Source organism: Dreissena polymorpha, chromosome 10 (assembly GCF_020536995.1).
Source record: "Dreissena polymorpha isolate Duluth1 chromosome 10, UMN_Dpol_1.0, whole genome shotgun sequence".
Taxonomy (NCBI): Eukaryota; Metazoa; Mollusca; class Bivalvia; order Myida; family Dreissenidae; genus Dreissena; species Dreissena polymorpha.
In genome coordinates this window covers 35444873-35589051 of record NC_068364.1, presented here as the reverse complement: position 1 = coordinate 35589051, position 144179 = coordinate 35444873, and the positions used below count along the sequence as shown (strand labels likewise).

General features: G+C 35.8%; 2 protein-coding genes and 1 long non-coding RNA gene across 6 annotated transcripts; all 3 read left to right on the top strand.

Moving 5' to 3' along the window:
- The first annotated feature begins 5124 nt into the window (after positions 1-5124).
- On the top strand, positions 5125-43261 carry LOC127848198 (tumor necrosis factor receptor superfamily member 16-like). Its single transcript, XM_052380520.1, has 6 exons — positions 5125-5507; positions 8838-9698; positions 21666-22188; positions 37511-37801; positions 39954-40064; positions 40995-43261. Exons 2-6 carry the CDS (start codon positions 9630-9632, stop codon positions 41231-41233), a joined length of 1233 nt encoding a protein of 410 aa, XP_052236480.1. The 5' UTR covers positions 5125-5507; positions 8838-9629; the 3' UTR covers positions 41234-43261.
- An 18101-nt stretch (positions 43262-61362) lies between these two features.
- Positions 61363-108336, top strand: LOC127848191 (nephrocystin-3-like). Its single transcript, XM_052380495.1, has 27 exons — positions 61363-61931; positions 62509-62791; positions 63885-64020; positions 64696-64857; positions 67074-67207; positions 67635-67736; positions 71861-72024; positions 73763-73901; positions 75430-75591; positions 77334-77437; positions 78410-78524; positions 80121-80264; positions 83197-83294; positions 84720-84905; positions 87208-87349; positions 87920-88084; positions 88595-88695; positions 90106-90228; positions 92623-92723; positions 94801-94898; positions 96890-97131; positions 100987-101062; positions 102806-102942; positions 103506-103746; positions 103852-103977; positions 104711-104836; positions 105520-108336. Exons 1-27 carry the CDS (start codon positions 61750-61752, stop codon positions 105664-105666), a joined length of 3936 nt encoding a protein of 1311 aa, XP_052236455.1. The 5' UTR covers positions 61363-61749; the 3' UTR covers positions 105667-108336.
- A 7959-nt stretch (positions 108337-116295) lies between these two features.
- Positions 116296-143200, top strand: LOC127848204 (uncharacterized). 4 transcript variants are annotated; one of them, XR_008034412.1, is made up of 6 exons: positions 116296-117691; positions 138233-138578; positions 139167-139236; positions 139952-140094; positions 141053-141115; positions 142299-143200. It is a non-coding gene; the product is annotated as an uncharacterized LOC127848204 (long non-coding RNA). The 4 variants fall into 4 exon arrangements; XR_008034411.1 differs by having other exon boundaries at positions 141794-143200; XR_008034410.1 differs by having other exon boundaries at positions 141053-143200.
- The last annotated feature ends 979 nt before the right edge of the window (positions 143201-144179 follow it).

The following is a 144179-nucleotide window of genomic DNA, read 5'->3' as shown; positions in this document are numbered from 1 at the left end:
ATGTCAGACAAATAATTTGTCTTGCATTTCTCACTGGCAATTCCTATCAGCTGGTCAAGCCAAAGATAAGACACATTACCAATGCCAACATCATTTTTTCAGCCAATTACTTGGTATTGCACTTCTCACTGGCAATAAGTATAAGATGGTTATGGCAAATTAAGACACAACCACCACCAATTTTATTTTTTTAGACAAATGATTGTTCTTGCACTTCTCAATTGCAATAAGTATTAGCTTTTTAAGCCAAATATAAGACACAACCACCACCAATATCAGTATTTCAGACAATTACTTGGTTTTGCACTTCTCGAGGGCAATTATTATCAGCTGGTAATGCCAGTCTGTAAGTTGGTTTTGCAAATCTAAAAGGCAAATATTTGTGCAAACCATGACAAATATAATACACCGCTAACAAGTTACCAACATCATTATTTCAGTCAATATTAAAGTGATTCTTACATGATTCAAATGTAGATATATATTACAATAAATGTATTACTAGCTTTAGAAATACTTACAGGACATCACCACAATTATAATTTGAAACAATATTTTGAGGATATAAAAAATGGGAAAAAGCTAGAAATAGCCATTAGAAATATAAAATATTTCCAACACCAGCACAATTATTTTGGTTAATAACTTGACGAATGATGAAATAACTGTAAATGTATTACACAATAAAACAATATTCACTTTTTGGTTCCCATATCGTAAGTAATTTTGGCAGGATTTTTTTTAATTAATTTACCAAGATAACAAATCATTATAATTCAATCTAAACACTTACAGATACTTAATACCTTAAGAATTAACCATATTTCCACTTATAAGCGTTCACAGAATGTGTGATATCTAAACGTTTTAAGTATACTTGTGGTAACACTTTAGTATAAACATATTCATACAAATTTGAGTCCGGTTGTAAGCACATTGATTTTAAACAGTGACCGTTTTAACCTGTGAGGCGGTTTACGTCGTGACCGTTTTCATTTTTACCAGTAACAATTTTCACCATTAATGTCCGGTAATAACAACTATCCGTACAGTAGTTTTTTGCATTCTTGATGTAAAGTCATTTTGTACTTTAAATATAAACAAAACTACTAAAAATTCTAGTTAAATAAGTGCCACTTGTATCGGACATCGGTCTTAATGTTTTCACGGTCAGCGGGTTTGTAATTCTCACGGGAGTAACGTGAGAAATGCAAGACTTCCGGTTTATCTTAAGAAATTCACGGTCTTGCAATTCTCACGCTACACCGGCCGAAACTAGATCAGCCATACAGGCAGTCGACAGCAGCGCAGCGTGCACTAGATCGCTTTCGGGGGATTGCCCCTTTTTTGCCACAAGGGGCCCTTAAAAGGGTATACCCGCTCACTGGAGAATGACGCATACGAGAAAAAGGCTTAATAGTCTGCATGCACGGCCGACCCTTATCAAAAGTCCCGGTCGAAACTAGTTCATCCAGACAGGCAGTTGACGGCTGGTCGGCGTACACTTGGTCTCTTCTCGGAGATTACTCTTTATCGTCCAAAATGGGACCTTAAAGGGACATACCCAGTTACAGGCAAAATGACGCGTACTACGCTAAATAGGCTGCACTTGACTCCGACCCTTATTAAAAGTCCGGGCAAAAACTAGGTCAGCCCAACAGGCAGTCGACGGCAAATCAGCGTGCTTTAGGTCGCATCCGGTGGACAACTCTTATTTGGCCGAAAGAGGCCCTTATAGTGGTATACACGCTCTAACTGGAAAATGACGCATACGAGAAATAGGCTAAATAGGCTGCATGAACGGCCGACCTTAATGAAAAGTCCCGACCGAAACTACTTTAGCCCGATAGGCAGTCGACGGCTGGTCAGCTTGCACTAGGCCGCTTTAAATGGATAACTCTTGTTCGTCCGAAAGGGGCCCTTAAAGGGGCATACCCACTCACAGGAAAAATACGCTTAATACGCTAAATAGGCTGCATCTGACTCCGACACTAATAAAATGTCCAAACAGGCAGTCGACGGCAGATCAGCGTGCACTTTGTCGCTTCCGGGGGATAACTCTTATTTGGCCGAAATGGACCCTTAAAGGGGTAAACCCACTCACTGCAACATGACGCATACGAGAAATAGGCTAATTAGGCTTCATGCACGACCGACCAGTATGAAAAGTCCCGGCCGAATGTAGTTCTGCCCGATAGGCAGTCGACAGCTGGTCAGCGTGCACTAAGTCGCTTTAAAGGGATAACTCTCATTCGTCCGAAAGGGTCCCTTAAATAGGAATAGCAGGTCACTTGAAAATGACGCATACGGCTTGTACATAGTTTTTTAAATAGGCTGTATATTTGATCGTATTTAACATACTTGCTTATAAGTCTAAATTGGCTTAATAAATAAATATTTATAAACGACTCAATGATATGATGTACTTTTTATATCTTTTTTAATAAACTGACTAAATAGGCTAAATATCCTGGTAAATATGCTTAACGGGTAAATAGGGCGCATGTTTCAAGCTATTAAATTAACTTGTAAAGTAGGCTTATTAGGTTGAATAGGCTACTTAATAGGATAATTGTTATGATAGTTTCATTTTTCATTTTACACTCTTGCTAATTATGCATAATAGGCTTATCTGGCTGCTTAATAGGCCACATAGGCTAAATTGGACGTATATTTTATCTTATTTCAAATATTAATAATAAAGGCATAATATGTTCAAATGGATGCTTAATGGGCAAATATGAGCTTAATAGGATATGTTTTAACCTGCGTACTAAACTTGCTAAATAGGCTAAAAAAAACTGTTAAATAGGCTAAATAGGCTAAAAAGGTTAAATAGGATGTATGTTTAACCTTTGTACTACACTTGCTAAATAGGCTTAATAGGCTGATAATGCTGTTAAACAGGCTAAATAGGTTTAATAGAATGTATGTTTTAACCTTTGTACTAAACTTGCTTAATAGGCTTAATATGCTAAAAAGGCTGCACAATAGGCTAAATAGGCATAGTATGATGTATGTTTTAACCTTTTTACTAAACTTGCTTAATAATCTAAATATGCTGAAAAAAAAATGCTGTTAAGTGGCTAAATCGGCTAAATAGGATGTATTTTTAACCTATAAATATAAACTTGCTAAATAGGCTAAATAGTCTGAATAGGATGTTAAATAGGCTAAATGACTAAATGGGATGTATGTTTTAACATATATACTAAACTTGCTAAATAGGCTAACTTCACACACGTTCTGTTCAGCCCGTGTGTAAAGCCCTGAAAACCCCGTTGATTATGCACCCTGACTTCATATCCTGCGAAGTAACAAAGGTAATTCATGCTTCTAAAAATAATTGACTTCGTGAGAAAGGCTCTATTATAACGGCATTAGGGGCGACAACTGTTTCATGAGAAAACTATAACGTACAAGGAAAACAACTCGATACGACTACATATTTTATTTAAAAGGCAATGGCCTAGTTCATGAAATCCGTATGGAGACTGCATGACAAGCTTAACCCATTTATGCTTAGTGGACTCCCCCATCCTTCTAAATTGGATCCATTTATTTCCAAAATTAGGAATCTCTAGTATATTTATTTCTATATTAAGAATATGTCTTAGAGAAAATCCTTTAAGCAAACAGCGCAGACCCTGATGAGACGCCGCATTATGCGGCGTCTCATCTGGGTCTACGCTGTTTGCCGAGGCCTTTTTTCTAGACGCTATGCATGACAAGCTTAATGAATCGGCATAATCTTCTGTGACGTTAAACAGCTTCAAAAATGCACATGAATTCAGCACAGCAAACTTTTCAAAAGACGGCGAAATATTGCCCTATATAAAATTCTTTGTCAAGGTTTTTTTATTATTCAACAATTACGTTTCTTAATGTAGTCCTACGCTGACGAAACAAAAAAACTACAAATTACCTAAAATTGATAATAACGACAGGAGGGACCCTTTGATGTATATAAAAACTCATACGAGAGTAATTTACTTAAAAGGTCGCTGTATTTTGCCATGCAGGAAAACTTCAAATAAAGGCCGTTGATAATTTAAGATAATTTTCTTTTCGAACGAGCACCATTTCTAAAGAACTATATAATTGTTCAATAGTTCACTCGCTGTAATGCTTTAATCATATTTGCCGCTTGAATCGTTTTGTGGTTTATATATCAATGGATAATTTTTTTGCCTTCACTTTGAAGTTACTAATTAAACACGCGGGGCGATGCTACCCGGTGTGAAGAAGCAAGCCTCGATAGCTATTTCACATACGAGTCGCCCTCTGGGAAAACGGGGCTTAATGCATGTGCATTACTTGTCCTCCCTGATTAGCCTGTGAAGTCCGCACAGGCTGATAAGGGACCTAATTTTCGCCTAAGCTGGATTAACGTTCAAAAAGAACTTCGTTTAACGAAAAATTCCAGAAAAGCAAATGCATTAGGCGTTGTTTTCCCATTGCGTGGCACATATAAATAGTTGCAACCACTGAGACTTGTGTCTAACCTGCAAGGCATTTTCTCGAGAGTAGTAGCAGTAGCAGCAGCAGCAGCAGCAGCAGCAGAAGCAGTAGCAGTAGCAGCAGCAGTAGTAGTAGTAGTAGTAATAGTAGTAGTAGTAGTAGTAGTAGTAGTAGTGGTAGTAGTAGTAGTAGTAGTAGTAGTAGCAGCAGCAGTAGTAATAGTAGTAGTAGTAGTAGTAGTAGTAGTAGTAGTAGTAGTAGTAGTAGAAGTAGTAGTAGTAGTAGTAGTAGTAGTAGTAGTAGTAGTAGTAGTAGCACTTCAATGCCTATTTATTTGAAATATGTTACATATAAGCATCAGGAAACGTGTAACAAAGCATATTTTGTAAAGACATAAACTCAGATCAATTCGCTCTAGGTTCTTTGAGCGTAAAACCAATATGAACTGCGGTTGCTTTCAGCGAAGAATACCCGTTTTACATCGCATAACTTTTATTGAAAGAGATGGACTACAGTTAATACTTCAAAGGGTAGAACGTACAGCGAGGCGCAATGAATTGTGAAGCAATAAAACCCGAGGAACACCAAACGCTTCGATGTAATAAATACCGCCTCATTTGATTCGCCGAGTTTTTCCGCTTTCAAAGCGAGCGAACTCTCGCGCTATTTAGATTGTCAGTTCAAGCAGAATATAATGTATTTAATGTTTTACTTCAAACATGTAAATACTTCGAAAACGGTGCGAACGTGAGTGAAAATTGATACAGATTGTCGGTTAGATGATGTGGGTAAAGATTCTGGCGTTAATGTTGAAAATAAACACTTGATTTGTATACGTGTGTCGGTGTTGCTTTTGTTTTGATGTGTACATTACAAATTTTATTTTACATAGGACTTTGATTCTATATAAACGATTGCAGGTCGCTCTTTGTGTATAAAGTATATTATATAGTAGTTGATCTAAAAATAATACGGGAGTTTTAGGACAACGCAGAGATGGGTAAATAATGGATTTACGATGACCACATGGATACATGTAAAATCAGGTAAATATGTGAACTTCGAATACAATTACTTACTTTTGATATACTATTCGTGTTTGCTTAAATTATACGCGTATACAATATAATATCAGTAATAATTGTATATACACTAGAAATATCGACAAAATGACCTGCTTTTTAACGCAACTTAAGAATGCCTTAATTAATAATGTACTCACATCTTTATATAGTATGATATGTAACCCGATTAAAATATTTCTTAAAAGGAATGATATTTTCTAACATAACACATAACATATTGTTCTCTTTTTTTATTTCTTAAGTGTTTCTACAAATTATGAACCTTTTAAAATCCCGCAAACAATTTAGATTAATCAGTTACATTTATTGGATGAAACACTAAAATAAACACATTTGTTAAATGTTGCTCTATTAAACGATGCGTGCTGCTTAAGTTACGCTACATTCCCTTCCATTTTGATTAAATTCTGAATAAATGATCAAATAATGTTTCGTTACTTATTCCAATTAATTAATACGGATATCAATATTTTAAACGCCACAGCCCGAATGTTCAATCTAACGGAATGAACTTCTGTATTTATGTCACTTATTGAAGACCGATACGCATTAAGAAAGGTCCCTGTCGTTCAGCGAGCAGTCATAGAGAATTCATTAGAGAGCTTCATGGTAATAATAACATCGCGCCGCCAATATCATCTAGTAACATATTTATGAACATACATGTTTTTTTTCAAGTATGAACAATTTGACAAGTTATCGGATGAGAGCTAGAAATGCTCGACGGCCTTTTTTTCCGAAAATATGCCAATATGATCGTTTGGCTCCTTTTGGATCTTTTGGCTCCAATATGATCTTTTGGTTCCAGAGGATCGTTTGGCTCCAATAGTATCTTTTGGTTTTAGGTTACAGTATACTAAATAACCGTTTCAAGAAGGGCTGTACTCTCTAAAAAAAATATACCATAGTTGACAGGAAGGCATGTTTTACACTTTTATCTATTATTCGGGTGTTATCTTTCGGAGATAATGGCAGGGCATGAATAGGTGTTCACTACTGAATCCCTGAAATATGATAAACTTGAAGACTATAGTAAACCATCGCACTGAAAAAGGTTACATTCCACTAAGAAACGGCCGGAAAAAAAAGTTGCAAAAACAGACGATTTTTATTTGTGTCAAGTTCTTTCTTGCATTGAACATGACATATATTTTTTTATTGCATAAATCGATTCCGCTTAGAATGGCCTTTAAGAAAAGGCATGGTTATGGGGGTCTCTATGTGCAAAATGATGCATTTATTTTGGCCTAAAGTTGTCGCCTTCACATTGAATTATATAGGGAAATTATTAAGTGTATTCTGACCTTTAAAGAGCTAAAAAGTGCAAAAAGGGCTAATGCGAATACGCACACGCTGAACAGGGAAGACACTTTCCGCTTTTTTGGTAATTTTAGTGTCAAAGAAGTCCCTCCTTACCGAAAATCAAGTTAAGGCGGAAAGTGTCGTCCCTGATTAGCCTGTGCGGACTACACAGGCTTATCTGGGACGACATTTTACGCACATGCATTTTGCCCAGTTTTCTCAGTACAAGGCTCATATGAAGCTCGTGGCTCACAACACGAACCATCTTACGACAGACTTATAGTAAAAATCTTCTTTGCAAGAAACCTAAATGCTTAGCACTTAAATGTATACGATTATATAGTGACAGTTATTTAGGTCAGTCACTTGCTATATTTTTCCACGACCATTTTATGTGTCTTGTTCTGTGAAAATTGGCAAAATGCATGTGCGTAAAGTGTCGTCCCAGGTTAGCCTGTGCGGTCCGCACAGGCTAATCAGGGACGACACTTTCCGCTTTAATGGTATTTTTTGTTTAAAGGAAGTCTCTTCTTAGCAAAAATCCAATTTAGGCGAAAAGTGTCGTCCCTGATTAACCTGTGCAGACTGCACAGACTAATCTGGGATGAAACTTTACGCACATGCATTAAGCCCGGTTTTCTGTTTTCCCCTGATTAGCCTGTGTGGACTGCATAGGCTAATCTGGGACGACACTTTATTAAGTTTATTAGGTATCAATTGTTTAAATCCGCTCACTTTCTAGTCATATCAGCGAGAAAGTGATAAGCGTTTATTTCGTTTTAATATTCGCTCTGTATCATGACTTCACTCGCTGCGCGATTACCCTCTCTGGCTCTATCATATCCCTCCCGCCATGGCACGTCACATGCTATGGCTGTCCATTCAAATGTTATTGTTATTTATTACTCTTTCCCAAGTTATATACCCAGTCCCGGATTACCCATTAGGCAGCGTAGATAACTGCCTATGGGCACCGCGACTTTTAGGGGCCCAATAAGACCGTGACGAAATATTGTTTTAATTACTTAGTCTTATCTTATGATTTGACAATATATTCTATTCGTTTATATCAATGTTCTGTTTTTAAACGAATGAGATCGACTGGGCACTGGCGTTCTAATAGGCACTAGGCCGACTAGGGGCGTGGGCCCGAAAGGTTTCCCTGCCAATGGGCCTCCGCGGTTATAATCCGGCACTGTGTATGCCAGTTGATTCAAATTGTATTGTTATTTATTATGATTTAAAATCTTTACTTTGTACCACATTATATGACTGTTGATTCAAATTTTATTGATATTGATAATGATTTAAAGTCTTCAAATTTTATTTTTACTGTAAACTATGTATGGGAAGTTCAAGTTGTTGAAAATAACACAGATACTGGCAAATCGATGTGAAGTTTTTAATACCAATTTGATGTGTCATATTTTCAAAAAAATCAACAACAACAACTTTTCAAAACAACAACAACAACAACAACAACAACACAGAAACAAAATTGTATGGGAGAAAAGCACTACGAGTTTTACACATGTTTTACATGCTTTCCATGTTTCTAAATTTTCAAATGAAATGATAAAAACTCGACAGTTCTTAGCCCGCAGTATCAAAAATTTAGAATAGACGTATGATGATTTAATAATCGCAGCACACCAATTCTAGTATCTTTATGTCAAGCCTTAACTAAACCCGTCAGTCTTTAACTGAGAAGCGCTCCGGGAAATGGTGCTTGCTGCATGCTTGTAGAGTGTCGTCCCAGATAAGCATGTGCAGTCCGCGCAGGCTAATCACGGACGACAATTTCCGCCTCAATGTGATATTCTTTAAGAAGATACATTATTTAATCACAAAATTCCATGAAAGCGGAAAGCGTCGTCCCTGATTAGCCTGTGTGGTTTTCACAGTCTTATCTTGGAGGACATTTTACGCCCATGCATTAAGCCACGTTTTCGCAGAACGCGACCCATAACTTAATGAATCTGCTTTCAGGATACAGGACACATGCCATCTTCATCGGCTTTTTAATGGAAGTACTGCCGGGCGATTTGTTTCGCAACAAAGATCCGTCACAAGCGAGAAACTTCGATGACCAAAGAGTGCGCATGCGTCAAAATCATAAGACGCTTGGATTTGTTTCATCAGCGGACGATTACAGAAGTCAGTCTTCCGGATGTAGATCAAAAGACGCTTAAAAAGACAAAATCGAGATTGATTGGACGATAACATCCCAAGAGTGTTTAACCAATAATTGATACCCTGAACAAACGATTACTATTGAAAGGTGTTGGAAGTTGTCAACTTGAAATTGAATGGTTAAGCGAACAAAAATTTGAAGCGTAAAAAAACAACGAAACAAATTGTTCTTTTTTGATAAAAAAAAAACACGATTGCCGGACGTAGGAAACTGCTTTAATGGGTAATTAGACAGCTCGTTTGCACAATCGGTTGATCTTCGTGTGGAAGCCTTTGGGCTTATCGGTTCTTTGAAAGGCTTTATGTGGGTAATACTTGATTACTTCAGACACCAGATAAGTCGGGATTTCTTCGTTAATCGCGTTTGTACGCGAACATTACGGATGCTTTACAATCGAACCAACTGCTGCCGTTCTCGTTGGTATAGGAAGTGTTAAAGAAACGGTATGGGCGTATGCAAACTGAACTCCATTGATTACCGCCGATAATTCTTAAATGGAAACGTGTGGGTTAAACTGCTCATTGGATATGCTATAGCAAAAGCCGGACTGGAAAACGAAATTAGTCAGTGAAAAGAGAACTGTTACCATGGCATCGACACATACACATGTCAAGGTCGCGGACGTGTTAGCGGTGATCTGTTTAGTCTTCTGCCAGGTAAGACTATTTTCTTTAATCTGTTTCTTATTAAGGTTTAACTTTGATCAGATTATTGTTGCAGTGAAAATCTAAACTTGCTTTGACAGGCTTTGTAATATATAAAATTATTGAATATCAAATACAAATGATAACTGCCAGTACTTACATTGATTCTGATAAATTCTTAAAATATTCCTGTTTCGCTTGGTTAATAAAAAAAATAATTTGTTCATTTTCTGAACGTGTTCCAAATCGGGAACAGATGCAAAAAAGAAGACAGAAACAAGTTAAGGAATGTTATTTTAAAGATCGAATTTAAATTACGAAATGGTCGTCTTTCTTCAGATCGAAATATGATTTTTTTTTAATAATTGGGATCAGTAAGCAGAACATCGGGATTAATATTCCAATCATTTCACATTAACACTGCAATCACTAGTGGGATTAATTCACATAGCATCGCAACCCATAGTTGGATTACTTCACATAGCACTGCAATACATAGTGTGATAACTTTACATAACACTGCAACCAATAGTGGGAATAGTTGACATAACAAAGCAATCAAGGGTGGGAACAGTTCAAAATAGCGATCAAACGTGGAAATAGTTCACATAGCGCTGAAATAAATAATGGACTTCACAAAATACTGCAATCAAATTGGGAATAGTTAACATAGTTCTGCAATCAATAGTGGGAAGAGTTAACATAGCACTGTAATCGATAGTGGGTATAGTTCACATAGCACTGCAACAATAGTGGGAATATTTTATATAGCACTAGCGATCAAACGTGGAAATAGTTCACATTTCGCTGAAATATAAAGTGGGTATAGTTCACATAGCACTGAAATAGTTGGAATAGTCCAAATAGCACTGAAATAAATAGTGGGTATAGTTCACATAGCACTGAAATAAATAGTGGGAATAGTTCACATAGCACTAAAATAAATAGCGGGAATAGTTCACATAGCGCTGAAATATAAAGTGGGTATAGTTCACATAGAACTGAAATAAATAGTGTGAATAGTTCACATAGCGCTGGAATAATTAGTGGGAATAGTTCACATAGCACTTCAATCAATAGTGGGAAGAGTTCACATAGCACTGGAATAAATAGTGGGAATAGTTCACATAGCACTGAAATAAATAGTGGGAATAGTTCACATAGCACTGAAATGTATAGTGGGAATAGTTCACATAGCACTGGAATAAAAATTGGGAATAGTTCACATAGAACTGAAATAAATAGTGGGAATAGTTCACATAGCACTTGAATAATCCGAGGGAATAGTTAACAAAGCACTGAAATAAATAGTGGGAATAGTTCATATAGCACTGAAATAAATAGTGTGGATAGTTCACATAGTACTGAAATAAATAGTGTGGATAGTTCACATGGCACTGAAATAAATAGTGGGAATAGTTCACATAGCACTGGAATAAATAGTGGGAATAGTTCTCATAGCATTGGAATAAATAGTGGGAATAGTTCACATAGCACTGAATTATAAAGTGGGAATAGTTCACATAGCACTGGTATAAATAGTGGGAATAGTTCACATAGAACTGAAATAAATAGTGGGAATAGTTCACAAAGCACTGACATAAGTAGTGGGAATAGTTCACATAGCACTGGAATAAATAGTGGGAAATGTTCACATAGCACTGAAATAAATAGTGGGAATAGTTCACATAGAACTGAAATAAATAGTGGGAATAGTTCACATAGCACTGAAATAAATAGTGGGTATAGTTCACAAGGCACTGAAACTGTAGCACTACAACTTCATATTAAGATAATTATCACATAATTGAGCTTTCAGAGCGCTGCCGTCAATATTTGGATCAGTTCACAGAACATCCCCTCAATTTGAGAAATAAATTATATTACGTAACGTTGTAACGATTACATGAATCGGTACACAGAATAGTTGGATCTGAATTGGAACAGTGCTATCAATATCGGAATAAGTTCACAGAATAATGCGATGGTCACCGAAATAGAAATTAACCTTATGTTTGAACTTTTTTGCGAACAAATGGTTTTCAGAAAAAAGAACAACGCACCTGTCCTAAATTAACTTGCAATTTGTCATGGCTGAGAACTACAGCTATTTCATTCATATTGAATATCCAGTTTTTTCCCCAAAGCGTATTCATCCCTAATTGTCATTGAAATATTGAAATCATGTATCATCGATAGCATATCAATTACTTAAAAAGCTTTGAAGAAATAATTGACGGGACAATATTTACAATTTCACCTATCCCGAACGTCTTTGGTGTTAAACACGTAAAAAAACAGTCACGACACAAATAGCGAATTTAGATGTTTCCACAGATAATGCAGCCGAAAGCTATCTACGATAAATTTGACATAATATTTAGTGGATAAGTCAATTACGTGGATCAGCTGTCAGAAGTAGTTTGTTAACACTAAATAGCCGTTTACAAGACGGAACGCTATAAATGATGAACGCGTTTTGAGATTGAAAATGGTTCCTTTTATCCATCTCTCAGAAATGGAATGTACATCGCGCATGATGGTGTTTTTTGTTCCGATTCTGTTATACAGAAAAAAAAAAAAAAATTACAATTTTATGTGATCATCTTTTTTTAAAAAGGGGGTTTAATGCATATTCGTCACGTATCGTCCCAGATTAGTCTGTGCAGTCCGCACAGGCTAATCAGGGCCGACATTTGCCCCTGCTGTGATATTTTTCGTTTAAAGAAAGTCTCTTCTTAGCAAAAATCTAGTTTAGGCGGAAAGTGTCGTCACTGATTAGCCTGTGCGGACTGTACAGGCTTATCTGGGACGACATTTTACGCACATGCATTTAACCCCCTTTTGTGAGGCGCATATAGGGAACGTTTGTGATTTTTCGAATAGTTTTTCAGGCGGGTAGCCTGATATTTTATTTGGCTAAAAATGCCCGATCAAAAGATGTATTATTGAGCTTTTCATGTGTTGTGTTACATGTTCTGTTTAAACAGACACATATAAAGTAAATATTTTGTAAAATAGTTATATTTAGTTGATGGTCGTATGACCATGAACATGTAGTGTTATACGGAGACATCTACAAGGTAGAAACAGCATTGCAGACGTTATTTTAATGACGAAACACGCTCATATGCACTCAAAGGGACTAATTCAGAGAATTTCTAATTTTTTATATGTCATTTAACATATGTACTTTCAATGCATTATATTTTGAATATACTGTAATTATTATAATAGCAAGAACAAAGTTTGCCTTATCCGGCCCACGAACCCGGGACTCAAGAACAAAAGCTAATAGGCTACCACTTCGCCACGCAGGTTTTTGCGTAATAAACCAGAACATTAACGCTATCTATGAACTCAACGTATTTTTGAGATTATCGGAGGCAAATCCCCCCCCCAAAAAAAAAAAAAATCAACGTTGTATTTTACCGATTTGATATGATTATCATGCAGTAATAAATAAATGTTTTCTGTGTCAGGATTGTTATATGGCGTGTTCAAACATCATGTTTGCTTTCTTCAATGAATCTATTACAATTATTTTGTAAATAATCATTTTGCAAAACTGTGAACAAGTCTCGCAAAATGGTAAACGAGCAATACAATTGAATATTCAGATAGAAACCTACCGAAACACTGTTCTATACAAGAAAACAGCGAGATGCTGTTTCTTCGTATACATGTCATGAATAAAAAAGGCACAACTAATTCGTTTAAAGATGAACACATTTTTTTCGAAACAATATACACGTGCATTAATAGGCGACCGGCTAATTTTCAAAGTAGTCAGTGAAAGAAATCATGAAAAAAGAAAAAGAAACACCGTCGATGTCGCGTTAAATCACTCTGTAACAAATAAAAGGTTGCCCTCTATTATATATGAAGATAGTTTCACACCAAATATTTGCCTCGTTAAAGTAAAATTGGTCTTCGAAACACTGTTCCACCCAATAAATTTCGTTAATTTGACGACAGTCACCAAAACGACACCACATCGCCCAATTTGATAACCCGCGTCTTATGTAGCTAATATATACTATTACCACGTCGAGCCTTTGAGAGGAATTTATGTGTTATTTTGTGTTATTAAATAGGAAAACAATACTTTAAAATCCCTTTGATATTGGTAAAAACAATTTCGAACGATGTGTTTAAATGATAGTAAAGGTAAATGAACACCGGTCTAACAATATTTGAATTTTAAATGATTAACTATAGAATCTCTTTGTAAGCATCGTATGAACAAGTTTTTATTAGAACAACTCGGTATTATAATGTTCGACTGAATGGTTTAACTGCTCTACTATAGTCGTTATTTGAGAGAGCGCCTTTGAACGCCGATATTTCGCGCTTGCTTCGCTAAATTGGCTACAGAAAGTGGTAATAACGTGTAATTTAACCACAGCTGATTCATGCATGTTTAAATACAAGGGAAAATATATTGCGTGCGTGAATGTTATTAGTTGTTTTATTTTACGTAATAATGCTGTTTGTTTTTGTAACATTTTGCCATTGTAAAGTAGCATTATCAACATGTCCATCATCATCATCATCATCATCATCATCATCATCATCATCATCATCATCATCATCATCATCATCACCATCACCACCATCATCATCATCATCATCATCATCATCATCATTATCATCATCATCATCGTCGTCGTCAATATCATAAATATCATAGATATCATCATCATCATCATCATCATCATCATCATCATCATCATCATCATCATCATCATCATCGCCATCATAATCATCATCATCACCATCATCATCATCATCATTATCATCATCAACATCATCATCATCATCATCATCATCATCATCATCATCATCATCACCATCATCATCATCGTCGTCGTCGTAGTCGTCGTCGTCGTCGTCATCATCACCATCATCATAACAGTCGTCGTCCTGATGCATGACGCACTTGTTTGAATCTTTCTAAATCTCGTTAAAATATGTTATTCTAAATTACATTAATCTAAACAAAAACCACTGAATGGAAACAAAAAACAACTTCACATGAATAACATATCAAAGACTAAAAACTCATACACGCACTATTGTTAGACTAAGGTTTCAAATAAAACATACATCTGTGGACGGCCTTTTCTTGAACAATTACTCGCTTTATTCCCCAGAGTATTTGTTGTCTGTGTAGTTGTAAAGGTTCTAAGCGAATGAAACACTCTTAATGATGATCATTATATAAAGTGCGATCATAAAAGGAGCTTTTACAGTGGCAAGAACAAAGCCCGGGGAGACCGCGGGTTTTGATTATTTTGCACTTATTTGTTGTCGGCGTTATTTTTATTTCCCTGTGATTGGTTTGTTGCGAACATCAATATAGACTACCTGTGCGCACATCTATATTTAAAGGACGTATTCACGGGTTGGTTAAATAGCTAGTTCCTAATTGAGTCACAGGTTCCGATAATAACCAAAAAAAAAAAACAAACAAGATACATACAACTTTTATATTAAAGATTAATCTTTTATGAAATAGCTTCAAACGTTTGCAGGGAGCAATAGACGAGGAAATTCAAAATTAACAAGTCTTTCTATACATAAGGGTAGTGTTAAAGCCCCATCGGGCAGCTCAAGGGAACTACGTCGTGCTACCGACACTGCCCGAAACCAATGTCGCGTTCGCTCGTAAATGTTCGGATATCGTCGCGGAAAAGTTACATGGACTATATTGTCAGACAAAAATAAAAACGAGCATGTTGTATCTCGTTACATCTATGTTACCATACCATTTCTAGCGTACTGTCTGCGTTGAATTTTTGCAAATTGCTATAATGAACACGGATTTGTATGGGTTAAGTGTATTTTACAAAATATTCGTTGATTTTGCGTGAGTGTTTATGGGGATTTAATGTCTTGGAATAATCTCTGATCGATATAGGTAGGATAGATAGCTTAGTAACATATATTTAAGACAGTAGTGAAATCCCGAATATCTTCGATTAAGTTATTTCGAATACATATATAGAGACTGGGAAAATATTGTTATGATTTACGTACTCTTTATCCGAGAAATTTAATTCAGTGTTTATTATTATCAAATGTTAGTTCATAAATGCAAGTATTATGTTTTAATCTTAAATATATCACCACTTAGAGCGAGGACCGTTTACGAACACAGTTTAACTTAGGATCAACTTAAGAGGCATCTTATCATAAATAAGACCCGGTATAAAGTTACATTAGAACAATGTACCTAGAAAAGATAATTATCGAGTGCTATTCAATATTTCCCGTTCAGTTCGCTACAAAGTCCTGTGCAAATTGACACTTGTCAATACGCGCGGAGCCGATATCAAAGAGAATACATAAACAGCCAGCGCACTTGTTACTTTTGAAATCCTTTGAAACCGTGCAGGTAAAAAAATGCTAAAAAAACATGCAAGGGAATACAAGTATTTTATTAGAGAAAAACGGTGGCGGATAAAAGAACTACAAAGGTTCAGTTGTAAGAACGATATTCTGTTCCTGACTTTTTTATATTGACTAAAGGGCTACAAACATGTTGATGACCTCTAAAAATACAGGCATTAAAATCACAGTCGATTGATTTTTTTCACAAATTAAAACTTTGCATAAACAATTAACTTCTCTTTCTACGCACGAAACAGTTATTATTAACTTTATAGACTAATCTCTAATTGATATAGATACTAAAGTATGAGATAGGTAAATTAATATAAGATATTCTAGACATTTATTGAAATCCCGAAAATTATCGATTTCGGTCTGTAGAGACGGGGATAATCTTTTACTGCATTTCACGCTTTTTCCCAATACATGCAAGGCATTTGTGTGTATCATTTAATGATATTTCAAAAATGCAAGTATACTGTTTTGCTCATTAAAAATATATCACGCCATAGAACGCGGACCTTTGATGACAACACTTTACCTAAGATAAACTTAAGATGCATCTTATTAATGAAACCGGGTATTATGTTTCATGAGAATGATGTACCTAGACACGAAAACATCGAGTGCAATCCGATATTGTTCATAAAGTTCGCTTCCGATTCCTGTGCAAAGTAACAATCAATACCCACAAGGACGATATCAAAGAGTGTGCCAGAACAACCAACGCGCGCTTGATACTTTTGAAATCCTTTGCAAGAATTTGAACACAAAGTCGTTCAATATAATAAACGCATTTTACTGGTGACAAAATGCATAATATTAACCCATTTATGCCTAGCGTCTAGAAAAAGGCCCATGCAAACAGCGTAGACCCAGAAGACGCGGCATGATGCGGCGTCTCATCAGTGTATGCGTCGTTTGCTTAAAGGAATTTCCGTAGGAAATATTCTAAATATAGAAATTAATATACTAGACATCCCTAATTTTGAAAATAAATTGATCCAATGTAGAAGTATGGGACAGTCCTCTAGGCATAAATAGGTTAAACAATCAGATGTTTTATTATACGGACGAAATTCTATTATTGACTTTTTATCTTGATTACGAAGGCTACATGTTGATGACGTCTTAACGGGATTTCAGTCCAAAAATAAAGGCATTCAAACAGTCGCCAATGCATATGGTCATTAAAATAACATACAAATAAACAAAATAATTGACTACTCTTTCTATGCACGAAACAGTTATTATTAACTTTATAGACTAATCTTTGATTAATATAGGTTCTAAAGTATGAGATAGGTAAATTAGTATAAGATATTTAAGGCATTTATTAAAATCCCGAATATTATCGAGTTCGGTCTGTAGAGACGTAGATAATCTTTTAATGGATTGCACTTTTTTCCCCAATACACGTAAGGCATTGGTGTGTATCATATAATGATAGTTCTTAAATGCAAGGACGCTTGTACACTGTTTTGCTCTTTAAGCCTCTATAACGCTCAAAATCAACGAAAATTGCGTAAAGTATTTCGTAAAATAAAGATAACACCTAAACAATCAGTGTTCCTTATAGCAATAGCCACAATTTCAAAGCTAGATGTGGTATGATAACATAGATTTTTGTAGATACAAAATGCTCGTTTTTATTTATTTGTGACACAATTAATTCCATTTTAATTTCCCGCGAATATATCTATTCATACGACACACGAACACTATTTATTGTTTAGCTTTATTTTACGAAATATTGTACGAAATTTTCGTTGATTTTGAGTAGTAATAAACATTTAAATAAATATATCACTACATAGAATGCGGGCATTTTTTTATACCACACTTTAACTTAAGATCAACTTAAGATGCATCTTATGAATGAAACCGGGTATTATTTTACACGAGAATGATGTCCCTAGACACGAAACATCGGATGCAATCAAATATTTCTCATAAAGTTTGCTTCAAAGTTCTGTGCAAATTAACAGTCAATACCCACGAGGACGATATCAAAGAGTGTGCCAGAACAACCAACGTGCGCTTGATACTTTTGAAATCCTGAATGCAGGCGTGCAAGAAAAAAAAGGCACACACAGTCATCAAAGATAATACAAGTATTTTATTGGAGACAAAATGCATAAGATTTAAAAATCAGAGTTTTTATTATACGGAAGACATTCTATTCTTGACTTTTTTATCTTGGTAACAGGGGCTACACATATGTTGATGACGTCTATAAGGGATCTCAGTTAAAAAATAAAGTCATTCACACAGTCTTCAATATATATGATCATACAAATAACATACATATAAAAAAATAACAGACTACTCTTTCTATGCACGAAACATCTATTTTTAACTTTATAGACCAATCTCTGATTAATATAGGTAATAAAGTATGAGATAGGTTAATTAGTATAAGATATTTAAGACATTTATTAAAATCCCGAAAATAAGCGAGTTCGGTCTGTAGAGACGTTGATTATCTTTTACTGGATTTTCCCCCCAATACATGTAAGGCATTGGTGTGCATTATGTAATGATAGTTCTTAAATGCATGTACGCTTGTATACTGTTTGCTCTTAAAGCCTCTATAACGCTCAAAATCAACGAAAATTGCGTAAAGTATTTCGTGAAATAAAGTTAACACCTAAACAATCAGTGTTCCTTATAGCAATAGCCACAATTTCAACGCTAGATGTGGTATGATTGCATACCTTTTTCTAGATACACACTGCTCGTTTTTTATTTATTTGTGACACAATTAATTCCATTTTAATTTCCCGCGAATATATCTATTTATACGACACACGAACACTAAAATGGTACCGTTTAAGTGTTCATGTGTCGTATGAATAGATATCGTTGCGGGAAATTAAAATGGAATTAAATATGCAAAACAATCATAAAAACGATCATTTTGTATCAACAAACATCTATTTTACCTGACTACATCTTACGTTGAAATTTCGACAATTGTCATAAGGAACAATGATTTTTAATTGTTAAGCTTTATTTTTTTAAATATTGTACGAAATTTTCGTTGATTATGAGTACGGTAGTAATGTTACTTTAAATAAATATATCACTACATAGAACTCGGACAATATGACAACACTTTAACTTAAGATCAACTTAAGATGCATCTTACTAATGAAACCGGGTATTATTTTACACGAGAATGATGTCCCTAGACACGAAACATCGGGTGCAATCCAATATTTCTCATAAAGTTTGCTTCAAAGTCCTGTGCAAATTAACAGTCAATACCCACGAGGACGATATCAAAGAGAATGTCAGAACAACCAACGTGCGATTGTTACTTTTAAATCCTTTGCAAGCGTGCAAGAAAAATGAACACAAAGTCGATCAATATAATAAAAGTATTTTATTGGAGACAAAATGCGTAAGATTTAACAAATCAGAGGTTCGATTGTGCGGACGACATTCTATTCCTGACTTTTTTTATCTTGATTACGAAGGCTTAACGTATGTTGATGACGTCTATAAGGGATTTCAGTCCAACAATAAAGGCATTTCAGTCCAACAATAAAGGCATTCAAACAGTCGTCAATACATATGGTCATAAAACAAACATAACAACCAACGCGCACTTGTAACGTCTGAAGCCATTTGCAAGCTGTCAAGAACAAACCAACAAAACATGCAATGGAATAAAATTGTTTAGTTTGAGACAAACGAAGTATGATAAAAGAACTTCAGATTTTCGAATAAGCGGACGCAATTTTATTCCTGACTTTTTTGTCCTGACGGAGAAAGGAGAAAGGCAAATTAGTAGAAGATATTTTAGACAATATCAAAAACCCGAAAAATTTAGAGCATGTTATTTTTAAAAGGTTTATAGAGACAAGTACAATCTTGTTATGACTTAATATCCTTTATTCCAGACACGTAATGCAGTCTTTGCTTTTTATTAAGGTCAGTACATACATGCAAGAATTATGTTTTCGCTTTAATATATCACTAAATAGAACGCGGACAATATGACAACACTTTAACTTAAGATCAACTTAAGATGCATCTTATTAATGAAACTGGATATTATGTTACACGAGAAATACGCGCGAGGACGATATCAAAGAGAATTCGAGAACAACCAACGCGCACTTATTACGTTTGAAGTCGTTTGCATGCGTGCAAGAAAAAAGATGCACACAAACATGAAAGATTATAAAAGTCTTTTATTTGAGACAACCGAAGTAAGATTAAACAACTTCAGATTTGCGAATAAGCGGACGCAATTCTATTTCTAATTCTTTTTTTTTCCTGACTAAAAAGGCTTCACAAATGTCGATGACGTCTTGAAGGGATTCCAGTCCGAAAATGAAGGCATCGAAACATTAGCCAATAAACGTGTTCATAAGAATTAAACACTGTTACGAAATAACTTCTGTATGCCATATCACTGACCAAACTGAAAAATACTTACTGACAAATACTATTCCGGCAGATATAATGTCTTATTTTTTTTATTTCAATATATAATAACTGCGTTGTATCATGCTAATTCGAGTTAAATAAACAAATTCATGAAATGCAACGCATCATAAAGGAAAATCAAAAGGGTTTTATATTTACATGTGAACAATAAAAACGTTTTTTTCTAAAGACTAGCCTTCCAAATACATGTTGTTTATGTGATTTTCGTCCCAGCTATTTTGCCATGTTTTCGAATCGGGTGAATACTGGAATTAAAATATACAAAAACCCACACACATATAGTAACATATTACACATCGTTACTATAAACAGTAAGCCTTCATTGACGTCGCGAGTGGGCTGTTATTTATGTCTTGTGACCCAATATAATAATAATAATAATAATAATAATAATAATAACAACTTTATTTCATGAAGAATTAACATTAAGAAATAATTTCTTTTTTACAATGTGGTCTTCAGTAACATAACACAAGTAAATATTTTGAAACATGCGTACGGACATACAAGGGAAAAAAGAAAAATGAACTAAACAGTTAAATGTTATAATAACTTCCTTATCAATTCCGACGACGTGGACGAAGACGACGACGACGATGATGATGATGATGATTATGATAATACAAAATATGCAATATGATACAAAAATCAAAAATCAATCTTTCAAAAAACAATCTTTTAAAATAAATCACATCAGACAAATCACAACAAAGTATTCACATAGAAAAAATGAGCATACCTGTATATCAATGATTTGTTTGTAGGTATTCTTTAAATTTTATTTTGAATGTAGTATTGAAGACACTTGTCGGATGCTCATTGGAATTACATTCCAAATGGTTCGTGCACGAAACGAAAACGCTCGTTTTCCATAGTTTGTTTTAAACGGAATAGATGATAATCATATCGGCTCGCCTGATTCGGTAATAAATTTGAGTGAAGGAACAAATATGATGATATGCAAGATAAACGATAACACACCGCAGAACAGGGGCCCTACGTCTATAATCGGCCTTAACCGAAATATGGCCCTCGGGCAGTTATGACCACAGCGGGCCGATTATTAACGTCCGGCCCAGCTCTGTCGTGTGTTATTGTCTTAATATCATACATTTATAACAGGTTATCATCACCGTGGCGACGGGATGTCTCGAAAACGAAGTCGCAGTCCAGTACAACGTAACATTCAACATCTGCTGCACCACATGCGCAGCCGGAAGCGGTGTTGAGGTGGAATGCACCCCGAGAGAAGACACCTATTGTGTTCCATGCGTATCCGGACGGACGTATTCGGATAAGACTTCGCACGAGGAAGTGTGCAAACCGTGCTCAACGTGCGGAAACAACACTTTATTTGTGCTACACCCTTGCAATATCACACAGGACACGATATGCCTGTGTCCGGAGGGTTCATATTATGACAAAGAGGCCGATAAGTGCAGATTCTGCGACCTTTGCCCAGCAGGGTGGGGTGCGTCTAGAAGATGTAGTGCTCAATTTAACACGATCTGTTCGCCATGCGAACCCAATGTGACGTTTTCGAACAAGCTGGACTATTACTCGCAGTGCGAGGCGTGCTCCAAGTGTGGTCCCCAGAAGGTTATGCTTCAGGAGTGTATGACAACTGAGGACACCATATGCTTTAGTAAGTATCTGTAGTAGCTTGGGATGACATTTTGCAAAATCATTCATTTATTTACCGTATGTTTTAAAATAATACTGTTAAATCATAATGATTCGTGGACAGTTATTTTCGGTGATTTCGTAGGATGACCAATCCACGAATTTAACACAAACAAATCGGAAAAAGACTGACGCTAATTCATCATCATTTTTTCTGCAATAAGAAATCTTTGAATTTTCGTGTCCATGAAAAGGTCCTTTAAAAACACGCAATTGTATGCCGACCAAAATAAATGATTTTAAAGTACACATGTATTCGCATCTTGTCCGTACGTAACTTTCAAATAATATTTCAAATTGGTGAGTTTCCCCATAAAGTTGATCTTGCTTATTATGTTTTATTTGTCCAATAATGGGTTTGTCATTGCAACTTATATGTGCTTCTGGATCGGTCACTATAATACTAGGGGGCACAAGCTAATCGCATACACTACCTTTCCTACATTATTGGTAAGTTGCGAGTAACATACGTGTACTAAGTACTATGTTGTTGGCCTTTCCCCAGAGCCTATAAGCACGGTGACACACCAGTTCTTGAGTTTGATAACCGGGGGTACCCTTGTTACTGATTTTCCGAAGGAGTGACCCTGTGTCCGAATTTTCCACTCAGCAGTTCCAGTGTACCTACATAACACCAATTGTTTATTTACGCCCCTGTGCCTGAACACAATTCTGCGGAAAGGCCTGGTTAAACTACTTATTTTTACATAGATTTGTCGATTCATTGTAGAATTTCATATAAATCTCCAAACAATTACCAAATACAATGTAAATGTGCAAAAACGGATCAAAATCAAGCCTGTTTTCTTTGACAATTAACTATGAGGTATGTGTTCTTACATGTGAACTTTATGGTGTTCTTTCCACACCTCGATAAATTTCGATACGGGCTGTTACACAAACATTTGATGGCATTATTTCAGCTATACAATTAAAGAGCCGCCATAAAAGTGTTTGGCATTTTTATTCTGACTGAAATAATAGTAGTTAACCATCTGTTTGTCCTCTAAGTGTCGCGGCTTTTGTGTTATATCATGGTATATTCGGTTCAGGGTATTGTTAACCGCGTATAAAATCTGATGGCTAAATACGAATTAAGTAATTGATTTTGGTGATTCAAAATTAATAGGCCATTTTACGTCCATGCGTCGAATTAATGTCGAATAAACTTTCTATAGATGTTGTTGAATATGTAGTGTATTTAAGTAAGTTAATTGCCGACTTGTATTTAAGTCGAGTCAAGTTTTATCGAGTGCCATCTGTTTATGATGATTATTATGTTAGTCGTTTTGTTGGTGGTAATTTCTTCATATTCTCATTTATCTGTCCATTCCTCTTAAAGCGACTTGTTCACAGATTGTCAAAATGACAATTTTCAAAAACTTCGTCATAGTTTAAAAAAATATACATGCATTGTATTAAAATAGCAAAATAAAACTCCCGACACTAAAATCTGAAAAATATGGGTTCGTTCATTGATAATCATTAATCTAAATCGTAGAAATTAGAATGCGTTGTATCGATTTTTTGTCGATAATTTAGAAAAAAAACGTGTATTACTTTCAAGTGATTTCAAATGCGCCCTAGATTTAAAAGCCGGGGTGTTACGACTTAGTTTTCTGGATTCGATCACGCGGGCAACTTTTTCTTTGTTATTTTAATAATTAAAACCTATTCCAAACACTACAACTGTGTTATTTAGCAAAACAACCTTATCGTGTTTTGTAAAAACACGAAAATTAGTGAACAAGTCGCTTTAATCGTGTTTTCATCGGCAGCTTTAGCACATAATCTTTATGAGCCTAGCTCTTATGAAAATGGTGTTTAATGCAGGTCCGTAAAGTGTCGTCCCAGATTAGCCTGTTGCAGAGCGTACAGGCTTATTAGGGACGACACTTTCTTTCTCAACTGGTTTTTGCTTAGAAGAGACTTACTTCAAACGACAATTACCATAAAAGTTGAAAGGGTCTTCCATGATTAGCCTGTGCAGACTGCACATGCCAATCTGGGACACAACTTTATGCACATGCAATATACCATGTGTTCCCAGAACGAGGCTCAAATAGTTTATAAATTATATGAATAAATAGTTCGTGCTCTGTGAAAAAGGGGGTTATTGCATGTGCGTAAATTGTCGTCCCAGATTAGCCTGTGCAGTCCGCACAGGCTAATCAGGGACGACTCTTTCCGCTTTTATGATATATTTTGTTTCAAGAAAGTCTCTTCTTAGCAAAAATCCAGTTTAGGCAAAAATTGTCGTCCCTTATTAGCCTGTTCGGGCTGCACAGGCCAATCTGGGACGACACTTTACGCACATGCATTAAACCACCTTTTCACATAGCACGGCCAAATAGGTTTTGCTGTCGTCGCTGTCAAACATGGTAATTACGATATCATAGACAGTTTAAAAAATCCGTTTAGTGTATTTATTCGAACAATCCATTGAATTGTTCTATTACATTATAAAATGCATGCCTTTTTCATAAATCATACTGTAGCTCTTAATTCCATTGTATGTAATGAGAACGTATTTCTATTATTTAAATGAGTGAGATGCAGTAAAATAATGTTTTATTGCGCCTTTTGATGTTTTTAAACTATATTTTATCGTACAAACGGCATAATTATGTTTATCGATTTGCATTCCTTCTTTATGATATAGGATCGTCATACATGCCTGTGGTTTGATTGCAGTCGATAGAAGTAGTGAACACTTCTTTTAACATAAAATGTTATTGCCGCTTTTAAGTATTTAGTTGAAGCTTATTTTCATGTAATACCATTTAAATACTTCTAAACATTTTTCTTGCATGTTTTTATTAATGTGTTTCAATTATTATTGTTTATAATAATTATAATAATTAAAATTCATGTTAGCATAAAAGAATTGTGTTCATATGTTTTCGTTATGGTATTACATTATTTTGTTTATGTACTTTAATTTTAATGATGTTTTCCTTTCAGACGAAATTCAAGTTAAAACACCTCGCCCATTGCTTTAGTTTTATCCTATGTATTTTAGCTCGATTGCATCGAAAGCCTAAGGCCTATTTAAAACGCTATCGAGTCCATTTTCTGTGACTAGAACCAGTACTTCGTGTCTATGGGAAAGATCTAAAGAACACTCCCCCAAATTAGGCTCGAACCCGTAAACTTCCGGTCGCTAGGCGGACACCATTTCCACTAAGCCACTGCGACCTCGCCCATTCATAGCACCGTATTATAAGCGTGATATTTACCGGGTTTTTTTCTCATCTTTTCGGTGGTTTATAGAGAAATATCAGCGAATTAAAACTGATACTACATTGTTTCAAACAGTGAAAAATAACAGTGAAAATGTTCGATAATTTTAACTGTTTTACTGTGAAATGACATTTTTTTATGTAATCACGTCATTCTTTTAGCGTAATTCTCCAGTTTAAATACAAAATATTATTGGTTAGAATAGAATTTAAAGATAATGTGTTCGCTTCGTTGGACTATCGATTTTTATTCGCTCGTTATCAAAGACAAAAATGCTGTGATCACTCTTGCATCAAAATCGATATTCCACCAAATACAACAAATATCCTCTATATAATTTAAATGCTCCCATATGGCATTCATTCACTTCTAACTCGTTGAGCATCGTTTTGGGAAAAACTAGGATTAATGCATGTGCGTAAAGTGACGTCCATGATTAGCCTGTGAAGTTCGCACACTTTCCGCCTTATAGGGATTTTCGTCAAAAAGAGACTTCCTATTAGCAACAAACTCCATACCAAGGAAAGTCTCGTCCCTGATTAATGTGGGACGACGCTTTACGCACATTGATTATTGTGGGACGACGCTTTGTGCACATTGAATAATGATGGACGACGCTTTACGCACATTGACTAATGCGGAACATCGCTTTACGCACATTGATTAATGTTGGACGACGCTTTGCGCACATTGAATAATGTTGGACGACGCTTTGCGCACTTTAATAAATGTTGGACGACGCTTTACACACATTGATTAATGTTGGACGACGCTTTACACACATTGATTAATGTTGGACGACGCTTTGCGCACATTGATTAATGTTGGACGACGCTTTACGCACATTGATTAATATGGGACGACGCATTACGCATTTGATTAATGTTGGACGACGCTTTCCACACATTGATTAATGTTGGACGACGCTTTGCGCACATTGATTAATGTCGGACGACGCTTTACACTAATTAATAAATATGGGACGATGCATTACGCACATTGATTAAGGCCAGTTTTCCAAGAATTAGGATTAATTGAATATTTGAACATCGTTGTCTTTGATTTTGAAAGTTTTGCTCAGATTATGTGGCAGTTTTTGCAGTACATATTTAAATACATTATCAGTGCACGATATGCACCATATATCACTGCTTTTAAATATAACCATGACTTAACTTTAGTAATTTTTCTAATCCGTTCTTTGTTTCTAGTTATTTTATTTACGGCTATGTCGGAATTTACGTTACGAAAATTTTGGTTAATGATTCCAAAAATGCCGTCAACGAATTCACAGACTCCAAAGAACAAGGATACTATTGGAAATGATTGACTTTGAAAATTTTTGTTTTAAAATACAACACATATCTTAAATAACTTGAGAAGTGTCTAAAGTGTTAATTTAACGACGAATGGTTCACGTTTATTTTTGTTAAGACTCCTGTCGTATAATAATATGTTGCTTCTTTTGAAAGATTATGGAACACAACGCAACTCGGTGTTTTAGCCCTTTTCGGAATTGGACCGGGGCCTTTCTGGTAGGGGAACAATCGCGTCGTTTTGACTTCAATTGCGAAATCGATGTTGTTGTTTTTTGTAAACGGATACTTCAAAGTTAAAAGTAAAAGTGTTTTAAATATTATAGTAATAAAGGTCGAATGTTGAATGTTTTAGTGTGCATGTGTATTGGGCAGGAGAAGGGCTTTATTCGGGACTTTTTTACAATTATTTTAGAAAAATACATACTTTTTTTTAGATTTGCAAACGGGTCTGAACTACGGCTTCCAGTTTGAACAAAATAAAGGCACTGTACATTATTATATATACCGGTAATATGTACCAAAGTTTCCAGACGTCGTTCTTTTGTCTGCGAAGGAAAAGCCATTTATAAACATTCATGACTCATGTAAAACATGTTTCTAAATCTTTCAAAGACATTTTGAAACATCAATGGTTAATTTACACAGCCGCATCCGTGTTTAATAAATGAGGATTTCGATAACCGAAAGAACAAATTCGTTTCTTTAAACAATAAAGAAGCCTTTGTTTATCAAGCGAAAGCAAACAACTTTCGAAGTATCGTCTAATCTCTCGGCACAATAAAGAATAAACGGATTTCCCCTTTAAGCACTTCCTTTATGCCGAATTTCTTAGAAGAGCTTCGTGATATTTCTGAGCTAAAACAAAATCTGCCGCTGAGTGTTTGTTTCCCGATTTCCTTATTTCTATGAAGTCGAATCTTTATTTACTTTTTTTCACATGATAGACAAACGTCTTTTGCAGATTGTTTGTTTCTTTGCCGTTACGAAACGTATTTGATCGTCTTGTGCACGTGTTATTGGGTTACACGTGCGTCCTTTGTTGAAACTTCCCTTAATTAACCCATTTATGCCTAGTGGACTCTCCCATCCTTCTAAATGGATCAATTTATTTCCAAAATTAGGGATGTCTAGTATATTTATTTCTATATTTTGAATATTTCTTACAGAAATTCCTTTAAGCAAACAGCGCAGACCCTGATGAGACGCCGCTGTTTGCCAAGGCTTTTTTTCTAGACGCTAGACATAAATGGGTTAAAAGCTTGGCTCTTTTGCTTTTTTGCAACTATTAAAACACCCAGCTCACAAGCTTCATTGTTGCTTTGATTTCAGCTGCTTTCTGGGAAAACGTGGTTTTCTGCATGTGTGTTAGTGCAATACCAGATTAGCTAGTGCAAAGCGCACAGGCTAATCAGGCACTCCGCTTTCTGCATTCACTGGAGTTTGCATTTAGATTAGACTTCCTTTAAAGCGGGTATATACGATTTTGTCAAATATTTATGCATTTATATAAAATGTGTAAACAACTTATTATATATATATATATATATATATATATATATATATATATATATATATATATATATATATATATATATATATATATATATATATATATATATATATTTCAATATAAATTAAAATAAAAGTTAAGATAAACATGTGTCGAAAAATGTGAAATAAGCCAAATATTCAATTCTGAAATTGAAAACGGCTGTACAGCCAAATTTGTCAGCATGTATACCATACATGTACGATGTGAATCTAAACTTAGTTTAACGGTTTATTTGAATTCCTGCAACGATATCTATTCATATGACACACGAACACTAACTCCGATCCTAATACAAAGACGAATGCTTCGGTTATTGTAGGAAAATATGTACGTCACAATCGGCTCGGGGCGCTAATTTGTCTTTGCTGCATTTTATGAAAATCGGCTTTAATGTATAATTTTTCTTGCCTATTTTGTGTTATTGTAACATATTTTATCAATATATTACAATTAAACACATATAAAAAATCGTATATACCCGCTTTAAACGATTAAAGCGGAATGTGTAGTTCCTGATTAGCCTGTGCGGACTGAACCTTTCGATGCTTATGTTTTAATATGTTCCCTGTATGAAAACAGCAAAATTTGGTCATCAAAAACAGAACGGCGTAACAGTGCAACATGGTGTAACATGATCCGTCCTGACAAATAGCGTCACAGCCTTGTTGCGATGTTTGTGCTTGTAGTGGTGACATGGTTACGCCCGGTTGTGATGTTTGGTGCATGTAGTGGTGACATGGTTACGCCCGGTTTTGATGTTTGGTGCATGTAGTGGTGACATGGTTACGCCCGGTTTTGATGTTTGGTGCATGTAGTGGTGACATGGTTACGCCCGGTTTTGATGTTTGGTGCATGTAGTGGTGACATGGTTACGCCCGGTTTTGATGTTTGGAGCATGCAAAGGTTACTTGGTTACGCCCGGCTTTGATGTTTGGTTCATGTAATTGTGGCATGGTTACAGCTACTTCGTTCTTGTCTCTGTCTTTTCAATTCAACCTTAATAGAAGCGCCACTCGGGGCAGTTCACTGCTTTAGATGCATGCAAAAGTGGGACGGAGAGTAAAAGCGACCCGCTGCACAAAGCTCTCGTGTGAAACGCGGTCGAATAAGGGAAGATTTTTTTCAACAGGCGGTATAGTGAAACGCGCGCAAGATCAAAGGATATTTTTTATCTAATTAAATAGCCAGTGTTTTCCGATTTCTTTGATGGTGTCTGATCGATATCGAACAAATCTGAAAGTGAAAGACGACACCAAACGATTTTTTTGTACTAAGCATTGGCTGGACCGCGAAGCGTAGACATTACGGCGTCTGCAATTATTTTACTGGAACTTGCGATGTCCCATGTGAGTCATCCACTCTGGATCAGCGGACGATTTATTGCTTAAAATTGTTCCGGAGATAGCCGATGTATCACGATTGAAGAACTATCGCGATTGCGCGCATTTGTACTATTAGACATGCTTATTGTTGAAATTATACTGATTTCGAAAAGACTATAAATTTAAAATAATAAATGTTTCGCAAAAAACTTTCCATAAGTTCTTGAGGGGTTTTCGAAAAAGTCACGATACTACGAGGAGGGCCTATACCACCAGAATAAGAGATAGGCGTATTCCTTAACCCATTTATGCCTAGCGTCTAGAAAAAGGCCTTGGCAAACAGCTTAGACCCAGATGAGACGCCGCATGATGCGGCGTCTCATCAGGGTCTGCGCTGTTTTCCTAAAGGAATTTCTGTAAGTCATATTCTAAATATAGAAACAAATATACTAGACATCCCTAATTTTGGAAATAAATTGATCCAATTTAGAAGTATTGGAAAGTCCACTAGGCATAAATGGGTTAAGAGGGCCGATACTATGGATACAGATGCTAGACATAAAATGGGATTCCCAAGTTAAGGACGTTAATACTGAACTATAACACGCCTTAAACGAAAATTCACAAAATATTAGGAAGTATTTGCACGGTATGGCGCTAACCTTCTCAATCAAGTTTCGGACGGTTCCCACTTTTTACCCGTTACCGCTGTATCGCCCGTCCCGACCTTGAGTAACTTCCGGTTGATGCCCGACCTTCTTTAGTTGTCTAGCCCACTCATGAACGGTTCTTTGGGTGTATATCATCAATGAACAGTGTACATCATTAAATAAATTGTCTTCATTCGAATTTCTGATGGAAAACCGAAGATTCGCGCTGATACAATGACGTGCATTGTGTCGACTCTGTAAGCAAATATCGTATAACACAATGGTGCCGAGAGCTGCCAAAGGGCGCACGAGGAAAACGTGCAGCGCGGGAAAGTCAAGCGTTATTTTGAGTTATTTATATACAATGTGTATGTATCGACCAGGGTGTGCTTTGTTTATTATTATTGGCGTCGCACTGAAGTGCGGCGACTAGTATGTAATACGTTTTTTTCGCTTTTGGGAGGCGAAGTTATTTTACGCATCAATGTATATATTTTTGTTGTCAGAATATCTTGCATAGTGGTGATTGTTTGTGTAAATTAGTGTAAACAAGTACTGCATCTGTGCCTATTACATTTAAAACAACATTTATTGCCAATAATGCAAAGCTAATTGTTTAATAAATAACTGATCACAGGGACTGGGCAATAATAAAATATCACAGGGACTGGGCAAAAACGCGAACCGGTGAAACGTTCTGGCTTTGTATAAAAACAAAACTTCTTTGTTCCACTATCCTAGCAACCACCTAGTTACTAATAAAGGCGCTATAGAGCGCGAAGCGCGATACGTATTATTAATTGTAATAATGAGTCTTGATAAAGGAAGCAGTCGATTATCAATGAGGAGCACCATCACATCACCCCAGTCTCATCACTACCAAGTCCTCCTACATGTTTTTGTTTTAAAAACCACATAAAGAAGGCCGCAGGCCTGGCCCGTATCTTGCCAGTGGTATGGACCCTTTGGTATGGACCTTTAACCCCGCTCACTATCCAGCGTTTAAACATCCGGGTTTACATTTAAACCGACTATTAATAGCTTATAAATATCTTAGTTAGAAGGTGATTTTTCAAGCGGTTCCGTAGTGTAGTGGTTACCCGTTCGCTTCACATGTAAGAGGCCCAAGGTTCGAGCCCCAGTAGAATCAAATTATTTATTTGTGTTCTATGTTAACCCCTATCGTAAATGAGCAACGTATGAATAAGTTCAGAATCACCTCCCCTTGAAGTTGAGAAAAATATGAAATTACGCTTACAAGATTGAGCAGATTTTTTAAAACCTACACAGTTCTGTTCCATTAATGAAAACTGCACACGGATGCCAGTAAGAAAAAAAGGAAACCAATGTAAATAAAATGAACTATGAAATATTTGGGGGTTACAACACAAAATCATAGATAATGGTTATTTGGGCGTTATAACTAGGGATGGCATCGAATACCAATATCGGTATTCGAATGTTCGCAAATTCATTCAATCGAATATTCGCATAAAACGGCTGGATTGATTTTACCTTGATATGTATTAATTTCCATTGGTTTGTAAGTTATATCCGTTTGCTAAATACGAGGCTGTTTATTTACGTTGCTATCGAATAATTGTATCGCTGTTGACCAATACTGTGATCGGGCACAAATAGAATGAAAAACATCGTGTCATAGAATTTTATTTTTTTAATGATTCCACAGATTTAAAGCAGACCGCGCATATGTAAAACTAAGTTTACACACATTACACTTTGCGGTCTTCTTATCCACAGACCATGTAAAGTATTCCATACTGCAGAAGGGGCTGGTGGCATTTTCAGATTTGAATTATGATTCCTTGATAATTGTTTAAATTATATCATCTGTTACTTTTGAGTAATTCACATATTTAAATGTCTGTTCTTAAACTGTGATCACAAAAACTTAATTATTATTCGCAAGTAAATTGATGCCCTTAATTGGTACCTAATTGACAAACAACAGTTCGGGCACTTTCTTATAGTTAGTATATTGCATTGCGCGAATTGAGTAATTCACACATTTTAATGGCTGTACATACTGTGATCACAAAACTAAATTATTATTCGCCAGTCAATTGAAACCGTTAATTAACACCCCATTGGCAAGCAACAGTCGGGGCCTTTCTTAGAGCTTGTATATTGCATTGCGCAATCAACACTGATACGGGCCGCGTTATCAGTTTTACACGAAGAACGTCACGTCAAACATGTTACTCCTAAGTGATTTCGGTTGCTTTTTAGTAAGCGGTTCGAAGTTCATTAAATATTGGTAAAACTACGTTTGGAAAAAAATGCGAATATGCGAATATCATTTTTATAATTAGAATGCTGACCATTCAATCGAATAATCGAATATTCGAATAATTTTGCCATCCCTAGTTATAACACAACATCATAGATAATGGTTATTTGAGGGTTATAACACAAAATCATAGATAATGGTTATACCAGTATCTTTTTCTATTTTGTTAAAAATAATCGGCCAATATATTAATATTAACAGTAGAAAAAAATCGTTCCATGTAACTTCATTGAGTGCCTTTTACACTGAAATTCCCGACGCCCTTTGATGCTTTGCATCAATAGTTATCTTGTATTGTAAACAAACAAGTTTCGTATATTTGATTTGACATATCGTTCAACAGCATATGATTGCACGCCAGTAATTAAAATGTAAAAAAAAGAAGAAAAATGACCTTGCTTGTTATAACTGATTGTTGGAACCGCAAACGAAATTGTAATTTTACATTGTTTATATATATATATATATATATATATATATATATATATATATATATATATATATATATATATATATATATATATATATATATATATATTATATATATATATATATACAGATGTATTCATAAAGATACAATCGTTTGTTCAACGCTTAAAAGGACGAAAAGGAACACGCATGCATGTGCACATTTGCTGAACCATTTCTTGCATTGAATATTAAACCGTTTTATAAAAATTTAAATAAGCGCCCGATCGTATTCCGGATCATCAGACGATTTATTGCATAAATCTTCCCAGCGGAAGATTCCGGAAATAGTCGATGTATCACGATTGTGCCAGATCGTTTTATCTGAGAATGGCGCTAAGCATTTCTCCACCTGACAATATTCTTTTGATCGGCACTTTGCATTCTTCTATGTTTATGTTCGTTCGCGAGTTTGGTAAACCCCTTACGCTGTTATGATGGCATAATGAATTTAACACAAGTCAACGTTGATATATAAATTAATTACCCCTAGCTTTTTTGCTTCAGTTTGCACTGTTAATCTGTTTCGCATCTTCGTTGGTTTTATTTCGGGATTTGATAACGTTTCGCACACACGTTCTTATGAAAACAATAGTACCCTGTATTCCACGCGGCAACGTGCGTATATTTCGGCAAACTTTCAAGTCTGAACAACTTGCATAAGGTTGGATAACACTAATTCCAATTCCGTAAGGCACTCTATAAAACGTTTTTTTTTTCAATGCATTTTTCTTGCCTTTCCTATAGACCAAATTTTCCAAGCCTGGTATCATTTAAAAGACAAGTCTGACCTCTTTCAATAATTAAAACAAAAGATACAGTATCGCAATTTTTAAGAAAGTAACATTCGCCCAAATACAAGCACCCTCGGAAAACAGCGCTTTGGCATTGAGCTTTCGATACATACACCGTTCTTCAATGAACGCAAGTTTTACGGTAATCTTTTAACGTAGTCCCCAATGAAATGCACCAAAATGTTGCAGAGACAGAAAGGACTGAGGACATAACCACAAAAAGAATGAGTGCGATCGCTAAATTGCTTTAAAATCAGAAGAGAAATGGAACTCATTAGAAATAGCACTACTTTCGATTCAGTGGAATGAAACCATAAAGGAACATTCGTTCATACATACCTATAGTTTTAGTATAATAAAAATGCATTAACTTCAAACGTTGATAAAATAATATGTTAATATTTTTTGTACTCGACAGTTAACATTTTATTAAACATAGGTTTTTGTTAAACTTCCATGAAACAATCCAATGCCAGAAACTAAAAACTGTGTTACCGAGACAGAATTAATACTTCTTTAAATTGTAATAGTTAAAAGAAAATACTTTTTAAGATTAAAGAACCATCTATCATGTATTTACTATTGTACCATGCAGGGGTAAATGTATATGTGAAAGGCTACCATGGGTGTTTTTTCAGGTTAAACGTTTATGTCGCAAATCGCTTTAATAATAGGTAATGTTTATGTTTAAAAGGTAGCAAATATCAGATATCGATGATTTGTTACAGGTGTCAATTATATTGTTCGTGTGTATCTTGTAGACTATGTTGCAAGTGTCAATGATGTTTGAGTTGCAAATCAGTGATTATGCTGCTGTCAATTACTATAAACTTGCAATTAAGTATTTTAACTACATTTGCCAACCATTATTGAGTTGCGAGTCAATTGTTATCCTACAAGAGCCAATGGTTATTAATTTGCAAGTCACATGTGCCAGTCAGTATTAAGTTGCAAGACAGTATAATGCTACATTATGTCATGCGTTTAAATATGCAAGTCACTTACTATTCTACATGCACCGATCATAATTACGTTGCAAGTCCATTACTATGCAACCATAGTCAATTGTTATTGAAGGGACCTTTGAACAGACTTTGGCATGTGTTGAATTTTTTTATGAAATGCTTTATATTAATAAATGTAATCATTGGATCTGAAAGCTCCAGTTAAAAAACAAAACAAAAATACAATTAAAGATAAAAAGTAACCCTCAACTGGGCTCCAACCACTGGCCCCTGGAGTAAAAGTCTAACACTTAGACCACTCGGCCAACCGTTCTCATACAATAAGTGATGTATTTTAAACTTTATATAAGCAATCCTCGTAGTATCCCAAAATATAAAGACAACAACAATACTCTCCAAATTATTAAATCGTTTTGCGTTGCGTTTTATAATTTTCAGGTTTTTAAATCGTCAAAAGATGCATAATAGGGACATTTACGAGCATGGTAAATGTTCAATATCACTTTTTTTCACAGATATCATAACTACAAAGAAAATTTGAGAATCTGAAACAATCTTTATTTTATTTTGTCAATTTAACAAACGTGAAAATGTCTCTTTAAGTTGCAAGTCACTCGTTAAGCTACAATATTCAACGCTTATTTATTTGCTAATCAATCGCTATGCTTCACGTTTTAATGACTATTAAGTTTCACGTCAATAATAATACTTCACGTGCTAATGATTATGGAATTTTTAAGTCAATAATAATGTTACACGTGCTAATAATTATGGAAGTTTTAATTCAATAATAATGCTACACGTGCTAATGATTATGGAAGTTTTAATTCAATAATAATGCTACACGTGCTAATAATTATGGAAGTTTTAATTCAATAATAATGCTACACGTGCTAATAATTATGGAAGTTTTAATTCAATAATAATGCTACACGTGCTAATAATTATGGAAGTTTTAATTCAATAATAATGCTACACGTGCTAATAATTATGGAAGTTTTAATTCAATAATAATGCTACACGTGCTAATAATTATGGAAGTTTTAATTCAATAATAATGCTACACGTGCTAATAATTATGGAAGTTTTAATTCAATAATAATGCTACACGTGCTAATAATTATGGAAGTTTTAATTCAATAATAGTGCTACACGTGCTAATAATTATGGAAGTTTTAATTCAATAATAATGCTTATTGTGTCGATGATTGTTTAGTGGCAAGTCATTCATTATGCTACAAGTATCAATGATTGTTGAGTTGCAAGTCAATTAAACTACATGTGTAAATGATTCTGTTGAGGTTATCAATGCTTACTTTACAAGTTACATGTTTGATTTAGTAAAAGCTTTCTTACATGTGTCAATGCGTATTTTTCAGCTGTAAATGCTCATGTAACAGCTTATTTTGCAGGTATCAATGCTTACGTTACAGGTGTTATGTTTATGTTGCAGGTGTCAATGATCATGTTGCATGTGTACATGTTACCTTGCAAGTGTCAATGCTTATGTTGCATGTGTCAATACTTATGTTGCAGGTATCAATTCTGATGCTGCATGTATCATGTTGCAGGTGCCAATTCTTATGTTACATGTGTCAATGTTTATCTTACAGTTATCCCTGCTTATGTTGCAGGGTTCAATGCTTATTTTTCAGATGTCAATGATCATGTTGCAGGTGTCAATGCTTATGTTGCATGTGTCAATGCTGATGTTGCAGGTATCAATTTTGATGTTGCAGGTATCATGTTGCAGGTGTCAATTGTTATATTGCAGGTGTCAATGCTTATGTTGCAGGAGTCAATGGTCATGTTGCAGGTGTCAATGCTTATGTTGCATGTGTCAATGCTTATGTTGGTAGCAAATGTCAACGCTTATGTTGCAAGTGTCAATGCTTATGTTGCATGTGTCAATGCTTTTTGTTGCAGGTATCAATTCTGATGTTGCAGGTATCATGCTGCAGGTGTCAATGCTTATGTTGCAGGTGTCAATGCTTATGTTGCAGGTGTCAGTGCTTATGTTGCAGGTGTCAATGCTTATGTTGCAGGTGTCAATGATTATGTTGCAGGTGTCAATGAATATGTTGCAGGTATGAATGATCATGTTGTAGGTGTCAATGCTTATGTTGCATATGTCAATGATCATGTTGCAGGTGTCAATGCTTATGTTACAGGTGTCAATGGTTATGCTGCAGGTGTCAATGCTTATCTTGAATGTGTCAATGATCATGGTGCAGATGTCAATGCTTATGTTGCAGGTATCAAGTCTGATGTTGCATGAATCATGCTGCAGGTGTCAATGCTTATGTTGAAGGTGTCAATGCTTATGTTGCAGGTGTCAATGATCATGTTGCATGTGTCAATGCTTATGTTGCATATGTCAATGCTTATGTTGCATGTGTCAATGCTTATGTTGCATGTGTCAATGCTTATGGTGCAGGTATCAATTCTGATGTTGCAGGTATCATGCTGCAGGTGTGAATGCTTATGTTGCAGGTATAAATGGTTATGTGGCAGGTGTCAATGTAATGTTGCAGGTGTCAATGATCATGTTGTAGGTTTCAATGCTTATTTATTCATATGTTAATGACCATGTTGCATGGTTCAATGATCATGTTACAGGGGCCGATCATCATTTTCAGGTGTCAATCCTTATGTTTCAGGTGTCAATGCTGGGCGCCCACCCGCTGGACTCCCGCGCATTAACCATACCACGCCGAGGTTGGTCGACAGAGAGAAAGATCGCGATGGCGACATTTTCCCGCTTTATTGCTCCGCCCTCGTTTTGGTTGTCGTGGGGCTTGTGGGATATGTCATTTTTAAACGATACCAGCGCATGCGCAGTAAGCGGCAACAGAAAGGCCCATGCGCGCACGAAGATATTGAGTACTCGCGGGCCTCTGGAGGTGATAGCGGTGTGTACGTGGAAAACGACTCGCCTAAAATGTATTCATGTAAGTCGAGACAGTTGAATACAACCTATATATTTTAATACTAATATAGAATTATTGTGCACATGTTCCAAGCACTAAGTTGCAAATAGGTTTCTTGAGCCAACGGTATCAAGTGAATAACGTTTCTCTTCGGAAAATTGTAATTACCGGGTAGATGTGATAATCGTAAATTGTCTCTGCAGCATGTCAATCTCCACACAGAGTTGTCGTTCCTTGCTCTCACATTCAATCTCCTCCATCACAAGAAATTCCTACCAGGTTTGGTAGGATGTTATTTAATTGGTTTAAGTCTTATATTAAGAAAAGTAGTATCATTTTGTTTTACATTTTGAAAACAGTGTATAAGTTTGGATTCATGATAAAAACATTTAGTGTCTAAATTAAAAAAAAAGCACAAATAACAGCGGTACAATTATTGTTTCACGTGGCTAGGCGTGGAAACTCGGCGCGGCGGTTGGCAGCATGTGTGTATAGTAATTCTTGGATCTCAGCGGTTCGGTGCGTAATTCGGCGTTAAGTTGCGCCTAGATGGCCGTCATCACTTTTTTAATTTGTCGAATGTATACCTGCCTCGTTGATAAAATTACGGTTCAACTTATTTATTCGCATCAAATTTGGAGTAGATTCATATTTAAAAGTTAACCACGCTCTGAGAAAACAGGGGTTAATGCATGCGCGTAAGGCTGGATTTAGATTAGCCTGTGTAGTCCGAACAGGCTTATCAGGGACGTCACTTTCCGCCTAGACTAGACTTTCGCTAAGAAGACTTACTAAACCCTTTACTACTAAGAAGCAAAGTGAAAATGGCTATGTGCAAACAGCATAAAACCAGAACAGCCTGCAAGCAACTCCTAGTATGTACATGTTTTACGCTGTTTGCTACTTACAGTGTATCATTACCTAAGGATTGGAAATAAAGCCTTTCAAACTTGAATATATTAAGACAGGATATAAATTTGATTTTATTTTCCAAAGGACTTAAAATGCGCCAAAGTGCGTTTCTGGGTGGTAAAGGGTTAAACGAAAATACCATACAAGCAGCCTGCATAGGCAAATCTGGGACGTCACTTTGCGCGCAGGCATTCAGCCCAGTTTTCACAGATCTAGACCCACATCTTATATATTTGAATGACATTTTATGGTGCTTCGTAGTCCTACATTTTTTAAGTAAACAATTATATTTTAACAAAATTTACATATATTTTCGCAAATCTCTTCCTTAACTTGACTTTTACTCCGCCCGAAAATTGTTCGTGTAAAATACGAAAAAAAACACGACTTTTTTGGACGAGTGTATATTTGATACGTAATCTTCCATAATAAAATGATAAACCTATAATTATTAGAAAAGCTAAACGCGATATGCCTCTGTGTTTTATTAATCAGTTAAACAAACATCGGCGCGAGTCCCCGCTCTGCTTTAAGCATTAGCGTTACACATGAACGCCGTACGCCGGCATGATAATGGTGTAACGGTCTCACATAGGGCCTGATATCGTCGCAAACCAGACGGGCTTATTGTAACACTAGCAAATATAGCTGATAGGCCTTTATGATTTTTATTGAGGAAATAGTGTTTTGAAGTTCGTGTTAGAAATTGCGTAGTGACTCAAAACGGGGATGTGGATATGGAAAGCGTGCATTCAACTCCCTCGATGTGATCCAATGGGAAACTATAGGTGTATGGTAATTAAAAAGATTACCAAAAGATGTTTTCTTTATCAAATGATTTGAAGAAGCATGCATGCGTGGTTAAGAATGTTACAGATGTACCAACCTTACTTTGCACCGCACAGTTAAAAATATATTGTTTATTTTGTTCATCTTTAAGGGAAGACCGAACGACCGACCGTCCGACCGTCCGACCGACCGACCGACCGACCGACAGACAGACAGACAGACAGACAGACAGACAGACAGACAGACAGACAGACAGACAGACAGACAGACAGACAGACAGACAGACAGACAGACAGACAGACAGACAGACAGACAGACAGGCAGGCAGACAGGCAGGCAGGCAGGCAGGCAGGCAGGCAGGCAGGCAGGCAGGCAGGCAGGCAGGCAGGCAGACAGACAGACAGACAGACAGACAGACAGACAGACAGACAGACGGGTGAATTATGTTATATAGTATCACATTTTTTTACAGACTGTCTCGCGTCGCGGGTACGAGATATGCCGATGATGAAGCAGACAGAGCTCGAAAAAATCATGTCCGTGCCCGAGTGTGATAGCTGGAAACGCCTTGCGAAAGAACTGGGTAACTAATTATGATAAACAAAGTAATGGAAAATAAATACTTTTAATTTTTACAAAATAATAATACAGGCTGTTTGCTTTTTCATGGAAGCCATTTGTTAGACGTACAAATTAAGAGGTGTCCGGACAAGTTGATACTTTTAACGTCGCAATTTTCAACATCATTAAAAATGTGAAACCATGCAGGTATTTGAGCTCATTGGTTCATTGTCGACCTGAAATGGCCCACAAGTCACCCTGGGGTGACTAGAAGCCGATTCTTGTCATCCTAGGGTGACTTCAAGCCGATTTATGTCACCCTGGGGTGACTTCAAGCCGACCGGGTGACTAAAATCGGCTTGAAGTCTCCACAGGGTGACATGAATCGGCTTCTAGTCACCCCCGGTTGACTTCAAGCCATTTCAGGTCGACAATGACCAATTGAGCGATATTTGAAAGTTACGGGACGGCATGTGCTTCTTAGGTATTTTGACAAGCGTTTTTCAGACGGTTACGTCTGAAAACTGGTACCAAAGCCATTTATTGCTTACACATTGGAGACTCCACGTTCTTTAAAGGAATAAACGGGTATACTTTGTTACTCCCGACATGCATTGGACCAATGGACAGGCCCGTTTTAACCACTAAGCGAACTAGGCGGCCGCCTATGGCGGACAATTTCTGGGGCGGCAATGCGCCACTATGAGCTACGTAAAAAAATATAAATATAAACAAATGCAGTCATTTAGTAATACATGGATTGAATAAAAAATTTGGAGTGACGTCGTTTTCTAACATAATCCCAGCATACTTAATAATTTAGAAACCCCTCGTGGTTACATTTGGTATAATAAAACCAAGTGTTTAAACAGTCCCTTGAATAGTTGAAACGCTGATTCTCGCAACATATTGGATTTAGAGGGATATTATTGGCTAATTGTTATAATTTCAGGCTACAGCAGCAAGCGTATAGCACATCTAGAATCTAAGCACACACGTGAGAAGAACACGTGCTTTAGGCATCTTCTACATGACTGGGAACGCCGTGAAGTCGCCACCGTATCGCGTCTTATACAGTGTCTACGTAACGTCGGACGCGAAGACGCCGCAAGGGTCGTTTACGCTGATACGACGGAAGGAAGGACGCAGCTTCTCTCAAAACCGCCAAGCACCTCCCAAAACGTGGCCTGAGTGGAGTTAAAAATACCTTTGCGGGTTTTGACTGTGTAGTTGTGATCACATGTCGGTTCATTTCGCTGGATGGATAAGAAACGTTGAGGTAATTGAGTGTCATTCGTAACTTTTTATGGAATTGAAATCCGTTGGCTATGAAATTAATGATGACATCATACTTTTGCTGTGATGTTAATTTTGTTTGTTATGCCTTAAACTATGGCTTTAACGTGTTGTATTTGTGCATTCTGTTTCGAATGACTGCTGACGTCATCATTATTGTATTATTATGATTGGCAATGACCAATAACGTCACGATCGGTGATGTATTGGTGATTGGTAGGATTGCCAAAGGCCACGCCTTCGATGTTGGAATATTCTTTCCATCCCTCCAAAGACACCAAGCACTGGTACTACCAGGAAACGGACTCGATAGCGTTTCAATGAGCTATAGGCTTTCGATACAATCGAGCATAAATAAAAAAAAACGAAATATATATGTGTCTTGTTCTGTGAAAATGAGGCCAAATGCATGTGCTATAAGTGTCGTCCCAGATTAGCCTATGCAGTCCGCACAGGCTAATCAGGGACGAAACTTCCCGCCTTCACTGTATTTTTTGTGTAGAAGAGACTTCCTTTAAACGAAAAATACCATACAAGCGGAAAGTGTCGTCCCTGATTAGCAACTCTTATGTATAACTAATTGACCTTAAAAGTTTCATTGTTTAGTTATAAAATATTGGTGGGGAGGCCGTTCTTCTAGCGCTCTGAGACGTATCAAAAATGTGCTTGAACAAATATACGTTGTTTTCATTGGTTGATGTTCCACCCTTTTAAAAGACAAAAGTCATACAAATGTATAATTGTTGTCATAGACATATTGCGTTTGGTATACAATTAATTAGATATAATTTATTTTCGACAAATATTTTTTGTAAATCGATTAAACGTGTACTAAATCATTACTTGTTTAACGTTATTTATTAATTTAAAACATGCGTAACTTTACTTTTGTGTATTATATTTGTTTCATAATATTTTTTAAGTACACGTAGTTTTGTTTTAATAATGGTGTTCTATATGTTGAATGCATATGGATCGTTCTCTGTAAAAAAGGGGTTTAATGCATGTGCGTAAAGTGTCGTCACAGATTAGTCTGTGCAATCCGCACAGGCTAATCAGGGACAACACTGTTCGCCTACACTGTATTTTTGCTAAGAAGATACTTTCTTTTAACAGAAAATATCATAAATGCGGACTGCACAGGCTAATCGGGGACGACACTTTACGCAAATGCATTAAACCCCATTTTCACAGAGCACGGCTCTTATTAAAAAAAGTATACAATCAAGACCACTGGTGTTGTGTTACCAATGCATGCGTTTAATATATCAAACCGTCCTGTGTTCTCAATATGACGACGCCATTGCTCATTAGTTCAATGACTTATAATTCCGAATTTTAATGACTAACGGTCACGAATATGGTTGAGACATTTTAGATGTAAGATCTATTTGGAGTTATATAGACACATTACAGTGATCTTGCTGGAGTACAAGTAATTTGCAGTGAAACGGGGAGAGCACTATTAGGAAATATTTATTCGAAAAATTGTCACAATTAGCTCCCTTGAATTATTTCGGTAAAAATGCACACGATAAAACACATAGGCAAATACACTTTTATTATGTTTGTTTATTTGTTCTTAGAGGACATAGAACTTATTGTATTCCTGTTGTAGTTTTTTTCTCATATGATCCTGGTGCCAGTTCTTAAGGCAGATAACTTCCAGTGCGTTGTTTCATTTTATGTTACCATGGTAACAGGCCAGTGCCTGTTTGGACGGCACTGCTCGATCTCTGTTATATGCTTTGTAATTTGACTCGTTCATATTTATTGGATGACAATATTATTATGTACATTTTCTTTTTCAAATGTATGTAAAATGTATATGCAATAAAACATTAAACCTGTTACCACTGAGTATTATATTTGTATTTGTTACATTATACATAGAGCATATTCAGATGCACACCGAGTAATCAATATTCGTCGAAAAGAAGATGATTGAGAATATAATGATGATGATAGAGATAAGGATGATTTTGATGAATGACAATTATTGATGATGATGACAGTGATGATGCTTATAACGACAACGAAATACATTATGATGATTGAAACACGCACTATATAACAAAATAAAAATCAGAAAACGAACATACCTTTTAATAAAGAATTAACCATTCTAGCGGGTTGGCACTCTTGATAGCTCAGCAGATTGAGTCTATATATCAAGAAATCTTTCAATTTGTGATGCAAGCACCAAATTTGGCACATATACTCTTCAGTATCTATAGATTTGATAAAGCACGTTGGCCAATACAAAATTTCAAAATGGCGTCCGTTTTCAAGATGGCCGCCGTCAGGATTGAAAAATGAAAAAAAATCTCTGAAAGGTTTTACTGCTGTGAATATTACTTGATTTTGATTTCGTACACAACAATTTGACTAGTTTGAATTTAAATTCAGACATTGTTTAAGTTTAATATAGTACAAACAAATCCAATATGACTTCAAAAATGGCCGCCAAGATGGCCGCAAAAACCTATTTATGATCATAGCTATGTAACTATCCACTCAAATTGGATGAATTTGGTATCTATACCCAGGTTTAAGGGAGCAAAGAGCACATTTATTTCGTCAGACAAAGTGTAAGTTAATAATGTCACACAGAAATCCAACATAGTGTCCAAATTGGCTGCCAAGATGGCCGCCAAAACATATTAATGATAGTAACTATGTTACTTTCCACTTACTAGTAATTTTAGATCTAGATTTTGGTGTCTATATATAGGTATCAGGTGGCAAAGAACACATTTACGTCATCAGACATTTTTTAAGTTTATTATATATCACACAAATCCAAAATGGCCGCCAAGATGGCCGTCAAAACCTATTTATGATCATAAAATATGACTATGTAACTGTCCACTCAAATTTGATTAATTTGGTGCCTAAACCCAGGTTTCAGGGAGAAAAGAACACATACATATCACATTTATATCATCAGACAAAATGTAAGCTAGTTATGTTACACAAACATCAAACACGGTGACCAAAATGGCCATTAAGACAATACGAAGGACCACAAATCCATAACTTGTTACTCAAATGTTATGGCTGTTATGTAAAACGCCTTAGTTTACAGCCCCGGAAACCCGACATGCTGTGAGAAGTTGGACATGCTAGGAAATGTAGCCGATATATTTTAAAGAATTTCGGTAGGGTAAGTAAATCCAGTTCTATAATTGTTTAAAGGCATTTTTTAAATAAAATATATTTTGGTGCATGCAAAGGAGGTATTACCATGTATGTTAGAAAAATCCTGGTTATTAATATTCAGGATTTATTGAAATATGGCTATTTAAAGTCGACGATGCAGGGATTTGTCCCATATTTAGCACTTTATTTACAAATTTCTTTAAAGGTATGCCAGTGATTTTTTTTTTCACCGACAATTATATTAACCAATGTCCCCGAGTAACATATCCGCCAGGGTTTCTTAAAAAAGTTAGTATTGGTGGAAAAATTCGACTTTACATACAACGTGTTGATGAAAAAATGATATGACATGGTGCTGTACAAAGATGTCGAGATATGACATGTGTGAAGTTCATTTATAAACTTAAAAGCTCACTATTACAGCTGATGTATGACCACTCTGACGCATTGTATATAATTTTCTTTGAACTTTGAGGTTTTATAATGATATCCGCTCTGAAACTAAGTTAATTTCCAGCTAATTTGTATCTTTAATCAACACCCTTGAATTGTTAATCTTAAGCTGATAATTCAGCCATATTATGCTTGTCTTTGAGGTCTGGGCAAGTTCATATTTCTTCTTCTCTGTAGCCCTCTCGGGCTGATATAAATCGCATAACATATAACTGCTAGCGTCATTTTGCCCCTAAGAAGGGAAGAGTACAAATCCTTTGCATGATCCAGCAGTATCTGAATGTCTAGATCTTCCTGTGTCATTTCGGCTGTAAGCTGGCTGTGTATGCACTTTTCAACAAGACGATGATCCCGTGAAGCCCTCTGGACAGTTTTTCGTGTCACAATGTGCACAATTTTGCGCATTTTCTCTATAGACTGCCTCAAGTATGTTTTTGAGAGCGGTTTCTGCCATGAGGGATCCTTTGCCCCCCCCCCCCCCCGCAAGTTCATACGTTTATTTAACATCCCAAATTCTAATCAATACTCTAAACTACTTTGTGGCGCATCAGTGATGATTTTGGCAGCCTTCCAATACAAGGGTTGTTCAAACGTGACAATCGTGTGAAGATTGTGGCAAGGTTGCAAACTAAGGCTTATGTTGACAGCAATGCTTTGTCCCCATTGTACATATTAATCATAGGCAAGAATTTGAATGACAATTGTATTTTCTGGTGCAAGATACGCATCATTCCCTGCAAATTCACTTTTGTCTGAAGCTGAAAAATATCGACCCTCTTGTCAAAATCCAAAAACCACGGCAGGTCCAAACTATGGCGTTTCACGTAACAAGCATCACGTCAAAAGTAATGGACTTGTGGTCCTTCGTATTGTGTCGTTTGACGCCATGTGAGATTTCTGTGTAACATAATACACTTAAACTATGTCTGACATTGGTAATGTGCTCTTAGTTATGATCATTAATAGGTAATTGGCGGCCATCTTACGTGGACCAATATAATCATGTGACGTGAAGACTAGAATAATTATGGTTACTAACAGAACACAACATGCGATACTTTGACGTGCGAACATAAAATAAAATAAGCACACAATATATCATACATAACAACGAAATCCTCTATCAATGCAAACATAATTTTTACTCACAAGGTTGGATTACACATCGACCACAATTAATGTAGTAACATCCTCTAGTCGTTCTTGGAAAATGCAAGCTCGGTCAGTTAATTCATTACGAAATAGAACTGGTCTAGTAACGCTCGATTGGTCATTGTCGGCTCAGGCACTGCTTAAATGTACCCAGGGTACTCTTAAGTAAGCTTAAATGTACCCCGGGTACGGAAAATATACTAACGCGTATCCGGTCAATTTAGACTGTGCCCTAGTTTTATTTCCGCTACGAAATGCGAAACAAAATTTTCTTTGAAAAAACACAACACCAAAAAAAAATAATTCTTAAACATGCTTTTTTATCAGTAGTCTCCATAAAATAGTGGTGTTTTTTTTTACAGAATATTGACGTAAATATGAACATAATTAATAAAAAATAGCCACACGACCAATTAAGCGTTAGAATTCCCGGGTAAGTTTCAGTTTATTTTCCGTACCAGGGGTACATCAAAGTATACTAAAGGTTAATAAAATTCAATACTGCAACATGCAGCACACTTTATTATGGTATACATAACCCTACTTATTAGGAGAAGGACCTGATAAAACAGAAATAATACACAAGAATGTGTGCTTGGAATACATTTTCTACTTACTTGAAATTTAGTGGAAACATTAATAAACATATTAACAAAGCAAATAGTACGATCGGGCTTGTTAAAATAAATTGTCAACATATAAATACAAAACAAGTAAGACAACTTTATAAGGCCTAGATAAGGCCATATCTTGAGTATGGAAACCTTATATGGCAACCTAGATTTAAAAAATATATTGGAAGTATTTAGCGGGTACAAAAGAGAGCAGACAATCTACTCCATCTTGTCAAACATTTACCGTACCCAGAAAGATTAACAATTTTAAGATTCCAACTTTAGAATATTGTCGTTTTCGTGGAGACATGGTTGAGGTGTATAAGCTATTGCATGGCAAAAAATATATCGATTGCACTAAGTTTGTTTTATCAAAATCCTATACAACAAGATGTCACTCACTTAAACTTAAGACAAATTCATTCGAGAAAGATTTCAGGAAACACTTTTTCTCACAGAGGGTACTCACACCATGGAACATTTAAGAACAGATTGGACACTTTCATGGAATACCAATTAAACACAGTAATACCGAATAGGGCCTGGATTCCTGGCCATGATTGGGGTGGGCTATTAGAGACTGAGCCAGCCTGCGACCCTAACCGGATGATATGTATGACATGTACGTATTGATTGATAAATGAGAATCTTGCATCAGAGCAATTAATGATTATGATTAAACATATATTGCATCAGACTTCATGGGTGAATGCACACATGCGAGAAAGGTGAATTTCCACAAAATGACAATGTTCATTAAATTAAAGGGTGATAATAACTTGATCTGTACTACACTAGAATATTAAAAGAGCTAAAGGATGCTTTTCGATGCAGTTGTAACGTTTAATTTTTACATAGGCCTTTTAAAATATTGACCGGTTTTATATAATAGCAAATCGTGATCCCTTGCCTGTTTTTCGAATCTATTCACTCTTCACCAACTTTCAAAAGGTCAATTTATACTTGTGACTTTTAAATATGATATTTATCTTTTATTTGCTAACCTTATTCATACGCAGAAACTGCTTTCTCAGTTAAATACGCTATTATCTTAAGTTATTGGGTCAAGTCCAGGAAAACAAATGTACGCCATGCTATCTCAGAAAGGCCAACATTTGTATCAGCTAGTTTTCTTTATATAAGATATATATTCAAGCATAGAACTTTCAAATGAGAATTCGGATTACTGGTATTTATTCCCATTGCCGCACAGAGAAATAACGATCGTGTTTTATTATACATTTCGCTTTTCAGGAAAGGAAAGAGAGTTAAAGCGTAGTACTGCTACATATTCAGTGACTAGCGGTTACTGGAGCTCGATTGGTCATTGTCGACTCGGGAACTACTAGAATGTAACCCGATGACTCTTAAGTATACTTAAATGTACCCGGGGTACGGAAAATATACTGAAACGTACGCACGAATTCAAACGCTAAATTGGCCGGGTACGTATATTTATATTGTCTGTACCCGGGGTAGAAACGTACGTACGCGCGAATTCAAACGCTATATTGGCCGGGTACGTATATTTATATTGTCTGTACCCGGGGTAGATTTAAGTATATTTGAGTAACTTTATATAATCTTTTGTTGTTCGGATAGCCAGTTTTTAAGGCAAACAAGAAAAGCTAAAGATAACATACAACACTTATCTACATAAATTATGTGGATATGACGAATGTTCATGATATTCAGACAATAACCTTCACACACATACTGAAGAATAATTTATTTATCGTTGAAATGACATTTTGTGGATGAATAAAATCTGGTATTTTCTGGTTTGTTCTGAAAATTGCGGATTTTTAAAAAGTAATGTTCGATATAATACTTCGGGCTTGAACGTTCATTGGAGGATCCACGAAAATTATTGTCCGACGAATACTATTGGTTTTACAGTGATTGACCAAATATTGAAAATAACTTTCATGGGTTTATATTTGCCGGGTTTATAACTGAAATTGTGAAATATTGTAAGAAAACTGTCGACTCAGTAAAGTGGATATGTAGTTGGAAGAAATAATCTGGTCATATGATATCCAGTCTGTATGAAGAAGTTATTGGTTGAACGGGCGTACTTGACCTTTCAAGAAAAATAAAAATCCTCGTTATCCACTTACCATCTGTCCAGCTACCAGTAGTGGGCATGTTTGCATTTTCTTCTGACATTATCAAATGTTTTAAGAAACAAGTGGACATAGGTTAGTAGAGCTCGATTGGTCATTGTCGGCTCGGGTACTTCTTACATGTACCCCGGGTACTCTTAAGTATACTTACATGTACCCCGGGTACGGTAAATATACTTAATCGTACCCGGGAAAATTAACGCTAAATCGGTCGTTGTCGGCTATTTTTTGGAAATAATTATTTTTACATATATGTCAATTTTCTGTAAAATGGCATCTATATTATCGAAATTATACTCAAAAAGCATGTTGATGCAGATTTTTTAAAAAGAGAAGTTTTATTTAAGATAATCGGTAGCGCGTTTTACGACATCGGATTTGGGGCGGAAATACTTGGGTACAGTCTAATATCGACCGGGTACGATTAAGTATATTTACCGTACCCGGGGTACATGTAAGTATACTTAAGAGTACTCGGGGTACATGTAAGTAGTACCCGAGCCGACAATGACCAATTAAGCTTCACTGACCTACTGGCTAATTGGATTTTCAAACTGTGCTGTTATTGAATGTAAACATTTTTGTTCAATAATAAGAGAAGTTGGAACCTACAATCGACGATAAACAAGAGTTTGCGAGGTAGGTGTTTATTGTTATTTCAGTTTGTAATCTTAAAATTGATATCATTATGCACTTGCTTAAAATTCAAATTCGTAATTATGGGGAAACTCGTACCATGGAGACTTCGTACCACTTTTGAATATACTACGTTCACTTAGTCATTTTGGTAGTAATTTTTTGTTGAAAACATTCTTGAAAACACATGTTATTTCGTGAAAAATAAATATGTACACTTAAACACCGTTATTTTGAACACCGATAATCCGAATTCAACGTTAATTGAAAAATAAATACAATTCAAAATTTTATTTTAAACTCAATTATCAATTTTATTTAAATCTAAAATTGAAATATATAATTATGTAAAATGTAGTTTGTATAAAACGTTTGTTGGGCATGAAATGATTAAAATATTGATCTTGTAGGTTAATTTCAAATTTAGTTATGAATTGATACAGTCATAAAATACATTATTAAATTTAAAGATGTTGTAACGCTTGATTATTTTACCATGCATGCTAGTCAATATAAATTGACGCCATAGCGTCTTTTGATGATTTTTGCTTTGGCAGACTCTTGGCAGACTCAGATTTATTCTGAACGCGAATTATTTCAGCTACCATGTATGCTAGAAAATTCGGTTTCATATATGTGTATGTTCAAGCAATAAACTTGTGTATACAAGAACACAGGTGGTTCGCGTGTGGCTATGATATTAATTAGTGAAAACATCATTTTGAATGATAAATAATCATATTATAACGAAAAATTAACTTTTATGAAAAAAAAATCACTATCAAATGTATATATAACAAGATATGCAACTCAAAATCACCCCAAAACAGGGTGCATCGCTTTGAACAGCCATATCTTCATCAATTGTGCAGCGATTTTCACGATCTTGGTCTTATTCAACGCAGAAATGTATTTCCTTTCTGGAACTGTATATGTCTTGCAATATTTTTACAAATGCTGGGTCAACTTTTAAGAAATAACACGATACAAAACTCGCATGACCCAGTTGACAATGATCATGCAGTCCTTAAGACTGAAACCTTCACAGAGTAAAGGGCATCTTCCCTACAAAGTTCATGTACCTCGATACCATAATTCAATAAAACGTATGAAAAAACATTATTACCATTCTTTTCGTTACATTATGCATCAAGACAAACTGTCCAGCGCCGTTTGAAACCTTTGTTTACATACATTTCAACTAACTGACATTTCAAACACACGAGTGATTTCATTGGTCCAATGCTGAGGTGTGTCTTTACAACTGGAGATTTCATTTATAAAGACTGCATGATCATTGTCAACTGGGTCATGCGAGTTGTGTATCGTGTTATTTCTTAAAAGTTGGCCCAGCATTTGTAAAGATATTGCAAGACATATACATTTCCAGAAAGGAAATTCATTTCTGCGTTGAATAAGACCGAGATCGTGAAAAGCGCTGCACAATTGATGAAGATATGGCTGTTAAAAGCGATGCACCCCGTTTGTGGTGATTTTGAGTTGCATACCTTGTTATATATATATTTGATAGTGATTTTTTTTCAGAAAAGTTAATTTTTCGTTATAATACGGGCAAAAGCCCGCGAAGCGGGCGTTGACCGTTCATACATATAGGAATTTAGACATAAAATTACATAAGAATACCACATATGGATACGTCTCAAAAAAATTTGCCACGCGACATATATTTTCGCGATGATATTTATGACCTTGAACAAATCAAAAACACTTTGACATATGCTAAATCACATGTAAATACATACCTCCGGAAAAGTTATATCAATGACCTCATAATTGTGTAGCGAATCGCACTAAATATTCTCGCATTATTTGTTTTTCTTCGCAACCGTTCCAGAATTAAGTCATTACTCAATTATCTCCCCTGAATGCTCTTCTTCAGTGGGTTTAAGCCGAAGACTGGTTCACTACATATAGTGACAGTCTTTACCAAACACAATTTAGGTGAACATAACCCGTCTTTAATATATTGCCGAATCTCAGATTTCTGTCGAATTTATTTGCTTTGATCTTTTCGATATCTTATTGTTATTATTATCCTGACAAATCACAAACGCTTGTTAAAAAATTATTTGTTTTAAACATTATAGTTGGCATCTCTATTCTTCCAGTATTCTCGCGGTATTTCAATAACGACACCCTACTGTTTATTTGTCAGAATATGTGACGCATTTTCCATTCGCTCTCAGAAAGCAGTCTATACATAGATGGTGACGTCACTTCGTTTTTATCATTAAGACCGGTGTGTACACAATGTCTCAGAAAGAAGTTTTACGTGTGATCATGAGCAATATTCTGGTAAGTTGTCGTTGTTATCCACCAGGAACACATTTATTCACACAATTTAAAGATATTCCGATCTAACTTTTTAGTCTTTTAGCTTTTACTTTTAACGTATTTACACCTCGTCTGCTCGCACTTTACCGATATCCCGAAAGGTTACATATCACTATAATTAGTTTAGGCCTAAATCCACAAAATCCGATACCGTTGGATTTTCGTACCACAATCTTACGTAAAAAATCTTCCAGATTCGAACTCAACAAAAAACAAGACATTTGTAAATTGTCTGCATTAATGCCATTATTGACCAAATTTTAAGATATTTGTTGGTTTTCCGTTTTTAGAAGCTGTTCTGCGAAGGCAAGAGCTGGGCATCATACAAGCCATTCTATCCCGCAAAACTGACAGTTTTGGTTTACAGAAATCAACAAAGGAGGGATTCATGAACTATCAAAATTTCCAAGCTATACACACAGTTATTATCTGTGGTGATCTTTATTGGTTCTGTTTGTTTACTTGGATGGTACATGTGTGAACTTTTATAGAACTTTGAAAAGTCTATATATGTATATCTATAACCAAAAATCAGCTATGGTATAATAAGATCAGATGTGCAAACAATGTCAAAGGGTTGTTAAATTTACAATTTGAAGGCAATTATGCTGAAAAAATATGAAATTTCCCATGCAAATTTTGTCTGTATATCGACAAGTGTCTGCCGATAATTGTCAAACTAGTAATACAAAACTTACCACAAGTGTGTAAAAGCACTAAGTACCTGTGATCATTTTTAGTAAGATATTGTAATTTTAAACAGTAGCAAATAGCTTGTTAAGTAAATGCATAATGCAATTAATATGATTTCCGTTCTATTGTGTAATTAATAAATTGGTTGTTACTTGTTAATCCATGATAAATGTTTTATGGCTAGTACAAAACCAGCAATGTTAATTTTGTAAAAGGTAATACAATAACACCACTTTGTAATTTCATATACGTAAATATTCTTGAAATGTAGGTTGATGACAGTGTTTTAGTTTTACTTATTTTGTAACTATTATTTTATGTGCAAATAAATGATGTGAAGTGTTTTGTATCTCCACACAATACCACATACCTTTTTATATATGTTCTGTGTTATGTGTTATTTGAATGTTTAAATAAAAAATATGGATGATATAGCATGATGCATTCTAATATTTGCATTCAAATTGTAACTATAGAGTTAAGTGTATGCAGTTTAGACTGTGATTTTAGAATAGCTACAAAATGGCTAGTTTTTTAGTGGCGACAAAATTTAAACTGTTCAACAATAGTTTGCGAAAGAAAATTAGAAACCTGCAAGATACCTGTATTTATTAAATATTTTAATTGCGAATCAAGTATGTTGTTATGCTGTTACACATAATTATACATTGATAATAAATAAGAAGACAATTAGTGGTGTTAACGTTTCCCAACAGTAGAAATCATTCTTCTGATGAAGTTAGTGAAATACAGACGAAAGCTCCAGGTATGGCTTTCTATACGTAGTGTGTGTTATTTGACACTCTAAAACTTATTGGATTAAAAAAAAATCCTGTCAAATTTGTCAATCAAAATTGATTTGACACATCACATGATTTTGATTATGTTAAATCAGTGTACTGTATGCTTAATGCAACTGCTTTAGCAAGCTGTCAAGTTGAATTGAGACATTTGATGAAGCAAACTGTTTCCTGGGTAGGACCAGTATTTAGTGTCTATATGACGTACCATGACGTCGAAAGTCTACAAGACCAACTAAGTAGAACTCGAAATGTACGTCGACTTACAGTTTTCACCGACCCTTGAGTGTTAGCCAATCAGAAGACACCTTACGTCTGTTGCTTTTAGAGATTTTTGATATTGAACATTATAATTATTATTATTATTATTATTATTTATACTGAATTATGCGACTATCGACCGCTTTCTCATAGATATTGTGCGTATTTATTAAACATTATTATTATTATAATTCATACCAAATTATGCGACTATCGACCGCTAACTCATAGATATTGTGCGTATTTATTGACCTGGCGTGGCGGAATTAACCTCTGACTTATGCAAGTTATGGTTATCACAAAATACGACCAACGGGGAGTTTATAATACATTATTTATCCCATTAATGCTTGGCAACTGGTTACCGTTGGGAATTTCCTACACAGTAATGCGCTGGACGGTCGTGATACTCCGCCCCGCATGATCGTTTCATACACACAATATGCTGAATAATTTTAATTTTAAAAAGGTAACAACTGAATCTTCTTCAAATTTGTATATAATCTATTTCAATGCATTAAATACTTGAAACTTCTATGTGTTGTTTTTTTGCCGTTTTGATATTTTTATTCATTTTGTCCTCAACTAAAAAAGAGATTTTAAACATTTATTATGAATAAATCTGAAGGAAAGCGGCTCAAGAAACTAGTGTTTTGATTGGCTGTTCAGTGTTCAGAAAATGTGTACGTAGAAGTACAAACATGTATGTCAAAGTAAAAATTGTACTTTGACGTACAAATATATTCTTCGACGTGTATTTTATATTCATGTCGACGTACAATTATTGTACTTCGACGTACATTTCTCTTTTTAACGTGTAGGTCTTCTTGACTTTCAACACAAATGGTACGCCATAGTATGTCTTTAGGGTTATCTAAAGAATGCTTCCACTTTAAGGATCAATACAGAGACCTCCCAGTGACTAAGCCAGTAAGCAGACACCCCATCCACTATACCACAGACACCGAATCAGCTATAAATTCCTGTGGCTAGAAAACAACAACAAAAAAGATGCTAGATCTTTAAGCTTGGAACATGTAACTCGTTTTAAGTTTGATTTTCTTGGATGCATTACTTAATTATTGCAACAATTATCATATTTTGAACACAATCATATATCCATATATTTATTAAAAATACATGGTTATCAAAAAAACTTAAAAAGCTTTTGCCCGTAAATTAGGTAGCACCTATAATCATATTATGATTGTTTATCATTCAAAATGATGTTTTCACTAATTAATATCATAGCCACACGCTAACCACCTGTGTACAAGAATAAAGATGTGTTGGTTTTCAACCTCAATATGAAAACTAGATTTAGGTTCGTTTTAGGTTAAATTATAACGCTATTTCGCAACGTTTCGGGAACGTTAAGCGAACCATACATTTTAACGTTGCAAAGTGGTTGAATTTTGGGTGCAAAGTGGTTGAAGTTTGGTTGCAAAGTGGTTGTAGAATGGTTGGATTTTGGTCGAAAAATGGTTGAATTTTGGTTGTAACATGTCGTTGAATCAACGTCATATAATGACGTCTAAAAAAACTTTCATTTACAACCAAAATTCAACGTAGCATGGTACAACGTCTTTTCAACGTCTATTTAACGTCATATGTTTGCTGGAATCCTATTTAATCTTTTTAGCTACCTTTTTAGCCTTTTTAGCCTATTTAACACGTTCAGTACATAGGTTGGAAAATACATGATACTTAGCATATTTAGTTTATTCTTTTCAGCCTATTTGGGAGGTTTGGTACATATTTTGAAAAAATAAATCCTAAAAGCATATGTACCAGTATTTTTCGCCTATTAAGCGAACTTAGCAAGTTTAGTGCATGTCTGTTATTAAATACATCCTATTTAGCATATCAAGCATATTAAGAAGCCTTTCAACAAATGTATTAAATAGGTTGAAACAAGCATCCTATTTAATCTTTTTAGCACCATTTTTAGCCTATTTAACACATTCAGTACATACGTTGAAAAATACATGATACTTAGCCTATTTAGTATATTCTTTTCATCCTATTTCATCCTATTTGGGAGGTTTGGTATATATTTTGAAAAGAATAAATCCTAAAAGCATATGTACCAGTATTTTTCGCCTATTAAGCGAAGTTAGCAAGTTTAGTACATGTCTGTTATAAAATACATCATATTTAGCATATCAAGCATATTAATTAAGAAGCCTTTCAACAAGTTTATTTAATAGGTTGAAACAAACATCCTATTTAGGCTATTTAGAAACCTATTCAGCCTATGCAGTCTATTTAGCTTTTTAGCAATCTTATTGAATAGGTTGAACCATTCATAATATTATTAAATTTAAGCCTATTTAGCAAGCCATTTGCATTATTCACACGACCAGTTTGTATGAACCGTTCAGTGCTCCTTTCGAACAAAAAAGAGTTATCCCAAGGAAGTGACACAGCGCACGCTGATACCTTCGGCTGACCTAGTTTCGGCCCACGGTTTTTGTTAGGGTTGTCGTCAGGAGGACGTTCATCAAGCCTATTAAGCGTAGTATACGCGATATCTACGGCAAGTCGATATGCAACTTTAAGGGCCCCTTTCGGAAAAACAAGAGGACGCGACCTAGTGCACGCTGATCTCCCGGCGGCTGCCTGTCATGATTGCCTACTTTCGGCTCGGAGTTTTAATTATGGTCGGCATCAGAGGGACGTACATGAAGCCTATTTAGCGTATTACTAGTATGCGATATATCGACGACGAGTTGGTATGCACCTTTAAGGGCCCTCTTTGAACAAACAAGAGTTATCCCCCGGCAGCGACCCATTGCAAGCATATTTCCCGTCGGCTGCATGTCGGGCTGACCTAGTTTTGGCGCGGGGTTTTAATTAGGGTCGGCGTCAGGGACACGTTGATACAGCCTATTAAGCGTAGTATTCGATATATCCACGACGAGTGGGTATGTACCTTTAAGGGCCCCTTTCGGACAAACAATAGTTATCCCCCGGAATCGACCTAGTTCGCGCTGATCTCCCGTCGGTTGCCTGTCGGACTGACTTACTTTCGGCGCGGGGGTTTAATTAGGGTCATCGTTAGAGGGACGTTCATGCAGCCTATTTATTGTATTCTGCGCTTTATACAAAGCGAGTGGGTATGCACTTTTAAGGGCCCCTTCGAAAACACACGAGAGTTATCCCCCGGTAGCGACCTATTTCAAGCATATCTCCCGTCGGCGCGTGTCGGGCTGACCTAGTTTCGGCTCGGGTTTTAAATAAGGGTCGTCGTCAGGTGGACGTACATACAGCCTATTTAGCGTATTATGCGATATATCGGCGACGAGTGGGTATGCATCTTTAAGTGTCTTTTTCGGACAAACAAGAGCTTTCCCCGGAATCGACCTAGTGAAGGCAGATCTCCGGTCAGCTACCTATCGGGCTGACCTCATTTCGGCCCGTGTTTAAATTAGGGTCGGTGCCAGGGGGGGGGGGGGCGTATTAACAGCCTATTTAGCATATTATGCGCTATATGTAGGGCCCCTTTCGGACACACAAGAGTTATCACCGGAAGTGACCTAGTGCACGCTGATCTCCAGTTGACTGCCTGTCGGGCTGACCTAGTTTCGACCAAGGGTTTTATTTAGGGTGGGCTTCAGGGGGACGTACATACAGCCTATTAAGCGTAGTATGCGCTATATATACGGCGAGAGGATATGCACCTTTAAGGGCCCGTTTCGGACAAATAAGAGTTATCCCCTGGAAGCGACTTGTGCACGCTGATCTCCTGGCGGCCGCTTGTCGGGCTGACATAGTTTCTTCCCTGGATTTAAATGAGGGTCGGCGTCAGGGGGGAGGGGACGTACGTACAGTCTATTTAGCATACATGTATTGTGCGCTATATCCACGGCGAGTGGGTATGACTTTTCTAAGGAACCCTTTCGGATAATCAAAAGTTATCCCCCGGATGCGACCTTGTGGAGACTGATCTCCCGCGTTGATCATTACAAACACCATCATCACCACCACAACCATCACCTTCACAACCACCTTCACCACCAGCATCATCACCAACACCAGCAACATCATCATTTCCACAACCACTACCACCATCGCCACCACTATCAACATAATTATAACCACGACCACCACCATCAGCATCACCATCACAACCACCGTCACCAAACCACCACCACCAACACCACCATCACCTCCAATATCACCACCACCATCAACACCACCATCATCACCACCACCATCACAACCATCACCACCACCATCATCACCACCAGCACCACCAACAGCGACCTAATTGAAGAATCTTCTTGGCATCCGAAAACGTTGCGCCATACTTCTCCAGCAGTGGAACCGGATCGTGAAAGAGTCCATCTGACACGAACTAGTAACTAAAATAAAAATTAATTAAACACTACTTTATTTAAAATTATACACTTTAGTATCTTTTTAACCAATGATAAGGGGCGATAACAGATAAATAAAATAAACATGTATTAGCATATATACCGGTAGGTAAATTAAAATACGTCCTTTTGCAAGAAAATGTCAGAGTTTACGTTAAACAGCTGCACTGAAAAAAGGGATAAGATTATGTAAGACCTTAGTTACTGCCTTTAGTTAACCGTAATGCTGTTGGAAAACAGAACGAAAACGCTATCGAGTAGACTTGCTTTTTAGAGCTTACTATTAAGGCGTTTTAACAATGCTTACGCTGACTCGGACGACTCGGACTCGCTGTACCAGCACCGTCGACCCGCGTCAGTGTTTACGCTAGCGGGCAAAAAAGTGTGTCCCTCGCAGTAAAAACTGAGGGGCCTTGCCAGAGTTTTAGCAGATAGACACAGACAGAGCGTCAACAACATTAAAACGTCCTAGCTCTACAAATCAAGTCGATTGGGCAGTGTTGTCTTTCTGCGTACCAACAGCAGTACTGCTTACCATAGGAACTCAACGACAATCGCACATCACAGTTGTCTCTTTAATCACACCTGCCTAACGTCAATTTCAAAAAGATATATTATCACTTATCTTTGTATTTACAGCAGTGGCAGAGATGACATTTCAACGATCCATACTTCGGTCTTTTTTCTGTGACTCCGATCCCAAAGCGAGTTACTGTCTGTATCCAAATAAACGGACAGCTGTTCGAAACAGATGTTAGAGATGACAACCATTTACGTATATAAAATACAGACAAAGGACATGTCGCCAATATGTTTTGTCGAAATCTATTGATTAAAGTTTTAAAGTGTACCAAATCACAATGTGATTTAATTTTTCCAAATTAGTTGCAGCGCGACAACCTTTTATTTAGGATAAAAACTGTCAGTTTGGAAAATTCAAAATGAGTGGATTCCGTAAAAGTATTTATACACTTTTGGGCGCACAAGTGCGTTGTTAAATGGCTTTCGCTTTCATGTGGAAAACAACAAACATATAAATGTGTTTTTATGTTCTGCTTAAATTCGTTGTTTTCATACTTTTAGCGGTGTTTTAGTCAACAAAATATTTGTTCGTTCTTTTTCGTTTTACGTGATACATGTGTATTTTTTTCATTTTCCTCAACCAAACTTTTTAACACTTATCGCACTTACAAGCACTGTCACAATTGCAAAGCATAGCCAAATAAGTAATAAGTACATGTAATAAACATTTATATTTACCTTATCAGGCGAACTGCACACCCATTCATTTCAATATCCCAATTACCATTGATCAACCCGATCAAGTTTCACACCTTGATAAACCACCTGATCACATCTCAGGAAGGTGTAACGTCCCACTAGCTCAAATAAAAAAATAAAGTAGTGGTGCAAAGATGGGCACTGTCAATTGTATTTAATACAGCAATTATCAGCTTATTCACACAACTGAAGCATTGTGTCGAACTGTTAATGTATGATTAAAAAAAGATTACTTACATATTTTGTGATTTTAAATCTGCATTAACTGTTGTCCTATGATCTAACCCTAGGCTTGAAAGCATATATAGCATATAATAATTATATAAAAAGAATCGCTGAATGATATTTGGATGGCACCAGTCGAAGTTTAACGAGTCTTTTAAACGTTAACACACACCTAGTGATATATATTTTTTTAGTGTGGCCGCACACCGTCAGATCGTCGATGGTATTTTTTTACTTGATCGGACGTAGGTTATATACTGTTAAAACATCGTCCAATTTCGAATAGGATCGTGGCGACAAATTATGCAACGAAAGGCACTGAGCAATGTTCAGTAGACTGATTAAAAGCAAGAGTTTAGAAAACCCCACTAATCACCCCGGTACAAACAACGCTGGTCCATTATATCAACCAATTAAACAAAGATAGCTTACTTTAAATAATAACGATTCATACGGTGTGTGACTTAGAAAGGATTATAAATGGGTCAGCTCTGTTTGTACTTGTAGATTAGTGTGTTTTTCCAAAAAGTTTTTTTTCCTGGATACATATATTATCGTCAAGGTATCGGACGGCCACCAGTACAGTCATCCAAAGGCCCTTATTTTACGGGCGGCGGCCTAAACTCGATTCATCTTTTAGTGAATTTCCTTTGCAATAATCATGCATGCGCGACGACCCTCACATTCACATCGGTACATTTATACTTTTATTAAGATTGAAATGCATGCCCCATTAGTAGTTCATTACATGTATACATGTAAGCGTAATATATATATATATAAATATTATACAGTGCTCCAGCTAGGATTTTAAAAGGCCAGGGGGGCTTTTTTGTCAAAAGGGCACTCTCGACGCGCCTGTATTTTGTCAAAAGGGCACTTTCGAGCGCGCGGGCGTTTCTGGAATGCTTCCTGTTGCATGTTAATTTATATGTTATTAATAATTGTTAGAATATATTTTCCCATTATTATTAAACCATTGAAATATAATGTGTACATTGAGGTATAAATTAATTACAACATAATAAGAGATTTATTAAGGATCATATGTAAAAAAAATACGGGCAGAGGGGGGTGGGCAGGGCGGAGGTTCGGGAGGGCAGGGCGCCCTTCAATTTAGGCCTAGCTGTAGGCTGGAGCACTGTTTAATTATAAACGTGACATTGACCTACCGGTCGCGATCCGTTTTGTCACAACCCACTTGTCAGACCCGCACTTATCGAAACTCATACTCAAAAAGCATGTTGATGCAGATTTTTTAAAAAGAGAAGTTTTCTTTAAGATAATCGGTAGCGCGTTTTACGACATCGGATTTGGGTCGGAAATACTTGGGTACAGTCTAATATCGACCGGATACGATTTAGTATATTTACCGTACCCGGGGTACATGTAAGTATACTTAAGAGTACCCGGGGTACATGTAAGTAGTACCCGAGCCGACAAAGACCAATCGAGCGTAAGTAGACATTGGTTTGAAGATAATTTGCGTTCTCTCATGGGCCATTCAACAAAAGTACATGATTTGTTGGTACCATGGTATTGGCGTTTACAGGGACCTACATTGCTTGTATAGTTCCCTGGCGTTAAGTTATGAAACTTTGCATCAACTTGTAATAGTCCCGTCCACACAATAATAGTCTACACATATAATAGTGTACACTATGCCGCTTTTAATCTTTTGCTGTTCATTCGTCCTTTATAAATGCCAGGTTAATTATGTAGATGGTTCTTTAAACGCCCTTAACCTTTAAACTTAACCCCAAGAAAAGTTGTTCATATTGTTTATTTTGAAACTCGGCAACATAAAACAGTTCGCATACAATATTACTAGAGTGCAACCTATAGCTGTGTGCGATTAATACAAAATAAAAGAATAATGAAAGATATGTTTGTTTTCTTCTGTAAATAACATTTAGCTTTTAGGAGATTTGTGAATGGTTTTGCATTAAAATATTTGCAACAATGGCTCACATGCACTAAATTTAATCCATCCTTACCATAGAATGTTATTACTTTATAATTGCTTTATCCAAATTCGCTTAATTCGAATATAAATTACACTTACCCAATGTCGGATAAAAAGTTTCGGATATAATATTGAAATATTAAAGACAACGCGTGATATGTCCATATGACAAGAAATTACAGAAGTGAATAATAATTGGCTTGAAGCCAGTTGATGGCAATTTCTTAAAATAAACCAAGATTTGCGATTCCAGAAACCAACAAACAGCTCAGCTTGGTGTTCTTAAGTGTTATAAAAATAATACCATGGGAAATGGAGCTTCATTCCTTAGGGCCCAGGACGATGATGATATCCTGGGAACTGACCTTGATGGGAGCAGTAAAGGGGTCATTAAAAGGATTCCCATTGAGATGAAACCCAGGGGTAAACTTGGAATTAAAAAACCCACAAACTCCCTACTGAGAAAGCCAAAAGGCGGAAGTTTACGGTAATTCATTAAATAAATCTTAAGATAAAAACAGTAATTGTGTACCTCTTTGTCCTAACACAAATTTTAATTGTGTTTTTCTTATTCATCAAATAATCCCAGCTTAAAATGTGTTTGACTTTGAACAAATAAAAGTTGTTAGTACGTAAAGAAAAATCCCCCCTCACATTGAAAAATAGGAGGGATTTTTCAGAAACAGGGGTGCAATTATCAAATACCATTTTTATACATTTAAGTTTTAATGTTAAATTGTTTAACCTTAAACATTATTACATATTTCAGGTCAGTGAAATACTATGGTAACTGCTGTTAAATATTAACATACTAAATGGTCTGTTATTTTCTGCCGTAAACATTAACGAGTCACATCCCCAGATTTTCTAAACAAATTTTATTTCTTATTTTTTACCAGCGTATCAAAGAGTTAGTTCCCTTTGACTTCTGGTGTCCCTGTCAAAAATAAGCAAAGCAGAATTCAGCAGTCCTAAAGATAAATTAAAGGATATCGAGTGCGCAAATTTTCTTGCATACATGCTGATTGCTGAAAATGTTATACAATTTCTCTTCCTCCCAAAAGGTCTGCTCTGTCTATAGACTTAGAGCACCCTGAGGTTGAAAGAATCCGACGAGAGTATGAAATATATCGTTTGAACACTGAAAACGAGGTTCAAAACCTGAAGCGGGAGAAAGATAAACTTGAGAACGATAACCGCAGGCTTCGAGCAGAATTGACGGTTTTACAGAGAACCTGTTATAACATGAGACAGGAGAAAGACGCTGCAGTTGGCGAGAAAAAAGAGGCGTTGGTGCGCTCTGCGGCTTTTGAGCATGAACGGGATAAAGTCCAGAAAGTATTTAAGGTCAGTATTTATGTGAGTCTTGTTCTGCAAAAACCGAGTTTTTTTTTGTTCAAATTTAGTTCCGGTAGGGGGACCCGTTCCGAATGGAAAGAAGTATATATTATTCCCTAATGGGACCTAAAAATTCCAAATTAAAGGTTTCCAATGATTTAAAAAAAAAAGTCTACACATGTCAATTATCTCCAAATACTGTGCGGCTCTTTAAGTTGAATCTTAGAAAATATAATACTTACATCACACATAAAAGTATTTGTAGGCATAAAATTAACAACATTAATCTTCCAATTGTAGGTGTAAGTACGCGATATTTCCCAATCCAAAGGGCCCCAGCCCTATTCCAAAAATGGTGAAAAAACCCACTGCTAAGTGTCATTCCAGATAAGCCTGACTGTGCAGTCTGCACATGCTGGATTTTCGCTGAGAAAGAAGATTATTCATTGAAATGAAAAATACAAATAAAGCGGAAAGCTTTGTCCCTTATTAGCCTTTGGGGACTGCATAGGCTAATCTGGGATGACACATTATGCACAGCGGGAGGCTCATAAATGCAATCCAGAAGTTTGTTTATAGGAAATAAATTTTGCTGACATTATGGTTCTAATTTTTTCATATAAATTAAAACAATAAAAAACAACATGAACACCCACACGCACATAGCAATGCCTGGCAAGTCAAATATTTTTAGTGAGGATAAGTTTCACCAGGTTGCAATTTTGTTTCAAGTGCATGTTCTATTATTTCTTATCTTGCCAATACTAGCAGTGGAAAGATTCCATAAAATTGTAAAACTGTCATTTCATGCTCCAGGCTTATTATGGTTTATGAAATATTATCATATATATATTTTATGATTAATCAAGATTTCACACAAAAAAAAGATAATTTTAAGACTGGACTTAGTTGAATTATAACTGAATCACATCAAAAGCAGAAAGCTTATTGAAAAGCTCTCGAGTCTGTTTCCTGGGTGGAACCGGTACTTGGTGTCTTTGGGGGAGATCTAAAGAATGCTCCCACAGTGGATGATCGTACCCATGACCTTGGTCACCACTTAGTCACTGTGATCTCATAAAAACTGTGCTTGAGTTTCCAGATGTTCAGGGAGACAAAAGAGAACGAGATACAGAACCTTCTCAAGGCCAAACGAGAGCTGGAGAACAAGCTGAGCAAGCTGGCCCACGGATACTTCCCTGAAGAAGTAGATACGGCATCCAGGATTGGCATGGACAGTGAGTACCGGGCTGATATTCTCAAAGCTTCTTAAGTTGAACTTAAGTGAAAATTTCAGATCAAGTTTTCTTGAAGAAATCTGGTGTTTTCTGCGTACAAAGTGTTACAGTGATAATCAATGTGGCAATATTGACTTTTTAAAACCATTTAAAAGTTAAAATATTTAAAAATAACATAGCCTGAGTCTTGAAGAATTTCATAAAGTTAAGAATTTGTCTTAGGTTTGTGAATACAGGCCTGGGCACATGCTTTAAAGACTTTCACTCTTTCAGGGATTTCCTAAGGCCTAAAAAATCAAAACTGCTTCCAAAAATTGTTTGGGTTATTTTTATGACACCATGGAGTCGGAGGCATTAAGCATTGAACTTGTCTTACCATCCGATCTTAATGAACACATTTTGAGCTGCAATGATTTTAGGTGGAATTATGGACCTTTGTCTGTTGTTCCAACATAGAATATAATATCGTCAGAAGCTTGTTTTTTTCAACATTTCTTAAATTTCTGGGTAGGCTTGCTCATACTTTCACCTTTATGTTTAGACAAGCGTGAAGAAAGGAAGTTTGACAATTTGACAGAATTATGTCCATTGTCCGTTTTCCACTGTGTTTCTAGAATAGTGCAACATAAAATTGATCATTATCATGCTTTATGTGGAGTCCTTTTATCGCAATAGCAACGAGCACAGGTGACGGGTGGCCGACCAATGAGAGTGAGTCATCGATGGGCAGTCAGATCCACATCAACCCGCCCACTTTGACGCCCCGGGGACCTGAGACAGCTCGGGCGTTTGACTGCCTAACGGGCTTTGATGGTCCATTCACTGACGTCAACAAAGGTAGTTCTGTGTGTTGGATTTCATATACGCTTTTTTCACCCGTTTGTGGTTCTCTAGAAAATCAAATTATATAAAAGACCTTTGGAATAGATTCATATAGGATCTGGCACGAGTTGTCATATCATACCATATTTTATCAAACGAGTTCAGGAATTTTGTTAGTAAGCAAGCCTTTGGCGAACTTACTAACGAATTTCCTGGACGAGTTTAATAAAATATGGTATGATATAACAACGAGTGTCAGATCTTTTTTATCACATGCTTTTAAATGAGCAAATTAAATAAATATTAACGCAAACATAATGATAAATCCCGAATGTTGTTTACAAATTCTTGACGTCATTTGACGTTGCAACATCATTTCAGCAAAATAACAAAATGCGATTGGTCAATAAACGAAAACTAAGCCAATGAAACCGCTTAAAAAGTATATTACACATGTTTAAGATAAAAATATAGGAAATGGTTATATTACATGGGAAATGGGGCATGGCATGTAATAAAAGGCTTTATTTCCAAGCTTATGATACAAATATGCAGCAACAGCATAAAACCTGAACAGACTGCCAGTAACTTGATGCTGGCTGCATAAAGCAATTTTCACTATGCTCTGAGAGGGAAAGGGTATACAAGTCAATGGAAATTATGCTAGACAACAATATTTCCAAGTTATCCTTTTAACTAGAAGGACCATTCTGTTGTAATTGGTTTTTATTTCTAATAGCTCCTTAGAAAACTTCACAAATGTCAGAAACAATTTAAAACTGGTTTAGGGCAGTTTCTGTCTGTTTATTGTTGTGTTTGTATAATTAATGTAGCGCACTAGAAAACTTGGATCGCTTACAGTAAATGGAAGATAAATCTAGCTTTCCTGAATTGTATGCCCCCGGATCGAAAGATTGGGGGTATATAGTTTTTGGCCTGTTTGTCATTGTATGTGTCCGTGTGTCCCAAAACTGTAACCTTCTTCATAACTTTTGCAATATTGAACGTAGCAACTTGATATTTGGCATGCATGTGTATCTCATGGAGCTGCACACATTTTGAGTGGTGAAAGGTCAAGGTCATCCTTCAATGTCATTGGTCAACAAAAAATTCAAAGCGGCGCATTAGGGGGCATTGTGTTTCAGACAAACACATCTCTTGTTTAAAATGTTTTATTTAACCAATCTTATAATAGGGTCAGTGAAAAATACATTCAAACCGATGCTAAAGTTGGTACCCATCTTATAGTCAATCCACCTTATAATCAAGAAAATATGGTAGCCAGTCAGCAGAAATTTATCAATTAGCAGTCAGCAGAAATTTATCAATTAGCAGTCAGCAGAAATTTATCAATTAGCAGTTGAGTTTTTTGTCCAATGTGATATTGATTAGTGATTACCAGTGAAATATTAGCCTCTCATTGGTCAACTTGTTTCTTGGTTGACCAGTTTTTACTGGTAAATTGAATGAAATGTATACACAAATCTGGTTGCCATTACGATCAAATAGGCCAATAGATACTGATTGAACCAGAGAAATCATTTAAACCCTGGAATACTTCAACCACTAATAAATAAACTAGAAATTATGAAAGTGTTTAAAATGTTACACTCTTTTTGTGAATTTGATAAATACTGTTTTTATTCTTTCTAATTTAAAGACTTTTATCTTTAGCATTAGGAAATAATTTTGTTTGCTTAATTTTCTGTACACATGTTGATGAAAGATGTACCATCATTTATGGAGTGCTCAACACAATGTAAGAAGACTCCAAGTTCTCCGCATTCTGTGAAACCATTGATTTACCTAAAGTGTTGTCCCAGATTAGCCTGTGCAGTCTACACAGGCTAATCAGGGATCACACTTCTAGAAAACAAAAACCCAGTATAGAGGGAAAGGATGATCCATGATTAGCCTGTGTGGACTGCAAAGGTTAATCTGGACACCACTTTCAGCACATGCCTTAACCCTTTGCATGCTGGGAAATTTGTCGTCTGCTAAAATGTTGTCTGCTGAATTTCTATAATAAGCATTTTCTTCGAATTTTTTCAAAGAATACTATCAGAATAGCAAACAGTTTGGATCCTGATGAGACGCCACGTTCTGTGGCGTCTCATCTGGATCCAAATTGTTTGCAAAGGCCTTCAAAATTCGGTTCCCGCACTGAAAGGGTTAAGCTGTGTTTTCACAGAGCGCAGCTCATGTTCAAAACAATATTTACCAAATTTTAGGCGATTGGTCGTCTGCATTGGAAAACCTGAACCAGATCGTCCCCATAATTCCTGAGCAGTCGCTAAGCTGCGCCCTGCATTTGTACATCAGCGCCCCGAGAGACGCACAGGGCGAAGTCGATACCTTTATGAAGGTTACACAACACCTTGTTTGTTCAAGCATCACTCAATCAATGCAAAAATATCCTTAATTCTGACGTATTATAAAGATGTGCTGATTGTTTATTTATCGTATAGTTTTTTTACATTTGATAAAGTGTTTTGCCATAGGATTTAATAGATAAAGAAGTTTATACCACGTTTACAATAAAGCCAGTCTTAAAAAAATGTTTGTTTTGCTATTGCTTAAGCATACTTGCTAGTAATTGATTGGTACGCTAATCAGTTATGACACTTTCTGCAGAAACTAGATTTTTGCTAAGGAGAGACTTTAGTAGAAAAATACTATTTAAAAAAAGTGGTAAGTGCCCTCCCTGATTATATCCTGTGCTAACTGCTAGGACTCATCTGGAACACACTTAATGCACATGCACATAATCCCATATTTATTCTCTGATTCAGGAATACCGCCCAGATTTACAGGCCATGTGTGAAAACGAGGGCCGTATGCTGGTGACATTGCACTTTTGGACCGCCGAGACCGACGACTCACATGGGATTCAAGTAAGTCCTCTAAAATTCATTCATAGAGCAAAAAACCACAACAGTTTGTGGTTTGTGTGTAGTAGGGATGAGGGAATCATTTTCCCAATTTTAGTCAAAGGGACTCAGTTTTTTTTTCAATCCAAAGGGCCCATGCCCCATTCCTAAAGTGGTGAATATAAGTGCTGAAGAAGATAATTCATTGTTAGTCACTGTAAAGGTGTTTTTATGCCCCCGGATCGAAAGATCGGGGGTATATTGTTTTGGGCCTGTCTGTCTGTCTGTCATTGTGTCAGTCAGTCAGTCATTGTATGTGTGTGTCACAAAACTTGAACCTTGGTTAAACTTTTATAACTTTTGCAATATTGAAGATAGCAACTTCACATTTGGCATGCATGTGTATCTCATGGAGCTGCACATTTTGAGTGGTGAAAAATAAAGGTCAAGGTCATCGTTCAAGGTCAAAGGTAAAATATTATTGTTTTTTTCGTTCCTAAAACTTTAGCCTTCGTTAAATTTTGGTCATAACTTTGTGCATATTGAAGATAGCAACTTGATATTTGGCAAGCATGTGTATCTCATGGAGCTACACATTTTGAGTGGCTAAAGGTCAAGGTCATTGTTCAAGTTCAAAGGTCAAATATATGGCTTCAAAGTGGCGCACTAGGGGGCATTGTGTTTCTGACAAACACATCTCTTGTTGTTTCTATATCTGTAACCAAATATAGGGTACCACCCCTTAAAATAATCTTTTACCATAATTGATCCCCTATCTAGCCAGGCGATACCGTCAACCAGTGTACTTGTTTTATACTTTCTGTGCACAGTATATTTCACAGTCGCTCATTTAATATAGAAAAACTGCAATCATATAGAAGAAAGAATGTTTTAATTGGTAAACAATCAACCAATAATAAGAAGTTGAGCAGCAGATATATGGCATGTTTGGGAATACTTTGGTAGACAGTACTCAAAGGATATAACATGTATCACATGAAAGCTATTCCTAGAATAGGGTTGCTTTTATGTTAGTTTGTTCCCTAATTGAAGATTAGAGTGACCTTTCCCATGGTGTAGTAGAAAATCCTGCTGTCCCATTCGCCCTTCAGTGTTTTTTTTAACATTTTGGGATTGGGGCCTTGGCCCAGGTTGTTTTGACTAAAATTGGAAAATTGGTTTTGTGGTTACATTGCTAACAAATACCCGACAAAAAGTGTTTTAAATAGTATATTTACTAAGGTAATACTTATAGAGCTTGAAAGGGAGATGAACTTAATTGTGCAGTATATAATTATTTTTTTGTGTGTGGAAACCTTCAATTGGGATTTTAGGCAGTCATTTAGGAAAAATATACACCTTTTGAGATTGGGAGTCGGCCAAATTTCGGCACCAAATTTGAAAAAAACTCACTGCCCTTGGTACAGCAGTAAGAAAACCTTAAATTTTGTCAAGGGCATATCGGGACTCTATATATTCTTCTTCAAAACTTCTATACAAAATTTGGTGAATGATAATGTAGACAGATTATAGAAAACGGTGTGGCAAGGGTCCTAATTGGCAATGTGTTGTGCCCTACTGTGTATGTCTAGCTGGAACATTAAGAACTCTAAAATTTTATGGATTTGTTTTGCCCAAAATTACAGCCTCTTACAGACTGTTTCCCAATTGCAAACATTAAAAAAGGCTGTTTGTCAATGGCAAAAAGTATCATTTTTTTCCCAAGTCTCTGACCAAAATTTCCGCCAAAATATGCCAAACTTTTTTTAACAAATTCAAGAATTGGTTTATTGATTTCATTATACAGCAATTAAATTCCCTAACACTTAATTATATAAATTTTAGAAAGCAGTTAAACATACACTTATGAACAATTGGTATACTGTTATTTATATTGATATTGAAAAAGGTTTAATTTTTCCCAATTTATTGCACTTTTTTCACAATAAAAAATGCACAGGCTGTAAAATATAAAGGGGAACACAAAAATAGCAAAAAGGCTGGGGTATTGCAGGCCCAGGGATAGATCTTGTGAGAAAGGTTCTGGGAAAACTGCGATTAATTCATGTGAAGTCGACACATGCTTTCAGGGACACCAATTTCTGCCTAAACTGGGTCTCTTCTAAGTCAAGACTTCCTTTCTACAAACCCCCTGATAAAAGCAGAAAGTATTATCTCTGATTACGGTAAATTACAGTTATATATGTTTGCACTGCATTTTAAGTATTTTAAATGCTTAAATGATTTGACAGAAAGTTACTACAAGGTTGTACTTTGACCAACAAGTTCAAAGATGAGCATGTGATGTACCGATACTCGCAAGTATGAACCTTTAATTAACGCAATAAAAAAGCAAACTATGAATTCTTTGTTTGTAAATTTCCGATAGTTGTAGTCTAACACCTTCCATTGTTCGTAAAACTTGCAATAGGGGGCATCACACTTTGAAACGTTTAGTATTAGTCACAGTTATTTTACTGAGAAGGGGTAGTACCATTGCGGTAGATTATTGAACTGTTAATTGGCACTTCCCCTGGTAATTGTCATAACGCCTATGCTACCGGGCAAAACCATTGTATAATACCGGTTTACAAGCATATTTACCCAATAACGCAAATTAAATGGTCTGTTGCCCTCAGGCATGCACCTGCCATGTTTTATGATGTTAATCTGGTTGTAAAACCCTATGATCGAAGTGTAATTAGATATCGAAAACAGGACCGAAATTTGGTAAAATAGCGCTGTAAAATATACTGTCCGAAAACTCAGAGACATTAATTATGGATGAAAACTCGTGTGTCCGAAAATTAAGAGTCACGAAATATAATTATTTTTGCTAAAAAAAGGGGGTGTCCGTAAACTATAAGAGGTATCTAATTAAATAAAAATATAACAGAAAACTTTAACTCTGTCAAAGTGGCATGCAGGAAATATTTCAGATATGACACTGAAAGGTTTTCCATATATTGATGGAGTTCGTTATAACTTAAAAATATAAACCATCTTAAGAGTACATGTGGCATGTAATATCTGTCCTGGTTCAAGGTCAAAGTTCATGGTCAAAGGTCAAAGTTGGTCATGAAGCAGCTGGAAAATTCCTGTCTCAGCGATCAAATTTCATAGATTGATGGATTTTAAATCAACTTTGCACAACTGTAAACCATCATAAGACAACTTGTTGAGTGTTAAACGTGCCTCCTACCTTGAAGAGTTCAAGCAGTTTTTTTTATCTGATTTGGGGGAAAGGGCCTAGCCATATTCAGGGTAAAAAAAATCGGCCAAAACGCCGGTTTTGGGGAAAAAGTAAGGACAGTCATAAATAATCACTTTAACATATTTTACTGTTTTAAAAACAACTTCATGGCAACAGATAATTGAATCATGCAATATGTTTCTATTTTCTACACTGGATCAGGTTAACTTATATGATTATAGGTTAAAAAAATTTATATTTTTTTTGTATATCATTGTTTTGAGGAAAATGTCTGTAAGAGAGGACAGATTCGTCTGGGGGAAAGGGTTGATATTTGGCGCGTCATAAAGAAGGGAAAAAAACTGGTTCAAAAGTCACATTTTGCCATAAAACTGCTTGTTTGGTATGTAACTTTTTCATTCAGCATACTAGTTCTGAAATACCAGAGATAACATGTTGTGTGTAACCCGGTCTGTCTACCTCAGAGGCCAAGGTCTAACTTAGAGGTCAAAGGTTAATTTTTGCCGTTCCTGTGTCTTTTATTATGCAGTTTTAAAATTATAACAACAAGTGACCACCATGAAGAGAAAATTTGTCACTTGCATCACCTGTCTCCTTACCTCAAAGGTCAAGGTCAAACAACAACAAATTTGGCCTTAATAGCCTGTTTGTTGACATGAGTGGAGTTTTGAGATGTAAGTTTGCTGTAGGGGCATCCATGGAGTATATATGAAACAACGATTCAGGATTTTTGTTAAATGTTTGTTTCACTTAGGCACTTTATGAAAGTACTTTATCACAAAGTGACTGAAAATGTTGACATAATTGTACACTGTTTTACAAGAGACCTTTAAGTCGATTCAGGAAACGTATGAAATGTCCTTGTTTAATTTTAATGAATACATTATTATTTTGCTTTCTGTTTTATAGTGTATAGTTATTGTATATATTTCAGAATATACAAACCCAGATGAGAAAACATCACGCCAGTCTCTCCTCCATATTTCTCGCGTTTCTCGGCGACAGCACGGACATACACACAGATGCCGAGTACCACGTTGGCCATCTTGATCACCCAGGGGAGAGAACTGCTGTCTTCTGCTTCAGAGAGCTAAAGAGGTTACATAACACTCAATTTTCAGCTATTCTCACCTTCTGTGTTGTCTGAAAGGAGCTATTTTCTAAATGGAAATACAGTTTGGATTATGAAACTGGTTGGCCTAAAAATACATCAGAAGGTTGAGAAAATTGCATTGCACATATTGTTTGTTTTATAATCTGTAATAAAACAAATGCATCAATGAGCAGATAAGGTATATTATATTGTACATTCATTTGTTTTTCTTTCTCTTGTTGAACTTTGTGAAAGGAGCTTTCCAAAATTCCACATTGATTTAAATTTGAACAAGCTTACTTTACTGTCTGAACATGAAAAAAAGGCAGATCAGAGTAGGTATTCAAGCTGCTCTGAAACTTGGAAAAATTACCAAATAACCTTTTAATAAACCAGCCATTGATTTTTAGCGCCACTGGCCAGAGGCCAGCAGGGCTAATGTCATGGTCCTGTGTCCATCGTGCGTGCGTGCGTCTGTGCGTAAACTTTTTCTTTAAACATCTTCTCCTAAACTACAAGTCCAATTGTGATAAAACTTCTCACAAATGTTCCTGGGGTGAACCTCTTTTAAATTTGTTCAAATTATGCCCCTGGGGTCAAATTTGACCCCGCCCGGAAGGTCAATAAATTGAACATATGCTTATATAAAGCCTATTATGTGCAAACTTCAAAAATCTACTTGTCCATAACCATAGGGTCTAGGGCCACCAAATTCGGTATGTAGTGACATCTAATAGTTCTCTACTTAGTTTGTTCAAATTATGCCCCTGGGGTCAAATTTGACCCTGCGCCCGGCGTTCACAAAAAATGAACATACGCTTAAATAAGGCCTATTTTGTGCAAACTTTAAAAATCTACTTGTCCATAACCATATGGCATAGGGCTACCAAATTTGGTATGTAGTGACATCTAATAGTCCTCTCCCAAGTTTGTTCAAATTAAGCCCCTGGGATCAAATTTGACCGTTCTCAAGGGGTCACAAAATTGAACATAATGCTTATATTGGGCCTATTTTGTGCAAACTTTAAAAAAATCTACTTGTCCATAACCATCTACTTGTCCATAACCATTGGGCCTATTTCTACCAAATTTGGTATGTATTAAAATCTTAAAGTTTTCTACCAAGTTTTTTCAAATTATGCCCCTGGGGTCAAATTTGACCCTGCCCCTGAGGTCACAAAAATGAACATATGCTGAAATAAGGCCTATTTTGTGCAAACTTTAAAACTCTTCTTGTTCATAATTATAGAGCCTAGGGCTACTAAATTTGGTATGTAGTGACATCTAATAGTCCTCTACCAAATTTGTTCAAATTATTCCCCTGGGCTCAAATTTGACCCTGCCCCTGGGGTCACAAAACTGAACATATGCTTATATAAAGCTTCTTTTGTGCAAACTTTGAAAATCTTCCTGTTCATAACCATTGGGTTAGGGCTACCAAATTTGGTATGTAGTGACATCTTATAGTTCTCCACCAAATTTGTTCAAATTACGCCCCTGGGGCCAAATTTATATAAAAATGCTCACCCTTCCAACTTTTAGCGCCCAGTGGGATAAGGGATAGAAAGAGAAAGTCACATGCTTGAGTACATTTCAACCCATGCGCATTGCACGCTTTTTTCGCATAAACAACAGTGGAGCGATACAGGGCCATCATGGCCCTCTTGTTATTTTGTGGACGTGTGACACATTCCTATATACATGGAAACTGTTATCCAGATATTTTTATTTTTCTTGTCACAGTTCGAAGGCAGGTTCTGATGCCCGAATCTTGAGAAACCATGTCACAGAGAGCGGGGGAGTGAAAATCATTGACGCCTATCCCTCCCCAGAAAAAGGGGCAGAACTCGCTTATATTGAAATACGGAAAATCCTGAGAATCGTAAGTGGAAATTCGGCAATTTGAAAAATACCCAACAGCAACAACAGTTGACAATGAAGAACTGTACTACCCAGGAAATAGACCCAAAAGCATTTCAATAAGCCGCAGGCTTTTGATTCAATCAAGCTTAAGTAAATAGGTTACAAACTAAACAAATAAATAGTTTATGACAATATCCAAATGTTGTTCCTTATGATATGAAGTGATGCATGCACAATTCTGATATCCTATATAGAACCACTTGTTTAATATTAACATGTGCATTGTCTGGTATCTTGGACGACCCTTTTTGAACATGCCTTAAACCCCTTCTTCACAGAGCGTTGGATGACCCTTTCGAACATGCCTTAAACCCCTTTTTCACAGAGCGTTGGACAACCCTTTTCGAACATGCCTTAAACCCCTTTTTCACAGAGCGTTGGACGACCCTTTTCGAACATGCCTAAAACCCCTTTTCACAGAGCGTTGGACGACCCTTTACGAACATGCCTTAAACCCCTTTTTCACAGAGCGTTGGACGACCCTTTTCGAACATGCCTTAAACCCCTTTTTCACAGAGCAGGCTCAAAGACTTAAGTAAAAGCTTTTAACCCTTTGCATGCTGGGAAATTTGTCGTCTGCTAAAATATTGTCTGCTAAATTTCCAAAATTAACAATTTTCTTCAATTTTTTTTCAAAGAATACTATCAGAATAGCAAACAGTTTGGATCCTGATGAGACGCCACGTTTTGTGGCGTCTCATCTGGATCCAAACTGTTTGTAAAGGCCTTTAAAATTCGGTTCCCACACTGAAAGGGTTAAGAAGCGTACAAATAAGCATAGGAGGTCTCTAATGTATCCAAACAAGGGTCTAGCATTTGATGCAATAGATTTCAAATAGATGTTTTTAGCTGATATTCTTGAACTACTGTAAACATTTTATTGTGGTCACTGTGGCCTCGTAGATATGGTGTCTGCTTAGCCACTGATAGGTCAAGTCAAACTGCAGTAGTGTTGTTTGTTTCTGATACAGGGATTTAACACAAACACATCAGAAACTGACTGAGGCAAATTAATCCTGTTTTCTTCGCAAAAGCAGAAATCCACAAACTTACTTGTCCACAAAAGTTTTTTTTTTTTTTCATTTATTTAAATGATTTTACAGTAAACTCTTAAATTAATAACTACAGTAGAGGGAAATTGTAAGTTAGTTATCTCTGCTGTTTTATTACTGAAAAACTGTTTAATACAGCAAAAATAATCATGAACAAATCATGTAAGCCTTAACCCATTTATGCCTAGCGTCTAGAAAAAAGGCCTTGGCAAACAGGGAAGACCCAGATGAGACGCCGCATGATGCGGCGTCTCATCAGGGTCTGCGCTGTTTGCTTAAAGGAATAGTTTATGTAAGAAATATTCTAAATGTAGAAATAAATATACTTGACATCCCTAATTTTGGAAATAAATTGATCCAATTTAGAAGGATGGGAGAGTCCACTAGGAATAAATGGGTTAAAACACTAAAAAAGTAAGTCTGAATCCTCATCAGGAACTCGGACTGGATGAGAAACCAAGAGACGATGAGTTTGAAATCCGCGATCGAGACAATCCAGAGCTTGTACCGGGTGTCTGGGACACGCTTTGCAACTTCGAACAGATGGAGGCATTTAATTACGCCGTGAAATCCAGCTGCGAGCTTGGATTTGAAAAGGTAGTATCTGATGAAATGTGTTTGTTTTTATGAACATTGCCGTGGGAAAATGTTGCGTTATGCATGTACAATAGGTGCTGTACAAGATTAGCCTGTGCAGTCCACACAGGCTAATCAGGGATGTCACTTTCTGCTTTTATGATATTTTTTGGTTTAAAGAAAGCTTCCTCTTTCAAAAATCTAGTTAAGGCAGAAAGTGTCGTCTCCCTTATCATCCTGTGCAGATTTCACAGGCTATTCTTTGGGGAAACTTTTCAAGTTAATTGTATTTTATGTTTTAGGAAGACTCTTCTTTAGCCCAGGAGTGGTATTGCAGAAACATCTTAAGTTATTTCTTAAATTATTTCACTTAAGTTAAAAATTACAATGTCTTGTATTTCTTTACTTAAAAAGAAAACTCTTTTTTTTTTGGTATTCCTAAAATAACATTGGCATAATGATGTTATTTAAATGTATATCTTGATGCAAATATATTGCAATATGAAATAAAACACTTACTTGAGAAAATTTCCCAATTTAAGGATGAGAATAAAATGTGACGTAAGATGCTTCTGGAATATGACCCCAGATTAGCCTGTTCAGACTGATCTGGCATGTCACTTTTAGCACATCCATTAATCCCCATTTCTATGCCCCCCGGTAGGGTGGCATAAAGCAGTTGAACTGTCCGTCAGTCAGTATGTCAATCTGTCCGTCCGTCCGAAGAAAAAACTTAAACGTTGGCCATAACTTTTGCAGTATTGAAGATAGCAACTTGATATTTGGCATGTATGTGTATCTCATGAAGCTGCACATTTTGAGTTGTGGAAGTTCAAGGTCAAGGTCATCCCTCAAGGTCAAAGGTCAAAAGAAAATATAATAATTTATTTCAAAGCGGCGCAGTAGGGGGCATTTTGTTTCTGACGAACACATCTCTTGTTCCTTTCAATCCTTTGTGAAAATTTCATTTTAGAGACAAAGATTTAATTTTGTTGGGTGCTTAAATGTGGTAGTAACTTAATGTTGTCTTTAGGTCTGATACCCTAAAAAGGCTTCATTTCCAAACGTAAGGTATTGATAAGCAGCAAAAAACTGAAAAGCCTGAGCAGACTGACAGTAATTTGCAGGCTGTTGTGGTTTGTTGCTTTTATAAAAAATCCTGTGTAGGCGGAAATTGTAAGCCCTGATTATATAAAATTGTAAGCCCTGATTAGCCTGTGCGGACTGATACAGGATACTTTGAGCACATTCATTAATGTTTTTCCCATTTTGTTTGTTGCTAAAATGTGGTAGTCACTTGTTTCTTAAGGACATTGATAAGACAAGAACTTGATCTTAAACCCTCACCCTCTCAGATAGCCATTTGACACGTTTGAAGTCCAGTGTGAAATTATATTAAATCAAAGACCTTTCTTACTAATTTTAAGTTTAAAGGCTTCATTTCCAAACCTAAAGATACTGATGAGCTGCAAACAGCATAGAACCTGACCAGAAGATACTGATGAGCAGCAGACAGTAAAAGAGTTATTTGCAGGCCGTTCAGGTTTTTTGCTGTTCAGGTTTTTTGCTTTTTACATCTAGCTATCACTTTATGCCTCCGAGTAGGAAAGAGTTAATCCTCTTCTCTAATCTTTGATCTTTTCTTCCAGCACTATGACCTCTGCTAACCTTTGACCTTTTCTTGCAATACTATGACCTCTGTTAATCTCTGACCTTTTCTTCCAGCACTATGACCTCTGTTAATCTTTGACCTTTTCTTGCAGCACTATGATCGCCTCAACGCTCACGTGATGTCTGCAGGACCCTTGCCCCCGTTCCTCATCTTGGGACCATCAGGGGCCGGGAGAACACTACTCATGAGTAAATGGTATGATGTGGTCTCATTTATTGCCACAGTCTTTCTTTCAATGTATATCACTTCTGGTGAGCAAATTTGAAGAAATGGTACAGAAATATAAGATACAGTCTTAATTGGTGTTTTGTCTCTTCATTATGGCATTCATTTTATACTGTAAAATCATTTATATTCTTTGGCATGATATTTTGTGGTTTAAAAAAAAATTCTTTTTCATGGACACAAATGTTCCGGATTGAGAAAAAACGAAGGATTTTGGTTAGTCACTTTGCAATGAGTTTGTTTTAAATATGAGGATTAGTCAACCCACAAAATCAAGGAAAAATATATGCCCCAGAAATAATAATGAGCCGTGCTCTGCGAAGAAGGGATGAAATGCATATGCGTTAAGTGTCGTCACAGATTAGCCTGTGCTGTCTGCACAGGCTTATTGGGGACAACACTTTCTGCCAAAACTAGATTTTTGCTAAGAAGAGACTTTTTTTAAACGAAAAATATCCTAAGAGCATAAAGTGGCGTCCCTGATAAGCCTGTGCGGACTCCACAGGCTAATCAGGAACGACACTTTACGCATATGCATTAAACCCCCTTTTCACAGAGCATGGCTCAAAGGAAAATTGTCCTACTTTGCTGACAAATTTGAAAACAACTTTCAATGCAATGTTGTCAGTGAGTGATCGGCAATCTCGCACCTATCTGTTTCTTAGCTGCGTATGAATGTCATCATTTTAACACCGATTTTTCATTTACTGTAAAATCATTACTATTTGAGGAATTTTAATTTGTTAGGATTTCATGGTTTTACCAATCCAAAAACCCAAGAATTTAATAAACACTTTCTGCCTAGACTGATCTTTTGATGGGAAGTGTTATTCTTTGAACAAAAAGTTCCATAAAAGTGTTAAGTGTTGTCCCTGATTAGGTTGTGCAGACTGCACATATTCATTAAGCCCAGTTTTCCTAGAATAATACCAACCATTTCAGGGTGACTCTTCATGCGGAGAAGTTTCCAGGCAGTCTGGTGATCTACCACTTCGTGGGGGCTGACAGCTCCATTGGAGCCGACCCTGCGGTCATGATCAGAAGGATTACTTCACAGGTATTCAATTACGTACCCTGGAATTGTTTGTATATTGCTATAATGATGAATTAATTTCGGTATTTTTAGCCTTGCTATGGAAAGACGGGGCTTAATCCATGTGTGTAAAATGTTAACCCAGTCCTGCCTGTACAGTCTGCACAGGCTTATCTGAGACATTACTTTTGACTTGTATGGAATTATTTTTTTAAAGGAAGGAGTAAAGTGTTGTCACTGATTAGCCTATGCAGGCAGACAGCTCTTTATGCGTATGCATTAAGCCAGATGTTCACAGAGTGTTGCCCTTCTAATTATGTCCCCACTGGAATTGGTGGTACCGTATAATACTTTGCACTTGTCTATCAGGCGATCTCTTGGTAGGGAGGTCGCGAAAACATTTAATTTAAGCAAAGATATGAAGCCGGCCTTGGAATAATGGGGCTTAATGCATGTGCGTAAAATTGTCATCCCAGATTAGCCTGTGCAGTATGCACACTCTGATCAGGGGCAACACTCTCTGCTGGTATGGAATTTTCCGTTTAAAGAACATCTCTTCTAAACGAAATTCCAGTCTAGGCGGACTGCACAGGCTTATCTGGGTTGACACTTACTGCTGGTTGCATGGATTTACTTTTAAAAGGAAGTCTCTTCTTAACTCTTTCAGTGCTGGAACCGAATTTTGAAGGCCTTTGCAAACAGTTTGGATCCAGATGAGACGCCACATAACGTGGCATCTCATCAGGATCCAAACTGTTTGCTATTCTGATAGTATTCTTTTAAAAAAATGGAAGAAAATGCTAATTTTAGAAATTCAGCAGACGGCATTTTAGCAGACGACAAATTTCCCAGCATGCAAAGGGTTAACAAAAACCCATTTTACGCGGAAAAAGTCGTCTGTGTTAACAGCTCAGACTTATCTTGTAGGACACTTTAGGCACATGTAAGCCCAGGTTTCTAAAGAGCACTGTTCATTGAATTATTCCCCCCCCCCACCTGGAATTGATGATATATTTATTTTCTGTGCACCTCTGTTAGGCAATCTGTCAGTATGTAGGTAAAGAGAACTTTTGGTTCAGGCATAGATAGTGTAAAATAATAAACATTTGTTTGAGTGGACCAAGACGGCTAATATTAAAAGTTTCCCAGTTTTTTTCAGTTGACCCGGAAAATGTTAATTGCACCTCATTAAAAGTTTCTCGCCTTTTTCAGTTGACCCAGAATTTGTCAACTGCTCCTCATTAAAAAATTCCTGCGTTGTTTAGTTGACCCAGACATTGTCAACTGCACCTCATTAAACGTTTCTGGCCTTTTTCAGGTGATTCCAAAATTGTCGTCTGAACCTTATTTATAGGTTTTGGGCATTTTTCAGTTGACCCAGACATTTTTGTCTGTACCTCATAAAAAGTTCCCATCCTTTTTCAGTTGACCACTGTTTTCCTGCTTTTTTCAGTTGAGCGAGAAATGTTCGTCTGTACTTCCATTTAAAGTTGTTAGTCTTTTACAGTTGACCCAGAAATTGTAATCTGCTCATTAATCAATCTATCACCTTTTTTAGTTGACCCAAATATAGTCGTCTGCTTTTATAGTTGACCCAGAAATTGTGGTCTGCTTTTTCAGTTGACCCAGAAATTGTCGTCTGCCCCTCCGTTGACCTCTGACCCATCCCGCCTGATGGAGGAGTTCCCAAGATGGCTGGAGAAGATATCGTCACGTACAGCAGGGGGGGTGATCCTCGTGCTTGACTCCATCGACAGGCTTCATGTATGTACAGGCCATTGCATCCATGCTATTTGTACTTATTTGTATTTATGTGCAGATGTTCAATGTGGCGACATATAAATGTTTGTATGTTTGGTATGTGCATGTATGTTAGCCTAATATTAATTGTCTTAACCTAGTATACCCAGTACAGGATCGTTTTAAGAGCTCATAAACACATACACACTCAAAATCAATGAGTATTTTGTACAATATTTAAAGAAAATAAAGTTAACACATGAAAAATCGATGTTCCTTACGTCAAGAGCCAAACTTTCAACGCTAGATTTGGTCCGGTAACATAGATTTAACACGATAAAAAATGCTATTTTTTATTTTTTGTGTCACAATATATTACATCATAGTTTCCATCTATGATATCCGAACATTTACTAGCAAACGTGAGATTGGCTTCAGGCAGATTATGAAGCACAATGTAGTTTTCATGAATAGGTCATATTTCAGAAGCTGCCCGAAGCCAGAAATTAACATGGAATATATTGTCGCACGGTATAAGGAACATTGATTTTGGATGGGTTAACTTTATTCTACGAAATATTTTGTGTTACTGAGAAGCTGAGCTACTTGTATAGTAAGTATTTTGTTAGATCCAGTCAGTAAACCAAAGCTCAAGTATTTTGTTAGATCCAGTCAGTAAACCAAAGCACAATTGAAATTGCTGCATGACCAGTAGATGGTCAGGTGTTTGTGTCAGCACTAGATGAAGGATTGAAATCATACTTCTTTATCCTATTTGTCTCGGTCTGGGAAAACTGGGCTAGATATACATGTATGTGCATACAGTGTGTCCCCACCCCCCCAGATATACATGTATGTGCATACAGTGTGTCCCCACCCCCCAGATATACATGTATGTGCATACAGTGTGTCCCCACCCCCCCAGATATACATGTTTGTGCATACAGTGTGTCCCCCCCCCAGATATACATGTATGTGCATACAGTGTGTCCCCACCCCCCCCCCCCCAGGATATACATGTATGTGCATACAGTGTGTCCCCAACACCCCAGATATACATGCATGTTCATACAGTGTGTCCCCACCCCCACCCAGATATACATGTATGTGCATACAGTGTGTCCCCACCCCACCCCCAGATATACATGTATGTGCATACAGTGTGTCCCCACCCCCCAGATATACATGTATGTGCATACAGTGTGTCCCCACCCCCCCAGATATACATGTATGTGCATACAGTGTGTCCCCACCCCCCCAGATATACATGTATGTGCACACAGTGTGTCCCCACCCCCCCAGATATACATGTATGTGCATACAGTGTGTCCCCACTCCTCCCAGATATACATGTATGTGCATACAGTGTGTCCCCCCCCAGATATACATGTATGTGCATACAGTGTGTCCCCACCCCCCCAGATATACATGTATGTGCATACAGTGTGTCCCCACCCCCCCAGATATACATGTATGTGCATGTAGTGTGTCCCCACCCCCCCCCAGATATACATGTATGTGCATACAGTGTGTCCCCATCCCTCCCCAGATATACATGTATGTGCATACAGTGTGTCCCCCCCCCCCAGATATACATGTATGTGCATACAGTGTGTCCCCACCCCCCAGATATACATGTATGTGCATACAGTGTGTCCCAACCCCCCCAGATATACATGTATGTGCATACAGTGTGTCCCCACCCCCCCAGATATACATGTATGTGCATACAGTGTGTCCCCACCCCCCCCCCCAGATATACATGTATGTGCATACAGTGTGTCCCCAGCCCACCAGATATACATGTATGTGCATACAGTGTGTCCCCACCCCCCCCCTATATATACATGTATGTGCATACAGTGTGTCCCCACCCCCCAGATATACATGTATGTGCATACAGTGTGTCCCCACCCCCCAGATATACATGTATGTGCATACAGTGTGTCCTCACCCCCCCAGATATACATGTATGTGCATACAGTGTGTCCCCACCCCCCGCAGATATACATGTATGTGCATACAGTGTGTCCCAACCCCCCCAGATATACATGTATGTGCATACAGTGTGTCCCAACCCACCCAGATATACATGTATGTGCATACAGTGTGTCCCCACCCCCCCCCAGATATACATGTATGTGCATACAGTGTGTCCCCCCCCCCCAGATATACATGTATGTGCATACTGTGTGCCCACCCCCACCCCCCCCCCCAGATATACATGTATGTGCATACAGTGTGTCCCCACCCCCCCCAGATATACATGTATGTGCATACAGTGTGTCCCCACCCCCCCAGATATACATGTATGTGCATACAGTGTGTCCCCACCCCCCCAGATATACATGTATGTGCATACAGTGTGTCCCCACCCCCCCAGATATACATGTATATGCATACAGTGTGTCCCCACCCCCCCAGATATACATGTATGTGCATACAGTGTGTCCCCACTCCCCAGATAAGCCTGCGCAGGCTACACAGGATATTAGCAGGGACGAAACTTTCCACTGTTTTGGTATTTTTCTTTTGAAAGAAGTCTTTTGTAAGCAAAAATCCAGTCTACACGCAAAGTGTCATCCCTGATTAGTCTGTGCAGAATGTGCAGGCTAATCTGGGGTGACTCTTTATCCATATACGTTACGACCAGTGTTCCCAGAACGAGGCTGATAAAGGTCATGCTGTTGCTATGATTAATTAAAGTGCTATGCACAATTCTCAATTGTTGTTTTTCACCATTAAGCCCACTTTTCACATATAGAGGCTGATATAATGAATGAGCGCTATTGCTCCATTGTTGTTTTCCACCATTAAGCCCAGTTTTCACATATAGAGGTTGATATAATGAATGAGCGCTATTGCTCCATTGTTGTTTTTCACCATTAAGCCCAGTTTTCACATATAGAGGCTGATGTTATGAATGAGCACTATTGCTCCATTGTTTTTTTTCAAGCAAGCGGAAGTCCAGCTAAAATGGCTGCTGGATCCACTTCCTGTTGATGCGCGCATTATTGTATCTGCGCACGAGGAGACCTGCCCACAGGCCTGGAGGTAGGAAACTGGATTTTTGTGTTTATCACGTTAACCATTCAGGGGTTTTTCAGCACTGTCTGCACCTCCGGATAACAGAGGTACTCCCAAAGCAAACGGACCCGATCCCAAACCGAAATTATAAAATAATTTCCCAATTTAAAAAAAAAACAACAAAAAAAACAATAAATATTTTTCAAAGAATGAAGTGTCTTATAACTTGTGTGACTAACCAGTGTTTGTTTTGGTATAAAAAATCTTCTATAAGGTTTTGACTGTTCAGTTCTAATCTCAGAGTGTAACTGTAACTGAAAAACAAAACTGCAGTACTTGAATAAACATTGAACATGCCCAATATTGCAACTGTTTATATAAAAAAGACAAAATAACAAAAAAAAAAAAATTATTTGTTAAAACACTGAATTATTTAAGCATGATAAATTCACATTTTTTTCCCAAATGAGCCGTTTCATTGAAGCTCAAATTCCCAAAATGGCCAATTTTGTCTATAAAAAATTCCCAATTTGGTCAAACTCCTTTTCCCAAAATAGGCAGAAAAACCCCTGCCAATAAGTTTCATGGTTTTGTAATCCTTTACCACTTAGATACGCATATTCACGCATTTGTAGTCCTTTAGAAAGTTAAATTTAATTAAAGACCTTTCTTACTAGATTCAATTTTTAAAAGCTTCATTTCCAATCCTTATATACTGATGAATAGCAAACAGCATAAAACCAGAACAGACTGCGAGTTACTCACAGGCTGTTCTAGTTTAATGCTGTTTGCACATAGCCATTTTTACTTTGCTTATAAGTGGGAAAGGGTTTAACAATTACTTTTTTGTGTACAGCCTAATTATTAGATTCTAGATTTATTTTTTTAAATGAGAAATATGCATTGACATTTTCTGATATGTTTGTTTTAAAATCGTGGATGATTCAACGAAAGCTAATGCCGCACGAATAATAATTATTTTACAGTTATTGAATGAAAGTGATTCTTAGCCTGAGTCATATAAAATCCTCTGCAAACACCATCCCGATAGATATTATCAAAGCTTCATTGAAAAATCTTGAAGCAATATAAATACCCCCCGGTACCCAAAATCAACAAATATTTTGTAAAGTAATTCGTAAAATAACATTTATGAGCTGCCAGAAGCCTATCTCGGGTTTGATTGTAAATAATCTGATATCATCGCAGGAAATTCACACTGTGACAAAAAAAAGCATTTTGTATTACTTTAAATCTGATTTGTACAGCTAAGAAAAAATTGAAATATCAATCAATGTAGCAATATTTACTTGTTAAAACATATGAAAATTGTAATACTTAAAAATAACACAGCCATAGACAAGGAATTTTATGAATTTAAGAAATTTCCTCAGGTTTTACCAAAAGAGCTTTTCACATGCGGGCCATTTTTTTTTTTTTTGTGTTCTCCAGATCTTGGCCAAACCTTCAAGTGGAGCCCCTTAGCAACAAGAATGTGAAGGAGTTGCTAAGGGCGGAGCTTGTGTCGCTAGGGTCAGGCCTTAGCAACGAAGAGGAGACTAAGGTGCTGACACACTGTAGAAATGCGGCCACGTGTATCCCGCTCTATGTTATGGTGCTTTCCCGACACATGGCCAGGTGAGAGAGTATGGTTGTGATATTGTTTAGTTTTGTCCCAGATAAGCCTGTGCAATCTGCACCGGCTAGTCAGGGACAACACTTTCCGTCTGCACAGAATTTTCTTCAGAATAGACTTCTTTTAATAGAAAAATTCCATAAAAGCAGAAAGTATTGTACCTGATAAGCCTGCAAAGGCTAGTCTGGATAAAACTTGATGCATATGTATTATTATTGCATGCTGGGAAATTTGTCGTCTGCTAAAATGTCGTCTGCTGAATTTCTAAAATTAGCACTTTCTTCAATTTTTTTCAAAGAATACTATCAGAATAGCAAACAGTTTGGATCCTGATGAGACGCCACGTTCTGTGGCGTCTCATCTGGATCCAAACTGTTTGCAAAGGTCTTCAAAATTCGGTTCCAGCACTGAAAGGGGTAAGCTAAAATTTCCCCAAACGGGGCTTACTTTTATGTCCCCCCCCCCCCACAACCCACAGAAGTGGCAGTTAAGGATTCACTAGGGACTACTGACAGTAAGATCAAAGTTACAGATACTAAAAAAGTCACATAAACTATGAAGCAGGTATCTAATTTTGAAATGTTTTGTATTTACCTAATAGAGCATGTTCTTATAAAGCTCAATACTACACAATATACCATTTGAAGTGTCATAACAGTATAAGAAAAAGTATGTCCTACAAAAATTATCTCTTTACTGATTTTATGACATGAGCTTGCTAATGGTTTGCTTAACCCTTTGCATGCTGGGAAATTTGTCGTCTGCTAAAATGTCGTCTGCTGAATTTTTAAAATTAGCATTTTCTTCAAGTTTTTTCAAAGAATATTATCAGAATAGCAAACAGTTTGGATCCAAACTGTTTGCAAAGGCCTTCAAAATTCATTTCCCGCACTGAAAGGGTTAATTCGCTGGCGTAAAGTTGAGTCACTGATTAGCCTGTCTTCACAAACTAATCAGAGACTTATGTTAAGAAGAGACCCTTTAAACAAAACTTCCATAAAAGCGGAAAGTGATGTCCCTGATCAGCCTGTGTGGACTGCACAGGCTATAAATCTGGGACCACTTTTACGCACATGTATAGCCCATTTTACCAGGAGATCGGCAATATTCGCAGAAACTCCGAATTCTACTCTCTATCAGCTGACCACGCTAACCAATCAAATTCTGGGGTATTATGTTTTCATTTAATCAGCATGGCGTCTGCTTCAGCAGTTTCCTTTGTTGAAATAGAAAATGCCTTTTCTAGCGGTAGTTTGCCGCAATCACTTGAAAAATTTAATATTCCATCAATAATTAGTTACTTTCTCAACATACATTCAGACTTTTGTTAAATCAGAGAAGTTTCATACGAGCTGTTTACAACGATTGTATAAACTTGAGGTTTATACTATCGCTATTTTTAGATCAGATTTGGGGTTTTCCCAAAATTGGAGAATCTGATTTTGTCAACTACGGAAACCCAAAATCGTAAAAAACTGAGATATTTGATAATTATTAATGGAAATAAGGAGGAAATAATAGGATAAATAGAATAGTATGTGAGCTTTGGATAAATATCAAGTTTATCATGCTCGGCTCGAACCATTTTAGCACTCACCAAGCCTCGCGCTACATCAGTTCTAAGCCTTTCATGATAAACTTGATCTTTATCCAAAACTCACATAATATTCTATATATATACTCAAACACAAACCTGTAATGTTTAATGCCGGCAGAAAAGTCTAGTATTGCCCCCTAGCACCTTCAAAATGTGCTGAACAAATTCTGCAGGATCTACATTGCCGGATCGTAACCTCAGCAATCTCATTTTCCGTCATTCCAGCTCTTAAAAGCCATTGCTTTAGCAAATTAGTATTTTTTATGGAAGTCGATGAAATTTAACATCTTTTCCACCACTGCCCACATTCTTAAAACTTTTCATATGGCACATGTGTGGCATTTTTTTCGGTGTATTCCCTATTTATCAGTAAAATGTCCGCCATGAATTTACAAATTCTATTGATAGATTAATTATACATGTTTACCCCAGCATTTCATTGGTCAGCCAGTTACCTGTTTGGAATCTTATCGGCTGAAATCGTAAATATTTGTGACTACTCAGAGTGAAATTTCTATTAAGCCCAGTTTTCCAGAGCGGGACAAATATGTTTCTAGTTGTCTTGGAAACGAGTCTAAGGTCAGTAAACATTTGGATGCCTTTCTGACCTTGTCTGTCTGTGTCTGGCATCAATTGTGTAATAACAGTGAAAGTACAATTATGTTGTACTAAATAACACCTTAACTGATTTAGTAATATATTTCTAGTTGCCATGGAAACGAGGCCATGGTCAGTAAACATCTAGACGCCCTACTGACCTCGTCTGACTGCGTTGGACTCTACATGAAGGTGCTAGAACTCGTTAAGGCTGAAATTGAGGCCCCCGAATTTAGAGGAATGACAAGAAAGGTGGGTCAAGAATGTTCCAAATATAATCCATAGTAAAGATGATGATGATAAAATTATTATCATGATGACTGCTGCAGTTGTTGTAGGTGATGATGTTGGTGATGATGATTATGATGTGATGCTGATGATGAGGACAATGACAATAATCAGAATCATCATGAAGATTATAATGATCACGCTCCTTACATTGATGATCGTAGGATTTCATGACTAATATAGACTAAGATAGCAAAATAACTTCAAAATTTGTCACAAAAAAGTGACACCACTTTGGCCCTCTTTGGTTGCTCTCTTCTTCTTTGAGTAGAGCTGAAGATAGTTATTTCTGAAGACAAAATTACTAGATCATTTCAGATTTGAACTAATTATGACTTAATTCACTTGACTAATTTTATTCATTTTACAGTTGTTGTCAGCATTTGACTTCAAGAATTGGTGAAGTACTGAAACATTTGTTAAATAAATATAACCTTATACCATGGTACCTTTAACTGAGTCGAGCAACCCAGGTCCATCTTGGCCCCCTAGTTCTCATTAGGACGATGAGTGATGATTTTGTTCTCTCTTCAGGTCCTGTGCCATCTGTACCTGAGTCGTAGTGGTCTGTGTGAGGTGGAACTACTGGACCTGGTTCCAGGCCTGACCTGGGCCTTCCTGGGTCCGTTCTGTTACAGGCTCACTCAGCACCTGGTATTGAAGTACCAGGGGGGACTACTCATGTTTGCCCACGAACAGGTATTCATTGTTGCAACAGGTGTTAGCTCCCTTGTGTATTGAAGTACCAGGGGGGACTACTCATGTTTCCTCATGGGTTAACAATGATGAATACTGCTAGTGTTGTTGATATTCATGAAAAGGTACCAATGATGATGATGCAATGATGATGCTGTTCACAGTGATGATGATTCTGTTTATAAGTTTGGAGACTGCTGATGCTTATGATGAAGATTAATATGGTGCTGTGAGAAAACAGGGATAAATGCATGTGAGTCAAGTGTCATCCCAGATTAGCCTGTGCAGTTTAGCACAGGCTTATAGGGGCTACACTTTCCGTTTTTATGGTAATTTCCTTTCAAAGAAATTTTCTTTTAATCCAAAATCAAGTCAAGGCAGATAATGTCTTTCACGATTGACATGTGCGAACTGCACAGGCAAGTTGCGGACGTCACTTTATTCACAAGCATAAAGCCCTGTTTTCCCATAGCGACACTCAAATGTTAAATGGTTTTTATGCTTTACCCGCAGGTTTACAAAGCAGTGCATGACTTCTGTTTTGCCAAGTCAGATGGCAAGTTAGTGGCTGACATTCAGACGGAACTGATCAACTATTTCAAGTCTAAAATGAGGTAAATCTGTTTTTTTTTAATGTTATTTGTTATTGTTTGCCAAGTTGGTCCCTTTAGATTGGGAAAAATTGTGCCTTTTTTACTTAAATTGGATAAACATTAGTGTTGTTTTGCTAATAAATGCTTTTATTATGCTTTTCGAGTGTGTTTTCAATTATATTGACTAATGTTCAACTTATGAAGGTGGATGGGAGATGAACTAAATGTTGAAATATAAAAAATAAATATATATTTTTTTGGAAACCTTCATTTGAAAAATATGAGGTGCCATTTGGGAAAAATATATACTTTTACCCATTTGGAATGGAGCCGAATACCAGTTTAGCGGTCCAATTTTTCCCCCAGAAGAATTGGACTGGGGGGTGGGAAGAATTGGCCAGGGGAGAAAAAATGGCCTATTACAACAGTCCCAAACTTGTACGAAAAACAATGGTCACACATTTAAGAAGGGGGGGGGGGTATATTGCTTTGTTTGTCAGTCTGTTGGAAGGCCCATAGAATATTTCATTCATGCATGCTGTCTTGCGGAAAGTTGAGACCTATTTAGTAATATCATCCTCTTTGAGTAGATTGGAATTGGAAGCAGGCATTAAACAAGCTTTCAATATGAAACTGCACTGAGAATATTGTCTTAAAAAAACAAATGTAAAAAATTCATATTGTATAGTTGTCTTACATAAAAAGCAAGATAAAGCTTTTATAATATTGCAGAATCACTAATTTTTCTAATGAATTAGCATTTATAATCACTGAAACCAACAAACATTTTTTTTACTGTAAAGGAAAACAATTCACGTTCAAATTAATTTTCGTTCCTGTAAGTCTTAGTGGGCATGGAAACAAAAATTGTCTCCCTTTGCAGTGATGATATAACACCGAGCCTTTTTCTGGGGAAAATGAGGCCTAACGCATGTGCATAAAATGTAGTTCCAGATTAGTCTGTGCAGCCTGCACAGGCTTATATGGGAAGACACTTTACGCCTTAACTTGATTTTCATTAAGCCTTCAAACGAAACATACCATAAAAGCGCACCAGCTTATCTGGGATGACACTTCACACATATGAATGAAGTCCAGGGGTGGTATTCCAGAAACATCTTAAGTCATTTCTTAAATAATTTCACTTAAGTTCAAAATTACAATGTTTTGTATTTTTTATTAGATAAGGAATCACATGTTTATTTTGGTATTCCTAACATAACATTGACATAATTATGTTATTTTGATGTAATTCTTGATGCCAAGCTATTGCAGTAGGAAATGAAACACTTAAGAAAATTTCTCAATTTAAGGATAAGAATAAACTTGAACTTAAGATGCTTCTGGAATACCACCCCAGTTCTCCCAGAACAAGACTCAAACTTTATGACACACGTCCAAACAAATAACATTTTCTCATTATTTCTCCAGTTCCCTGAAGGTCAGTTGCCGGGCTTCAGAAGAGTTGCCATGGTTACTCAGTGAGGTTGATGACAGAGAGGCATTGAAACTCTGTCTACAGAACATGTTTGTCTTTCAGAACGTGGTTGCTAGGTAAGAACAAGAATGTTTTAACTGTTTCATATGACTGTCTAATTTATTTCATTTTAAGGAATTTTATTTTCTTTGTTTTTTTTTCCAATAGGTTTATTAATTTGTGCCATTAAACTTTATCAATATTACTTAAGTTTTGGTGAAATTATACTCATAGGATCTGTCTCTGGAATTGCAAAATTGCAATCAAGGAAGTCAGTTCAAATCGTTAAAAATATTGTTACCACCACAGGTGTTGTGCGCATGGCCAAGTCACCAAAACACTATCAATATGTCTTCAAACAATATTTTTCATCACTTTGACAAAATAAAATATTCTGAAATAATATATCTGATCATATATATTATATCAGGTTATTTATTTTGTCAAAGTGATGAAAAATGTTGTTTTATGAAATATTGATAGTGTTTTAAAGACTAGGCCACGTGCCCAACACCTGTGGTTGCCACCACAGAGACTGCTTTATTATCCTCCGCCATAGGCGGAGGAATATTGTTTTGGCGTTGTCTGTTCATCCGTCCTTCCGTCCTTCCATCTGTCTTTCCGTCCATTGGTCCGGAGCCATATCTTGGAAGTGCTTTGGCGGATTTCATTGAAACTTGGTATGAGTATATATATATGGATAAGAGAATGATGCACGCCAAATGGCATTGTACACGTCACCATCTGTAAATAACAGAGTTATGGCCCTTTGTATCTTGAAAAAATGCTTTTTTTGTGTGTCCTTAGCCATATCTTGGCCGTATAACACTTTTGTATCCAGAAGCATATTGGCGGTGGATATCAATTCAACGAATTTGCTTGTTATTCTATCTTTGATGCTGACAATATGTTTGATTTGGAATCTGGGTCAGATTATCCAAAATCTAGATTACCATGTAAAAGGAACCTTTTCACGCTTTGGTAAATTAACAAAAATGAAAAAAATTGTTTAAGATTTGCATATTTTCATTGTAGTTATTGACATTTGTGAGGAAACAGTAATACTAAACACTTACTATGCTCGAAAATATCCATAATATGCATCTTTTGATGATTCAAAAACCTGAACATTATAAAGCGTTACAAACGCGAAACTATTGAACAATTTGTAGAGTCCAGTTCTTTATTTTATGTGACATTAACAGGATTGCTCATATAAAGTATAAAATACACCATTTACTGTATGAGCAGGGATTGTCAAGTGGTTAATGTGCTAAACTTTTACGTCAAGGATCAGTGGTTTGAGCCCTGTTGAGGTTTACTTTTTTCTTTCTTTAATTTTATTCGTGTTTTTTTTTTTAGCAATTTAGTTTCAATATTTACATTTATCAATTTAAGACATATAATGACAAACTTCAATACATGACACAATTTGTAAAAAGGTCCCTTTAACCCTTTTCAACTCAGAGGCAAAGTGAAAATGGCTATGTGCAAACTGCATAAAACCAGAACAGCCTGCGTGTTACTTGCAGTATGTTCAGGTTTCATGCTGTTTGCTGCTCATAAGTATCTAAGGGTTGGAAATGAAACTTTTATAACTTGAACCTAGTAAGAAAGGTCTTTAATATCATTTAACTTTGTAAGGGACTACAAACATGTCAAAAATATGTTTCTAAGTGGTAAAGGTTTAAATATCTAACAAAAAACACAACTTGTTACCACTCTAGACACAACAATTATGAATCAACTGTGATGAAAATTTGCCAGAATGTTTATTTTGACAATATCTTGGCCGTGTTCAAATTTGGGAATTGTGGGGTCAAAAACATTAGGTCAAGTCTTTCAAAATTGGTGTACCGTGACCTAATTTGAGCGCTTCAGGGCCATTATGGCCCTCTTGTTTCAAAGTTAATGCAACTTAGCTCTGTCCTAGTTGGGGTAGAGGAGATTTGAGTCTTGGCAATTCTGTGAACTTATGTTTACAGTGTTTAATGTTCATTTTGGAAATGGGCCTAATGCCCAACGGATTTCGTCATTGTTACTCAATTTGAGAAATGTGTATCCTTATATTTTTGCTAACAAATACTTTAAAATTGAAAATAAAAGTCTTTCCTATTGTATGTTAACAAGAGTTTAACTTATAGAGCTGGATAGGAATATGAAATAAATCTTGCAATTTCAAAAATGAATAAATTGTTTTTGAAACATATATTGAAACATATAATTGGGAATTTTTGGAAGATATTAAGGAAATTTGAGATAGCAATGGGGCCAAATTTTAACCCCAAACTTTATCAAACAAAAAACTGGTCTGGTATTTACCAAAAACCCCACTTGTTTTCAATATAGGTCAGACCAATGGTCTACTTCAGCACTGGGCCATACCGTGTTAAAATTTAATTTAACCTAGCCCTGTTTAGGCAGGATAGATGTAAGTCTTGGCAATTCAGTAAAGTTCCTTATTTCAACAGAGGTCGGACAAATGAGCTTCTTCAGTACTGGGCCCTACTGGGATCAGACAGAGCCGTCATGGCAACGGACTATCTGGCTGCAGCCAAACAAATGGAAGATAGTGAGTATAGTTTAGTGTAAAACTATTGATTTCAATTTGAAATCGAAATGAAAGCCGAAGGCATATTGAAATGCTCTGGAGTGCGTTTCGTGGTTAGAACCAGTTCTTGGTGTGTTTGGGGGAGATTGAAAGAACGCTGCCACTTAGGGGATCAAACCCATGACCCACGATCTCCCAGTGAAAAGACGGACACTATGCTAGCCGGGAGTAAAACATTCTGTTTTATTTTTTATAAATGGGGAATATAATTTATGAGCCTTGCTCTGGGAAAATGGGGCTTAATTAATATGCATATGTGTAGTCCCAGATTAGCCTGCGCAGTCCGCACAAGTTTATCGGGGACAACACTTTCCGCATTAATGGACTGTTTTATTTTAAGGAGTTCTCTTCTTTACAAAAATCAAGTCTAAGCTGATATTTTCATCCCTGATTAGCCTGTGGACACTGTACACTACTACTACTACTACACTGTTCCCGTTAATTAGCACAGGCTAATCTGGAAAGACACTTTACACTCATGCATTAAATCCGTTTTGTACCAGAATGATGTTCATATTATGCTGGTCAATTGTTTTAAAGGAATGTTTTTAGTTTAGTTTCAGTGGTGGGGAGTGTACAGGTTGCCTGTACATCTTTCCCTTTGTACCGTCATTGGACATTATAAGAGTTTGAAATAACTTGTCAAAATGTTTACTTACAGTGACATGCTCAAATCCATCAAATGTCAAAATGCAGCACTGTTGAAATTGTTGTCAAAGCTCTACACTTGTGTCATAGTTGTATGCTGGAAAGCCAGAAGGCCCTATCAGCATATGTGCAAAGAAGACTGATCAGCCATTCTGGCTTTCAACAGATAATTTTCATGTGAAAGCCAGAAGGCCCTATCAGCATAATTATGTGCAAAAAAGACTGATAAGCCCTATTGGCTTGTCACGACTCCAAACTGTGTATTTAATGCCCATTAAAGGCAGCAGTATTGTCACCGTATTTATTGCACATTAAATGCGCATCTAATACACTTATTTTTCTTTAATTGTTTTTGCATTTTTTACAACTAAGGGTAATAGTTAACTTGAAAGTATACTTGAACATAAACTTAAAGCACACTTCAAATGCACTAAAGCGTACCTATTTTATTGTAAAGTGTATTTTTTTACAAAGAGAAATAATGTTCAACGCATTTAAGTGTACTTATGCCGGCACAATACAGAAAAAATACACCTTTTCTGATAGAAGTGATTTTTAGCTCGACTATTATATATGAAATATATATAGTGGAGCTATCCTACTCACCCCAGTGTCGGCGTTAGCGTTCCCGTTAGCGTTCCCGTTAGCGTTCTTGTTAGCGTGCAAATGTTTAAGTTTGCGTACTACCCCAAATATTTCCTATGTCCTTTGACATATTGCTTTTATATTTTGCATACTTCTTTACCAACATGACCCTAATCTATAAACAAGAGCAGACAACTGTATCAAGCATTTTGACAGAATTATGCCCCTTTTATACTTAGATATTTGAACATTTTGCTTAAATTGCCATAACTTCTGTATTTATGATCACATTTGATTCATAACATGACAAAACAACACTTACCTGACATACCACAATGTACTCCACCCAAACCATCCCCCAAGCTCCACCCTAGAATCTCCTTCCCAAATAATATTTATTTTTTTTCCCTTATTTTTGAAAGATCATCTATTAAATGACCACACACCCACATTATACCCCCCCCCCCCTCTCCATGATGGCTTACGTTATACTGTCAAGCACTCGAATAGTCGAGCGTGCTGTCTTCTGACAGCTCTTGTTTCAAAGTGTATTAAACGCGCAATTAAATCGTATTAAAGGCAGAAAAAAATGTTGCAATACTGTTACTTTTAATGCGCATGGTATACATTTTTTCTTGAAGGGGTTTTGATCACATTCAATGATTGCTCTAGTTATGTTTGGATTGCATATATAAAACACATCTATGTTATGGAAAATAATGGGGGGGGAAATTATGGAAAACAGGAAAACAAATAATAACAAAAGACCGTTATGACCCCTTATTGAATGTTATGTGTTTTACAGATGTTGGTCAGTTCAAAGGGCGGGTAACTCTGGCTGACATTGCGGACCTGTATGAAACCTTGGGAAAATTCTTGAAGGACATCGGACAATTGAATCAGGTTTGTTAACTTAAGTATGTTAGTCCTCGCTCTGGGAAAACTGGGCATAATACATGTGCGTAAAGTGCTGTTACAGATTATGGGAAAACTGGGCATAATACATGTGCGTAAAGTGCTGTTACAGATTATGGGAAAACTGGGCATAATACATGTGCGTAAAGTGCTGTTACAGATTATGGGAAAACTGGGCATAATACATGTGCGTAAAGTGCTGTTACAGATTATGGGAAAACTGGGCATAATACATGTGCGTAAAGTGCTGTTACAGATTATGGGAAAACTGGGCATAATACATGTGCGTAAAGTGCTGTTACAGATTATGGGAAAACTGGGCATAATACATGTGCGTAAAGTGCTGTTACAGATTATGGGAAAACTGGGCATAATACATGTGCGTAAAGTGCTGTTACAGATTATCCTGTGCAGACTGTACATGCTTAGCAGGGATGAATCTTTATGCTTTATGGTATTTTTCATTTCAATGGTGTCTCTTTTTTGTGGAAATCCAGTTTAGGCGGAAAGTGGATTCCCTGATAAGCCTGTGGGGACTGCACCACAGGAGGGAATCCCTTTTTTTTTTTAAATATATATGCTATACTAAAAAAAATAAAAAATTATATGTATATTTATGCTATAATAGAGTTTCTATTATAGCATATATATACATATAATTTTTTTATTTTATTTTTATTTTTTTTTAGTATAGCATATATATTTAAAAAAACGGGATTCCCTCCTGTGGACTGCACAGGATAATCTAGGACAATACTTTATTCTCATCACAGAGCGAGGCTCAATTTCATCTCCAAAGCTGATTGTTGCCTACTGATAAATAAGTCAGAAAAATTATGTTTGTACTTACATCAAACAAAACTGTAGCCTTTTACGTTGGTAAATGTTTTCATTTTATTTATTAGTCTTGCCGTCTGTATACAAATAATTGTTAGACAATTAACTATTACCTAATGCAAGTTACAAAGTTAAAACATGTGAGCATTGTTCCTTATTATATAAAGTTGCAATTTTTAGTATCCTATGTGAAAAAACGGCTAAGTAACGCGCCGTATTTAACCCTTTCAGTGCGGGAACCAAATTTTGAAGGCCTTTGCAAACAGTTTGGATCCATATGAGACGCCACAGAACATGGCGTCTCATCAGGATCCAAACTGTTTGCTATTCTGATAATATGCTTTGAAAAAAATCGAAGAAAATGCTAATTTTAGAAATTCAACGACATTTTAGCAGATGACAAATTTCCCAGCATGCAAAGGGTTAAGAAAATTTCCCTGATTACATGAGTATTGCAACTTGCTTGTTATTTCTCTATGCGGTCTTATTGGTATTCTTTGCGACTGTAACAATCTGTAGTTCAGCTTTAACAGTACTTTAAAATTATCTTTATTTGTTGGCATGAACCTTGTAGTTTTATGCCCCCGGTTGGGTGGCAAATAGCAGTTGAACTGTCCGTCAGAAAACTTAACATTGCCCATAACTTTTGCAATATTGAAGATAGCAACTTGATAGTTGGCATGCATGTGTATCTCATGGCGCTGCACATTTTGAGTGGAGAAAAGTCAAGGTCATCCTTCAAGGTCAAAGGTCAAATATATGGCTTCAAAGCGGCGCAGTAGGGGGCATTGTGTTTCCGACAAACACATCTCTTGTTTAAAATATAAAAATGACTCTTAATTTACCGTACACATACATTTTCCGATTTCTGATTTTGGAAAAAAACATGGAGAAATCTGCATTTATCAATTTCCAATGTGTTTGTGTAAAATCTTTAGATTGGTCATATAACTACAAAATAAACAAAAATCAATGTTTGACTGCTCTCGATTTCAACCACCCGATTGTGGCCCATTCTTACTCATTTTGGTTCAATCCAGACAATGTCGGCTCTTCAACAAGCCCTCAAGGCACTATTGACATCTCTATTCTAAGATCAATAGAAAACACAATGTATTCTTATTTATTTTCATTCCATTCAGGCACTTTCGGCACTGCAGCGTGCCCTCGAGGTTCGCGAGACAGCCCTTGATCCCGACCACCCGATCGTGGCCCACTCACTGCACCAGCTAGCAGGACTTCATGCGCACAGGAACCAGTTCTCCTCTGCGGAGTCGCTGTACAATCAGGCCCTGATGATTTACGAGAGTGCCTTCGGACAGGACCATGTGTTGGTGGCGAAGGAGTATGACGCACTGGCGCTATTGTTTCTGAAACAGGACAAGTAGGGTCAATTTAGTTTAAACCTTTTACTTTAGCTTGATTGCATCGAGAGCCCTAGGCTAATTGAAATGCTCTCGAATCTATTTCCAGGGACTAGAACCAGTACTTGGTGTCATGGGGGAGATTTAAGAACGCTCCCACATTGAGAATTTTTAACCAGTGATCTCCGAAATGCGTGGCAGACACCATATTCACTACCCCACGACAACCTTTTAGATTGATTCGGAAAGATTGTAGAAAAACTCCTGAGAACTTTTTTCACAATATTTGCTACTTTTATTTTTGTGCTAGGGCTGTTATTTTATAAACAGGACACGTTTGTTTGAATCAGAAACGGCGTAAAATGTCCTGAGAACATTTCCAGAACTTTTGTTATCCCCTGCCATAGGCGGAGGGATATTGTTTTGCTGTTGTCCGTCCGTCCGTCTTTCCGTCCGTCCGTCTTTCCGTCTGTCCGGAGCCATATCTTGGAAGTGTTTTGGCGGATTTCATTGAAACTTGGTATGAGTATATATATGGATAAAAGGATGATGCACACTAAATGGCATTGTACACTATCTGTTAATAACGGAGTTATGGCCCTTTGTATCTTGAAAAATTGCTTTTTTGAGAGTCAAATATAACACTTTTGTGTCCAGAAGCATATTGGCGGGGGATATCAATTCAACAAATTTGCTTGTAACTTGTGTTCCTTAAAGGGCCTTTTCACAGATTTTGGCATGTTTTGAAGTTTTTCATTAAATGCTTTATATTAATAAATGTTAACATTGAGTCTAAAAATCTCCAGTAAAAAAACAAGAATTCAATTAAAGAATTAAAAAAAAAAAGTTACCCGGAACGGGGCTGGAACCACTGACCCCTGGAACCATGGAGCAAAAGTCTACCGCTCTATCCACTAGACTATCCGCTCTTATACCATTTGTCACGTATTTTTTACCTTATATATGCGATCCTCGTAGTATAAAAAAATACAACAACAACAACAGAATTCTCCAAATTATTCAATCGTTTCGCGTTGCAACGCTTTATAATTTTCAGGTTTTTAAATCGTCAAAAGATGCACATAATGGATATTTTAGAGCATGGTAAATGTTCAGTATTACTGTTTCCTCACAAATATCATAACTTCAAGAAAAAATTGCGAATCTGAAACAATTTTTTTCAATTTTGTCAATTTACCAAAGCGTGAAAAGGCCCCTTTAAGTCTTAGAGTGGTTTAGAGTTCCTGTTTTTGATAAGCCACCACCATATATATGATTCTGTAATATTTACAACTGTAAAATCATTTATATTGGTCGAAATGAAATTGTGTGCTTCTTAAAAAATGAGTTTTTCATTGCCACGTAAATTCGTGGATTGGTTGACCCAAAAAATAAATGCAAATTTTTGTCCCTCGATTAATGTAACAAGTTTTCTTGTTTACTGTAGATTAATTTATTTTTGTTGATATGAAATTTTTTGGATTCTTAAAATCTGGCATTTTCATTTGATTTTAGATTGATGATTTTTTATGAGTTTTTCATTGCCACGTAAATTCATGGATTGGTTGACCCAAAAAATAAATGCAAATTTTTGTCCCTCGATTAATGTAACAAGTTTTCTTGTTTACTGTAGATTCATTTATTTTTGTTGATATGAAATTTTTTGGATTCTTAAAATCTGGCATTTTCATTTGATTTTAGATTGATGATTTTTTATGCCCCCTTTCTAAGAAAAGGGGGTATATAGTTTTCGCACTGTCCGTTAGTCTGTCAGTCTGTCTGTCAGTCTGTCACGTGTTTTGTGTCCGCTCTCTAATTCAAATAGTTTTCATCCGATCTTTACCAAACTTAGTCAGAAGTTGTATCTAGGTCAAGTTGGAATATGGATCATGCCGGGTCAAAAACTAGGTCACGGGGTCGAAAAAACAAATCCAAGGGAAGTAATAAGCTTTAAATGGACATACTTATCTGACCTGCCAAATAATATATTTTTGTTAAATAAATCAAAGCTGCGCAGTAGGTGGGATTGTGTTTCTGACAAACACATCATGGTAAAAGGCCAAGGTCAAGGTCATCCGAAAAAAAAATCCAAGGGAAGTAATAAGCTTTAAAGAGAGATAATTATTCAATAATGAACATGGCAACTTGATATTTGGCATGGAGCTGCACATTTTGAGTGATGAATCTACAGTCACGGTAATGGCTTTTTATTATTTGCTACTAAAAAGTAGAGATTTGTTAGAGACAATTATTTTCAAAGGAAGTAATTTATATAATTATAAATCTCAGATTCTTACCAAGAATTTAAGTTTTTTTCACAGTTACTGTACAGATTTTTTATTTTGATTACTTATAACTCAAATGATTGATTTGTCAATTATTTTTTTTAATGATACAATTATCATTTCTTTCCTGTACTAATATGTGAATGGCAGGGTTCATTACATACCTGTGGACTTATGTCCATAGATACATGATGAACTCTGGCTATGATCTCTTTCTTTGATAAACCACAGGCCTTGGTTGTCAGGGATGTCTGACTTGGTCATTTTTGACTGTCTACAGACCCCCCCCCCCCCCCCCTGCGGTTGGATTGGACAAAATCCAAGGGAAGTAATAAGTTTTAAAGGGAGATAATTTCTTTACCTGCCAAATGATAAATAGAAATGTAATTTCAAATAGCGCAGTAGGGGGCATTTTTTTCTGACGAACACATCTCTTGTTCATTGTATGACTACAGTAAAACTTGTTAACATTCTAAAATTCACATTTATAGTCCAATCTTCATGAAACTTGGATCAGAACATTTGTTCTCATGATATCTTGGATGAGTTCGATTTTTTTTTTGGTCTGTTGAAAAACATGGCCGCCAGGGGTAGGCTTTTTTCCTTATTGGCTTAAGTAAAACCTTTTTAACAGTCTAGAGGCAACATTTATTGTCCAATCATCATGAAACTTGGTAAGATTTGTCCCAATGATACCTTGGACAAATTCCAAAATGGTTTCAGTTGCTTGAAAAACATGGCCACCAGGGGGCAGGGCATTTTTATGCCCCAGAAGGAGAGCATATAGTGATAGGACTGTCTGTCTGTCCGTCCATCTGTGCGTCACACTTTGTGTTTAGGTTTCAAAAAATGCTCATAACTTCTATGTAGTTTCAGATAGAAACTTTATATTTGACATACATGTGTATCTCTTGAAGCTGCACATTTTGAGCGGTGAAAGGTCAAGGTCATTCTTCAAGGTAAAAAAAACAAATCCAAGAGAAGTAATAAGCTTTAAAGTGAGATATTTTTTTTATATAAATCAAAGCTGCGCAGTAGGGGGCGTTGTGCTTCTGACAAACACATCTCTTGTTTTAATACTGTCTGATATAACAGGGTTTTTCTGCTATATAAAAAAGGCTGTAAAACGGACCCGATTCCAAAGCAAACGGACCCAATACCTAAATTGTAAAAAAAATCCCAATTTCCAAGAAAGAAGTGTCTAATGATTATTTTATAAACATCTAACAAAGTATACAACTATAATTTATTTATATATTCCAAAAATGGTCAGAAAAATGCCTGATGTGTCAATATAATTTGTTGATAGAACAAAATCCCAATTTTGCCCATTTTGTTGATAAAAAATTCCAAAATTTGCCATTTTATCAATTAATAAAATCCCATTTGACCAGACTCCTTTCCCAAAATGGCTGGAAAAACTGGGATTATGCCTCCAAGAAAGAAGTGTGTAATGATAAGAGTTTGGACGTGAACTTTGGTTTGACATTTGAGTTCTTGGTTGAGAGGATCCAAGAAAATCCACGAAAATTAGCGTCCAACAAATAATATTGGTTTTACAGCATGTATATTCTTTCTGCTCTTTATCAGGCTGGAACAGGCAGATCTGTTGAAGAAGAAGGCTGTCGCTATCCGAAAGAGCATTAAAACACCCAGAACTATGACGGTAAGAGCATTAAAACACCCAGAACTATGACGGTAAGAGCATTAAAACACCCAGAACTATGACAGTACTTTTCAGAATGTACATGTTTTCTAAATTTATGAGCCTCGTGGGACAACTGGACGTAATGCATGTGCATAAAGTGTTGTTCCAGTGTTGTGCAGTTAGCACAGGCTAATCAGGGACGACTTTTATTTCCTTACTGGATTTTCACTAAGAAGATACTTCCTTGAAATGAAAAAAAAAACATACATGGGGAAAGTGTTGTCCCTGATTTTCCTGTGAAAATGGCAGATGGTACAGCCTTATCTTGGACGACACTTAACACACAGTTTTTCTAGAACGCAGCTCATATTTCCTAAATTTATTATTGCTCAGTGAGTATGAGTGTGTGTTTAACGGCAGGGCTAACTTTGTAAGGGGGTTTAAGACGATTGCTTCTATTAAGGGTTTTGTTTCTTTATTTATCAGTAAATAGATAACATTACCATTAAGTAAATAAAGCTTGTTTTTACATAGTATGTTAAAAGCACAAGTAATATTTTAATGTTGGTTAACAAATTGATACATTTTTCAATATTTACAAACTTTTATGATTTTTTTTTTTTTTGAAAGGGTAAGTCAGTCTTTGATAATTATTTATTATTTAAGCTTTATTTATTATGTCATAATTGGAAAACTTTAACTATTAATGATAATTTTAAAGCTGTTTTTACTCTTCTTATTATTTTTGGGAAGTTTTGTTCACTAAATTTTTATTGGAAAGCTTTATTAACCTTATGTTATTTGGAAAGCTTTATTTGATGATAGTATAGTTTTTCTTCATTTTTAATGCTGCTATATAAGGTTACACAGGAGATAAGACTAATAGTGGTAAGTAACCTTTTTTGTTGGTGTTTAACAAATACAACCAACAGATATTGTTGTAACTTTAATAAGCCAGACTTTTGAAAGTGAAAATTAATGATAGTTCCTTGATACAGTCTGTTTAAGGCATGAATCTCTTCGTTAGTAATATGAATTATATTGTCAAACATCTTTATAACTGCATTTTTAGCCTCAGGTTCAGTGTATGGACCCTCTGCAAAAGCATGCTATTTAATATGATGGGCTAAATAAATAAATGTAGCTTTTTAATAGTTACATATAGTTTCTAAAACGGTGTAAAACCCAAAATTTAAGCCACACATTTATATGAAGAGCTAAATAAATTTATTTATTTTCTTGTTAGTAAATTTAGTTTCTTTATTGTTTCATATGGTCTAAACTGTGTAAAATTCAAATTTTCAGCCGCGCCTTCAAGGCATGCACCCTCCTTAAAATATTTCTTATTAAAATGAAGGACTAGATAAAATACTTTAGTTTCTTTATAGGTTCAAATTAAAAAATGTCAGCATGCTTTTAAATGTGAAAGGCTAAATAAATAAATTGTGTTCCTCGATTGTGTCATAACTCATAAGGTTTAAAAACGGTGTAAAATTCTAAATTTCAGCTGCAAAATTTAGTTTCTTGATAGTTCATACTTTTTTAAATGATGTAAAATTCTAAATTTCAGCCTGAAAATTTAGTTTTTTGATGGTTTTATACAGTTTAAACCAGTGTAAAATTCAAAATGTCAGCCTCAAAATTTAGTTTCTTGAAAGTCTCATATGGTTCAAAGTGGTGTAAAATTCAAATTTTCAGCCTCAAAATTTAGTTTCTTGATAGTTTCATAGGTCTAAAACGGTGTAAAATTAAAATTTTCAGCCTCGCGTTCAAGGCATGGACCCTCTGAGAAAGCGAGCTCTTCATTTGGAGGGACTGTGTGTGGGACCGGAGTCTGCGACTCAAGCTCGGACGCTAAACGAACTTGGGGTGCTCAACTATCTACAGAACGATTTTGAGTAAGAATTAATTAAATCTTGTATTTTACCTTAATTGCATTATTGCATCGAAAGCCTAAGGGTTAATGAAACACTCTCGAGTCAGGTTAATGGGAAGGACCAATACTTAGTGTATATGAGGGAGATCTTAATAAAGCTTCCACAATCAGGATCAAAGGTGTTACCTCCTGGTACTTTACATTGTGGCTTAATTCTACATTATGGCTAGATTCTACATTATGGCTTAATTCTAGATTATGGCTTAATTCTACATTGTGTCTTAATTCTACATTGTGGCTCAATTCTTTATTGTGGCTTAATTCTTCATTGTGGCTTGACTCTACATTATGGCTTTATTCTACATTGTGGCCTAATTCTACAGTAATAGTATGGCTTAATTCTACATTGTGGCTCAATTTACTTTGTGGCTTAATTCTATGTTGTGGCTTTATTCTACATTATGGCTAAATTTTACATTATGGCTTAATTCTAGAATGTGGCTCAATTCAACATTGTGGCTCAATTCTAGATTTAAGTCAAGATTGTAGTTCAATTCCACACTGTGGCTCAACTCTACATTTCAGCACAGCAGAGAAGTTCTTCAAGCGTTCCCTCGAGATGCGTGAACACGTCCTGGGTCCAAACCACCTCGATCTGGCGCAGTCCCTTAACAACCTCGCAGCGCTGTATAACGATCGTAAAAACTATGCCATGGCGGAGCCGCTCTATGAACAGGCGTTGCAGATTCGCCAGCAGAATCTTAGCGCGGATCATCCCAGCACAGCCGCCGTGATCATGCATTTGGCTTTAGTCTACCGGAAACAGGTATGTCTTTTAAAACACTACATTTGTGCGTGTCTTCTCAGATTAGTTTTCACACACTCTGCTACTGAGCAGGAAAGGGTTGAAGAATATTCGTATTGTTTTCAGGGTAAATTTGAAAAGGCTGAACCACTGTACAGACAGACAGTGGAGATACGTGAGCGAGCATTCGGTCCGGAGCATCCATCTGTGGCCACTGCGCTTGTGAATCTGGCTGTGCTGTTGTCACAACAGGTTAGGTGTTTGTTGCATTGAAAAAATATATTTAAATGCTTGTTCAAATGAAAACTAATTGAAATGCTTGTTTTAAAGCGAGATTATACGATTTTTTACATGTGTTAAATTGTAATTTATTGATAAAAATATGTTACAATAACACAAAATAGGCAAGAACAATTATACATTGAAGAAGAATTTCATAAAATGCAGCAAAGACAAATTATCGCCCCTAGCCGATTGTGACAAAGATATTTCGTACATGTTTTCCTACAATAACCGAAGCATTCGTCTTTTTAGTTAGTGTTCGTGTGTCTTTTGAATAGATATCGTTGCATGAATTTAAAATGAACCGTTAAACTAAATTTAGATTCACATTGTACATGCATGATTTACATGTTGGCGAATTCGACTGTACAGACATTGTCGATTTCAAAATTAAATGCCTGGCTTATTTTGCATTTTTCGACACCTGTTCTTCTTAACTTTTATTTTATTTTATATTGAAATATATCTTTAATTAGTTCTTTACACATTTTATATCAATTCATAAATATTTGACAAAATCGTATAATCTCGCTTCAATGAGCAGCTGTTGGGTTGATTGTTTCTATGAAAAAAAATGTTTTGAGGCACTTTTTTCCATGAAAATATGATGCTGTTGGAATGCTTTTAACGTACCCCTAACTTGTTTAAGACAGTGAACTGATGTCCTTGAACATATGTAACATTATTAAAGTCTCAATTTTAGAACAAGCACAGCTTTGCGGAACCTCTGTATGAACGTGCCTTGAAAATATACGAGGAAAGTCTCGGTGTACATCACCCAAGAGTGGCGGAAACTCTGCGAAACATGGCCCTTCTCAAATATGATCAGGTAGGTATTAATTATGGTAAACAGGTATTTATTTATTTTTGTGGCCAAAATTCTATTACATTCCCAATATAAAAAAAAAAAAAAACAATGCCAATTTATTTGCAATATTTATTTGTATAGATGTTTGTTTGTGGAGGCAATATATGCATTTGTAGTTTTTATGCACGTTTTGAGACTAGTAAAGTTGCACAGCGGCGAAGATAATAACAAAATTAGTTCTATCCCAAGTAAGAGGCATATATTTATATTTGTTTGATATGGTTCTCCAAAAGTGATCAAACTGAACTGTTTGAGCCTCACTCTGGGCCAACGGGCCTTAATGCGTGTGTGATAAGTTTCGCCCCATAGAAGTCTATGCAGTCCGCACAGGCTAATCAGGGATGACCATTGAGATTAAATTATATTTTTTGTTTAATGAATGTGGAATGTGTCTTGTTAGCAAAAATTCAGTCAAGGAGGAAAGTAGGACAACACTTTACGCACACGCATTAAGCCCCATTTTCCCTCAGTGTGGCTCATATTCTATGTTTCAAATTATAACAAGTTTTTGATATTTGGTTTATATGGTTCTCCAAAAGTGAGCGAAAACGATTGAAACTAAATGGTGTACTTTGAAAACCGTTTTGACTTGTGATCGTTTTAGATTTGATGCCATTATGAATTGTGACCGTTTCAATTCACAGCAAGATTTTGAGACTGCTGCCAAGCTGTACAAGCGAGCCACGGAAATCAAGGAGCAGGACACCTCATATCAGGTCAAGGACCTGCTGTCCAGAAGGAGCTCCAGTGGCGATACCACCTCCACTGTGAAGAACCACCTGCACCCGTGAAGAAGTACCATACTTTACCGTGAATGTAATGGGCAACTATGTACAAAGTACATCAATTTGTTCATGCCAAAATGGAGACAGAAACAATTCAAGAAAAAAAAGCGATTTAGACAAATTTATTTTTGCACTATCAATTAATCAGCTTCATTGGAAAGCTTTATTTTGTATTCAAAGAATAAAGCGTTTTGATGATCAGAAGCATTGGTTGCATAGCATTATTTTTTGACAATTTTAAGACCAGTATCTTTTAAATATGGGACCTTGAAAGGAACCGTTGTCATCATTTTGTTTACTGACAAAATATCTGTGGAAACACTTGGAAAAGTGAAGAAACACTTGTATCCATGAACAACCACCAAAACCTGTGAAAATACACATGTTTTCGCACAAAGCCACCTGCACTTGTGAAAATCTAGTTACATTCATCTACATCTGTAAAAACCGTACTCCATTCATTAAGAACAAACTGCATCTGTGAAAATTCACTTGATTTCATGAAAGACTCGCCTGCATCTGTGAAATGTACCTGCATTTCGCACAAAAAAACACAAGCATCTGTGAAAATCAATTTGCATTCATGAAGAACCACATGTTTCTGTGAAAATCCATCTGCATTTACAAAGAACAAACTGTTTCTGATGAAATCCATCTGCCTCCGCAAGAACCACCTTTATTTGTGATAATCCACTTCATAAACAACCACATGCATATGTGAAAAACCACCTGCATTCACGAAGAACCCCCTGCATCTGTAAAATTCCCCATCATTCATGAAAAATCACCTGCATTTCAAGGAGAACCACCTGCTTCTTTGAAAATTTGTCAGACTCTTTTCTAGCAAACTACTTGCATCTGTGAACACTACCAACAAAATCCTGGAAAAACACCTGCATTAGTAAAACAGGATTTTAGCAGATTCATACAGCCTCTTTCTTGTATTTCTGCTGATGTGCTGTTAATATTTGATTTTAAAATACAGTAACAGTAAATGTTTCAGGTTCTACAATTAATAGATTGTCTCCCTTTAATTTTATTGTTGATGGTCTCCCTTTAATTTTATGAAATATTTATATTACACTAGTGTGATCCTTCTGCATTTAGGCAAATCCTTTTACTTTATTTCCTTTTTCGTATTTTCAGAGGATAATGTGTTTGTTGCTCAAAAATGTTTTTTTTTAACTGAAGATCTAATACATGGCGCATTTGATTTGGGTAAATTTTATGCCAACTTTTATGAAGAGTTAATGACTAGGGTTTATTGGTTGTAAGCATTCTATAGAAGACGTGTTTTAATTATTGTTCACATACAATTTTGTGAAATAGTTTGAGATATATTGTACAAAGTTCAAGCTAAGATTGTGCATCAATTTACACAAGTTAACTTAAACCTTTTTTAAAATACAGGTTTAAACTGTAACAGTTATAACTACAATTTACATAACAAGAGCAAGAGTTATTTTGTAACTTATAATACTTCGTTATATACATAACTGAAGTTTTTTTGTTGTTTATATTTTTGACAATCATTGGTTTTATTGCTATCTACTTACAATTACAGACAGTTGTTACATTATGCTTTGAATTGTATTTTTTATGCGATTGTTACAGTTGTTTGGAGCAACTATTTTATTTTTTCTTAACAATCGGTGTTGAGAATTTTTTTCATAAGTTTTATTACATAAATGACACGTATGTATTTTCCATGTCCATAAATTATGTCCCAAGTTTTTATTATTTAAATTTTTTAATTAAATACATTGATCATGTGTGCTGGTAACACTTGGCTCTATTAATTGTTATAATATTGGATCTTTAAATGTTTCACTGCATTTTTATGTCCCCCAGTCTATACTGGGGGACATATTGTTTTTGCCCTGTCTGTTTGTTGGTTTTTTGGTTTGTTTGTTTGCGTCAAACTTTAACATTGACCATTGCTTTTGCAATATTGAAGATAGCAACTTGATATTTGGCATGCATGTGTATCTTATGGAGCTGCACATTTTGTGTGGTGAAAGGTCAAGGTCATCCTTCAAGGTCAATGGTCAAATATATGGGAGGACATAGTGTTTCACAAACACATCTTGTTGTTACTTATTATGTATTTATATTTTTGTTTTTAATATGAGAATTCATATTATATTCGTACAATCACATTTTTATACTCGTTCAATCTATGTTAGCGCAAGAAATGTTTAATTTCTCTTTGATTAAAAAAGTGTTGAATTTAATGATTTTAAGTTAGCAAAATAATGAAAAAACATCAGATTCTAGTACATTCAATGTTACGATGATTTACAATTAAGTCTGATGGTTAGAGTGATTTTATATGCTAGCATCTTTAATTTGTTTTAGTTGTTTATATGATACCAATTGTTATATATGTTATATTTTTACATGGCTGCTGATATTGATATTGAAGTTAAAATTTGTTAACAATTATTATAAAGTTTTGATCTGTCTATATTTAACCGTCCATTTATTTGCCATTGTTGCACATTATTTGTGATATTTATAAAATTATATGTACTTTGAAATGTTTTTGATAAAAAACGATTATCATGTATGCTGGCAATTATTTATGTTGCTAGTTTTATGCCAAAGATGCTGTTTATGAAAAATATGAGTAGTTATACAGTTATAATACTACACATTAAAGATCTGTGAATTTGATTAGTGTTTTACTTTCAAACCTATATACTGTAAGATCACTATTATTCACGGGACACTTATTTTCGTTTGTACGCAACTTACTCATTTATTTTTTGTTCTCCAAAAAAGAACAAGCAGGTGCCACACAGGTTTCTTACAGGACCTACCAGTTACAAAATGTTATAGTAAAATAACCCGTTTTAATTGCTGAGATAAAGTTGTTAATGATACAATTTTAGTAATTGTTATTCGTGTAACACGCAAGTCAGTATTATAAATGATCAAGTGCTATTTATTTCAAGGTTATTCATGTATATCTGATGCTATATAATACTACGCAACATACATAGTAATTGTTTTGTTCTGTTAAAAATATTTTGTTTAAATCTTGAACACATACATATGTTTCTGTACATTTACAGTTACACACAAACCATTTAAGTTAATCAGAAAAGTTGTTCTAATTTTATCTGGGCTGTGTTCGAAAATGGTCCCGCTCTGTTTAAAAACATGTTCGCTATGAGACTAGGCAGTTTACCTGATATGGTAGATCTCATTGAGGGCTTGTGCAGGGACAAGAACCACAACTCTTGTTCCACTATTGTGAGGGTTTTTGCACTCTGTTAAATGTGTGAACCTTTATTTAGTACGGAGCATAGCCGGAAAACCATCGGAGAAATGAACTTGACTTTTCATTGGTGATTTGATTCATTTGTTAGATTTTGTCCAGGCCATATCTATTAGAGAAATCTATGATGAAACTTAATAGGTACGTTGATTTTATTGAGCGAGTATTGAGTGCTTTAGGACCTTAAGTCTTGCTCCCCTTTTCTTTTGAGTAATACTCATTTGTTAATTTTTATACGTTAATTTTGTTGGTAGCATATCAGCATGTAGTGTAAACTTCTTCTGCGAAAAATCAAGGGTCGGGGGTTTAATATATTTATGAATCACTGAAACTGCAAGGATCAGGTTTTCAATATTTGTTTTGTAACATCATGTGGTTTTCCTCTACAAAGTTCTTGACAATAATGCCCTTGTGGTCAAAATTGGCACGTCCTCAGGGTTACTCCTTTTTTCTTATATGTATATAGTGGAAACTTTAGATAGGACGATATTTTTTGGTATTTGGCATCGATCATCAAATGGTTGCATTTTAAGAAGTGTTTTTCAAATTATGCTCTGGGATCAAAACTTGCCATGTTCAGGAATCACAAGATTCATATAGACGTATATAATAAATAACGTTCGAAATAGTCTTCTCTGAAACTATAAGGGTCAGAAGTGTGATGTTGGTTTTTAACACGATAAAGCGGTCCTCTACCAAGTTTCTTTAAATCATGCCCACAGGTTTAAAATTTTCCTCGCCCTAGGGGTAACTTGGTTTTGATATATATAGTGCCCTATATTGTGACTTGCTGACTTCAAAAATCTTCGTCTCTTTAACCCCATGGCCTAGAGGTTTGTTATTGTTCATGTCACATCTTAAGGTGTTTATCTGAAATGTGTTCAAATCATGTCAAATTGTGTCTCTTGGGTCAAAGTTGGCTTTTCCCCGGGGTTAAATATTTCATATGGACGTATACAGTAAACAACTTCAAAACTCTCTGAAATCGGGAGGATCAGGTTTTAATCATTTGTTGTGTACGACGTTTATTGGATACATATAAAGGACATGTCGATAAAAAAATAAAAATATATTCATTGTAGTGTTTAAGTGTAATGACTTTGATTATAATAATTATAAAAATTAGTAATTGTTGAAGTTAACAAAGATTTAACTGATTCGTAACATAAGATGTGTCACTTTAACATCGATACTGACCGTTGTTCATAAAATACTGAGACAGAGAATTCACTTTAATACATAAGTAGTACCACTTTAATATTGATATATATTAAAACATGTAGTAGTGGAAAAAAGATGTGGCACTATTCATTGATTTAATACAGCAATTATCAGCTTATTCACACAACTAAGGTAATTTATCGAACTGTATATGTATCATTATAACAATGATTTATTGTACGCATTAGGTAATCTGCATTAATTGTAGTCCTATGAGCTTACCCCAGACTTGAAAGCGTATGTAATATATAATTACAACATCCAAAATCACTTAATGATGGCGCCAGTCGAAGTTTAGGTAACCCTTAAAACGTTAAAAACGGCAGAGTGTTATATATATGTTTTCAGTTTTGCCGCACTCTGTCCGATCTTCGAAGATTTTTTTTCTTCAATGGGCGTACGTTTTATACGGTAAAACCAATAATGATAATAATAATAATAATGATGATGATGATGATGATGATGATGATGATGATGATGATGATGATGATGATGATGATGATGATGATGATGATGATGATGATGATAATAATAATAATAACAATAATACTATAATAATAAAAATAATAATAACAACAACAACAATAATAATAATAAAATTAGTAATGTACCGTAAGTGACATATTGCATGTACCGTTATTGACATTGAATGAACCGTTATTTGAGTTGAATGCGTCGTTATTGCCATTGAATGCACCATTATTGACATTGAATACACCGTGTAGCAATCAAATTTAAACTACACAAAATCCCGCGTTTACTATTTGTCTACTTAAAATTTACTACGGGTATTTACTTACTTGTAAGTTGATACAATTAATCATACAATTTCAACAAAATTGTTTGCAAGAAATTTGAAATATGACTGAACATGGCTAGTTAACATTAGAAATTTTGAAATTATTTATCATTATGTATGCAATATTTTATTCTTACTTTATATACAACAATATCATTGGTCTGCATACCAGCAAAGATAATACATTAACCATGAGATATGTAGACAGGGCATCCTACCAGGCCCTCCATCTGAAACATGGAACACAAACTAAACTAAAATTGCACTTTTTATAGCTTATATAATACAGTATGCAATTTGGTATCAAGAATTAAAGAACACTCAACCATTTACTTATTCACATGACTTGTTTTAGTTAAAGCAACTGACAAAGGAGAACAACTCTATAGACGATGAAGTAAGAGTAATTATTCTTATGCACTGCCATTAACCATCTATCTTCATATGGACCATGAGTTTGAACATCGAAATGGCTCTTTCTAAAATGAGATAATAAAACAATATACAGAGAGAGGAAAGAGGAATGATAATACTGTAAATAATGCTGATAAGAGTTATAATTCTTGGATTCTGTGCAACAATCTACAGTACAACTATCTGTCCATATATGAAGTGGATCAGGGACCTATACAAACGTTTGTATAGGTCCCTGAGTGGATACCCAAAAAGATTGGAACGTTATAAAAACAACAAGAGATGTAACCATAGGATGACTTATGCCCCTTATAAACGCTTGGTAGAAGTTATGAGCTTTTTTCGAAACCTTTACGAAGATTTCGAAACCTAAACGCGGACCCTAAGTTCAAGGTCAAGGTCACAGCGGTCAAAATTTGTGTGCGTATGGAAAGGCCTTGTCCATATACACATGCATGCCAAATATGAAATTGCTATCTGAAGCGACATATAAGTTATGAGCATTTTCGAAATCTAAACGCAAAGTGTGACGGACAGATGGACGGACAGACGGACGGACAGTCCGTTCACTATATGCCCTCCTGAATCCTTGAAATGCACTATATGACCCCGTGACCTAGTTTTTGACTCGGCATGACCCATATTCGAACTTGACCTAGATATTGTCTTGATACAACTTCTGACCAAGTTTGGTAAATATCAGATGAAAACTACTTCAATTAGAAAGCGGACACGATGCTAAATCCTTGAAATGCACTAAGTGACCCCGTGACCTAGTTTTTAACCCAGCATGACCCATATTCGAACTTGACCTAGATATTGTGTAGAAACAAATTCTGACCAAGTTTGGTAAAGATCGGATGAAAACTATTTGAATTAGAGAGCGGACAAGAAATGTATGACAGACTGACAGACAGACTGGCGAACAGTGCGAAAACTATGTACCCCCTTTTCTTCGAAAGGGGGCACACAAACAACTCAACAACAAGATAATTAGATCCTCTAGGTGTTATACTGCTTATATATTCACTGAAAAGAGGGAAATTAAAAATGAGCCGCTCTCTGATAACATGTGGTTTAATGCTTGTGCGTAAAGTGGCGTCCCAGGCTAGCCTGTGCAGACTGAAAAGGGAGGAACTTCACATATTTCCACTCCCTTAATTACTCCTACAAATGTAAGTTGTCACCTATCGCAGTGGTGATATACAGCCATTATCACACACGCAAAAAGAAACAAAAATATTGTTAGACAGTAGAAAACAACAGACTCTAACCAGAACAGTCATAAACGATGTCAAATACCTCCGCAATTGCTTCTTCAAAGAAAGTGCAACAAATTAGTATTTATAAAATTAACCTTAAAGTTGGTCAGTTCACTACTTCACATTGTTGCCACATAAAGACGAAAACAATCAGATTCATATGAGCGATGGTCTGTGGAAAGGGGGTTAAATACATGTGCGTAAAGTGTCGTCTCAGAATAGCCTATGCAGTCTGCAAAGGCTAATCAGGGATGACATTTTACGCTTTAATGATATTTTTCGTTTCAAAAAAGTTTCTTCTTGGCACAAATCAAGTTTAGGCGAAAAGTGTCGTCGCTGATTAGCCTGTGAGGACTGCACATACTTATCTGAGACGACACTTTATGCACATGCATTAAACCCCCTTTTCATAGAGCGCGGCTCATTTATTGAATCAGTTAAGTATATTGAAGGCACATAACTTTTAGCACAATATTGCGATATTAATAAAATAACGTTTTGCATTTCTACATAGTATAATTAATTCATCTATGAAGTTTCATGGTGAAACACAGAAAAGTGTGAGACAAATTAAGGACACAAGGTACACATGTACAATGATGTAAGTTTCAAACATTTGCCAAAGTTAAAGGGCACACAACTCTGCAAACATTATTCAGACATATACAAAATCATGCCACGCACTTCTAAAAAGCAGTCTGCACAGGCTTATCTGGGATGACACTTTACACACATTAAGCCCCATTTTCCCAGAGCGAGGCTCATATTATGAGCATGGGACTTCGTTTTTCGATTCCTGAGCATTATATCTCCAAATCGTAGCAACTGACTGTCAAACAAAAATGAAGTGAATAATGTTTTAACATTTTTACCAGCGGCTGGAGGAAGGTGAATGTGTTGATGGGTTTCTCACCCTAGACGAAAACGCCTGCCCAACCCTGCTTGAAATGTATCACATCAGACACTACCATTTAACCCTTTACTGTTAGATACGCATTTCGTGTGGGTTTCTCATCCTAGACGAATACTCCTGCCCTGCCCTGCCTAAAATGTATGACAACAAGGACTACCATTTAACTCTTTACTGCTTAGATACGCATTTGTGTGTGTTTCTCATCCTAGACGAATACTCCTGCCCAGCCCTGCCTAAAATGAATCACAACAAGAACTACCATTTAACTCTTTACTGCTTAGATACGCATTTGTGTGTGTTTCTCATCCTAGACGAATACTCCTGCCCAGCCCTGCCTAAAATGAATCACAACAAGAACTACCATTTAACTCTTTACTGCTTAGATACGCATTTGTGTGTGTTTCTCATCCTAGACGAATACTCCTGCCTTGCCCTGCCGCCTTCCTAAAATGTATCGCAACTGGGACTACCATTGAACCCTTTACTGCTTAGATACGTATTTTCGTGTGTGTTTTCATCCTAGACGAATACTACTGCCATGCCCTGCCCTGCCTAAAATGCATCAGAACAGAGACTACCATTTAATTGTTTAGTGCTTAGATACGTATTTTATGAGAGTTTCTCATCCTTGACGAATACTCCTGACCTGCCCTTCCTAAAATGTATTAGAACAGGGACTGCCATTTAACCCTTTAGTGCTTAGATGTGTATTTTCGTGTGTGTTTCTCTTCCTAGATGAATTCTCATGCCATGCCCTGTCTAAAATGTATCATAACAAGGACTTTATGACCCTTTACTGCTTAGATACGTATTTCGTGTGTGTTTCTCATTCTTGACGAAAACTCCTGCATTGCTCTGCCTAAAATGTATCAGAACAGGGACTACCATTAAACCCTTTACTACTTAGATACGTATTTTCGTGTGTGTTTCTCCTCCTAGACAAATACGCCTACCTTGCCCTGCCCTGCCTAAAATGAATCACAACAAGGACTACCATTTAACCCTTTACTGCTTAGATAAGCATTTGTGTGTGTTTCTCATCCTAGACAAATACTCCTGCCCAGCCCTGCCTAAAATGTATCAGAACAGAGACTACCATTTAACTCTTTAGTGCTTAAATACGTATTTCGTGAGGGTTTCTCATCCTAGACGAATACTCCTGCCCTGCCTAAAATGTATCAGAACAGGGACTACCATTTAACCTGTCACTACTTAGATACGTATTTGCGTGTGTGTTTCTCATCCTAGACGAATACACCTGCCCTGTCCTGCCTATAATGTATCAGAACATGGACTACCATTTAACCCTTCACTACTAAGATACGTATTTTCGTGTTAGTTTCTCATCCTAGACAAATACTCCTGCCCTGCCCTGCCTAAAATGTATTACAACAAAGACTACCATTTAACCCTTTACTACTAAGATACTATTTTCGTGCGTGGTTCTCATCATAGATGAATACTCCTGCCCTGCCTAAAATGAATCACGACATGGACTAGCATTTAACCCTTTACCGCTTAGATACGCATTTTCGTGTTAGGGTTTCTCAATCGAGAAGAATACGCATGTCCTGCCCTGCCTGAAATATATCGGACTGCCATTAATACAATTAAGTTAACATTCAAGTTAAAATACGAATTTTGATGATTGTGTTGTCCCTTTGACAATAAGATTAAATGAAGACCTTTCTTATTGATTAAAGTTTTAAAGGATCCTTTTCCAACCCTAAGATAATGATGAGCAGCAAACTGCATAAAACCTGAACAGCCTGCTGGTTGTATAGCCATTTTCAATTTGCTTCTGAGCAGGAAAGATCAAATAAGTTGTTAAAAGGCTATGGTGCGTAAACATCATAAAACTTAAGATCTTAACCATTGACTACAGACATTATGCTTTATAGTATGTGAATAATCCACCTATTTTAGTATTATCACTAATTTTATCTCCACATAACATTTTCAGTTGACCTTCTGTACCTTTAACTACAAAGTTTATTTGATGATCTTCAAAGTATTGAATTATATTTAAAGGAAGACTTCTTATTTCTCAATTTATGTTGATTATTCCATTAAATGGCACCATTTGTTATAGCAGATGAGTATTCAGTTTCATTCAGTGAGTCATAGATAAAACACCTGTTAAAATATTGAGGGGAAATTTGCATCTTAAAGGGAACTTTTCACGTTTTGGTAAATTCACAAAATAAAAAAAATGTTTCAGAGTCGCAAAGTGTCGTTGTACTTATGCTATTTGTGATGAAACAGTAATATTGGACATTTACCATGCTATAAAATATCCATTAAATGCATCTTTTGACGATTTAAAAACCTGAAAATTATCAAGCGTTGCAACGCGAAACGATTGAATATTTGGAGAGTTCTGTTGTTGTTGTTATATTTTGTGACATGTATATTATATGTTCCCCATGTTGTATCTATGTATACCTGGGAGAAATAAAGTATCGTTCTGTTCTGTTCAGTTGTTCAAGCCCAGTTGAGGTTTACTTATTTTCTTTCTTTAAGTTTATTCTTGTTTTTACAAGAGCTTTTTATATCTGATGTTTACATTCATTTATCAATATAAAGCATTTAATGACAAACTAAAATATCTGCCAAACTCTGTAAAAAGGCCCCTTTAAAGTCAGCTTATGTCTGCACATTTTGCTATTCAGTTCTGAACTAAACTTAACTTTGAGTTGTTAAAAATGATAATGTGAACTGTTATAAACATAAACCAATCTATAAATTTACATCAGACAATTTGTATCTTCAGATGATCGAAGCGGGCGTGTTAAAGGCACTTGGTTACAGTGTGGCAAATGACAATTTTACCCGAAATTGTAATATTTAAAAAAGAATGTATTAATTTTATTCATACCAGCGAGATTGCATTAATAAGTTCTATAACTGAGTAAAATGTTTAGCAAAATATTTTTATGGAATATCATGACTCAAAATTGGTAAAACTAAACAGTTTTTAAAAACATTTCATCAATAATTTGGAAAATTATTAATTTATTTTTTGCTGCAAAGTATTAAAGCCTGAGTGTTGTAGTGTTTATGTATTATATTTTGCCTCCAAAGGTCACTGGTTTGAATCCTAGGCCATGTTTTTTTCAACCTTTTTCTGGACTTTATAATTATTTAAGTCTATTCAAAATAATAGATATTTGTTGAAATTTACATTTAATGAATTTAAATAATCAATTATGTGAACAAGTCCCTTTAACTGAACTCATGCAATAAAATTTTACCCTATTTTCAGAAAATGGTGTATACCCATACCATCAGCCAAAATGTTATGTTAAGCGTATAGCATTGTTATCAGCGAAATGTTAACCTACATACAACATCTTTTCCTTTCTTCGCTTTGTACTTGCCGTGTGTATTTTAAGTGTGTTGTGGGCTTAAACAGCCAATATAGAACAATTGCGAGTTTAAAGTCTAGTACATTGATTATTATACTAACTTAAAACTGTGTGTGTGTGTGTGTGTGTGTGTCTTTATGCAACATATTCTGGTTCTGATAATATACAATTGTATTTAACAAGAAGAGCCAATATAACAGTGAATAAACAACATTTAGTAGGAGGACAGTTAACAATAACTATTGAAAATGGCAACTTATGTAGATGCAATTCATAAAAGTTCAGATCAGATTAATCCAGACCAGATGTATGTGAAGAAGAAGTCCGAGTATAATGTGAAAATAAAAAGCGACGTAAGTCAGACATGTTACATCTCGGGCATTTGCATCTTGCCTAGTGGTGAGACCATTGTTGCAGATTATACTAATAAGAGAGTGAAAATGTTGGACAAGCATTACAATGTGTATGGCGACTTGAAAGTAGATGGTAATCCGCAGGACATTTGCCAAATCTTGCCCGAACAGGTTGCTATAACTTTTGAGAATAGAGTTCAATTTATCAATGTTATCAAAAAAGGCCGGTTACCATATGCTATTCATGGCATAAGCGTTTATGAAACTAGGGAGTTACCACATGCTACTCTTGGTATTACCTACCATCAGGGTGATTTGTATATCACCTCAGGCACTGCTCTCTATCACTACGACCTCAGTGGGACAGATTTGACACATAAGAAATCCCTATATGAGGATACTGGAAGTGGCATTACAGGTAAAATGTGTTGTAAATATATAAACTGTATATTTAATATTGTTAATACTGTATTAACAGTGGAAACCTGATGGCTAAAGCTCGCCAGAACTGTCAACAAAAGTTCGAGCCATGCGGAATTCGAGCCAACCGTTTTTTAATATACTTTGTTTACTAAGATGAATCTGCAACATATTTACATCTCCAGTTGAGAGTATTCATACTGGAAAAAATCCGTATAGTAGTGTACTACTTTCTTCTTTTGAATTAATAAGAACAAAGTATATATTATATATTTTTATTAATTAATACTAAAAAACCATTATACATACAATCAAACAAATATAATATAATAAATGAACATGTATATTATATCAGCACGTATTTATGTAGCAAATTTTAAGGCACATGTAAGAAGCATCACTAAACACAAAACATGCATAAGCACTAAAACACATCGCCAAAATATTAAATAGCACTATATGAATTTATTTATTCGCTTGTTTTTTATGACATCTGAGTCTGTGTTTTGTTCATGACTTTTCGTTTAGATACAAATTTTTCTCTTCCATTAACTTTATATTGTACGTGCTTTATGCAGGGGCGTAGCCAGCGATATTCACTTACGCACGTGCGTAACATCATTCAGAAAAAATAAAATGTAAACATGGCCAAAAAAGGCTTAAAAGTGTAAGGCTATGGCCGAAGGTGGTTAACCTTAATGTCCGTGATAATTTAAGATCTCCTCAAGTCTGACAAATCAGAGTAATAATTTACGAGACTAGATCTACTTTGAGTCATTTGAATCTGAAGTTTGGTAGCGCCACCACCGGAGAGTCTCTCGCCAACGCTTTCCTTGACAACCTACGAGCTGCCGGAGTTAACGTTCCTGCAATGAGAGGGCAAGGGTACGACGGGGCCGCAAACATGTCTGGTTGTCACCGCGGTGTCAAAGCCCGCATTCAACAAGAACATGTAGTTCCAAGAGCACTTTATACACATTGCAAAGCGCATTCCTTGAATCTTACTATTATTCACGCGTCCAAAGAGCCCTGTGCAAGAAACATAATGACGACCGTCCAGGAAATAGCATTTTGTTTCCAGTACTCAGCCAAGAGGTTATTACGGTTTCAAGTATTCCTTGGCAATAGTGATGAGGGTTGGGCTGAGATGGACAGGAGGACCAAACTCAAAAATTTGTGCGAGACCCGGTGGGTGGCCAGAGCCGATGCCCTTTTCACATTCAAGGCTTCATTTGGAACGGTTGTGCGCACACTTGAAGATTACGCCCAACAAAATGATGCAAAGGCTGGCGCTTATAAAGCAGCTATTACACAGTTAAGTTTCATTATTACACTGGTGGTTGTATAGCATGTTCTGTCTGCGTGTGTGCCGCTCTCAAAACAACTTCAGGCTGCTTTATGCGATCTTCTGCAAGCTGCAATGGTCCAAGCTGAGGTCGTAAAAACACAGGTAGAGGCAGAACACAACTATCCCTTTGTATAGCATGCATTGTTTGAAAAAGCCGTTGAAATGGCAAGCCCCGTTGATGTTGAACCTACATTTTCACGCGCAGGGCGACAGCAAAACCGCCCTAATGCACCGGCAGCTACCGCATTTGACTACTGAAGGGTCAATATATGAATTTACCATTTGCGGACCATTTACTTGCAAAGCTTCAACAACGGCTTTTACAAAGAAATGAAAGATATGCCATACAGTACCTATAACCAGGTCGTGTTCAAGACCTCAATGATCAACGAACAAATGCAATCTTCTCATCAGCACAGGCGGACCATAAAATTAACATGGAAAAATTTCATAGAGAATGTCAGCGTTGGAAATTCCGCTGTGAACAGACACAGATTCCATCTACGCCTACTCTGGAAATCATGCTGCTCTCTTTACCGGAAGACTTGTATCCGAATGTTGCTATGTGCTTCTACCTGTTGCTTGCGATGCCAGTATCAACTGCTTCAGCAGAACGCTTGTTAAGAGCTTTAAGACGCCTTAAAACCTACTTAAGGTCAACTATGACTACTGAACGCATCTCTTGACTTGGCCCCATGAACTTTCACAGGGATAGGGAACTAAACGCAGCTAGAGTTGTTGCCCTATTTGCACAAAAGAGGAAAAGGCGTTTGGCACTTATCTTTCATGACAAACTGGTAAATTTATACACACGCCAAGCTAAATGACATTCACATACAATGTCTATCATCTGATAAATTAAACCAAAAAGTCAAATAGCAGAAATAAAATTTGAACATACTATTTTCATTATTAGTTTATTACATCTCATGACTTCTTGGTCTGTCACAACAAGTGAAAGCACTTTTCAGATAAAATACAGGATGTAATAATAAGTGCCCAATATCCCCTCAAATTCATCTCAGTTATTATTGTTAAAAGTTTCTCGGGGGAGGCTCCTGAACCCCCAGAGGGTAGGGGGGGGTACACCCTCCCACACCCTCCCCATTTGTGCGTAACATTCCTTTTTGTCTGGCTACGCCCCTGTTTATGTACCTACAAAAAGGCCAAATTTTATTCAAATTACACATTTTACTGTATCATAAAACGATTGATTAAATAAAAACAGCTCAAGCCATCCAATAATTCGACTCTCGCGAATGCGAGCGATCCAGCAGAAATTGATATGAATATAGCAATACAAAATCGTTGCATCAGAAAGAGTTCGAGCTAACACAAAGGTCAAGCCAAGCAAGTTATATATATTATATATATATATATATATATATATATATATATATATATATATATATATATATATATATATATATATATATATATTTATATATATTGCCTCATCTAGAGTCATTAAAATATGCTGAAGACACATTTATATATCAAGATTGCTGTAAAAACAATTCTTTGGATGATGTTCTATTTCACTTTTGTTAAATTGTTTTTATTAGCGTTGCCCCAGATCGCACAACAGTAATCGAAAGTGGTGAGAATATATGAATTATGAAATAATTTATTCATATCAAAAGTGAGATAATATGATATCTGTTCTAGCAGAGTTATTTTACTGCTTATTTTAGAGCATGTTTTATCGATGTGTACTTTCCATTGCAGATGTTTGTCGATATAAAGTCCTAACATCTTATGACAGGCGACATTTTCAATAGCATTGTTATCTATTTTCAGGTTAAGGTTGATATTCTTATTTTTTTTTGTTTCGAGCCAATAAGCATGCATTTTGATTTATAAGGGTTAATCATCATGTTATCGAGTGTGCACCATTTTTGTATGGAATAAATATCATTTTGTAAGTAAGTCTGAATTTCGGAAGGATTGGCCCCTGTAGCATATAGTGTCGAGTCAACAGCATACAGGTCTATGTCTGACTGGTTTAGTAATAACCCAAAAACATTCATATAAATTAGAAACAAGAGAGGGCCCAAAATAGAACCCTGAGGGACACCACTCTTAATATATAGAGGGGTAGAAAAACTAGTCCCTAGTTTTAAGCATTGTTGTCTTTGACTAAGATAAGAATGAAAAAGGGACAAAGTACCATCCGAAAAGTGATGAAGTTTTAGTTTGTAAAACAGAATGTCATGATCTACTTAATCAAAACTTTTTTCATGCCAATAAAAACAATTACTATTATATACATCTTTTAGCCACTCATCAATGAATCAGGTCAGTGCTGTTTGGCAAAAATGATTTTCTCTAAACCCTGACTGATGTTTATTCAACACATTGGTTTTACGAAATAATTCTGTTAATTCATTTGATAAATGTCTTTCGAATATTTTGGATATAGTTGGCAAAATTGAAATCGGACGATAGTTATTACAGTCTTCTGTGTCTGAGCCTTTATATATTGGTAGAACATACGCTTCTTTTGCCAAATCGGGGAAAATTCCTGTACGAATACTATTATTAATTATCGAGGTAATTGGTACAACAATATGCTCTCCACAGTATTTTATAATATTTGCACCGATCCCGTCGATTCCCGTAGCGTTGTTAACATTTAAATTGCCAATTATTTTACTCCCTCCGAGAGGGGTAATGTAATTTATTGAAAAGTCATTCTGACTTAAGGATTTGTCGAGATATAACTTCAAATAAGCAAAGTTTTCTTCGTGTCATTTCAGCTTATCAACAGCATTTGATATGTTTGTAAAATGCTCATTTGTCCTCAACACACACACCGTCCACTAAACTTTTATTTGGCAAATGCACTCCGCAGTTTTGATAATTGTCATTATTACATATCATTCTCAATTTTTTTCCAAATATATGCCGTATAAGTACCATTTTTAACAGCATTGTTAAAATATTTTTTTTTTGCTTTTACGAATTAATGCAGTAGTTTTATTTCGTATAATGAGAAGTAAGACACAAAACTAGAAAAAAAAACATATAACTTTGACCTTAGCTTCCGGATTAAAAAGTCGTTCAGTCTCGTAAATAATAATGATGTAATTATAATTAAATTATCACCTAGTACAAAAACTCAAAGGAGCCTGTAATAGTTATGAGAAATATAAACTTCATCTTTTCAATAAACAAACGACGGACAGGTGTGTATGTCACTTTTTTCCAAATTAAAGAAACAGCACAAATTAACGTCCAGCCAATTAGAAATATCAATAAACATCCGGGCATTTACTTGTGAAATACACAGCTCCTCTGAAACGTTTTTTTTTCTGATTTTCCGATTGATATATGATGTTTTGCAATATTTCGTCACTTCTTGTTTCATGTATTTGTACTTATTCTTTTAATAAAAATCTTTCTTATGGCCTTTTAAAATATCATTCAGTCAACGTTTCTTAAACATTTACTTCAGCAGAAACTGCCCTGCATCTTATCATAAGACTTTCAACGCCGTCTTTGCTTTGATTTCTAACGGGACAGTGTTGGTACATATGCGATTTTTATGAAGTGAGAACATACGAAATATAATGATTTAAACTTTAAGCGTTGTAAATAGCGTAATTAACTTCGGTATGTGTATAGTTTCTTTTGCTTACTGGGTTATTGTACGGAACACATTTTAAATAAAATCATTTGAGTCTCTCCTAAACATCATACTTAATGTTTGTGCGCAAAGAGTCGTCCCAGATTAGCCCTTGCAATCCACAAGGTTTAACAGGGTCGACACTTTCAGCTTTTATTGTTTTTCTCGTTGAAAGTCTCTTGTTAGTGAAAATCAACTTTAGGCGGCCAGTGCGGACCGTCATTAAAGTTATATTTAATTCTCGTTTCGGACTTTCACTATTTATCTATTTATAATTGCATCGAACCTTTTTTCTCGGTTGATGTCTGAGAAGACGCATGCGACGATGTTTAATTCTTCCGCATCAAAACTCAAAATCCTTGTTTGTAAGCAAGCAAACAACGATATTTCGAAAAAATAAATAGTTATTAACTCAAAATTTAATATAATATAGGATCTTGCACGAGTTTTCATATCAATTATATTTTATTAAACGAGTTCAGAAATTGTGTTAGTAAGCGAGCCTTTGGCGAGCTTACTAACGAATTTCCTGGACGAGAATAAATCAAAAGCATAAATCAATAGTTATCAATGCTTTAAAATGAGCAAATTAAATAAATATTTACGCAAATATAATGAGTCATCCCGAATGTTGTTTACATTTCGTGACGTCATTTGACGTTGCAACGTCATTTCAGCAAAATAACAAAATGCGATTGGTCAATCGATCGAAAAAAAGCCAATGAAAACGCTCAAAAAGTATATTACACGTGTGTAAGATAAAAAATATTCGTAATTGTTATATTACATGAGAAACAGGGTATGGCCTGTTACAAAAACTATTGTTAACAAGAAATTAATGTTTTGTTCATGATACATCACACCAATAGCGTGTCTGGAGTTTCCTGACTTATCACGATTTGCACGTGAAAAACGTGTGTACAAAACTGTACCGAACTGCGAGGCAATCTTTGGTGATTATATCGACCATTATATTATCAAATTTATATAAACCTTTTACGCTTATTTCTTATATGTTAATTCCGTGAAATTAAGGAAACATGTTTTGAGGTTTAAAATGATATTGTTTTACTTAACAACGACACGAATAGCGGTAACGGTTTCTATTGACGACTTAAAAAGTAAGCATAACTCAATAGTTATCACACTGTTCCGATTCCAAATCACTGATTGTGTTTAATCCTGCCTCTGTTGCAAACATTGACCGAATAAAGCACGGTCGAATAAATTTTCCTATCTCCGGTCAACAGGAAGTAGTGTATTCATACGCACGCTGCGACGATTAACACGCTCTAATATTTGACCTATTTCATATATTTGGACGCATCATGAATGTTATCGGATTCGTAATATTATATATCATCCTTTTTTTCTTTTTAAAAATATAGTACCAAAACAGCTTTCCGTATTTATCATTTTCATTTACTTCATTACGCAATTTATGGCGTATCTAGTGTGACGTCATTTTTCTGACGAAACATACTATGCATCAATAGTTTCTCTCAGGATTTGAGGGACGACAATTTTTACATGGTGGTTTTAACAGTGCTTTTTAAAATAAATATTTGTTAAGCATCTAACAAATGATAAACGTATTTCGGATTGTGTGTTTGTCATTCATAATTGTTAACTTCGATCGGAATAAAATTAAAGTTGTCACTAAGGTAAATAAAATTTAGTTTTGGTTTTGCTGCTGTATTTTTTTTTACCAAAAAAAAATATCACATTCTCGATTCGTTTTTTATTTCTTCTCATATTTTCAATAGGAAAGTAATTAAAGGAACAGTTTAAAGAGGAATTATTTTTACGTGACACAATCGATAGTTATTCGGTCGTCTGAAATGTTGTGTACATGTAGGAGGCTCGACAAGAATAATTATATTGTAATGTCAATTTATCATATGTCTTTGATACAATGTGTCAACGGCATGAAGCAGGATAAATAGAATACATGGTTGATGCCGAGATGGAGAAAATGTATCCGGTTCGGCCCAAAAGAGAAAAATAGGGCTCGCTAAAGCCCTATTTTCTTTTTCTTTTTCTTTTTCTCACCGGATAAACTTTCTCCATCTCGGCACCAACCATGTATTCTCTATAACCCGACCTGCTAAGCTCTTCATGATTTGCATGTTTAACGAAACTTTACCGTTACTTTCTTGTTTTCGAATGTGTCAAATTCAATACATAAATTATACGTTAAATCACGTAGTAATATTTATAATCATGTGCGGATATATGTGGTAGTATTTCGTTCGTGATGTAAATACAAATACGTGTGTATATATGTAGTTGTTTTGCTTTCGTTTTCTAACTGAAAATACTTGCGGATGTATGAAGTTGTATTCATCTCGTGTTGTAAACATCCAAACGTGTGGATAATATATAAATATTACATGTCAGACAGGATGACAGTAAATTTGTCAACTTCGCCTCGGTTGACAGTATTTTTCCGAAAGTTGACAAATTTAGTCACCCTGTCAGACATGTACTATTTATTTTTTTATACCGAAAAAACAATTCAAACATGAACAATTTATATGAACCATGAACACTTGAATTTAATTTAAGCAATGATTGACAGATTTGGTCATCTGCTTTCAACGGAAATGCAAAACTGCGTACTGCGCATGCGCAAATGGGACAGTATAATTTTTACCATTCCGCAAGGGATTGCTAAGGTAGCGGGCAACAGTATTTTTTGAGCGGGCGACAGTACTTTTTTGACAGTAAATTTTTTCCCGCTGGGTCTGCCAGTAGTTCTATGTCATGATGGTCTTTGGAAGTTTAGCATTGTGAATAAAAGTGAGGTATAATAAATGTGGATGTATTGCTTTCGTGTTGGAAACATCAATACATGTAGATATATACAGAACTGTAGGGCCGAATTGCTTTCGTGTTGTAAACATCAAAACGGGTGGATGTATGTAGTTGTATTGCTTTCGTGTTGTAAACGTACATGCATCTGGACATGTGTGGCTGTATTCGTTTCGTGCTGTAAACATCAATAAATGTGGACATATTGGATGTATTGCCTTTGTGTTTTAAACATCAATACGTGTGGAAATATGTTGCTGTGTTGCTTTCGTGTTGTCAACATCAATAAATGTGGACATATGTGGACATATGTGGCTTTATTCGTTTTGTGCTGTAAACATCAATACGTGCTGACATATATGATTGTATTGCTTTTGTGTTGTTAACATAACAAAATGTGGATATATGTGACTGTATTGATTTAATGTTGTAAACAGCAATAAATGCGGACGTATGTGGCTGTATTAATTTCATGTTCTTAAAATGAACACGACAGCCGGTGATTGACCCGTATTTGTTGATTTTTTCTTCGTCCTGCCGATAAAAAAAAGATTGCAAAGAGGTAAGAGGCGTATGTGTTATTAATAGGAATGTAATGAATCGCGCGTTGGGAAAACGGGGCTTAATGCGTGTGCATAAAGTGTTGTCAAAGAATAGCTTCTGCATTCCGCACATGCTAATCAGGCACGACACTTTCCGCCTTAACATGATTTTCGTTTAGAAAAGATTTCAATTCAACGAATAATTCCATGACAGCGTAGTGTCGTCCCTGATTAGCATGTTCGGATTGCACATGCTAATCTGGGGCGATACTTAACACACATGCATGAAGCCCCGTTTGTCCCAGAAGCATATTCAAATATGGACTAAGAACATGTCCGCTCGGATGTCAAGCATGTTGATACCAATTGAGGTATGTCAATCGTAAAGTAGTATAAAAGCTCTCGTCATAATAGTTTACCCCTTTAAACAAAGTTGTAACAATGTTACCTGGAATTAGCCTGTCGGTCTGCGGGACCTTTTGTTTTGTGGTTTACTTTCAAACTGTGTAATGCATGGAGTTAATTCATTTATTGTTGAAATTATCCGCATTTTATGAAAACGGGGCTTAATGCACGTGCGTAAAGTGTAGTCCTGCATTAGGCTGTAAAATCCACACGGGCTAATCTGATGTGACACTTTCCGCCTAAACTGGATTTTCGTTTTTAGGAGAATTTTGTTAAGCGAAAAAAAGCAGAAAGCGCCTTCCGTGATTAGCCTGTGCGGAAAGGCTAATCTTGGACGACACTTTACGCACATGTTTTAGGCACTGTTTTTTTTCAAGAACGCGGCTTACATTTATTGCTGAAATGCTGAATGAATGCTCGCTCTAGCTGGCTGTAGCTCAATCTCCTCACGGAGATACGCCTTTATTTATTATTATTATTATTATTATTATTATTATTATTATTATTATTATTATTATTATTATTATTATTATTATTATTATTATTATTATTATTTTTATTAGAAGTAGTAGTAGTAGTAGTAGTAGTAGTAGTAGTAGTAGTAGTAGTAGTAGTAGTAGCAGTAGTAGTAGTAATAGTAGTAGTAGTAGTAGTAGTAGTAGTAGTAGTAGTAGTAGTATAATTATTATTATAATTATAATTAATTTGTGTGAGCTTATTTAATACCCGATCCGATCAGGCCCGAATTGCTCTGTTTCTTTGATCAGACAACTCGACCCGATAACTTTAAATGTCATATACCTTTGTGTGTAATTATATATGTGTGCATGGTTGTCGTACATGTACATAGTGTAGTTACCAAGATTTATAGTTTTTTTCATATGAAATACAACAGACGCAGCGCATGTTTGAAATTCTTTCAAAAGAATGATGGAATGTAATTCCAACAATTATATCATAACAATATGCCATAATGTATGGACAATTTGTGGAGGGTCGCAATAATTATTCTGCGTCATGTTTACGAAAAGAGAATAAAATACTTCAATACATCTTAGACCATATCGCACAGACTAATGAAGCGCATGCAGGTATTCCCATTTCGCATGCTTCCTAAATCTTTGTTTCTGTTCCAATCATTGAAACCACATAAACTATATATAAATTAATATCAGAATGTATGGCGTAATGAAGCATTCCCTTAAAAGAGCTCAAAACTGAGCGGAGCGTATTGTTGTAACAGAATGGCCGCTATTTCCAACGTGTTCAACTATAAGGAGACACATACCTGGTACAATGCGTGCTGGGCGCTCAATGTGACAAAGCAAGGGCTGGTTATTTTTGTGGAAACAGAATAGCAGAACATACATGCCGTTGTCGGCAGAAGTTGTGATAATTATCCCATTGAAAAACTCATATCATGTCACACAATCCCATATTGCGAGGTATCGTAAATAGTTGATGTCTCAGTTCTCACAAATATAGAAATCATTATTTTTAATTATAATAGTTAAGGTATACTGTGTATATTGTATACTGATATTAAAGCAAATAATACTTTATCACTGTTTTAAATGATCTAAAAGTTTAATTATTACCGGAGAAATACAGTTTAGTAAGTTTATTTATAAGAACAATTGCAAGGGCACAATTATAAGATATTGTCATTATTTAACTGTTTGACAGTGTTCCAATACTTTGATACAAGTTCATGCGTAACTTCTTAAATTTACTAAAGAAGCAGGAGACGTGGTATCGCCTGCTTTCAGTGCGTTTCTCGATCACACCGTTACACTGGGCCCGACCAAATTCTTGTTTTCAATCATGTGCTTCGTAATGAAGGAAATGCATACAGTCCATATTCTGGTATGTGTGTATAAATTTTTATTTGTATATTTTCGTTTGCAAAAGAAAATATTACAATTATCAAACTCCACTTTGAACGTTTGTTTACTCTATTTAACTCGTATATCTGGCTGTTTATATAGTTAGATTAAAAGAATACTCTTTTTTTGGAATCGTATTAAGATACTTATAGTGTCGTGGCTTCAGACTCGTGTTTTTTATCTTATTGAATATGGAATGACTTACAAAATATCTCTCTTTCTTAGGCATTTTCAAGACGACCTATCCAGGCTTGTACTTGTTTTCTAAGGCATTTTTAACACGACCTTACCAGGCTTGTACTTGTTTTCTTAGGCATTTTCAAGACGACCTTACCAGGCTTGAACTTGTTTTCTTAGGCATTTTCAAGATGACATATTCAGGCATGTACTTATTTTCCAGGGCCGTGTCTGCCAAAAAAAACGTCAGGAGATTATGACGTGTGGGTAAACTTAATGGTCAACGGTTCGCCGAAGGTTTGAATTATTTGATTGCTTTTCAGAAGTATGCATTGCTTCTTATTATATTCAGTGAACGATATTGAAATCGATGTCTTGCAGTTTCTTACTCAAAATTTCGAACCAGTTGCAGCAGTAGCAGTAGTGATCTAGTAATATCAGTGGCATCAGTAACAGCAGCATTAGCAGTAGAGGATATACTATTTATAGCAGCAGCAAAAGCAAAAGCTGCAGCGCAGCAATAGCAGTAAAAGTAATATAAGTTTCGTGAAGAAACATTTGTTAAATAAAGTATGCAAGGATTCTCAGAAATCATCGATTATTATATCATATATTTTAAAAACTCGCAGCTACGGCGGAATCGCCAGTTCTCTTTGACGACCATCAAGGCAGCAATGCTGTGGTCTTTCGAAATAATAATGAAAGACGAAGTCTGGATTGTTCATGAACATGCCATTACGCAAAATTTGTTTGGTGATAGCGGAGCAAGATCAACAACTTTTTATGGAGTTTTCTTACACGCGTAATAAATAATCCAATAATAATTGGACATTTTTACTGTATAACACCAATTGTGATTGAAATGTAATAAAAACAGAAGCATTGTACATAAGGACAAACCGAATCAATCATCGATTCAAAAACACGAGAAATGGCGTTATAACTGCTAGTTAATATCGTTAATTTCTTGGACAATTGATTGATATAGTTTCACAATTTATTTGAATTAAAGGCTATGAATCTGTTGTTTTATTTCTCGACCTTTCTTCTAACAGCACATGGGATTCATCACATGCTATAATGCCCCCGACACAGTAAAAACGTTCGTCTAATAGTAGTTATACTGTGTGCATTCCTTTAGTGACTTAATGAACGTTAACGATACGTAATCATCCGTGGTCATGCAAACATCACCGCACTTGAATTTTGACCTCATTCTCGACGTAAAACGGCAGAACATCGGCCTGGCTATAAAACCCTTAGCTGTGAGGTAGCAATTGAATTGTTTCCCGCGAGCAGGAAGTCGAAGTTAAAATAAGAACTGCACAACATTAATAAATCATTTTTCAACTTACGCTGCTCGTATTTATCAAGTTAAAGATACACCAATGGCAAAACATCTGCGTTTGAAGAACACACCATTTTCATTCTGAACTAATCTAAGAACACAATACAGTCAAAATAATCAGACATTCTTTGTCATGAAGCATATTTACACGATACACACCTACGGACGTAGAAACTGTCAAGGTATTTGAGGTCAAGCGAAATGTATTACACCGAACTTGTGGAGTAGAAAGTGGACGCACATTCCATCTGTTATGGGCCAAATCGGCACAAGAGGTGTAGAAAACAGATATATATTCACCAATAGCAATCATGTAAATGTAGTTAGTAATAACTGTGATCAAACACTCAAGTAAGCGATGGAAATGAGAGGATACAGTGTATGGAGGTCAATAGTGAACCAAAAGTCCTCATCATCTCGGCATACATGCCCTTCAGGGACCTATAAATAAAAAGAAAGCGAAGAACGCTGAATGCTGAGTGCACCGATCAGCTGCGTGAAATTGTTCTTAAATACCAAAACTCTCATAGTATAGTGATTGGGTGGGTGGGGGGCATGAATACAGATCTTTCTGTTCAAAGACCTAGGCTGCATAGAACTGGATGTCTTCTTGAATTAATTACATACTTAAAGTTTAACGTCTCTGGAAAAACCCATGTAGAGCCTAAAGGCAGTAAATGCTAAGACATAGACTATTTCCTTGTAAAGCATATCAGTCATCAAGATCAAACAGTACCTCTTAGGAAAGAACTCCTCAAACATTTGGATTCAAATACGTCAGACCAATATCCAATCAAACTGAAATTTCATGTGAACTTTAGTAGTAAAATTCAGAAGAAAAAAAAAACAAACTCAAAATTAAAAAGATTAGATGGGACAAAATTGATAGTGCTTTATACGAAAATGAAATAGATAAAAGACTGTCAGAATTGAACCCTTGTGAACTAAGAAACACTGAAGACATTCAAGCATATTCCTTAAAAGTTATGAAAATTGTGAAAGGCTCTATTAAATCCTTCTCAAGTAAGGTAAAAGTACAAAAGTCAAACACAAAATTGAAAATATGGACTTTTGGAATAGGATAGGCCTTTAAAGAACTACGTTCTGCATTCAAGTCATGGGCAGAAGCAGGAAAACCAAGATACCTTGAAAACAATCTATTTACAGCAATGAAGAAACTTAAAAGACAATTTCGCAGTTCAATCAGGCGTGAACATGCACGAAGAATCACACAAGACCGAGGGAATATTATGCATTCACATAGCGGCGACAAAAAATAATCTTCTATAGGCTAGTTAATAGACAACGCAAAACAAAATCATGTGATATAGATGATCTAAATGTCATTGGGGTGCAGCATACTGGTATAAATTAATTCTGCACGGTTTGCAGACGCATTTTTCCTCTCTTGCAACACAAACGAAAAGTACACAGTTCGACCGCATATAACATGAAACTGTTCATAATGAACTATTACATATCAATGACTTAATTAAGGATCGAGATGTTAGTATAATAACTGAATAATAACTTTAAAAAGCGATGAAAAGCATTAATAAGGGTAAATCTGCCGACTTCTATGGGCTGACAATCGAAAGTATCCTAAAAGGGGGAACAAATCTACACAATGTACTGTTACACTTACTGAACTCTATTCTGAAACTAGGGGCAATCCCAACGTGCCTTAAGATTGGATTATTAACACCTGTTTTCAAAAACAAGGGAGATCGCTCTGATGTATGTAATTTCCGGGGAATCGCATTTCTACCAGTTATAGAGAAGATACTAGACTTTATGATCAGAAACCGAATCGCACCTACCCTCAGCGAAAACCAGAGCCCATACCAGCGAGGCTTCACACCGGACTGCTCGCCGCTGCACGCTGTTCTGATTGTGGATGAAGTAACAAGAGAAGGCAAGGATAGTGGTGAGCCTCTGAATCTGATCTTCCTTGATGCAAAAGAGGCCTTCGATGTTGTTGATCATAGTCACCTTCTTCGAAGGGTAAATCATGCTGAAATAACTGACAGGTACTGGTCAATCATACAGAGTATCCATACAGACGCAAGAAGTGTAGTCAAATGGAACGGGGAGTTGTCAGAGCCTTTCAACATAAATCAAGGAGTGCTTCAGGGAGGGGTACTCAGTACAGAACTTTGTAAATTCTATGTAGACCCACTTTTACACCGCCTGGAATCCGCAGATCTTGGGTGCTCGATAGAAACTATTAAGTGCAATGCAAGTTCGTGTGCAGATGATATTACTATTCATGCCAAATCCCCAGCTGATGCCGAAATTCTTATGAGTATGTCTGAGGACTTTTCAAAATGTGAAAGATATATTTTACAGACAAAGAAAACTGAGGCTGTCTTAGTACTCCAATCTGAAAAAACAAAACATGAAGATAATGACTTCTCAATATATGACAATATAATCACAAAATCTTCCTGTAGTACACATCTGGGACGGTTGCGAGCAACCACACTGAAAGAAACCGCCGAACATAATTTAAATAGTAACATCCAAAAGGCAAGACGGGCTGTTTATAGCTTCATGTCAAGTGGACTCCATGGCGTAGGAGGACTAGATGCACGATCAGCAATACACGTTATCAAAATGTTTGTCAGTCCCATCTTTATGTACGGGTTGGAAATTGTGCTGCCAAGTCGTTGCCTCCTGTACAAGTTAGAGCTGGCGCAAAAGCGGTTAATTAAACAATTTTTGATGCTTCACATAAACACCCCTGGTGTAGCCATTTACTTGTTGAGTGGACTTCTTCCAATTGAAGCTATGATCCATAAAAGTTCCATTGTTACCTTCAATTCAGTGTGTCTAAAGAAAGGCGGTTGAAAGGCGTCTAGTCCTACGCCAATTTAGTGTAAAGTCTGCAAAAAATGCAAGTTGGTTTATAGAAGTACACAAACTGTTTGGAAAATATGATTTAGGGAATCCAGAAGAAATATTAGAAATCCCTGTGGACAAACCAATCTGGAAAAAGAAAGTTAAAACTGCGATCTATAGTCACTGGCAAGACCTGATACTTACACAAGCATTGAACACAAGTAAACTACGACATCTAAATTTACTACACGTAGCCATATGAAGACCCCACCATTTGCTACAGATACCTGCAAGATAATCTTGGGATGCCAATAAAGCCCTAGTAAAGCTAAAATTGATGACAGGAACATGCACTCTTCAGAGCACCAGAGCGCGTCTCAACAAAAGTGAGGTTGACCCAACCTGTCGCATATGCAACTGTGCAGAGGAGACGATGTTACACTTCCTGCTCGATTTCGAAAACCAATCCTGAGTGATATAAAATATGAAGTTAACCTCCTATCATGTAAAGCTACAAAGCTATGGGATGAACACTCTTTAGAAGAACAGGTTAACATTATAATCGATTGTACTTCACTTTACACATGTGACCGAATGCAGGCAGAGAGGCAAGAAGGTGTTGAGTTTCAATGTAAAAGACTCATATTCTCTCTACATAATGAACGGTATAAACATTTAATGTTGTCTGGTAAAACCCTAAATTAACCCCCATGCAAACAAAACTCCAGCCAAGACCCTCCCTAACATAATAAGCGTGTGAAGAAAAGTGTTAAGAATATATGTGTAAATTGGTGCTTATTAACATTTTGGTGTTGGAAAAGATACAACTGACGTGACGAGCTATCGTGACGGTTCACCTTTACTGGTGGAGAAGACAAAGAGAAAACATATAACAGATAACATTGAAACACAAGCCACATATTGACAAAGTATCCATTCAGGTGAGGTTGCGTGTGTTGTAATCAACGTATATGTATCCAGACGGCGATATCATTATTTGTTAATTAATTAACTTTGTTAGACGGTTGACGTAATATGAAAGTCACCAGACCACGTTAACTTCTTAACCCACATGTTTAGGCATTAACATCAAATACACGCATTAGAGCTTTGTTGATGCATATATGTCGCGGATCGAAATTGCAACACGCGCACCAAAAAATTATTCCACATATAAAATTGATGTATTTGTGCGGCATAAGATTTATTAATCAATCCAAAACGAATGAGTAACGCTTACAAAATGAACACATAAACACGAAAATGGCAGCACAATTATCATTCTCATGTCACCTGAGCACTCGTTGCTTGCACATCGGGTGAACTAATATAATCACTCAATGTCTAGCGTTGTTGTCAGTCGTTATGTTGTAGTTCCTAACAACTTTCTATACCACATTGTGTATCCAATTGTGATCAAATCTGATCGGAATGTTGCCATTATTTAGGCCGAGTTCGAATCTTGGTCACATGTGTAAAATCAAGTCACAATGTCGTATCGTATAAAAGCCTTATAGTCTCTGTAGAAGCCCCACTTATGGCTCAATATTGACAAAACTGAGTAAGAATGTTCATCGTTTATCTTGAAGAATCGAAGGTAAAGAACAAGTCTGGTTCCGGTTTTTATGCGTCAACATACTATGCCACCAGTTCATTTCGCATGAAAACCTTATCACCACTGAAGTAATAACACCTATGACAAAATCGTTAAGAAACTTTATCACAGTGGTTTTATTGGCAATATATATTTCTAATCTGGGTCCTGTGCATCCAAAAAAATAGGGCGACCGGTCAAATCTTTGAAATACTTTGCCATATAGATATATTCTCTCTAATAAAACGCGACGTAAAACGGCCCCATCCACCTGGAAGAAACTGCCTTTCTACTGTGAATACGTTTATGGAGCGTACAAAATCACAGGGTATATAAGAAACAAGGAAAAACATTTTGTACATATTAAAATATTCAACTTACCAAGTAATTTAGCATATACAGAGATACATCGTTATGTTAGAAAAAAATATTGATTACAAACTAAAGAATGATGTGTTATTTCAGTATGTCAACTGGTTTTAATTCCCAATCCTTTTCATTGAAAGTTCCAAGGCGGAGACCCCAACTATAAGCATTCGTATGTTTTATGTCAAGTTGTATGTATTGTATAGTTAATTGTTCACTTGCCTTAAATAAAATACTAGTGGGTTTGAATAAGAATTTATCTCCTGGAAATGTTTCTGAAGTTTCATAATTGTTATACAAGTATATTATTATATCATTAGTGTAGACATTAATGCCAGCTTTTGTTTAAGCGTTTTCAGACGTACGAAATACGTGGTGAAAAATGTAAACGTAGCCTCATGTTTCTAACCAGCGATTTGCTATTATGCTTCTTTTGAGTTAAAAAAACCAATGAAAAAATATGATGATATGTATAAGCGCATACCAACCGAAGGCGGCACAGTTCGCCATTTACTTCTTCGACGAAATCGTTGACAGTCATGTTTCCTTGTTTTTATGTTTTACGGGTAATTCGAGGTCAAATCTTTCGCTTCCGGTAGATGGCGAGCTCGTTGAATTCAGTAAGAGAATAATCTTTTTCTTGTTCGGTATCATGTTAACAGAATGGACTACCTTACCGACTTTGTCTGATCCGATTCCCTGAAAGGGCATCGCCATTGTAAGATATTACTGGCTCGCTGAAAAAAAACAATTGGTTGCTTGCATGGTTTTGTGGTCTTATTTGTATTTCACAATGTACTCCCTGTTATAATGTCCGGAGAAAAGAACAAGTGTATTTGCCAAGAGGGGGTGGGCTTGAGGTCTAATTCAAAGTAGGAACCATTCTCTCCGGTATACCTCAATGATGGATAATCTCATCCGGATGTTCGAGAACCAAAATCAAGGTTGCAGCCAGTATTGTCCACACTCATTCCACATTTTATTTCCGTCGTTGGGGACGATGGGGCTAGTGGCCAGACTAGAACTGTGACTACATAATCTGCAACTCAAATATATGCTTATGATAATTGAACGTCTCTTTCGGCGTAGTGCTAAGAATAACAAACTTGAAAATAATCAACCATCTCTATAGTGTTTTGTTCCTCTGTATACCCATCTGTGATATACAAAACAGTCATTTTTTGTATTTGATGTAAATATTAAATCGTTTCAAAGCACACATTTAACAATGTTATTTGGCACTGCATGATGTCATAATTATGAACATAGCACATTCAATCTCGCAGCATTTAAGGTAAGGTCAATTTTTGAAGTTAGAGGTAAAATGTGAATGTTTAAAAGCTGTTCTGAACTGTTACTTCATCATTAATCATGCTTTTTTACAAACATTTACTTCAAATGTTCATGATGTGAAGGTTGATGTTCAGGATCACACTTGGAGGTCATTTTCAATTCATACTAAATCTTCGGGGTCGAAATGTGGCCGAGAGAGATTTTGTTTTCATTTGTTTGCTTATAATTTGTTTTGAACATTTTATTACAGATGGATGATTTAGTTTTTGTATGCTGAAATAATGCGGAACAAATCTGCAATTTAAACATTGGTGTTGTTCTTGGGCTTACTGGCATGTATCGTTGAAACTGTTCATTGGATGCTAACGCAGTTCTTACCTGATTATAGACAAATAAGCAAAAACACACACATCTATGCCATATTAGGCAAATACTAGTGTGTTTCGATGATGACGTACTTAGTGCCTTTTTGTGCCGAATTTTCGTGTGAAACTATAAAGGTACATGGATTGACTGTCCTGTTTATAGCATCATCTAAGCACATACTGTAAAATCATGTTTTTTCGTGGGTTATTATTTTTTGTTTTTTTCCATATGTTGACCGATCCACGAATTTAACACAAACACATTAACATGACCGATGCAGATTCCTTATTTGTTCCAAATATCGGCAATTTACCTGTCCGCGAAAAAGTTTTTTTGAACCTACGAAATTTTATGCCGACGAATATAAATGATTTTACAGTACTTGTGGAAATTGAAAACGAGAGACCTTACTTATCATAAAAATGTGCTTGTCAGCTAATCTCATTTTCATAAAACTGAAAATACCGGTAATTTGAAAACATAAATTTTGTATTAGAAATCATCATCAATGAATATAGCTCAGTTTGTTTTCCGAAGATGCAATTTTTTTAAACATGTGAGTTCTTCAGGATGTTATGACATACGTTACTATGACTCGTGACTTCCTGATTGAAACTTTTATTTTTGTTATACTGCTAGTGTTTTCTTCATTATGATAGGTACTTTATTTATGACGATTAGTTTTTTCTTTATAAATTGTGAATACATTATAATGGGAACCTGCTTTATAATGATAACAAGTTCCAATATAATTGCGTAGGTGAACGTTATGAACTAAGAAATATAAACTACTTCAGTACCGACTGATTTCGTTAACAAATGATGTACTATATGTGCATCAAACTTGTAGTAAGTTTATGATTGATATACATAAAATAAATATGTTGTTAGTTTTATATTACCAATCAGTAATTTCGTATGTACAATAATATATCGAAGAAGCTTTTTTAAAAAGAACTTCGATCCGTAATAATACTTTTTTTGATTATTTCATTACCGCCTCGACAGAAGTTAAGCTTTTTTGCCCTAGATTGTGTTTATTTGTATTCCAAAATGACTAGTTTTTGTTATGTAATGTTACATTGTTACACCCATATAAACGTATAAAAAAGTAAATATAAAAGTAAATCGAGGACAGTTGTTTAAAGTAGATTATTGAATGTAAGGAACGAGTGATTTGATGAATGTTTATTTGAAAAAAATCTTTTCGACAATAACGAATTAATAAAAACCATTTATCTACCGAAATCATTAAGTTTTCTTTTCATTTTGTGCCATCTCCTCCGTTTTCCTCCGTTTTTTTGTCAACATTTTAAAATGGTTATAGATTAAAATTTTGAGGGAATGATAAAGCCAATGCTTCAAAAGTATGTGTACTATTATTATGTTCTCTGTTATCTTTCTCTTTTGTCTTTTGTAAATAACGTCCTTTACGTTGCTTTAAAAAAAAATCGGCTTCCTATTTGTTAAAGTCACCTGCAATTGTTTTGGTCCGGATCTTCACAATTTCGGGAAAAAAACAGTAAAACATTGGTACAGACTATGCTGAACCATATTTCTAGTATGAATCTAGTGAAATTTCATTTAAATATGTTTTGTTTATAAGATATTTTGAAAAAAAAGCATGCAATGGGTCGGATTGGTTTGCACCAGAATGTTATTTTTTGTAATCGAGCAAATTCCAGAGTAAGTCTGCGCACAACATGCACCAAATGTCTCCTCTTTTACACACCAATAGGTGCCTACCATCGGTATTATCGGTTCCGGCGGCGGGTTGCGAGCCATGGTGGGCCTTAACGGTGCCGTCAAGGGCCTCTACGACGCCGGCATATTCCAGTGCGTCACCTATATAAGCGGCCTCTCTTAGTCGTTATGGTGAGAAGAACACATTATCATCGTCGTCGTTATGTTTTCTTTTTTTTCTGTTATAGATCTTTGGATGACCAGGATCCGTATTCGCCAATAATAAACTCAAACTTAAACTCAAACTCAGACTTTGACTCAGACTTAGACTTACAGAAGACAGACTCAGTATTTGTATTCACGAACGCGTTTGAAACTTTTACAACTTTTACGATGGAGTGTCCGTCAGTTGAAGAAAGCGAAATGAAGCGTCAGAAGGCTCCAGATTTGACCGAGCCAGCAGAGATTGTTTTGAACGCGCTGGTTCGGGACCACTGGAGTCTTTTATTCGGCGAATACAAGGGAATCGGAGCCGAAACAATTTCCGTTATTCGAAGAAAAAAAATGGGACGAGGTGGCGAGCAGAATATCATTGTATGTGATATGTTATTTTCGTATCTGCCTTATATTTTTGATATGTTATCTAATAGCATACAATTGGATTTGCTACCGATGTCATTTTATACTAACACCGCATAATGTACAATGTATATAAGGGGCATAACCACTCAACACATTATAGCTACTTACGGATTTTAGATCCGATTTTGGAATGTGTTTTAGTTTCGAATAATGTTATGATTTATGGTACAGTTGCACGTTCTCTGTGCCCAAAATTTGCACACATGAATTGTTATTAAAGTATTTACAATTGAATATTTTGCTATAACGGATGAATGTGCCATTTTAGAATGTATTTTTTAGTTCTCATCTCGTACCCTGTTAGATCCGTAACCATTTGTTTTATTCGTAACCGTTTACAAGTCAATCTTCATAGTTCTAAATGAATTTTTTATTTACTACAAGTTTACATCGATAACTATTACCATGTATGTCGTTTATATTTAACTAATCAACAGCGATGGTGGTAAACATTAAATGTTTTGTGTTTAATAAATACTTCTAAAGTATTTACTATACACACATACACATGACATACCATGTTATTTATTAAAATTTTAGAGAATTCGGGGTCGCAAGAACCGGAGAACAGTGCCGTAAGAAGTTTCAAAATTCCAAGTAAAGGCTCGGTGTAAGTTGTCATAGAATGTAATTCCATTTTTTGTTATGTTTTCATTTAATTATTTTTGTTGAAAAAGTATTAATCACTTGCAGAATAGTTTTTGTTTCAATATTACTACATGTCAAATCTAATATGTGTTTCCTATATGATATAATCACTATAAATATTTAAAAAATATACATTTGTAATAAAGCGTATTTGTGTTTTTAATGGTTACTGTATGTTTTATAAGACTGTATTATTTTGCTGATATGGGGAGAAATAAAATGTAAAGCAACGTCACACATTGTAAACAATCTTCAGATTTTATCGTTTTATTTTACATAAATATTAATTTTCTTTGCGTAATTAAAATATGTGGTGAAACGATCTGACACTTGTCAATTCACATGATTATTAATTAAACTCCTCCATGAAATATGTAAGTAAGTTCACCAAAGGTGCACTAAATAACAATATAAATGAACTCATTTACTGATAAATGGTCTGAAATGGCAACTCGTAAAAGAAATGTTTGTTGTAAATAAACAAATTATATCAGTAATGTAAGATCAGCTAATGATATATGTGCATTTAAGGAAATATTTATTTTCCTTTGTGTTAGATACCTATAAACACTGTTTCGAATTTGCTGTTGAGTTCTTTTATTCAAGGAATAAGTGCAAATTCAAACATAGTATTTCCTGGTAATAAAACAGCATGATTTGTTATTCTAACTATGTAGACATAAAAAAGTTGGAGAAATGCGGCACCCAGCCAAGGGCGGTGGTGATGCAGTCCAGTTTACATCGTCGCAGGAGATGCTTGCCTCAACGATGGAAGGCCGCCCTGTTGTTCAAGGAATAACATGGGGAATAGACTCGGACGGTAACCATTTATTATTTAAAATGAAGTTAATTAATGTACAATAATTATTTATCTCTAATACGCCAAAGTGTCAACCATTTTAGGATGCAAGGGCTGATTTTTTTATATTTGAGATATGTTTTGGAAGAGTCTTAATGTATGGTAATATAAAATTATCATTTTTATTGTTATTTTATTTACAAAGCCTTCAACAAGTAGATTTTTTATATTTTATATACTAGTAGTACAATAACTGTGTGTATGACTGTATTGAAATGATGTATCTTTGCAATCATAATTTATCATTTATTATGTAGCACTTTATATCTTCTGAGTTTTAATCCGTATTATGTAACATGTTCACTGAACTGTTAAAGCGACGCTTTGAAATAATTTATTCACTTTTTTGCCACAAAATACATTGTCATTAAATCTCAAACCTAAAGAAACAACACAAATAAACATAATTATCAACGTACATAGTTGTATTGATCATATATATGTCTTTTTAGTTGTTGCATCACAGAAGTCGATTTTGGCAACGGCAAAATTAACAAAGAGCAATACGGAACAGAAATGTACATTAAAAATCACCATATACCTAACAATAAATATACATAACATTTATTGCATATTATGCTTCTATTTAAATGTGTGCATTCAATAATTATATATTATATACATAATATACACACACTTAAATAAAATAAATCAACAGTTACCATTGTTTGTATTGTTTGTATTATAAATTGTTGGTACTTTAAATCAAGTTTAAAACACAACAACAACAATTCAATACAAACATTAATCTTGTTCTTATTTATAAACAGCAAATAACACACAATGCTACAATAAATGTTATCTTCATCGAAAAATAATAACATCACTAATAGTTCCATATTAAATAAACTTTGATTGTGCATAAGTGTTTTACGAAGTTATATGTTTGAATAAATTGTTACTGTTTTTGTTTTTGCAGCTTCTTCATATGCATTACAAAGAAGTGAGTGTGCCAAAACAGCCCGCAGTGAAGAACTCAATGGTAAATAAATAGATTATCATATATATGCAAACCATCACAATAAACATCACAGTGAACATGCAAACCTTATGTATACATCCAATTGAACACAGTGTACAATATAATAGATATCTATCCTTATATAAAACATTACAAAAGAAAGAACATGCAATAAATTAACATTTAACATTTTGCTTGCAAATTAACGCTGGGAGTATTATACATTAACTTAAGTATAGTATATTAACATTAGTTGTCCATTGTATTGCATGGAAAACATCACTGGATTTAATTAATTTTGATTTTTAAAGTGGCAATCTAATTTTTATGCCCCAAGATCGAATGATCAGGGGGTACATTTTGTAAATTATTTTTGGCCTGTCTGTCTGTCTGTCTGTGTGCCTGTCTGTCTGTCATTGCATGTGTGTGTCTGTCCCAAAACTTTAACCTTGCTGATAAAATGAAAACTCTTGGGTCTATGTTCTCTAAACTTCACATGTGCATGCATCTCATTGAGATCTACAATCAAACATGGTTTGAGATCACTCGGTCAAAGGTCAAGGCAACTGTGACCTTTACATTCAAAATATAACCTTGTTAATAAAATGAAAAGTTGAATTTCTAAAGTAGCTGCCATGCGGCTTCAGAACGCAGTAGGGGGCATTGTGTTTTACAAACAAAGCTCGTTGTTTTTTTCAGATTCCACATGTAATGTCAATAGAGACAAGAAGCGAAAAGAATATAAGTTTTGGATATGTTTAAATAAATATTTCAATGTGTCCGTAGCAATAATCTTAACCACTAAAAAGGTTGTCAATTTGAAACTTAATATTATGGTAGCTCTAATTTGTAAGTGCACTGCAAAAGATCACAAAATGTTCATTCTTATTTTTGTTCAAAGGCATAGTTTGTCTATAATAACAAGTATAAAGAAGACACGTTAAAAGTATGAAACTTGCATTGATGGAATACCAGTTCTTAAAACTGGATTGACAATACTATCTGAGAAAGCAAGCATCGTATAAATAATATGTTATTATTTAGTATGCAAAAATATCATGCACACTTTAAAATATGACTAGCATTAAATATGCCAAAATTAATTACTAATGAAAAGATGCGATATGTATTGATTTAAAATTTGAATGTCATAACCTGAGAATACGTCCATTTATCAAAATTACACTGTTTAACCTTTTTTCAGCATTTACAAAGTAGGCCGATAAAAGATTTTCCTGCAATACATTAACTACGCTGACATCTGCAAACATGGAAAAAGACATTGAAATGTTAAATCTAGAAATAAACAAATAAAAGGTAGAAATTGAAAAAATCCAAAAAGAAAAAAACATTACTGCATTTAAAAATGAAAATGAAAAACATTATTCCTTATGTTTACAGAAAAAAACATTATATATCAATGGCAAAGTTTTAAACAGCTTGTAGACATTGAAGATGCTGAATTTGTGGATAGTTAGCAACTGCCAAAATTATTGTTAAACAATAACACATTTCAGAAAAGATACAAATTCATCATCTTCAAAAGTCCATATTTTAATAATTTTTTCTATGTAAGTTGATAAAAAACTGATGACATGTTTCTTAGTTTACGAATGACAACCGGCTAAAATTAACATGTAGTTGTTAAATAAATTATTTTTTGTTAACAATAAACGTGTATCATAGAAAAACAATTAGATTAAGTTTCAGCATAACACACAAAATATTTGTTAAGCCATACCTGCAAATTGATTGTGGGTATACCCTTTCTCCCTATGAAGTCTTCCACGTGATCATTTGGCTTTTTTATGTGCACGTGTGTGCCATCAATACATCCCAATGTGCTTGGGAAACCTGAAAGTTAATCATTTAAAATTAAGATATTTCGGGGAAAATTTAAATATTAATAAATAAATGGATTTTGGTTTAAATGTAATGTTATTTGTGACTGTATGTCTGTAATATGGAATGAAAGTTTTACCTAAAGTCAGTTAGAAGTTATGTAATATGCTGACGTGTCTTGAATTGATTATCAAATTTAATATCATCATTATTGAAAATGCAATTAATACGGTCACGTGAGAATAAAATAATGTTTACAGCTGTCGAATGTTTTTATTATTTTAAGATAACAGCACATTAAAACCATGCACTTTCTGTCAATAAATGCATATGATACAGCATTTGCCTCACAAATATATTTTATATGGCAACTCAATCAAAACATAGACAGACGGGCAGAGGTACACATGGATTCCGATTTACCCCTATTACTTAGAAACTGGGTGTATAATAACCAAAGATTAATTATTTATAGTGCCTTGTTTTTAAATTAAATTGTGTAGCATTCATTCGTATCCAAATAACATTGGAAATAAATAATGAATTCCCAAAACATTAAAGAGCTAGAAACATAATCAAAATAATCGGTAAACTTTATATTTACAATGTTTAAAACAATGTAAACTATTTGTGATTTCGATCCACCAACTAGAATGCAAAATTTATATTTAAGAACCAATGCGCTACCAACTGCGTCATGGCAATTTAAACAGGTTGAGGCAAACATTGTAATATAATAATTGCGACATCTATAAATAGTTGTAGTAATGCAAATTAAATTTATATCAATTTATTGCCTTGTAAACGATTTAAAATAGGTATCACTGATAAGAAATACATTCATTATGATAATAAATGATATTTTAAAAATAATGTTATTACTATTACATTCAAACAACACGTATTATCAATAAAATTAGTGCATGTTCATGTACATTAAGTTTGGAGATTATTTTAACAAAGACAACAAACAAACGCGGACAATTATGAATTTGATAATACATTAGAACAGTTGCAAAAGCATACATCTCATATACACTCACGTACCAGCGTTGGCACCATGTTCCTGTTTTGCGAGGGCGGCGTCTGCAAAAGCTGGAAATTTTATGAATTCCGGCACTTTCGCTACCAGAATGTCGCTGACCTGTGGCTTTGCACAGACACGGCTTACCGTTGCCTGTGAAAGGCCAGTACTATCTATCTTTCAATACTGCCGAACCCGCCTCACGGATATTACTGACAG

Bases quoted from the DNA above. Each gene is read 5' to 3' on its own strand.
- LOC127848198 (XM_052380520.1), top strand. From the start codon at position 9,630: ATGGCATCGACACATACACATGTCAAGGTCGCGGACGTGTTAGCGGTG. The intron at 9,699-21,665 runs GTAAGACTATTT...CATTTATAACAG, and splicing joins TCTGTTTAGTCTTCTGCCAG to GTTATCATCACCGTGGCGAC. The intron at 22,189-37,510 runs GTAAGTATCTGT...CTTATGTTTCAG, and splicing joins TGAGGACACCATATGCTTTA to GTGTCAATGCTGGGCGCCCA.
- LOC127848191 (XM_052380495.1), top strand. From the start codon at position 61,750: ATGGGAAATGGAGCTTCATTCCTTAGGGCCCAGGACGATGATGATATC. The intron at 62,792-63,884 runs GTCAGTATTTAT...TTGAGTTTCCAG, and splicing joins AAGTCCAGAAAGTATTTAAG to ATGTTCAGGGAGACAAAAGA. The intron at 72,025-73,762 runs GTTACATAACAC...TTCTTGTCACAG, and splicing joins TGCTTCAGAGAGCTAAAGAG to TTCGAAGGCAGGTTCTGATG.